The sequence below is a fragment of the Agelaius tricolor genome, unplaced genomic scaffold (assembly GCF_023055355.1).
Source record: "Agelaius tricolor isolate 1412-34295 unplaced genomic scaffold, bAgeTri1.0.p SCAF_3, whole genome shotgun sequence".
NCBI lineage: Eukaryota > Metazoa > Chordata > Aves > Passeriformes > Icteridae > Agelaius > Agelaius tricolor.
This window is the reverse complement of record NW_027269263.1, coordinates 44,654,888-44,799,066: the sequence shown is the minus strand read 5'-3', so window position 1 is coordinate 44,799,066 and position 144,179 is coordinate 44,654,888. Positions and strand designations below refer to the sequence as shown.

The following is a 144,179-nucleotide window of genomic DNA, read 5'->3' as shown; positions in this document are numbered from 1 at the left end:
CATTCCAAACCCAGTAGTTTTAGCACACTTCTGATAATATGAAAGCAAAGAAAAGAATAAATTCACAACTGTTCCAGAGAGCAGGTTCCTTAATTAATAGCCCAGCTTGTGGGAAATTCACCCAAACTTTGCAAGACCCGTCTTCCAATCTAGATACATTCTCACCTGCCAAGAGAGTGTACTGACCAGCCTGCCCCAGCAAAGCTAGCCAGCCCCCTGGGCTGATCCATTTTGTATGTGTCTCTGTGAAAGAGGTTGGAGCCCAGCAATTGCTTCTGTAATGCACCTCCTCTGCAATGCTAGAGAGCCTTCTTTCCTTTGCTCCATGAATATTTAGGCACCCCAGGCAAGCTGGAACAACTTTCCTCAGAAAGGTGTTGGTTCCAGCATTGTCCCGAATCAGACAGAGTGAGTTTGGACAGGGTCTTGTGCCACTCAGGAGAGCAGCCTAACCACCACACTATTAGGTGTTCGAGTGTGGAGCTCCTGAAATCCCTCCTGTGGGAGCAGTGGCACTTGCCATAATGTATTTAAATATTAATTGAGCAAGAGAATGTGAATGACTCTTTAAGCCTGACTAGCAGCTAAGGTGCTCTCCTGGGAGATGGGAGCTGCGATTTCAGATACCCTCAGGCAGAGTAAGGAATTGAACCCAAGGCTCCCACAGTTGCATCTCTCTTTTTGCCTACATCTGAAGCCAGCCTGAATCCATTCAAAACCACTGAGGTCCATGGACAGCTAAATAAGCCCCCAAACTACATTGCTCACTGAATTTATTGTTCACCCAGAAATCCCACTTACAACCCACCCCACTTTTTCCTGCCTGTAGAGTCAAAGGTCCCAACATAAGGCACCTCACTGATCCTATGGGGGTACATGTGACTTCATTTTTAAAATATTGGCACTCTTTTGAAGCACAGTTTCCCTTTACTTTCTCCTGGTGAGTGATCAGTGAGCTGAGACTGGTCAAGATGATTTAAGAGTGGGACTTTTACGTTGCCACACTGATAATGCCACCTGTGTAGTATATGATATTGCAAGTGTGTATCTGAAGGTAAGAGAAAAGCCTGAGAGGTCTGGGGAATGAACTGGGGATAGTTCCAAAGTCCCTTAATGTCCTTTAAAGGGAAAGCCAATACGGCAATGTCTTTACAGTACAAATTATGTGGGCAGAAACTGTAAGCCCATTCATGTCTCTGATTGTTCCACATCTGAAGGAGACCACTGCACATCTGTTATTCCACCACAAGAGTGGAATATATTATGAATTTGCCTGCACCTATCAAGCTGAGGGAAGGTTTCACTGAGTAGAAAAGGATTGTTTTGCCAAATTGTGCATCCTTTTGGAAACTAACTGGGGCCAACACAGATGTGCAGAGCAGCAAAAATCCCTCTTTGGAGCATAGTTGGTTCCAGAAGAAGCATCATTTTTCTACTGCTGGCAAGGAGCTGTTAACTCATTTATATTATTTTCTGAGAATAAAGAGTGGACGTTAATGCCAAGTGTCTCAGTGTATTTGCTATTTTAATGCTATTAAGTGACTAGGAAAAAAGAGTGATGCCACATGCAACTGCGTTCTCAACCTGTGAGAACTTTGCCATAAAGCATGGTAAAAAATACAGTATTACGAGGGGAAATTGGCAATGACACCTATGGTCTGAGTTATTCATCCAGTGGAAGGTAGCAAGGAGCAGATATTTTGATGGCTTATATGAAATGATGTATTCTCAAAAAAATGCCTAATAGCCCTTACCAGCACATTTTTGGCTCTCTTACTACTCCCAGAGAAATTTACCTAAGTCAGATGAAGTTAAATACTTTGTACTACCTGAGACAGTCTTCTGCAGTTAATATTGAGGCAATACACCTGCTGCCAGGTTGGGACAGCCTGACATGTCCTTGTCTTTTCTCTGATCTTTGCATTAAGAGACCAATTTGTTTTCTACCATTATTAAATGATCATATATCTAACACATAAAGAGATAAAATGCTAAATGTCTTAGGTGAGTGCTCCGGCTTCTTAGGTCTACTAACATGGATTAAAGCATGAATTTCCTTTATAAGAAGAATTGCACAAATAATAAATTGTTTTTATGGCTTCACATCAAAAATAAAAAAATAATTTGGGCTTCAAAACAAAAACAAACAAACAAACAAAAAGCCCCAAAATCAAAGAAGCAATGTATGTGTGTGAGTATTTTAATTACTCTTTAATTTATCCTGTGCTGAAAAACACATATCTTTCAGTATTATTTTATTTTGAAGTCCTTATTAAAACATAAGTATTGTCAACTTTGCAATAAATTATTTGCAACATATCAGAGCAAAATAGTTGAGAATTGTTTAGTTTATATCCCCTCTTTTAAACTCAAACTATTAAGTGAAAACAACATAAAACATATGTTTAGCCTCCTGAAGTTTCCTTTTCTGCTAAGTATCTTGTTAGTAGCCTAATAAAAATTTAGAATAGCCAACATCATTCATATTAGTATTTTTGTCTCCTTTTGAGGTGATGCTGCTGGGCAGTATTTATCCTCCAAAAGTAACACATGGGGAGATATTTAGAATATTAAAAAATACAGTAAATAGTAATTATAAAAACCCTATCATTTTCATCCCTTGTAAAAAGTCAGATTAATGTATTTGCAGCAAAAATTAACAAGCAACCACAGTGTTGCATTCTGAAGCGTGCTTAGAAAAAACAAAATTTCTTACTGTACACAAAATGGTGTACTAGAGACAAAAAAAAATCATACCATCATATCTTACCATTACACTATGATCTGCTTCCCTTTAAATCTTTTGTTATGCCAAATGTACAGGCTGAAGTGGAGTGTCTGGTTTTCAAGAGCTGAATGTTACATCCTATACATGAATTAATTGTCAGGTCTATGCCATTTTTAAAGCACTGTTCAACAGGTGTTAATCTACCTGCTGATCACCCAGAAGGAAGCCTCCATTCCACAGAGGAAATTATTAGCCAGAAGCACATATTGGAAGGTCATCTCTTGACTTTTACTGAACAGCTCTCCTGACATAAAGGGTTAACAAGCAAAAATCAGTGTGATTCAAAGAGATTTGTCTTCAATAAACGAGCTGCATCCTTCTCTTGTGAAAGATTTTGTAAGACAGCAATCCTATACAAATACCACTGGTGTTTTTTTATTAGCCAACAGTCTCTGTAACTAGCACAGTTTACAGAAGTAAAAGGATTTTATTGGACATCATATTTGCACAGTTATCAATAACTTCATACACAGCCCAAAAATTGAAACAGTGAAATGGGTGTGTGTAAATGGAGGAAGAAAGGAGAAAAAAAAGAGGAAAAGTAGAGGGGATGACAAGGGCTGTTTAAGCACGAAAAATCACGGTTCCAAGGAAAAATCTGCAGAGGTCTACATAGGCATTGACTGTGCAGCTCTTCAAAAGGCTCTGAGATCTAAAAGACATCTATTTTGTTAATATTTCTTATATTTGGATAATATCTTCTTATTTTATCTGAACAGCAGTTGCACGTGCAATGCATAGAGAATATACACCAGCAACAAGAGGGTTTATATTTAACAAAGTTTCATGATATCTAATATTTTGTCAAACATTTTATAGGTTTTAGCTTAGGGATAAATTTGAAGCTGGCTTTTCCCCAGTGAAACCTGTAACAATAGAGAAATATATATTGGAGGAAAAAAGAAACTAGGATATTGAGAAAGCCTAACAGAAATCTAACATTTCATTTTATACTTAATAATTACTTTCTACAGATCCCTTTGACTGGAAAAGCTTTTATATCTCAAAGTTGTATCTCAAACTGCTCAGCTATGATGCTGAAAATCTCCAGATTTTTCCTTGCTTCAGATTCTAAAGTATACATATGGTCTGTTTTCTGACATGAGACAGTAGTTTCAATTTCAAATAGTAACATCTCACCTGCCAATTCTTTACATAAGATTTAATGGCTAAAAAACACTTTAAGTCAACCTGTAAAACTCACTATTGAGCAGGAAACAGCTAATTTGTCCTTATACAAACAGAAACTTCATGTTTTGTTGTATAACTATGGCAACTTCTACAAATTACTCATCCAGGACTTTTGTTATGCTATGTTATGACTCAGACTTACTAGTGTTCACCTCCCTCAACTTCCAGTACGGTATCATCTTTCTGAAATTGCTCTGAGCTGCATTAATAGGTCTGAATGTCCCTATTCAGCTGCCCATTAAAAATTACAAACACACAAAAATCCTTTCTGGATGGGTGTGAGCAGTGCCCATAAACTCCAAGTTTTAACTCTGTGCACCCATACTGTTAGGTTGTGGTCTATGGCATGGTGACAAGACCTATTTTATATTCAAACTAGCAAAATTGCTATAGTATGTGACAAGGAGATAAGTACACCCACCTAGTTTGTTTCGAAGTAGAGCAGTTCTTCAGCATGTATTAAGCCCTTCCAGATTTATCCCCGGTGGCTGGCTCTTTGCCAGGGCTTGGATTCTGTTCTGGTGTGCAGTGTGTTGAGTATTCCCAGGTGCTGGTATATTTTTATGCCTTAGTCCTTATTTACAGTTTTTCTAAGGGTTACTTTGAAGTCTGAACAATCGCAATGCAGTGCACTACAAAGTTCTCTCCACATCCAGCAATCTTTTCATGTTGCCTTAAGTTAAGCCGTTTCTAAATGAGAAAATACGAGGATGAGCACTAATAAATTGCGAAAGAAAAGAGCCTGTTTCTTGCATAAAATTAATAATTTCAGTGTACCAGAAGCTATGCGAGCAAGATATCGCAGAACAAGATTAATAACTTAAAATACTCATTCACTCCATCTTCTGAAAACTCTTTCACAATGGCTACTAATACAGTACTACTTTCAACTTTATAGCTCCCCTTTTTAACAGCCCCACTATTATAACACCTGACATGCTTGGCTGCCACGGTGTAATAAAGAGGGGTAAAATGATGCATTAAAGGTCCCTGGTGCAAATTCTATTCAAAATTTTTCGGTCTGGAATAGGCAGCACAAAAAGGCAATACCGGGAATTTAAGGGTCATAAAGTAGTACAAGGCACTCAGCTCTCCAAGTTTCAGTTAACTTTCCAAAAGCCAAAGCAACAATAGCAAAAGCTGTAACTATATGTACAACTTTCTTTTGGAGAACAGGCACCTAGAGAATTGTAAGGGAGGGCGAGCAGGGAAGCAGCCGCATTATGCTGCAGTGTTAGCCAGCATCACTCAAATGTGACTCTCGGCAGCTGTCTGATGCAGTAACTGCTCAGTGCCTGGGCAAACAACATGCCATGGTAGCATGCTTCACACCGTGAGGCAAACAGCACTCTGCGGAACAAGAAAATTCAGAATACAGCTCTGGAAAATCAATCCAATGTTTTGGGGGTTTAGGGCATTCACTCCTCAAAATTAAATTCTCATTTCTTACAGTTATTCTCACAGATTCTTTTCCTATTAAAATGCAAGTTTCTCAGTTGAGTGTATATTTATTTTTCAAAGCTTTATTTGAGAAAAAAATTTAAAAAATCTTTAGAATCATGTATTTGTGGCTCCAAAGTGCTTTATTTTGTAGAAAACATACCTTACTCTATACAAGCTATGGGACTTTGGTCACCAGATATTAAAAGTTTTTATATTTCAGCAAAATTGTGGTTTTGATAAATTTGAGAAGGCAGCTCTGGTTTACTGTCAAAGGACAGAAAAAGCTAAGGGTCCGTGCCCAGATACAGGGTTTCCAGTTATGGACAAACCTGAGATCCTAGCAGTCTTTGCCTTAGGTTTACCAGATGGGATATTAAATAACTTAACAGGGCTGTACAGTGTACATTATTATATTTTGGGAGAGAAATGTACCAGTGAGTTAACTGAGGAAAAGAATACTGGTGAGAGTCAAAGCCCATTCAAGTTTCTGACATGCTTCAGTTAACTTCTACAGTTTTCAGAGGGGACATTACACAATTTCTAACAGGTTGTGATGCTGTATAAACTGAACAATACTTTCATCTGCCTCAAAAAGACATGGAGACTAAACCAGAGGAGAAATAACAGAGAAGAATATGCTCTATTTTACCATCACAGGAATACATGTATAACAGATAAACATCCTCCCTTAGACACTGGATCAAGAGCCAAGGGAGATCCTGCATACTTGAAGCCATCAACCACTTAAAACTGCTTTTGTCAAAGCAATTTTTTACAGCAGACTGATTTGTATGCAGACCGTTTTTAATAGCACAGAAAGAGTTTGGGACCATGTGTTAGAGTACACAAGTGATTTCCAAAAGACATTTGAAATGTAAAAATTCTGGAGGCTGCCTCCTTCCTTTCTCCCCTTCCCTGCAACATGCATACACATGCACACACGCACCATCAACTTCCACTGACATTTCTTCATTACTATGAAGAAGCTCAGGCTCTCTTGAGGGATTTTGCAAAGCACTGCTCCTCTTTTTAAGTAAGGCTACACTTGCGTCTCTCAAAATGATTTCCATAAGTTTATATTCCATCAAAACACATGATTTCAGATCTTAAGGTGTAGAAGTAGTGTTAACAAGGTCCTCCTATGAAGATTTTAAGCTCTTTTGAATGCAATTTTATTCTTTCTGGTGTCTTCTGCTTGTTAAATTTGCACAGGGCATTGGGACATTCTTTGGCATCAGAAGGTGCAGTTGGGGAATAAAATGTCCTCAAATCCACGCTGCTGCACTGAAACCTTTGCTTCTTCAATCTAGGAAAAGGCCATACCCTGGGTTCAGTGTTATCAAATCATGATATCTGCAGGAGATGCTATCTTTCTCTAAGAAGAGTAACATTAAAATGCATTAAATTAAATTTATAAATAAAGTAAAACAAAATAATAAAATACTAAAATACTCCCCTCTGGTATCAAGCCCTATCAACTCCTTTAGGCTTTCACTTGGTCACCACATCCTTTAGGGTAGATAGAGTGATTTGTCTTTTAAAAACTAGCATGTTAAGACAGAACCCCATTTCCCTCTTAGATGAGGGAAATTACACAGGGTTAATATTGTACTAGGTTAGGAGTTTAGTGGGGGTAAACAAGAACCTTTTTTTTCCAACTGTGAAGCTACTAGAACCATGCAGTCCAGCTGTAAGCATCAAAAGAGGGACTCAAGAAACCTGACACTTTGCAATTCCATCTTGCTGCACTTTCAAGGTACAGTAGCAAAGGTAACAAAAGGATGTTTATTTCCTTTGTGTAACAGACAAAGGAAGCTGCAGTAGCACTTACTGTTTAAGTTTCAAGATAAGCACAATACATCCACACCAGTGACAAGAAAAAACAGAGGTGCTGTGAATTGTAGGGTGGTCTGTACAAAAAAATCAATATTATGGTAATGTGTAGTAATTCAGCATTTCTACAATAAACTACTATTTCAACAGTGGTATAAATTAAGAAAAATCTTATAAATGTTTTGTGATTCTTACCTGTTCTGTCTATCATTACAGTAAAAAATTTAGTTTATAGAAACATCATATTAATTATTTTTAGGTAGTACCACTGGAGGAAGGAAAAAATAGAAATTAGTTCATTTTCCCTTTATGTGGTGCTGTAAGACAGCAAAATCTAGGGGAATGAGGAGAAAAATGGAAATTGGGACTTGGAAGTTTTATTTCTTGCTCTTAAAATGATACACGGTTTGAATCTCAGTGAAGCACTAAACTCCCTGCCTCATCTTCACTGACTGTATCAGGAGAATAATGATGGTTTGTCAAAGTTCTGCAAAGCTTTGGACACCAGATCTGTAGTGTAAGGCTCTCCATAGTGAGCCACCAGTCCTGCTCTTGCCTGGCTCCACAGAGCACAGTCCCAGACTGAGCATCCCGGTAGCATTTGCCCGGGCTCTGTTAGTCCTCACATGCATTCCTCATGGCCCATGTTTGCTGTGCAAGGACATGGTGTCCCAAAGCACCACGTGGTGAACATGAAACTAGAAATACGTGTGTACCCCTGTTACTTTGCTTCTTTTTGATTCTCTGAACTTACTGATTTTTATGCCGAATATTCTTTCAAATTTTCACCTTTTTCAGGGGTTTTAAATTCCACTTTTGCCTATGGACAGAGCTTTTTTAAGTGTAGAATTTTGTAATGGAAACATACTTCTGTTTGGGAGACAAACTGTATTCCATTTAAACACATTTTCAATCTCTCTTGAGGAAAAAATATCCTTTTAAATAACAAGATAATTTAAGAGAGTTAAATGCAGAAGAACCTTAAATATACAGAGTACTCTCATTATGAATATTTTAGAAAAGAGGTCTTCATGTCTAGATAACATAGCTTGAGCACTGGAGAGTGTATATGAGTTACAAGGAATACAGATTGAAGCCACAAAAGTTTCTTAGCATTAGGTGTTATTTCCTAAAATTACGTTGAAATTTTGAAAGAAAGAGACATGTTTTTGTGGTGGACTTAGCAGTGCTAGGTTAACAGTTGGACTTGATGTTCTTAAAGGTCTTTTCATACTTAAAGAATTCTATGAACCTGTGAATCTTCCCTCCCTTGGGCTTGACCATTTTGCAGAAAGAAAAGAGTAGCTGCAGCAGTACCATCCATATGACTACTCCAACATTCATTCACTCAACATGACTCCCTTTTTGATTTTTCTGCTGTCTCCACCACTTAATGAAGAGAGCACAATTCACAGTCTTATAAAAGATACTGAAATACTTCTACAAAAGGAACTTCAGTATTCTCTGAGTGTGCTATTGTGGTTCATTAGGAAAAATGTCATGGGATAACCACCCACTTCATGACAAATGCAATCAATGTCTCCCTGAGCCTACATTCTCAAATGTGCCCTAAATAGGTCTATTTACACACAAGGCACAGTAACATCGAGCCACTGCCATGAACCAGGAAAAATATACTGAAAAATATTACCCTGAACTTGCATGTTTTGTACTTCCCAGATTTAATATATTCTCACATAATTTTTAAATGACTCAGACATATTTCTAGAGAGTGGCCTAGATGACTAAAATAGGTCTTAACTGCAATAGAAAACTAGAAAAGCTGCTAATGTCTGTGGACACACAAAAATCTGGGCTGCTCACAAAAATTTCCCGAGTTAGACATGCTGGTCAGTCCTGTAAGATCATCTCAAAGAAGTGCCAAACTGTTAGAAGTAAATGAAAATAGTAGCACTGTGTTATCAGACTTTGCACATATATTCTATCTTTTCAGATCAAGTTATTTTCCCATATTAACTGGAATTATAAATTACAAAGCTTCTTTCTCTTATAACATAAACTTCCTGAGCTTTCCCTCACTTACATTCACAGCTGCTCTACCGCTTTTTGTCTAGGGATAATTTACATTATTTTAAGATAGATGATATTTTAGAACTGAAGACCATTTCTCATAATTAAAGTAATATCTAAATTGACACTAAATACTATGACCCACTCCCCATTTAACATTGTATAGGCTTTGGTCCTCTAAGTTTAGGTACTAAGGACTCCCTGTGAGGGGAAGAAAGGTATAAATGCCAGTAGATTCAATTTCTGTGGTCCAGCTGGGTATTCTGACCACATTCCATGATGAAATGCAGATGCTGATGGTTTCCTCTCCCTTCATCTTGACAGTGAACTGCATCATGAAAATCTAAAGCTATGGAGAAGGAGGCTTTGGTTCACCCCAGCTGGCCCCACAGCCCAGACCCTGACCACAGCAGTTCTCAGGCTGTCATAGAGCTGACAGCCTGGGGGAGCTCCATCTTTCACTTTGTTCTCCAAATTAATCTCTAAAAAAAAGCAAAACCAAGATAACTTTCCCTTTTTGCCAGCAGCAAATCTACTTGATAGATTCATTGGCAGGAGGAAGTCAAAAAGCCCTGCTACCATTATTTTAAAATGTACTGTAAAATATTCAAAGCTGTGTTGAACAGATGAAACCTCTTTGGAAATTGGGTTGAAGAAATACTATTGCTCAAGTGCTCAGTCCTTCAGACCACATAGCCATGCACACATTTAGTTTTTAGGCATGTGCTGCAAGGCCATCCTGGATCAAGCCCTTTATTCCTCATTTCGGACAAAATTTGAAAATATATGCCACCGTGCAGTGGTAGATAATTCAGCTCTATTTGAGAGAGCTAAGGCAAGAGAAAGTCATTGCTGGCAAAAAAAGCAACTAGAAAAGAACTGCCTTTGCATTATCCTGTACTGTCCATTTTGTATTTCAGACTGAAATATACTTATTTCCAAGATACTTTCAAACATATTCTTTTGGTTTCCTTTGATATGACTAGTGCAATCCAATGCAGCATTTCATATGGAATACATATGAAAATCACTTGGTTGGGTTCTTAGTTTGAGTTTTTTGATTTTATTTTTTAAAAATTAGGGAAGAAAATATGAAAAGAATAAAATGCTGATAGCCAAACCTGGTAGAAACATATGGACAGTCATGCTGTAGTTTCACTTATGGCAGAAAAACAATGAAACATGAGCAAGGCAACATAAAAAATTAACTCATTCACTCAAAAAACTGAAATAATCTACTCAGCTGTGATCAGTTGGAAACATGGTTTTGTCTACTCATACATTGTATCTTAATGCTTAGAAAAGTTTCCAAATGCCTTTCTGTGCTTCGGCTCAAGGTAACAGGTTTTACATATCAACAAAAATATTTCAGAAATGTGAGTGTAAGTTGCTCTATCTGTCCACACAGAACACCAAGAGTAATTTAAAGATAATTCATCTAGTCTTTGATCCTGGCTTAACAGTGGAACCATGACCATAAAGCATAAGAAAGAGAAGTAAGTCCTGTGCAATTAGCTGTATGGGTACTTCTTGGAGTAGCAAACTGAGCCCTGCAGATCAGAAATATCAGCAGAAACAAAGTCAGAGCAATTTGATGAGCACTTTGTAGGTACCACAGTGTAAAGATATAAAATCATGTACCATAGGAGCCAGCAGAGGGTGCTTCCATTTTAGGGCTGGAATAAGAGTGAGTCTCAGCCACAGGAGCAAAAAAAAAATCCTTTGCCTATCTTTGATCTGCTAAAATATTTCTCCCTAGTTCAGATACCTTTAATTTCTTTGTAAAAATGGGGGTTTCAAATATAAGGTGGTTGCAGAGTCAATCATATGTATATTCTAAAAAACTCCACCTTTCCCAAATGTATGTGTGTTGTGTCATAAGGTAAAGATTGCACAGTTTGCATGTAACTTTTTTGGTTTTTAGCAGAAACAATTCCCCTCACTTAAAGCAAGGTAAGTTTTACCTAGGCTATGTTTTCATAGCAGCAACTCCCACTCTGAGAAGCAATATGAAGGGTCACTGACATTTTTTAAACTGCTGTTTGCCTTTGAACAGTTTTTTCAGATTTCCTCAGGATTTCTCTATAATGAATATAACACTGCTGTCTCTACATCACCACCAGATGACCAAGTATGCTCACCAGCAAAAAAACCCCAGAGCGATAGGATTTCCAAAACAGCATATTGTCTAGTTCAAGGTGAGCTGCACAGATAAATACAATGACCTTAGACTTCCCAGTATGTGCCACTATTACCCCAGATTCCCTTCCCTAGGGAAGAACTATGTCTTTAATTAAAAAAAAAAAAAAGCAGTCAAAGTTAAAATTTGTAAAAGCAGCTTTTATTTAGCAGCCTAAGTGAAAATTTGCCTGGCAGTGCTGGCCCTGATAGCCTGACTGCCCAGCTCAGAGCCTCACGTTGGCAGGAATCACAGCCCTCAGAAGAGCAAACCACAAGTACTAGATAGGATTAGAGGGCTGAGCCATGAAGCTAGCTTCAATATTTTTCATTTCCCTTTATTTTTATGTTTGATAGCACATTTAAATTAAATACTTGTAAGATTGAATTTCAATAAATATGTTGCAAGAAAACGCATCCTGTCGTCCCTTGGTTCTTTCACCCAGGAACATTTATCTTGAAAAGGTAGCACATTTCCTTGGACAGGAGCCATTCCTGGCAGCAGATCTCAGCACTCAGTAGGGAACCCATGTCTTTGAGTTCTGAACTAGCCCATACTGGAATTAAAACACAACACTAACAGCCAGAATCAGTTGTTCTTGGTGGGTAAATGTTTTATAACTGTATGGGGATATAAGAGCAGGGCTTCGAGTTTAATTCCTTTTTTACAAAATGCTGTGATTAACTGCATGACTTCACTTATTGTTAAGGTAACAGATGGAAGTGCCACAGTGAAATATTTCCTTTTTATTTACAAACAATAGAAAGTCTTTCTGCTGATAGGAATTAAAACATTACAGGAGCATTTGTTCCACAAGCTTAAATTCTTTCATGCTACCACATGCATTTTTCATGGAAAGTCAACATCTTTAACATTTTTGCACTGTCTGAATTTATCATCCATAACTTTTTTCTGATTCCTGTTCAAATGAATTTGCTTAAAGAATTATGTACCTACAGTATAATGAGCTAATTAACTAAAGAACAAAAGGTGCCTTCTGTTATATATGAGACATAACTAGGTCTCAGACAGAGGCAACACATTCTTTATTTTTAAAGGCAATCTGTATTGCTGATTTTGATGTCAGACACCCTGTATCATTTTGTACAGTGACACAAAAGGACTGATAAAACATTAAAATGAAAATTGGCTTTAAAAAAACCCATGCGCCACATCTTACCACCAGTATTATGAATTTTGAGAGGTTTGTAAAAGATGTGCACTTTGATCAATTGCAGGGTTTCTAAGAAAAAAATCACTTTTACGCTCTTTGACTGGCAATAGCACTGAGCAATGGACAAAACTGACAGAGACAGAAGTTGCATAAACAAAATAAGTCAGGGATTTTATTAAATATTAATTCTATTAATTCACAGCAAAAATCTTTGTTTATTATTGTATATTAAAAATATATTTTCTTTATTCTAAATCATTTCTCCACAGACACAGTACAACTTGTCAATGCCTGTAAAGATCTTTTAGCTTGCTAGAAATGCCTCAAGCACAAAGAGCAGCAAAATATTTTTTACACTGTAGACTTAGATCTCACCACATTTAACAAAATATATTAAAATAATGATTTACAATGTGGTTAAAAGAGAATGGTAAAGAACACATTTACTTTTAACCAGCAATAATTGTCATTGTACCATTGAAAGACATCAAAAGAATTAAAAACATTGTGCAATGAAACTTGGCAGATTCTGTGAGCTGTTGTAAGAACACATTACCTGCACTCAGTGTTCACAAATCAGCATGTGAAGCAGAAGGATGCTGCACTTCTGCATACACACAAAAGAAAAACTCTCTTATTCCAGGGTTCCTATAGGAATTACAACAGTAAATGCATTGTCAGTATAAAAGTTGTGTGGATTAGAGTTGCAGACACAACAATGACCATTCTATCCATGGCTTTCTGGGTCCCTTACACACCTTCTGTGTGAGGCACAGGGTTTTGGCTCCACTGCTGTGCTATGGGTCAGCTCAGCCCAAAAACCTGTGATCAGCTGCACTGCGAAATCACAATAAGTCTTAGACGGTAACTGTTTGATTCTTCCTCTTCTAGGTGTCTCCAGAAATCAATTTAAAAAATAAGCTTTCTACTTTAGGAACATTCATTACTAGCCATGTATTTCTATTAAACCTAATCTCTATACTTGCAACATCAAACACCTAAATGGATCCCATGTATTCAATGGGATACCATCCTCATGGCATAGACTTTCTGCTATCCTTAATAAAAGCTCATATTTATGGTGCCTCCTGCCTATGTTGTGACAGCAAAAGGCATGAACTCCTCTGACATATAATTTCATAGTAATTCCCCTTCCTAAAGTTGTCTTGCAAAAGAGATCCAAGCATCATGCAGAGCGGTATTTGATTTTCAGGTATAAGCATACACTATAACGATTTTTTAAAAATGTAAAAAGGCAGCTATCCACCAGTTTAATTTCTGATTTTACAGAATCTAAAATGGTGATTAATACATACCATTAGAACCAAGGAAGAGTTTCCTATCATCATTAATAACCACCTTCCTTCTCTGTGGACACATTCACTTGGGGCAATATGAGTACACACACAGAGAACCAGAAACTCCCTTCCCACTGTCATCTAAGTTCCACAAAAGTTCTTATCCAAAGGTCAGCTGCCAATCAGTATATACATATATACACACATGGGTCCTTGGTGGGAATAAATTCCAAGTTAGTTGGCTACAAGAGCGTATAGGTACTACTACTTGAGGTAAAGAAGAATAAATCTTTCTTATTTGATCTTTTCTCCTTCCTGGAGGATGGGATGTTCATATATCCTGTCTCTGTATATCTCAACAATAAATGGTAGCATATAAAAGATAGAGATAAATTTTAATTAGAATATCTAAAAAACATTAAAATGCCTCTGTGTAGCAGTCATCAGCCTCTATTATACCTTGACTATCAGGTCTTCTAACAGGTCTTAAAATCAACTTAAGCAGTAAAGGAGGAGTCTTTGCAGGGTAATTTCAAAGTTATGAATCCATCTTGGAAATCACCAGCAACCTCTTCATCTTTATGAAATCATCTCTAGAAGGTTGTGTTTAGTTGAGACAACAATTATAGAAGCCTCTGCTGCTGCTCCTTGTCCCTACAGAAAGAGCACAATAGAGTAACTGCTTCATGGCCTTCACTTACAAAGCTGGAACTGTTTTGAATGGAGAAGCTGTACAATCTTCAGAAGAGTGGAAAGGCTGAGAGTGACAGCTATGAACATTCCAAGGCAGAAGAAACAAGCAAAGTGCAACCACGTGGGATCTTAGGCCATTGTTTAGGAGAATTTACCTTAAAAATTTTGATTTTCTGTCTTCGGAAGTTACGAAATTATTGGTAATTTTGCAAATAATTTCTAATTAAAAATCAGAAGCAGTTTCCCTTTCTTGGTGAATCTGCAATGTAGTGAAGGCTTTTTGTAGCAGTGTTATAGTGCACCCAGATTTTTTCAGGCAGATGTTTAAAAAAAGCAAGAAGGTGGAGATTCAGTCCTCTTACAAAATCAGAGAGCACTAGTTTGGGAGCACTTGTAGAGAGTAACATTTGCTCTTGGAACAAGAAAGGAGAAGCATTCAAAAAAATTTTAGAAAAATTAAAGTATGTCAATATCTTGGCTCTTATACCCTTATTACTCTCTCAATGATTTCTGCAGGGGACTGCTTCAAATAGTGAGAAGACATATATTCCCTTGAAAAAAATGAAAGTACAAGAAATGGTCTGTGTTGGTTTTGAATGGCCTGGTTTTTGGTAGCGGGGGGACACAGAGGTGGCTTCTGTGAGAAGCTGCTGGAAGCTTCCACCATGTCCAGCAGAAGCAATCCCTGATGGCTCTGAAGATGGACATGCTGCTGCTGGCCAAGGCTGGCCAATTAGAGATTGTGGTAATGCCTCTGGGACAACATATTTAAGAAGGAAATCAAAACAAAGACACACAGTTTTGTTTCTAGTCAAAGAGGAGGAAGTGAGAACATGTGAGGGAAATGAACTGGTGACACCAAGGTCAGAGGAGAAGGAGGGACAGGAGGTGCTCCAGGTGCCAGAGCCCAGATTCCTCTGCAGTGTCAAACCATGACATGGTTTCACTTGGTAAGCTTGCTATTCCTGCCCCAAAGAACATGTTTTCTGTGGAAATTTTTCCTGCTGCACAATCTTAAAAGAAAAACCAAAATAATATAATCGTGTACATACAATACAATAGAATACATACAATAGTACCATCAATACAATCTTACAGTTCCAAGAGTCGTAAATAACCCAATTAATAATTTTCCAGCTGCATGGACATGTCATAAAGAAAGGTTGATGCTTCTCTCACTTGATTACATTAGGAACACCTATAACAAGACATGGAACAGAAATATTCAAGGAGAATAGAATCAGAATCAGAAACTTTATTAATATGGGTTTAAAATTCTGTCATTTTTTGCATTGCCACACACTTCTGTTCAGGCCATATGAAAGCATGCATTTTTACAAGCAAAACTATCTGAAAAATTCTTCTTTCTTGAGGAAGATAAATAGCTGATAGCTTTTTATATTTATTACTGATTTCAGTATACAGATTTTCTGTTAAATTAACATAAATAAAATTACTTGAATCACTGTATAACTTAATGAAAAACCTTTTTTATGCATGATGATATTAAAAAGCATCTGATTATGTATTGGCAGCAGATTCATATACTTCAGCCACTGATATCATACTATTAATTTTAATAATCAGCAATGATTCTAACCCATTTAATTAATTGCTTAGTAGTAGATATAACAAAGTTTAATCCATGTTGCAACTACTTGAAAAATAAACCCAACAGTACTATAATTTGATATGACAGTCAGGACTGCAAGTGTAAGATCATTAACACTTCACAGGTTATACCCTGAAGTAAATCTTACAAGAAGTTCACATAAATAAGGACAGATTTACACAATTATGTAGTTATGAATATCGCTGCATTTCTAACCATAAGTGAATTCTTCTCAATTTGCTGTTCATTTGACTTTGATATGCATAAAAACCGCAATCCAACAAAAAACAAGTCAACCCATTTTTCCTTTTTTCTTATTTGGTTTCAGGACATTTATATATCAGGTAGAGGTATATGAACCCAGACAGTTTCATCTTGGAGAATTTTTGCTTGTGAAAGAATTCCAAAAAGTTTCGTTTGTTCCACTTAGGTTTGCATTTTTGCCTGTTGTTTTACTGAAATGCTACAAAAGACTTACAAGGAGTTTAAGAAAAGTAAAATTTGGCAAATATAAGACCCTCTCTGGAAATAAAAATAAAAAAAAAAAAAAAAAAAAAAAAAAAGGAAAAAGAAGAAACTGCTGAGAATAATCATAAAAAATTTAGATAACCCCTATGGTAACATCAATATTTTTGAATGTTTTTTAAAATAAAAAATGGAAAGACAAGGGAACTCTCTACTTTGTCAAAGAGCTTTTCATTGATATTTGAAACTGAACAACTCAAAAATGTTACACTAGCACACCATACTGCTCTTGTAATTTACATTATCTTGTAAAATTCCTCACCTCTGTGGAGCCACTGATGACATTGTTTGGTTTTTATCTGATAGGGAGAGAAGGGAATTAGAAAGGTATTATTTCAGGATATTATAAATAACTCTACATTAAACACATAGCCTTGAAATATGGAGGAGGAGGAGGTTAAATTTGCAGTGATAATGACTTTGTCACAATCAGACTTTGAGAACTAGTAGATTTCTTCTCATTTTTTTTTCAAAATACACACATACACACACAAATAATATTTTATGCAACTGTTTTAATATTTGTGGTTATCACCATTCTGAACTATTTGACCCCACCACTTTATAACACAGTTTTTCTAATGAAATATAAGAGCAACTGATTGCTCAGAACCATTATATGTGAAACTGTGAGAGACTGTATTTTTATTAATCAGAATTGAAAGTTATTTATTTTTTGCACTCCGCTTTCAGAGAGCTCACATTTAGAGCAGTTTGGAACAGTACTCAAAGCCATTCCATTATTGCTTCCAACATTTTGGAGCCTTTTGTTTTACAGACAAACTTTGTGTTACTTCACTGCACAATACACTGAAGGCTAGTAATTACTGGGACATGTGGTAGGCGTTTATCACCACTAACATCACACAACCCACTCTATGATCAAGATAAAATAGGGCAAGTGGTTCAATTAAAGGCACATTCTTTGGTGCACAGCAATAGAAGGCTTGTGACATGGCAAGATTAAGAAAAGACTCAAATATCTTTAAAACTACTTATTATCACCAGTTAAAATGTGCATGTCTGACCTTTATGGTAATCAGTAATACTCCATTTGCACACTATAGAACTAAATAAGCTTTATTTTAGACACAAAGAGTTACTTGTGGTGGCCTGCAGTTAACTTAGCTGATCTCAGAGCTTATGCTTGCAATGATTCAATGGCCATAATGATAGGCCATCATCTTTATCAACCCATTTATGATGACAGGAAGAAAACAGGACTGTAGATTTTCCTGACAAGTGGAGTAGTATTTAAATGTTGACTGCTACATACATCAGATTAACAAGGTTGCAAAGTTACTGAGAATCCCTTTCCCTGAGGTACAGATTCACCCTGTGGTGCTATAATACCATAAGGTATATCAAAGATAATTGCTTAGTTTATTATCCTGTTGTCTTTTATGTCAACCCTTAATTGTGAATTCAGAAGCCTCTTGATCTCCCTGTTCCTTATGGACCTGTTATTAACCCCAATCATTTTCATTAGGATTTATTACTATTTTTATTATTAAAGTGCAGGTTTTTTAACAATTATGTTTCCAAATAACCCACAACTCCTTCATATGGCTTCAGTAAAAGAGAAATTGATGAGATATTCAGTCAGCATTGTAAATACCAGTCCCTGAAGCACTTTTCCTTCCTCTGATAAAATTTTGCATATAAAAGTTCAGAATTTTTTACTCAGTTACTTCAATATTCAGTTAAATATCTTGTAAACATACAAAGAATTCTGTGGTAAAATTAGATTACTGTAGTTCTATTTGACTTTATAGAATTATCCCAACAGGAAAGTGCAAAGGTGGCAATGTCACTGCTGTTATCTTTCCCCACGGTCCTGAAGTGTGGTGGTCAAGCTTTCATATTTCTTGTGCTGCACTTCCAGAGAACAATTTAAGCAATATTCCCATAAAATACCACACGAAACCTACAGAACCTAGAAACAGTTAAAAAACTATGGCCTGGCTAGTACAGATAAGTAGTCATTCATAATTCCTCCTAATGTATACAATATTAATCTGTATGTACCTAGAAAATCTGACTACTTCCTATACTTCAAAGTCATTGCCTTTGCTATGAGGCCTAGAAAGTGCTTCAGGATTCATTATGACATGTGGAATATATAAGCAATAAGGCATGACAGGGAGTGTGGTTATCATAAGATAATCACACCCCTGGGTCATTACAAAGCATGAGGTGCAGCCGAGCACCTCTCATTCCCCCTGGGGTGTGATTATATCATGATAAGCACACTTCATGCAGTTACCTTATTGCTTTTATAAAAAGTCTTTGTTGGGAAGAAAAACTGTATTTTTTACTTAAAGATGATAAAGTTGGCAGTTTACAGTCTTGAGCACTACTTTCTGCTAAGCTCCATGGTTTATATGTATTCATCTACTCCTTTTTAATGTGCATCTGCTAAAGGTGATCTGAACTCATCAATCAAAAGGAGTTTTCATAATTCAGTATGTGTTTGACTGATCCAGTTGGAAAAGAACAACTGCATGTCCCAGACAATCTCAACAATCTCATTGTCATTGGCTGTTCACTGGACACCTATTTCTTTTCTGAGAAATTAAAAAAAAAGACAATAAAGTTGCCTAACTAACAGTTTAAATGATTATATATATTACAAGTAAGAGAGTTCAGCAACTGGAATACTTGAATCTGTAAAAGAAGAAAAACTTTCTAACTTGTTTTTGCCCCTGGTAGATGTTATCCCACAAATTAAGGGTGACAACTTAATTTAGGGTCCTAGATAAACTACAAAATCCCACTGCTGTCATTCAGATTGTAGCCTAAGGGGTCTAATGTGATCTTTTGGATTTACAAACACCTGCCTTGGATTATGCCATATGTCTTCTGAGTGGCTCCAGGGGTGTATGCTCTGTCCAGTACTCAGCTCATTTCATGGCTTAAGAATGCATAACTGAACACAGAAATATGAAGGTTTGCATCCATTTACAATTTATCAAGTGTGATGGCCATGTTCTGATTTTGGAGGCATTCAGTGGTCTGGAAAGGGACATATGTATGGGCTGAATTTGGCCCTGGGCCATTTATGAATATAGGTAACACTTTTCACCTAACATGAGCAAGTCACAAATTCAACTGTTTAATTTAAATAGGTCGTTATCACCACATCTTCCAGATTTAAGAGGCAGGGCTAGGAATACTGTCAGTATCCTGGATGAAAAGGAAAAATTCTACTAGCCTTCTATCTTCCAATATTTGGTTTGACACAGTGCTCTCACTACATAAAGATGCATACAATTTTGCTTCTTCCAATGACTGTTTGAACTCTACCATTTTGCCTTTACATTTTAATCATATAGTGGTACAATTTTTTTTTTTCTCTGAAATGTTTATAGTTTGTATTTCAACTAGAAATTTGTTTCTTAATGCAGAATGGTATGCTAAAAGTATTATATATAAAAATATTTTATAGAAATACATGTATGTACATATATTATATTAAGGTTATTCCCAAAAAATGTAAATTAAATCAAAATATGTATTTCTTATCCATTTCCTTAATGGTCTGTAGACTTATAACAAAGAAATAATCTAGTCTTTCAAAAAACAATGATACTTATTACAAGTTAATTTAAAAGACATAACAGAAAGTAGTTAAACAAGTATGGATGCAACAAGATAATCTTAAGCTAGTAATTTTTGTCCAGTTTTAGAATTTTTTCAGATGAAACTTTATATGTAATAAATTTGAAGTGATTTTATAAATAACTTTGGAAGCAGGATGGGTTAAAGTTGAGAATTGTGTCTTCTCACTTCATTACAATTAAATGGAAGGAGTAAGATGTTGAAACAGTAGAGGAGAAGTAAACTTTAGCTGCTTTGTCCTTATAGCTGTTATTTTAAAAATTGCAGCTAGTAAAATTACTGTCTTATGGTTCCTAAAAGCATTCCTAGCATTTTCTAACACTAGAGGTACTAACATAGATACTGACCTCTGTTAATACATTTGTGTTCAGAAAAGAAAATTTTGCTTCCAAACTCTTACTCCACATTTTAGATTAACTCTTCATTAATTAAATGGGAACCTGAATGTGCAAGGGATACCAACCTGAATCACACTAATTTGGAGAAATGCTGTTTAGGAGTTTCCAGTGTATTTGAGGCTATAGAAAAGGTTATGTATGCAGAGTTCATCTTAATTGTGTTAATGTCTAATTTGAGTTTTACTTGTGGATATAAGTATTTTAATATAGAACTATTGTGTATGGTATAAAGTACCTTGGTTCCACAGGTCAGTAAATTATTCATAACAGTATCATGAAGCTTGTGTTGATGAATTACAGGATAGAAAGGATGGAATGAAGAAAAAAAACAGGAGGTGGGAATTTGGGAAGAAACATGGTTTGTATTAATGAAGTACTATATAAAATAAATGCAGTACCAGTGAAATTTATTTATTAATGCACTTCTACATATTCAATTTGTTCATGTCCTTATCTGCAACAAGGACTTTCCATACAGGGATGAAAATCCTGATGTTACACAACATAAGTGGAGGTACATGCAAGTAGCTCTCAATGGATAGGTGACTACCGTCTTGGGAGAATTGGCTATTAGAATGCATTTGCCCAAAAGATTTTTCAGTACTTTTTGCATAAAAGCATCACCGTGTATTAGCATATTTAAACTCTGTTCATTCCCTGGACTGGTAACCATGGCTACACTTGCCCAGATTTTCCCTCCTCCTCTGCAGCTGGAGCCCAGAACAGCTGGGGGTAGGTAGGCTTGCAAGTGGCTAGTGGTGGCTAGCCAGGGCAGCCATACTCCAAGGAGTCCAGGGAAGGCTTTTCAACTAGAAATGATTTAGCAGGAGCACAGGAAATATCTTACTAGACAATAGCTTGCCAAAAATTCCCTTCATTTATTGTAGCAACTGCTACCCTGACACTTGTCAACACTACATGCCTCCTCGGAAAGTGGGGCAAGAAACTCCACTCTAGTCAGAAAGCCAACCACCTGTCCCCAGGAAAACAGCCTCTATATTCCTAATGGCTAAAGTTTGGAACAAAATCTGAATCTGAAGAATTTATGTTCTTTCCAAGATCAGATTCTTTTCGGATGAGTGAGGTTCTCGTTCCAGGGGTTTTTAGTTCTTTCAGGATTATCTGGATACATTTGTTAATCTGATAAATTTCCACACCCTACTGGATTTCTGTCAAACTTGTGACCTCGCAACACCAGTTCCTTGGCTTAATCTGCATGTGAAGATATATTTCTATTTACAAGATTTGGATTCACTGCCCCTCAATTTTGACCATCTTGCTTTGCAAGGCAAGAACAGACCATTACCATCTCTTTTTCTTTTATCTGATTCTAAAATGTTCTTTGTTATTCTCGTCTCTAAAGTGAAAAACACTAAATTGCCATTGCACAGGTTTAAGATGCCACTCTTGTTCCTCGGTGCTTTCCCCCACATCTCTCCAAGGGCAACAATGACCCCGCACAGTGTCTTGTACAAAATCATACCTTCATTTCATATTCTGACACTAGAAAGTTTTAAACTCTTTCTCCATCTTGTTAATATATGAATATTTAATTCCCTTTTTAACAACAATCATACACCAAGCAGATAAATTTCTTGAACTGCCCATAAAGTTTTCAAGGTTTCTGAAATGATAATATTTTTTGAGTTTTGTTTGTCGTGGTGTTTCCTATTACCTACTTTAAATAGGTCCTCTTGAAATTCCTCACAAGCTTTACTAATTTACTTTTCTGCAAGGTTTGATTACTTGCTTTACTCAACCCCCGAGGCAATCACATCCTGATTCTATAGTTATCTTCTGTTCATTTATAATATATTTTCAAAGGTAATTTATTAATAACTATATTACATAATACAGGACCACAGATTAATCCATGAACCATTGCTACCCTTTCTTGTGGAAAAAAAAATCTTCCTATTCCTTAAGTCTTGAAAGTCTTTTTTCCTAAAATAATTCTTGTCCATTATCCAACAACTACTTAGAGGCTATAATAGTCGACCTCAAGGAAGGTAAAAGCCTTTTTAAATACAGAATTTAGAATATAAAAATTTCTTCTCCTTTTGAAAAATCTATGAATTTCGCTTTGTAAAGCTTGCTCTACTACAACCCGCTTATTATCCTCCAGTGACTTTGCTACTCTTTTCTACATTATGCCAACAAATTAGGTTCATGAAACTTTTGCTGGCCTTTAATTATTTTTCTAAAAACAAATATGACTTTTGATGCATTTCAAATTTTTGTCCCATAACTGCTTCCTAACAAGAAAAGAAGACAATATAAGTGCTAGCCATTTGGCCTGTTCATAGTAAAACTCCTTACAGCTTTAAAAGATTCCTCCAGGTACAGGACATGGCATTTACACATATGACACCTTCAAGTCTTCAAGGTATAAACAGGTGTTGCACTTTCTGTAAGTAGAGACAACAGGAACAAAGGTAGCTGGAATAAAATGGCTAGAATGAGAAAATACTTACCTAGTAAGCAAATAGAAGATTCATAAAAAAATTAAACAAATAATAAACATATAGGTAAATTCAGGTTACTGGTTCAAATGAAAAATATATAGCTAGGTCCCACAGTTGCCCACTTGGTCCCAGGTACAGGGTCCAGGTCATTCTGCTTCACCAGCAGTGTATCTGAGAACAAAATATTTTTTTCTTCTCTCAGACAGAGTGTTGCTGACATATAAAATATATTCAGATTAGAGTGAAATTGTAATTAGGATAAATATTTGATGTCCAAAGTGCTATCATGATAATATAGGTGGAGAAGACAGAGATTTGTACGTAGGTATTGTTGCAGTCTTACATATCTGCTGTGTTTTTAAAGATTAAACAAATAAGAAAGATGGACAGAAGCAGGCAATATGAAAGCAGCTTTACTTCAGCAGAGTTGTTAAAAGAATCTTTCAGAAAATGGAAGCAGCAAACCAAATATTTACACCTCGGTAACGATACAGTATTGCAATTTATTGGTAATGATGGAATTAGGCTCAGTAGAAACAAATTCCTGCTTTTTTACTGAGATCTCATCTATTTGGAACATCTGGGCTTATTATAGGGGATGATGTAGAAAACATCAAAAGGCCAGATAGGCTCCTGTAATGCTAGGGCTAATTTGATGTATCTTGCTTTAGTTTCAAAACTGAGCACTGCTACTCTACCTCAATACTGGATCAGTCTAGCATTCCCTAAATACTCAAATTTGCCCCTTAAATTAAGGGGCAACTAACAGCTTCAACTAATTGTGAAGCAAAGGTTTAGTAAACAAATAAAGGTTATTTTTAAATTTTATATTATATTTTTAAATAAAGGTTATTTTTTTCCAAATATAGATATATTATCAGAAACATATATCTGTGCTTAATCATGTCCATAATTATAAAATCTTATTAATGATTGTATGTAACACAATTACATAAGTGTTAATAGTGGTAATTTTAAAGGCAAAAACCTGCAAAATGAAAGGGTATAGATTTCTCTTTTTACAGGGATTTACAGTACTCATCAACTTGTATAGTTCACATTAGCATCCAGTGACATTGCTTTGTCTGTATATATTTCTAGCTGTCAACAGAATGTCCTGAGGCAATCGCATCCTGATTCTATAGCTATCTTCTATTCTTTTATAATACACAAGGGTCTAATTTTCCATCAGCAAAGCATGAAATCATGTAAGAATGCCACATAACCAGCATGTGCAAACAAGTAGCACTTTTTCTACACATAAAAATGCTTCATAAAATAACAAATAAATTAAATCTTCTTGTTCAAGTAAAGTGCTTGAAAACCTAGACTCTTTTTAGAAATTAGAGTACTGTGCATAATTTGCCATACCACACTGTTTCTTTAAACATGTGCACCGCCTTGCAGCATTATTTTCTGTGGTAAAAATCATTTCACTCGGGCTGATGCAGGAGCTTTCTTTTTCCTGGATAAATAATACAGTTGCAAATATCAGGCATATTAATTGAATTATTATAAATAATAATCAGCTAGGAAGTCAACAAAAGAAGTGCATTTGTAATTGATGATGCCAGCTTATTGTTCCAACAGTAGCAGCCTTGCCCTACACCTTTGGAGATTTCTACAAAGTGCTTTTAACAGAATCCATGGGAGCAAAATGGGTACAGTGACTGCCATTTGCTACTTACAGCATATTTCTGTGGAGCTACCAGAGGAACCACTAAAGCTCAGCAGTTAAGTGATTTTAAAATGTACCAGAACATATGTGCCTATGTGGTAAGCAGACTCCAGCTCCCTGTCTGGAACTTGTGCCTCGTTCTGCAGCACCATCTGCCAACAGCAATGACCTCTGTATCAGCTTGCATTGGCAATACACTCAAATCACATTCAAGACATATGTCTTTCTTCTTAGAAGGACCATGTAAGCAAAGCTCAGTTCAGTCTCAATGTATTGACTACGACTGCCAAAATCATCATCTTCTTCTTTGCCTCTCATATTTCTACAACTTCAGGGGATTTTTAACACCCTTCCTACATAATGTACAGTTTATTTAGCACATGGCTTTCAGATGTCTGGCTGCAAAGTAATTTATTGTAATTTAAGTCAAACATGTTTTGAATAAAGCAGCTAGTGTTTTTAATCTCTACTTCATCTAGCACAATGGAAGCTTTAAGAAAAAAATGGATTTTCCAGGAGGAAGAGAACCACATAGTCTCTACTCATGAAAAGAACTGACCTAGGATTTATATATAAAACTTTCAATAAATTTGCCTTTGTCAAGTCCTCACCATTATAGCAATACCTTTGAGAAATGAGCCTGCATGTGATAAAGTCAGACAACATCCACCTGTTTTTCCAACACACTCTTTGTTTATGGAAATATTTTCTAAACATTACAAAATAAAACAGGATTGATTTTATTTGCCTCTTAAGTACAGGGGATAGGAACAAGGGTGCTAGTTGCCAAAGCATAATGGACATGACTGAAGATGAGTCACTGCAAGCAAACAGCCCTGAGCTTGCAGGGAAAGTCCTGACCCCCCTCCACAGCTGGGCAGCCCTGCCCACACTGGAACTAATGAGCTTGTGAGGCTGCTGGCCCACACAGGTGCAAGGATTAGCTCTGAAATCAATCCTACAGAGCAGGAGTACAGAGACCTGGCATCACTACAACCAAGACTATGTGCTCATTAATCAGGGACAGTTTTCAGCAAGTTTTCACTGTTGCTGGTCCACAGAGGCCGAGGAAAAAAAGACCATCTGCAACATATGAAAATCTGCCCCTCCAATGTTCCTCTCATTAAAAATGGAATTAAAGGAAATAATTGTGTAGCACACAAATAACCTTCAGGAAAGAAAACTCACCCCACAGAATGGAATTAATCTTGGATTTGAGTGTATTCATTTCAGCACTAGATCTTTTCTAGGCTAGATGTGTGACTTTGTAGTCCACAGTGAGGGAGCATCTGTGTAAGCAGAAGCTGGGCAAAAGGTGAAGCTAGCCTGTGTCCCATACATGTGCTGTTGCTGTGAATCAAGACTCAGTTCGTCTGTGCCTCCAGAGCTGAGGCAGAGGGATGCCTCTGTTTTTACAATCATGCTGTCTGCATTGTGAAAAAAGCCAGAATAGTATCTCCCTTCTTCCCACTAATACTACAGGAGCCAAAAAAATGGAATGCTGAAAGGTTCAGCCACTCTGTCTGTGGGTTACCTACCTGAGATGCAGATAAATCTTCCAAGTGTGGTAAGGCATGGTGTCTCCTCCAAGCAAGCTTTAACTTTCCTGCAAGTTATATAAATCTTCTCAGCAACAACAGCAAATGAAACCTTCCTTCACCCAGATCAACAGCAAGAAAATCAGAAAATTTCTGGTAGTTATAAGTTGGAAAAAACAGTCATAGACAATACAATCACCTATGCAATCCTGCCTCTACTACTTTTTTATGGTTTAGCAACTGTTGAATTATCTTATGTGCATATTTAGACTGTGTTGACAAGCATGCATATTCAGAATATGCTCCTTTTCAGAAGCAAAGTTCTATCTATCTATCTATCTATCTATCTATCTATCATCTATCTATCTATATCATCTATCATCATCTACCTACCTACCTGTCTACCTACCTATATACCTACCTATCCCATTCTGCAACTAAATACAGCATAATAACATACAATTTTTAGGGTTGGAAAAGACCTATAACATCACCAAGTTCAACTGTTAACCTAAAACTTCAATCTTCACCACTAAACCATGCCTCCAAGTGCCACATCTATATGTTTTTTGCAGACTTCCAGGGATGGTGATTCCACCAATCCCCTGAGGAGCTTGCTCTAATGCCTGGCCACCCTCTCAGTGAAGAAAATTGTGATCCTAAAAGCACATATTCAAATTTTACATTTCTCATTTAACATACAATACAGATGATGACTCAACTGCATGCAGATTTTCTGATTTACACCACTGCTTGTGCTCCAGTTGTGCCAAAGGACCAGTTGAGCTTTAAGGCAATAGGCCAAATTTATTTATTTCACATAATCTGTAGCCCATATGTTACACTGAAATTTTCCATATTCTAAATTTTAGTATAAAATCTTTTCCATGAAAAGAAAAAATATTATTTCTTTCTTTTATAGTTATGAAGTAAACCTGCAATTGCTAACAGACTGTAAATGGATGCAATGTCTAAGGCTGGAAACAGATGGAAAACTGGGCTTGGGAAGGCGATGACACAACTTCTCTCATTAAGCTGTCTCAATGTTGATATTAAAACCTAATTATATCTCTTTAAAACTTAGCACTATGTGTTTAGGTGAACATTCAAATACACAAGGAAGAAAGTGGGAATTAAGACCTCTGAAATCATAATGGGAAGCTATGAAGAAGAGATACAAGACTGGAAAAAAAATTGTGGAAATTCTTGTGATTATGTAATGCATGATGAGGAAATAAGAAATGAATTATAGACTTTAAAAAGTTAAAAGAATGACAGAATTAGGAAATAGTAGAATGAGGACAAATGGTAGCCATAGATTTACATCTTAAAATAAGAAACTTAAAATAGTTTCAATAAGTTTTTAGTTTAAAATATTTGGTTTTAATTGTAGCTTCTTTTAAGAACATTCACTGAATCTATCCTATTTTTTTTTTAATGGTGTTGGTTGAAATTGGCTATTTCAGTCATACTTTCAATAAACAGGCATCTGAAACAGTGGGATGGATAAGTTCACCCAAAAACAAAGATAATTTCTGCTGTACCTGTAGAAGGAGTGCACAACTTGGCAATGGTGGATTTGTGGAATGATACATTCCACAAATGATACATTCCACAAATGTGGAATAGACATCAAATTCTATGTGGTTTGGAGCCTTTATTCTGGCTGGCTGTGATGGGGTCCCAGAGCCTGGATGCCTATTATCAGGTGAACAGGAGAACATCAGTTCCAGCGTTGTTTATCTCAAAAGAATAGAGAGCTGTGATCCCCAAGATACTCCACAAAGTGAATGAAAGCTCAGCAAAAGAGGGTTATCTGGAAATTTGCTCTTGAGGTCAACTAAAACATGAAAGTTGGTTGTGTAATACTGTGCAAATCTGTACCAAAAGCTGGGTGGAAGATAAGGGTTGTGCACGTGTTGTGTACTTGCCTGTTGTGTTACTATGAGCCAGATCTTCCCATCTGTTCTTTCCTGAATGGGAAATTACTGGAGGAACCTTAAGAAGGGTGCCTAACCACTTAGCTCACCCAGACCTTCCCAGGGCAAAGCTAGAGGGTGAAACTGAATGCAGGTATTTCCTGCCTTGCTGCAAAGTGACTGCACATAGCCATGCACTCCTGGAACACTAAGGCACATGAGTGTTCTGTGCATGCCCTCTTCATTCATTTAACATACAATTTACCTCTGCTTTGCTATCTTCTTTCACTCCTTTCCTGCACTGTCATCTGCTGACACATAGCTACACTTATGATAGTCTTTGCACTTTCACAGGGGACACTGGGAGCACAAAACTAGGGTTGCTGGACCTTCTCCCACCTCTTTTCTTCTCACAACTTCCTCTGTCTTTTTCTTTGGCTGCCAGATGCACTGTCCTGGCAGCAGGTCAGTACAGTGAGCAGCAAGGGAGGGAGATGAGGCTTTCTGCTCCATTAGTACCAAAAGCGGTCCCTGGCAGATAGGACAAACCACGGTAAAACTTTATTACACCCAAATCTCCACCAATTCTCCAAATGTTTCTGTGTCTGTATTTCAGATAGATACAGCTTGGGAGCAGAGGGGTAAAGAATGAGGAGCAAGTTTATAAACACAGTGCAAAATGCTTGACGGGAGTTAGCTGCCTCTCAGAAGAGCTCCTCAGCAGCCTCCTCAGTAAAGGCAGATTATTTGCTCACCTGAAGACAACACATGGGCTACAAGAAAGGGAGAGGGAGTACAATGAGATTCCCAGAAGGGCTGAAAGATTATAGACTCAGCTCTTCATCTCAGCACAATATGCTCCCATCTCATCCTTTCCAGAGGCCCCATCACACACAGCTTGTGGTTTTGCAGGAGGAGAATTAACCTCTTCCCCTGTACATTTACTCAGACTCTGTCTACTCAAACCATTCACACAAAAAATTCTCAAGGGTAAAATGTGCAGGCAGAGGCAATTTTAAGAATTACTTAATTTCAGAGTTAGATCTGGCCAGAAAACAGATTACATGTCCCAGGAAAATGATGGCATTTAAGATATTTAAATTATTTTTAAAAATCAAAGAAATTCAATGAAAATTAAGGCAGAAGAAAAGAGCTTTCAAATTTCTCTTTAAGTATCATGACAAGGAATATGTTGTAATATTTTGAAATAATTTGAAATAACTTTTTTTTTTAATTTGAATCTATATCTTCAGAAAAGCAGATTAAATTTTAAAACAAAACTGCTTGAAAATAAATAATTGCTTAGTTGACAAAGAGAAAATGTAGCTCCACCACTTCAAAAAGTTTTCCTTACTCTCCCTGCCAGCCTATATTCTTATAGGAAAATGATCTAAAATTTGTTATAACATGAAAGCATTTGTCTGTCTGTCTACAAGTGAACAGACATGTCTGTCTGTTTATGTCTATATATTATGTTTTTATTTGGCCCACAACCTTTCTCAAAATTTGTTTTCCTAATAAAAATGAATGTGAACTGAAATCCAAACTGGTTACTTACCACTAGTTTTGGGAGAATATTAAAAGGTTTCATTCAACTTCAGGAATTATCAAGTCTCTTGAATATAACAGTAGTTGAGAACAATTCACAACTTCAAGCTTTTCAGGATTTTATATCAGAAAGGATATCACAAGGATATCAGGATATCACAATATATTTATAAACCAACAGTGATGGGTTTCACTTGCTCTGAGTAATAATGTAATTAAGAATGCTACTAAAGCCTAAGGAGAGCCTTTTCCCTAAAACCATCTCACATTCAAACTGCCTTAATGACTTTTTTATATTTGATTTTTATTATTATTATTCCTGAGACAGTCTGAAATTGTATCAATACCAGCTCCTTTTCAAGATATGTATCAAAAAATAGCAGCACGCCACCTCCAAACAGATTTATTAAATGCGGTGCTAAGCTGACAGGGCACCAACAATATAAGCAGATGTTCATTTCTCATCAGGCCTTCCCCATTCAAACCATTCATCCAGAGCCACTGCAGCACCAGTTTTTAAGACAGAACCTTTTAAAGATATATTATGCACTTTTCCTCGGAATGGGCTAAAACCTCGTTGCATGATTTTTTATTATATGCAAATGATCAGTATCTGATTAGGTCCTGAGGCAGCTTCACCTAGGTGTCCATGGGAATAGTAATGGGAGATGGGGAAGAATATTTCATAACTGAAGTATATTTTCCCTTGGGGGACACCACCATTTGATTTTGACATTTATTTGTCCTGTGCTGTTAAGGACAAAACTACAATTACACTTTTTTTTTTTCTACTGTGCAGTGGGCATAGTGTCAAAAAAATTAAATCAAAGGTAGTGTGTTCTCACAGAAAAAAAAGAAAAAATAATAAGCTTTAAAAGCAAATTTAAAAAACATATTCAGTTAAGTCACACTAAGTTAGAACAGCCTAAGTGATTGAAAATACATATAATAAATATATTTTTAAAAATACAAATAAGAATAAAATTAATATATAGCCCTGTTCTTGCTTTCTCTTAGTTTATTTTTAACATTATTAATATTCACATATTCAACATTTTGATTTATAAATAATTTCATTAACAGCTTTAAAAATAAGATGCATAAAAAATAAATAGGTTGCTTGAGTTCATTTCTATTTTAATTCCTACAGTTTTCTCCACATTTGGAGAAAGTTGGTGTAAATTAATTGAATACAAGATTAAATGAATCATACACATGATGACTCTTGCATTTTGCATTTCAACTGTATACAAATCTATTTTTATTATGTACATTATCATGCAACAAATAGTTTTTCTTTATTTATTTCCACTGGAAAAAAATCACACAAGCTGAAAAGAAGTTTGTCCACATTTTATACAGAGCATGCCTGGAATTTACCAATATTAGAAACAATTATAAGCTACCACTGCATGTTTTATTCCAAGAGTTCCAAAATTCATTGCACATAATTTCCACAAACTGAGCTAATGTTTCCAGAAGAATTCTAGAATAAAAGTGTTAGAGAGCTAGTCAAAAAGTGACACTTCATCCTCAAATTAGTAATATGTTCTTATCTGCAAATCTCATCCAAATCTCAGTCCAAACTAAAACAGTCAAACATGTCTGAATTCCCACTGAATTTAAATGCAGTTGAACATGAAGAGTTCCTAACACATCTCTAGTACATGAAATTAACTTCTTATATCTTATTGAACTGCATTAGTTGGAATAAATAGCAACAAACATGAAAAAAATAGATACCTCTTGGTAAAAATGTGAAAAAAGCACATTAAACAAAATTCAAGAAAATTTAAACCAGCATTTGGAGTAGAGATAGGCTGAACTACAATCTCAACATGTCTGCAAAAAGCAGACATGGTCACTTTGAGCTGAATGCAGGTAATACCTGATAGGAAAATAGGATGAGATGGAAACAAGTACAATACACAAAAACTTGGAAGGTTTGGGTTTTTTTCCATTTCATTTAATTTGGTTTTGAATCTTTCATCCATTGCTGATTTAAACAGTGGTGTTTGATCAGCAGATCGGAGTGAGGACTTCTCTACTAGAAGGAGAAGTAAATGAACGTGTACATTTACTTTGCTCCTGCATTGGGCTTAGTTCAAATAAGAGTTGCACACTATCACTAAATCCTGCTAAAGAAATAGTACTATTTGTATGCTTTCATTGCTCACTTGCATTCCAGACACATATTTTAAGCAGGTCACCAAAAAGAAAACAACTTATTGGTATGCAAGAATCCACCTAAGATCTGGAATACGTATGTTTTTATGAATTGCGTATACAAGAGACATTACATTCAAGTCATTTAAAGTGGTTGCTCTCTATTTCTAGAGAGGATTTGTAGTAACAACAGTCACAGCAGTTCTCTATGCCAGTTGTGTCTTTAGTCCAAAAAGAGGCCACCCCTCAAGAGCTGGAAGGCCAGGTGATCTTCTATTCACTTACTTGGCCTCTGACACTGACGCTGATGACATTGCTCATAGGAACACTAACAGACTCTAGGGAAAAGTGGGTTTTTTGCAAAAGATTTATCAGTGAAATTCCTTATGTTTTGGTTGGATACATGTTTAAATGATTTGATAATAAATAAGAAATTTCTGAAAGGTCAAAAAAAATTCTTCTGTTTAACATCAGGCTTAGTTTTGCTCTCAGCAGTGCAATAATGTGGAAAGTTTCCTTACCTGGATAGCTCTCAGTATGGCACGACATATTATGTGATAGATTGTACAATCAGCTTCAAGTCTAGTATTAGAGAGAGGTAATATTGCTTGTTATACACATTTATCTTCATACTGAAAGAAAGTATTATTATAATATATTTTTTTCATAACAGTCCATGCTTTCTACTGAAGGTTTCAAAATTTCGCTGAATCTCCTAAAAAACTGAAGTCTACATACTGTTATAATTTCACATGGCAAATTTTAATAAAATCCCCACACATCTTTGCTCTTTAAAATGCGGTAGTTTATAATAGTATATTTTAACATTTAGGATTTCAATACCAATGTTTCACTGTAATAAAACTTTTAGTGATTCCCTGGCATATCTTGTTCAGGCTTAAGTTCCTCATTTACATATCTGATGTCCCCCAAGAGACAGACAAGCTTCAAGTTAATTATCCATGTAGCTGTAAGAACTCCTGTTTCCTTGGTAAGAACTCTCTAAAAGAAAACTAACAGTTATTAAATATTACTTTGAGTTTTAAAGAGTAATCAAATTGCATTTAAAGAGACACTAAAGAGATACTTAAATTTAATACTCTTTGCAGACTAAATAATATATAAACCATGTACAGCTTGCATGCAATTCACAAATAAAACCGTTGAAAACTAGCAACAAGCCCAAACTTCAAGCACCAATATTTTGCAAAAGAAGCAGAAGGGCTCTTCAGCAGACTCACTGCTTCATAACACAGTCATTTTACATGAAGGCAAGACAGCACCTGTTGAAAGCAATGACACATTCCTGACTGCTTCTAGTGGAGCAAGATTGCATTACTAATAGTTCAGAAAAATGTGGAGCCAATCATGCTTTTTACAGAAAATAACAAGTGAGAGAACACATAGTTCTGAAATGAAATTAAACTACAGTAAAGACACAAACATATCTCTTTAATCTCACTAAACTACAATTACAGCGAGGAGCAGTGGATAAATACTGTAGTGTATATGTTGTCATTTGTGACCAAATGCATCTTTACAAAACTGGTTTGATGTAGCATGGAAAAGAGGAACACAATAACTGGCAAGCATAAAATGGGCTTTAATTCTAACCTTTCTACAGTGTTTCCACTCATGTAGTATCAAAATGCCTTCAGCAGAGTGGTAGACCATACCTAACATGTGTCATCCATGGCTCATTGTCATCCTCAGCTTCAGCTGGCAGTTTACAAGTACAGATATCAGGTGAAATAATTAATCTGAGTATTTTACAATAAATGAACATGTGCATCTATTTCCCACAGTCCTGTGATGAGAGGCAAATTCATTGACTGTCTCCAAATTATTACATGCATCCTATAATTAAGTTACAATAAATGAATAGAGTGTGGAGGCTCCTCTGTACACAGAAGACAACAATCTCATTCCACAAGGACCTTGGAGGTCATTCAAGAAACAATTAGATGTCCTGCTTCATATACTATAAAGAAAGAAGGTTGAAGGCAGAATAGCCTTTCTTCTGTTTCCTACATCTTCAGTGCTCGTGCACTCAAATGAAGCCAAACAATATTAAGTCACAGAGCAACACACATAGAATACAAATACAAATGCCTTTGTATTTGTATTTGTACAAATACAAATACAATACAAATGCCTTTGAAAGTTGGTGCTCTTCCCAGCAAAATGAGATGGGAAGAATCATGCCTGACATTTTACAGAAAGGCATTTGTTAACAAATTTCTGTTGTTTTAGTCTCTCAGCATTACTGAGTACCAAGTTAAAAACACTAACTAAAACCATAATATTGTTCTGTTAGGTTAAGACAGAAGAGGATACATACTGATGTCAGCTATGCACACATTCAGCTCTGGGTTAAAAGCATTACCATGAGAACAGAAAGAGGTAAGACCTAACTTCTACATATCAACCAGGAGTCTTCTATACTATGTAAGAAATCATATCTGATATTTTCTGGCAGTTTACATTTGATCAGAGTTTTGATCTAATGCAATAAAGACAGTTAAAACTCAGTAATGCTCACAGACTTTGGGAATGCAAAATCTTGCAATCCTTAGGCAGACAGTGCTGCCACTGACTTCAAAGACAAAAGAAGACTTCAAATAGACAAAGTCTATTGTCACCCTGGGATGATGCCTTCTGGCTGAAACACAAAACAATGTTGACAGACAACTTCAAAATAGCAATTTCCAGGTCTCCTCAGTCAAAAGAAGGGTCACAGAGTAGCAGACCTTTAAGGGTACTTGCAGGACTTATATGGAACTGGTTCCTCCAGGAGCCTCTCCTGAACTGGGGAAATCTTAGCCTGTGAAGCTTACTTCTATAGGATTGAACTAAAATGAAAAAAATTACAAAAAAACATCCTCTAAGATACAAATGGTTCACAACTCACTACCCTGAAATATTTCAACATTTCTCTCCTTTCTTTTCAGTTTTTTCCCTCGGCCTTCCTCTTTCTAGCAGAACCAAGAAATAATTACGGGGTGAGTGGAGCAAGTATCAGTAATGAGGTAGGCTTTGCAGCTTGATCTGAACAGTTGCCTAGGTGAAGTTCAAAGAGCAATGCAGGCCACTAGAAGATTTGTTAGTAGAAGATTTGCCACTAGAAGATTTGTCTCAGAAATAATGGCTTGTTTAATGTCCATCTTTTGATCAGAGATACACAAAATAGTAAGAAGATGGCATAGTCCTGGACTCTCACTAGAGTGAGATTTTTGGAAAAAAACCCCATTAACTCCAACCACAAAAGTAAATGAAGTTAATAAAGAAAAATGCTTCTAGGTTGCCTATTATTTTTCCAATGTAAGCATTAACATTTATTCTCTTTTCATAGTCAAGTCCACCAATAAATAGTCGAAATTTCCAAGACCTGAGTACTGAATTAACTAGAGAAATTGAACAATATGGAGCAAATAGGAGAGGACATTAAATGACTACTCCTGCAAAGAAGATATGATATTTTCCCTTGGTCTGGATGAGGACCATGAGTGATTACACCCAGCACTCCCATTATCTAGAATACAGATCCAGTGTCTAGCAAGAGAGAACTTATTCTAAAGAGGAGATGTGAAATAATATGTTTTTCAAAGAAGATCAAGCTGCCTACTTGCTCTGAAGATTGAAGCTGGATTTTCCCTCATCAGAACAGTGTGTAATTGCCTTTGGATTCTTACTGTTGTTTTCAGTCCATGCAGTAGTTATTTCAAATGAAGAATCTGAAGTTAAACAGAGCTCTCTGTGCTATTGATCTTATGTATGACAGTCTTGATCCTGTAGTGAAATGAGTTCACACACAGACAGAGCACATTCTTGGATCTGCAACTAAAATGAATTGTGAAAGCGCCCGATTAATAAGAGCTAGGTTCCATATTTGTACCCTTGCATCATTCTCAAGACAATATCTCATCACATCCTTCACAGCATAACAAAATTAAGATTTTAATTCATTCCACAGCACAGCATTTATTATTTGCCACCCATTGAGTTTGTGTGGTAGAGAATACTCAAATTCACTTCAAATTTCATGTCTAACAAGAATTGGAACATTTTGTGCTGTATTAAAATTTACACCAGTGTTGATGGCATAAATCTCCTCACACTTCATTACAGTATGTGAGATTATTTGGACACCATAGTCAAAAGGCAAAGCATACATCCTGTCTCCTCCTTGTGGCACAGAGAGAGGCGATCAATCAAAAAGGTGCTCAGAGTCAGACAAAATGGCCGTATGGTGCTTCAGTGTTCAAATTATGTGTGTTCTTTAAAAAATTGAATGCTGGATAATGATTTTCCACACTGCTATACTACAGGTAAGTTCAAAAGCAGTCATTGTCAGTATGCTGATTGATGTAAAGCCTTCAGTCTCTGGGGGGAAGAGTATAGCACTTCCTACTGCTTGATCCATAAAGCAGCATTTACTGCAGCCCACCTTCCTGGTCTGCGCTGCATAATACATTGCCAGATTATGGGAGTTAGGGAATTAAAAGGCAAAGAAAAGAATGGATGAAAAAGCCCTGACCCCCTCCTCCACAGGTGAAATATTTGAGTCCCTGCCTCAGGGTATTGGAAGTTGACACTAATTGCCATCCAGGTACCCACTACTCACATTCACCTAAATATTTCCCACTTCTGGCTGATCAACCAATGTAAAATTTAATTGAAAAAGTTTTCATTTAACGTTTGCATCCTGTGATGACTAGCTGGGACTGGAAGCATTCACTATCAGAGCTACAGTATAAAAAGGGAGAATAGCACTGCGTGAAGGAGCCCAAGTAAAAGGGAAGAAGTGAGAAGGGGGGGAAAAGGCTCTTAAGGATACACACTTCAAGTTTCTTTCACTAAGAACCAACAACTTCCTCTTCATGTGATACTTCATGTGCCAGGTACTGTGCCAGTTGTTTGATTCTGTATTTGCTACTTAGCGATCACTATCTGGATTTTTGTAGGCATTTTCTTATGGCTGTTGAACAGAAACCTGCAACACTATCCACAGATAGGAAGGGGAAAGTATTATTGATCTGTGTCTGCTTTGATGTGCTGCTTTCTGGGAGTGAAAACCAATCTGTTACAATCAGATGCTGCACAGCCTGAATTATATTGAGGTTCCCATCAATATATAGAATATATGGGAGCAAATAAACAGTAGTCACAAAAGAAAGACTTGACCAGGTTATTAACCAACTCTGGGTGTTGAAAAAAAGAAATTCATGTGGGATCCAGACAGGTCTCATTCTTAAAGACCTTTTGGGGACAAAAGTACAAGAAAGGAAACGTTTGATATTGGAGACCATGCAGAGAAGCCAAAGAAGAGGATTTGTGCTTTATGAAGCATTAAAGTTACTTCTGTAATGACAGTCTATTTGGAACAGAAATGCCCCATTAAAAAAAAAAAAAAAAAGGAATGAAAGCAACCGACATTTAGAACTTGCAAACCTTGTTGGCAGCCTTAGAGATATTTTCTATGTTAGAGTTTTACCTGAAAGGGACAAATGGAATACGGAGCACCAAACCCACAAATCCTTACTCAAAATTATTTGCAATCCAAGAGAAGGAATATAAGCACAATCAGTCTTAAGAATTACTCAAAGGCAATGATTAGAAACAAGGGAACAAGATCTGAAAGACAAAAGAGTAAAGAGATTGATAGTTTTGAGCAGATAACATTCTCTCTACCCCCTCAGAGCTTGCTACCATCTGCATATCAGCCTCCAGGAAGGGCAAGCAGGCAAAAGGAAATATTGGTTACAAATGGGAATGTATGCCAAAATAAGAATTGTCAGAGCAGAAGGAACAAGTGACAGAATGAAATTTATTTAGAAACAAAATATTCCTGGTAATGATTAACAGTTAAGCAAGAAAGTTGAAATGCAAGACTGTGTGTGTGTGTGTGTGTCTTACAGATTTAAAATATGTTTGGATATGATTACACAATATTTTGCATCTTGCTTTCTTCCTTAAAAATCACCTGCAAATCAAAACAATTTTTTCAGAGATCTAACTACAAAAATTTTAAGTGTTATCCTTGTGCAAAACAACTTCCAGCTGCCTCTGCACATTAAGATTTCTTGTAGGTATCTCACTGTAAATGCAGAGATGCTAATGCTTTGCCAAGCCAAAAGCATTCCATAACAGTGGTAAACTGTGCTATGGAGGCTGAATTCATCAGTAAAACAGGTAAAATGGCCAAATATATGTTAATGAAAATAGCTGAATAGAAACAGAACTACATAGGCCTAAGGACATGATGAAAATATTGGAGGGTGGAATCCAAGGAAGATTAAGGAATATCACTTGCATGCCAAGCACATGTACTAGAGGAACAAAGTAATATAAGGAACAATCTTTCATTTTGCTTAGCTCATTCAATGCATCTTTTCAGTGTGCAACAGTAGAAAACAGAGATAATTGGAACAAAACAGGAGAGGCAACTTAGGGACTCTAAATACTGCCAATGAATTACAGTTTCTGGGACAATATATCTTCTTCTGTCAGAAGACTCCTAATATTAAAGACAAGCAGATTACCTTAGAATGAATCAAATGGCACTTGACATCTACAATGAGGCACCAGAAATATTCTCAAAGAGCCAAAAAAAAAAAAAAAAAAAGCTCTATTGAAATATCTCGAAGTGGAGTTCTTAAAAGAAAAGTCAAGTTCCAGAGATTGGGTTGATGCCTCTGTACACAGGTTATTTCTCCTGAAAATGTATGTGGTCATGACCTAATGAGATGCAGATAATACTGCATAATAAAGACAGAGGACTCTGAAACAGGGTCTTAACTTTAATTTTCTGGAGAAGTTTATGGCAATCATCTATTCTTGGGGCTTCAATTTTTCTTTGAAAGAGTAAATAACTCAACTTCCAGCTGTGGACAGGTTGTGAGCAGATAGATATTAACCTGCCATACCTGTGTGTAGCCAACTTCCCCCATTGTTCAGTAGCATTTGAATGGTTTGCCTTATATCTCACTGGCTTTGACTTTGTTGAGAAGAATGCAGGTGACATTTATTTCTTAGCACAAACACATATTTGCAAGCTGTTTTTAGAGATGCAGCTCAAATGAGGGACCATAAGGCACACATATGGACAGACACATTATAGCAATTTTAGTAACAACAAAGATCAGAAGGAAATTGTTACATTTGGAGAGAATGTGATTGAAAATTAAAGGATACAGGCATGTGTCACTATTCTCTCGATGCTAAAAGAAAGCAGGAAGATAATGACCTGTAATTCCAACAGGGAGCAAAAAAGAATCAGACCTTCTACAGCCAATAGGGGTGCTTCACCCCTTACTCCTTTTTTGATTTCCACAAGAAGCCATACACTGAGTAAATTCCTGACATAGTTCTGTCAAATCTCCTATCACTGTAGCTAGCTATTAAATAGCTGCGTTCCACAAGAGAAGGGACAAATGAGTATTACATGAAAAGGAAGTATTTTGGTATTTTGGTAGTTTCTTGACACACCTGCTATAACCAATAAGGGCTTGATTAATCTGGATAGCAATGACTTAACGTTAAGACATTACATTAGCAAGAGCTACAAAAAGCAGGTATGCAACTGACCTCAATCAGGAGATACAGAAAGTGCTACCCTGGTACCAAAATGCCTTACAATCCATAGACAGATTGAAACTACTTAGAAGAGGGATCAAAAAAGCCCAGGGTTGGCTAGAGTTGGTCAGGATCAGGTGTGTGTCTGAGCTTTGGCCCTCACAAAAGTTCAGGCGTGGTTCTGCCATGAGGCTTCGGCCCCAGACATGATGAATGGCTTTTTGCAAATTTCTTAATGACCAGAGCACTCAGAGGAGTGATATCTGTGTTCCAGCTACTCCTCAGCTTAAGGAGATTTGATTCCCCAAAATTTTATGCCCAATGATCAACTAGAGCTAACTGCAAGAATGAAAGAGGGTCATGAAAAGATTCTCTCTAACCCTTCTTTCCAGGCTGAGCCATTGTGTAGTCAAAAGAGAAAACGTCTTGAAGTCAAAAGACAATACAGAATTGAGAGTCTGTGGATAGGTGCAGATAGGTGCAGTCCACCTGTGGATAGATAGGTAGAGTCTACTCCCTAACCATTTGTAACACTTTTAAAAATTTCTTTATGAGACATACCGTGGATAAAGACAGAAAAGATAATGTCCATTCTAGTAGCTTTCAATATTCTGCAAGATGGAAGATGACATTAAGAAATGTGTATGATTAGAAAGTTAGTCAAGCTGAGTGTTTTTTAGTATTAAGTCACAAGCGATGATAGAAACCAACACCTGACATATTAATGCCTAGAGTTAGGGATAAATTCTTCTGAATAATTAATTTGATTGCTTTATAAATTCATAGTATTTCAAAATTAAAAGGTTTGAAATTGTATAAAATTAGATAAAATTTCAGTATCTTATCTGTACTTTTTTTTTATTATCACTTTCAAATGATACATTATAGGAAGGCAAAAAAATGCCTTCACTCTCAACTCTAAACAAGAATATGGAGGTAGTTAAGAATGAACAGAATAGGAAAATGGTGTGACATCTGAGACCTGGCTTTGACAGAAATATTTCTAGCATTAATTGGAGCATTGTAAGTAAAATGTGGAAGACTTTGCACAGACTCCTAGTCAGTACAGCAGTAATAATCCTTGACACACATTAGTTTTGAGCCACTGCTGCCCCTATGCAATGTGTTAAAATGAACTTCCAAACCCAGTCAGAGGATGTCACAAACATTAGTGCTCCACTCCTCTGCACAGGGTGGTGAGGCAGGGCAGGCCTCCGGGAGTGCTGAAGTATGGCAGCAAGGCAGGAGAAGCCCTCAGAGCTCTAAACTCTCACACTTCTGTAACTTGGTCTGACTGGGAACCAGCAAACACTGCAGCTGCTGCTCTTTTGTATGCTGTCTGTAAGCACATGTGCCTTGTGCATTTGGCAGGGTCTCAATTAAAAGGAAAAAAACACAACTAAACCCCCATGTTTTTTCAGATCAGAAAGAACGATCTTTCTTGTATTCTGTATTAACCACAGATTTTACTTAATCAGGCTTCTTTTTATATTTTCTTACAGTATTGTACTCCATCTCAGTTTAAAAGAAAGTGAATTTATATATGCATATATGTGTATATATATATATATGCATACACATATATGGCCTAAATGGACCCCAAAATTTTTCTGCATGTGTTCTCTGCTACTCAGTTTACATGGGCAATAAAGATGATAGGATTTCCACAGTTTTTGCACCTTTCATACTCATTCCAGATTCTTTAAGGTTCTCTGAGGGACTACTTTTAAGCATGCTATTTAATCATCCACAGAAAATACAAATCCACCAATCTGAATTCAAAAATGCTCACTTACTTTGGTATATAAAGCTGTTTGAAAAGTTTTTTTTTTACCAGAACATATGTGATGCTATTTTGAGTAATTACAGGAATTGTGAAAATACAAATTCAAAATATAAAATATTTGTTGTGTATAAAATTCCTACATAGGTGGAGCCAGGTATCGCTACCTGCTCCTTATTTAAAGTTGTCATTAACATAAACAAAAGGCAAATACTCTCCTATTACTCCGTACCCCTTCTGTCCTTAGAGGGTCAGAGTCTACAAGTATCCAGCTCAGTTCCAGAGGGATCCATTTTCCTCTGGCCCAAACTATAGCATGAGGTTCTAGCACTGGAATATGTTGAATGGCTGAGCATGTCAAGGGGTGAGATTTAAGCCTGAAGCAAATCTCAATTGGCAGATTGAGTTCATCTCTAATATACACTCAGGTTCAAATACATACTTATTTTTAAAATGGTTCCAGAGCAGATGGAACATGGTTCCAAACTAGATGAAAAAATCAAGGTTGCATTGGTTTTTCTTTGCCTGTCTCCTGAAGAATACAGTAGTGCTGTTCAGTGGGTGGGCATGTGGAGAGGATCAGTCATCTGTGTGATTATAGTTGAGAGGCATGGGGTCCCATACTCACGTGTATGAAATGTGGGACTGAGGAAAGTCCTGAATATAAAGCTGTGTATTAGTGGGCACTTTTTACACAGTAATATTTATCTCTAGTACAGTATTTTCTGTATTTTAGTAAGAAACGCTACAAACATGATAGCAAACAAAATTACATACAGGCCTCACTGTGTTTTTTTCATAAACAAGGAGGTGCTAACAAATTAAACCTTTTATGGTTCATTTGACCTGGACAACCACAAAAATTCTTCCTTCCAACTAAATTCTGAAGTAGTTACAGGCCAAATAGTTTTATCAACTGCTGATTCATCTAAAGCTGAAAATTGCTCATTCATCTGATGGTCATGACCATCATTACCAAATGTCTTGCTCTTCTACCAGTCTCACCAGAATGCAAAGGATCAGATTCATACACTCAAAAACCCCTCCTGCCTTCACAGGTCAAAACCATTCAAGCCAGCTCTTCTGAGCTGGCCCTCATTGTTACAGATCAGGGCCAAATTGTGGACTTAAATGCAGGTATTTATATGTTATGACAAAGCCATTCCTTGCTTCTCAGAGTGAGATTTAGGCAGAAACGATTCTATTCAAAACAAATCTGATAAAAGGGAAAATGACAGGAGTGAGACATGGCTCCTCCTTCCACAAAGGATGCTTCCTCACTAGCAGAATCCTACTCTCCTTTTCCCTCCCTCAGTTTGACAATTGCAGAGTGCCAAGACATGGAAATCATCTTTCCACTGGTGACATCTGTCTCCCCAAAGAGCTCTGGAGGCTGTTATTGTGAGAGCTTTGGAGTCTGTCATATTGTTAGGTGAATATCGAACAATCTGGGACTTCATTTTCTTAATGCCAGTGGCTCACATTTGCCTGTCTGGTGTCCTGGTTTCAGCTGGGATAGATTTAATTTGCTTCCTAGTAGCTGGTACAGTCCTGTGTTTTGGATTTAGAATGAGAATAATGTTGATAACACACTGAAGTTCTAGTTGTTCCTAAGCAGTATTTACACTAAATCAAGGACTTATCTGCTTCTCACACCACCCCATCAGTAAGGAGACTGAGGGGCACAAGAAGCTGGGAGGGGACCTAGCTGGGACAGATGACCCAAACTGGCCAAAGTGATATTTCAGACTATATGACATTGTGTTCAGTGGAGGGGAGGGGGAAGAGAGCATCTGTGTGGTGTTCAGCTACCTCTGGGTTAAAGTTCAAGAGCTTGAATTAATACTATATGTGATTTTATTTTCATTTTTGGTGCTAAAAGCAAGGGAAGGAAAAGTTTTAACTAAATTTATGTATTTATAGAGCTTGTAGTTTAGGAATAGCTTCTCTTTCATTTATTGTGTGGTGTGTATATATCAGTCATAACTATTGATCAGCATTGTCCATTTACACATCTACTAAAAATATTGAGTTTTCATTGTGGAAAGCATGATGCTTATGAACATATTAGAAAGCTTTATCTGCCACTTGTTTTGCAAACAGAGACTTCAGAATACTCTCATTAATGAAACATAAGTGAAAAAGATTGTTTAAAGTAATAGCTCTCTTAAGGAATGGCATTTAAAAGGAGTAGTGATAAATATCAGAAAAAAGTCAAAAGAGTTGAAGAAGTTTTAAGCATTATCCTTTTCAGCATGTCTATCAATAGAAAGCTGACAATAGTATTATTGCTATTTACATATTGGTAACACACTGGTATGAATTTGCATAACGTATTGTAGTTCTGTGCTCTAGGGACTTGCATTGTAACATATTGGTGCTTAATGAACTCTGAAAAAATTGATTTTCCACAGAGTAAATTAAGGAATGCATTATAGCTGTTAAAGCAATCTTAAGGGAAATCTGAGGCTTCCACTGCAGCACCGTGCTTAGTAAGTAATAAATTACATGTTATACTTATTTGCCTTAATTCATGCTAATTTTGTCCAATTAATGTATCACAGTAATTCAGAAGCCTGTCACAGGAGAGCTAATTATTTATTGGATTTTTGTGTTCAGCTCCCTAGGAGTCTACTAGCAAACAAACTTGCGACTGTCTTTCTGTTAGGTCCACAATGACAATCTTATGTCTTACTGGGGAAAGAAAAAGAATGTTATTCTTTTTTTGTTTCAGTTATATAAATGGATCATCACTCATTTAAGTTAGTTTTTGTTTACAAATTGGTGTCACGTCATGACAGACTGGCATACTGTTAGGATGAAATCCAATGTTTTTCCTCTTCCTGTAAATGCCTAAACATGACATAATTCTTCTAAAAGACCATGGCAATACTTTTCACCATCTGAAAGCTTTTTCCTAGTGGTGTGTAAAGTTAAAGAAAAAAACCGTTATCATTCTTTTCACTGCAACTTTCTTTTCAAAATCCACTGGCTTGAAAAATCACAACGTGCCCATAGCAATTGATACTGTTTCAAAAAAATTAGATTTTTAACTGTGGCAGAATGTTAATTCACAGCAAAAAATGAATTATTTATGATATTAATTTGTGCAATTCATACCTATAAATAATATGGCAGTTGCTAAATAATTTGCACAGTGTGATAAGATGCAGACATCACAGTTAAACAATAAGGGAGTCACCAGCTGTGAAATACCCACTATCTGCTGGCATTCTGTCATGCAGAAGCGTTTACAGAAAATTATTTGTTGGGGGTGGAAAGTATTAGATCTGATACTTGGCTTTTTCTCATGGGTAGCAGGAGAATACTTGTCAGTTGATTACTGTCTTCTACCCTACGTGAAAAGAAGTGGTATTTCTTTAAATGTATAATGCAAAGTGATGTTACCAGCAGGCTACATAAAATCATGTGATGTAACCTGCCATAATATGATGCACATGACCGACTGTGTCACAAATTTAAAGAGACTTATTTTCGAGGAGCTGCTGAGGAAAAAAAATATTACCCCTTCTTCTTTTCAGTCAGTTGCCATTGATCTGTGTTTGCCTATAGCCAAATGAATACCTGGTAGTTAGGTAAACGTTCCTGAGCAATATACAATCTTACATTACAGCTATTATGATCACTTTAAAAGCCTTTGTCAAGTACTTCATAGTTTTCTATCATTGTTCTTCAATCTCTACCTTCCTAGCAAGCACAAAATAGCTCATCAAGGAATTAATTATCCAGTCCTCGTTTCTTGGAAAACAGTTGTTTAATTGTTTATGGCATTTAGAATTTGAAATTGTTTTCTTCATTTTTGTTCTTGATTTCTGCACTCTGCAAAATATAAAGGCTGCATTTAATTTTAAGCATGTTTTAAATCCCATCAAAGCCAGAAGAGATAATGACTGAGCTCTCCTCTTAACTAGGAGGTTTATTTTCCAACCTGCATTGCCATGACATTTTGGACAAGGGAGCAGAGTATGTGCACACCTTTCAAGGGTGGGAGCACATGTGGCCAACCATGCCATTCAAACATGATGCTGTTTTACAACTGATTCAGACAAAAGGGTGAACTATGCAAAAAAAGCAGCAATCAATAAAGAAAACTCAAGAATCAGGAAGAAAAAGATCTTTTGGCAGTGTCAGAAAATTCTTCCTGTCAGCAAATGCATCAGTTTTGAAAGCCCACTTTCCTAAAAGTATTTGTAACTTTTTTCACTTCTCAATCCTTTCTTCCTATGAGTAGTCTGCATCATTGCCTGTGTGGATAAGTGTGGATAGCCTCTACTTGTGAGCCAAAATGCACATAACCTGACACACAGCACCACCTTAAACATCACTGATATGGAACAGGTGACAGAGGGTTTGCCTTGTAAAGATGTCACACTGTGGATTGATAGAATAGGAAAAAGTCTAAAATCTAAACCAAGAACTGGAATCCCTAGTTAGGACAGAAGTTTAAAATGGCCACGCTTACTCTCTTGTTAAGCTGGTACGTTTGCATCTGCTAGATGTAGCGGAAACTCATAAGCTAACATTTGTGTTACTTTAACCTAATATATGAAGTTCTAAAGAAACCCCACAGTATCAAAATACCCTTGGAGAGGGAAGGTTGGTGATATTCATTAGATATTCATTAGAGACAGTCTCTCTCTGTAACAGAGACTATGTTTGCTCCTTCCTTCTCCAGGCCACCTTCCTGTAGAGCCCAGCTGCACAAGGAAGGTCGCGAGGAATAGTATTGTGCTTTCCTCCTGCTTCTTGCTGGCTGTGCCTTCTAATAAGGACCTCTCCTTAAAACCCTGTTCTTTCCATGGAGGCAGCTGCTTTTCTGCTAGCTGTTTCATTGGGTTCTTTTCTGGTCATTCAGAATATGGCAAAAGAAATCCAATTTCAAACACCTTCTTGTACCTCAGAAATGTATGGGCATCTTGAGTTACACAGCAGCAAATCACACAGCAGTGGTGTCAGCTTTAACAGCCCAAGAGTTCACCTGCAGCCTCCTGTAGATGCTAATTTCTGCATCTGCAATTTTTCCAGCACAAGTGTATTTTCTCATTACTCCTGACACAACACAAGTCCCAACACACTATTTCTTTCCAATGCGGAGACAAGCACCTTTCTCTACACTCGGAATGTCTTTGTCTCCCTTCCTTTTCTCCCATGCCCTCTTGCCACCTCTGTGGCAAAGACCCGTCAGTAAAGGGTTTTATATATTTCTTTTCAGACTGCCTAGATTTTAGTGGTCTTTCATCACACAAAAAATTAGGAAAAGCTTCTCATGAAAGCAGAAATATTTACTTAAGAGAGCATTTACAATGTAGATTATTTTTGTATTCAGTCCCTATAGTGTTTCCTGCCACACAAAGTCTGTCCTGTTATGCCAATAGGTTGTCTTTGACAGAGCATAAAACTTATTTAAAGAAAAAGAGAAGTTTTTACAAATTGTTAAGATTCCCAGATCAATCCTGGTCTCAGTGGTTTCAGTAAACAGTGAAGTGCTGTTCAAAATAGCTTCATCCTTCTAAGCCACAGCTGGATGTAGAACCTGCACAAATGTCTTTTTGGCAGTTCATATTATCATGAACAAAATCAGTGCAGGTATCACTAGAGAGAGAGAGAAAGAAAGATGTGGAAACTCTAAGAAAACTGCAAGCTTGCCTAAACTGCTTTCATTTACTCACTGAATTCAGAAACAGATTATTTAAAGACATGGAGAACAATGACAGTAACACTTCTAAATAACTAAGCAGCAGCTAGGCCTCAATTAGAATACTAAACTAAAGGAGGAGTCATATAAAGGAAAAGACAGCCTGACTCAGCATTAATTGTAGAATGATGAAACCACGTGGGTTAGAAGGAAGCTCCAGAAGTCATCTGGTTTGACTTTCTGCTCAAAGCAAATCCAGTAAATGAGGCTGCCCTCCCAGTGAATGATTATCACAATGGAAATCAGAGATGGCTAGTCAAGTAAGGAAGTTTGTGGTTTGTTATAGAGTGAATTGTAGCAATTGTAGGGAAGACAAGAGAAATGAAACTCAGGATATAAAAATGAGGCAAACTACGGCTACAAAGAGAAGTTGCAGGTAGCTACACATCCTACATCTTGCTTCCATGTTGCCTTATAACACAGGTGATTGAATGAATTGTGCTAATAGACACCCATTGCAGATTTTGCTTTCCTGCCCACCAGCAGTCAGTCAAGGTGAAGGATACCCAGATTCTTCCTTAGAGGAATTTATGACCATATGCATCATCCTGAGCACCATGAGCAGTTCTAGTTCCTGTCACACAGATGAAACTCTTGCAGTCCTGTTTCATGTCTCTCAAAACACTTATCAAAATAAACTGTAACTCTTTGTCTGTAATTTGAAAGGTGACTTTCCAATTTTGTCTGGTTTGAAAACAAGTTTATTTCTTTCTTTTGATGAAATCAAGCTGGTGAGCAGAAATAGCAGGAGTTCTGCTTGCTTATCGGGATTTCATATTATTGTGGATACCCTTTTTTCCATCTTGGCATTCTGGTTATATACAGTTAAGTGCCTCCTCAAGAGAGAGGAAAGAACACAGGCATTGATTGTATGCTGCTTGGTGCTACAACTGCAATTGCCAACTTTCTAGAAAACTGTTTCTTGCAAATGATGGTTCCATATGTAAACACAGGATGTGCAATAGTCATCTTCAAAACTATAGTTCAATAAAATCACTTATGAAGAGACCCATTATGCAAGTGATTCCCCCTGTAGTTTATTGGAGGGCTGCACCTCACCTGCTGCTCATACAAAACTCCTTTTTCCAGCATGTTACCGCAGTTCACTGGGTTTTTTTCAAATGTTTTATATAGTTCTGCTGGAATTAACAGAGGTACTGGCTTGAGATCTTCAGGTGAATTGTGTGATAGAAATGCAAATAAACTACTAGCTTACTATTTGATGCAGAGACAGCTATATAGCTCTACTTAGACATTACATTTGCTTTCCATGCCTATCAGTATGCACTCAGAGATTGATAGATGATGGTTTCATAATTCTTAAATACTGTTTTGATATCCTAAACCTATAGAGCCTTCAGACATTTTCTTCAGGAGATCTGGAATACTTTGCTACTTGAAATAAAAAGAGCTTCAATTGGCAGGGTTTTACATCCAAACATTTAAGGCATTGATTTTACTTAGTTTTTCTAAAGTAACTCCTTTAGGAAATTGAGTGCTACATTGCTAATTTTAACTTTATTCATTTTAAAGTGCTCCAGGATACTAGCACAAAGGGCACTGTAAAAATTGCATTGTGATGTATTAGGATTGAATAGGATGAGTTATAGAACTGTTTGAGACTTTGAATTTCCAGGAATGTAGTTATTACAATGCTTATAATAATAAAGGCTTCTTATGTGTGCATTTTATGTTTGGGGTTTTTTTAATAACCATAACTTCTAAGAAATATCAACTATACATAGTCTGTAACTAATATTTTATAATTTCTTCTATTGCAATACATCTGTACAAGAGGATTTTATAGAACAGTTATTCAACCTTCATAAATATAATTTAAAATGTAAATATTCATGGTTTAATTACAGTGGAAATTCACTTTTTTTTTTTTTTTTTGCAATGAATCTTTACAGTATTTCCAGTCTTGATTAATCTGCAATGGGATTTTTCTTGTGCAATACAATAAATATATTCACCTTGTATAAATCTGAGTACAGCATTCAAAAATCTCTCTGAATATCACATGGTAAGTGGAAGTGTATTCTGAATAAACAATGCAAAATGAAGCAATTTGTAATGTATTTTGAATTTTAGAGCATTTTTCCAAAAGAGATTTGGAGGCTTACGACATACAGAAGCTTAATTAAATACACAATAAAAGTGCAACGGATTGTACTCCTTTTCATTTGGTGATTATACAAATTTATCCTGAATTGTTTATTGATTTCAGTAAAAACTGGTTCAGAATACTTTAACTTTTAGAAGAATAATGTAATTTCATAGGTGGATCATTCCCATAAGAATTCACTGAAAAAGATTACAGTGTGAAAATGTAAATGATGATGATAAAAAGAGATTCTCTTTTTTCCCTATTATTCATCCCATTGTCACCTATAATTCACTGGAAGAGAGAAATATCTAACACAAGAAAGCATAGGATTACTTTAAAGGAAATGAGCTAAATTTGAAAAATACTATGAGTAGAGAGAGGAAAATAAAAAAAATATCCAAACAGATAAATATTGGCTTTGGAAGAATAAATAGAACATTCTTTATTGCTCTTTCAAGACCAGTGGAAAATATTGCTCACAGACACAGGATTTTTTTTTCCTGCTCCCTCTCAACACCGGATAATTTGTGAAGGAATAACTTAGTGTAGAAAAAACAACAAAGATGAGCTTAAGCAATGTTTTAATAGATATACCACCAAACTTCAGCAGGTCATTGGGGAGACAGATCGATGGAATGTATGTTATCACTAACATCAAAAAGAATAGATCTATCACAGAAAAAACACCCCAAACTATTTAAAAATTTAAAGCATTATCTATAGAATTTTTATTCAGAGGCTTTTTTGAACAATTGTGTTTGCTTGCACATTTCTTTGACAATAGACAGTTCCCACAAACCCTATCCTCATGGTCAAAATACTACATGAAGTTTTTAGATTTCTTGTGTAATTAGATTTGATTTGTACTTCCATTTTGTTAAAAAATATACATGCATTACTGATTATAAATTGTCTTTAAAGAAAAAGAGGAATATTGCGGCCATCCAACAGAAGAAAAACCCCAAAAACTAAACCAATTTCAGAAAATGTCAGAAAACACATTTTTTGCTTTTATGTTCTCTATATTAAAATACATATTTACTACAATAAATCTTGCACTACACAGGATATCTTGTATTGTCTGCCTGAGTCATATCCAAAAGAGACTGAAATCCATGGTTGCTTTCTCCCTGGTGTCCATATTTCTTGGAGCATGTCTTCTTTGTATTTCCAGTGTGTCCTTCACCCTGATGCTGTAGATCTGCCTTTTCCCTTCCTCCCTGGGGCCAAGGGAATTTGTGAGTTTTTCACTGCCCACTTGTTTCAGTGCTGCAGTACAGTAGGCCCTTTATTGATGAACTGAAAGTGCAGAGCTTGTGCTAGAAAGACCCCTTGACTTGAATAGCACAGGAGTTCCAGAGACCTTCACCCCGCTCCTCAGACATGGGCCAAGGAGACTGGGGAGAAGAGCACTCAGTAGCAACACAAACCAGGAGCATCACCTGGAGCCACCAGCATGTGTGTAACATTCATGTCCTGCTGGTAAGCTGGGGAGACCGCAGAATTCTTTTCCTGAGAGAAATAATAATCACAAATTAATAGAATTTTGTGAAAGCCAGAAGGTGTAATGGAGATACATGATGTGTTATACAGCTTTTACTGTAAAATAATCTGATTCATCTGAATTAGTCTAATGTAATAAACTATTACTTTTCCAGTGGTGAAATCTGCAGTGGGCTAGAGAAGAAGAAAACTGTTTTACACTTCTTTTACAAGCTGTATAATTGGCTGCTTTCTTATTTAGAAAATAGAATTTTACATACAAGTGGGAAATGTTGCTCATCCCCAGAGAGAAAAATTTTCATTAAAATATTCTGGTTGTCCAATGAAAAGTCAAACATTGTCTATCAAGCAGGAAATAAAGTTATTTTTGAAATTTCTTGCTTTTTCCATCACATGAGTTTTGAGTAAGCATATTCAATTTTATTTCTATGAGTTGCTTTGCTGGAACAAAATATTTGTACAAAACAATCAATGTTTAAAAAAAAATCATTTTTGTTGGCTGAATTCAGCCTTTTTCATGTCCTAATCAGGCCTCAAGTTTCATTCATCATGGTTACTTTGGATAACTCAAACCATTTTTCCCGTTGTGATTGGGATAAAAAGCAGAATACTGGAACAAATTCATTGAAACGTATTTACAGTCAGAATTAGTCAGAAAATTCATCCAATGGAAATTTTCAAATAGGAAAGAAAATGTAAGAAGTGGAAATATTTTCATATGGAAATCCTGCCATATTGTCTGCCAAGAGTTGTCCCCCAAGTCTCCCTTTCCAGAGGAGTGTTGCATGACCAGGACATTATACATCCAGTGGCAGCCTTTCTTAGCTAATCTGACTAAAGGAAATCCCCAGATGTAATGTAGCTCGGCAATCCAGCTCTCCATTTATTAGTGGAGAGACAGGGAAGACGACCTGCTGCCCTTCTAATCACTGCACTAAAGGCACTGGAGTAGCAGCCTTCCAGCCTTCTGACACGTGGCTCTTACACTCTTTTTTAATACAAAAACCAGATCTCTTCTATGAGAAAAGAAATGGGTTTAGGTCACAAACCCAGCTGGCCATTAAAAAAAAAGCCCAAATATGAAATATAACTTCTTACACTGCTTTGACCCAAGACTCTCTTCATAGTTAGTGGGAGCAGCAGTCACCTCTGAGCCACAATTCCTCTAGAAGAGGTCAGATACATTTTACCCAAAAGTGCCTATTTGTCTCCACGGACTCCGAAAATTGTTGGGGTAACTCCTTCAGATATAGATCTACAACACTATGTGAGATTAGTCCTCTCTCTGGTCTTCAGTCACATATTGGTCTAGAGGAAGAAGAGAAAATAAAGGGAAAAAAGATTTCACTTGAATTTGGAAGTTACTTTTACTATCTCTTCTAAGCTCTTTTTGCCTGGGCCTTGATGCTGTTTCACAGACCTCTTTCAGAAGACTTTTATATTATTTCCTGAAGAGTGGCGACACAGAAATTTTCAGTCCCAAATATTCTCTGTACTTCCATGTGGCTCCCACAAAATTTCAGCAATCAAAGCTACACTAATATTTTGTAAAAAAGACCAAAACCCATCTTTGTTCTGAATAGTGGTTTTGGTTCAACTTCCATATTCAGCTCAGTAAAGTAAACCATAAAATTATGTATGTACATTTTCATATATTTCTGCAATTCTAATTAATTTAACTGTATTAATATTTTTGAATTAATAATTTCAAGAAATATTAGTTTGTGCTCTGCATTTTGCATCTCAAGTGCAACATTTTAAATTTATATGGACTTCTCTGAAGTCAGTGGGCTCAGTCCACTGTAAGTGACAACAAAGTCTGCTCTGTGGCCATAACTGTCTCCTAGTAGAACTCCATCTGTAATTGTACTTTATGGCATATTACAATGGAGGATAAAAATTGCTGCAGAAATCCAGTTTTGAACTTTGATTTTTTTCACTTAAACTGCTAGCTTAATAAAAGAATTTAAGGATATTTTGCCAGCAAAGTATGTAAAAAAGAGATAAATGCACTCATTATGCTCTTTATTCTTCATTCATTCAAATCCCTTCAACACCCCTAAACAGCTATTCTTGCACTTATACAATTAAGATAGAAAACAACTATGGTGATCTGGAGAGATCACTCAACTCATCGTCTACCTCAAAAGAAGGATCAGAATTTAGGATGTTAACCAGGATATACAATATAGCTTTCTTTTTTCCTATCACAACATGAAGGTAGCAAGAAAGTAATATTTTCATATTTTTCAGGAGTTCAGTCCAGGAGCCGAGATATATAAAGGCAAATGAAATAGCAGTTACCTCAATGTTTGTATTTTCTAGTTCCAGTTGGCAAATTATCTACATCTGTGCATAAGGCCTGACCTAACATCCATTGAAATTGATGTTGATTACTTTACCATTACATTTCATGAACTTAGGAGTAATCCCCTATCCAGGCCCCATGTGGAAAAATTACACACACAACTGCAAACATGCAATGTTTCAAGTGAATTTGACTACTTAAAACTTTTTTACTGGAAGATTGACCCTCAAACAAGCAAAAATCACCTTGTTAGAAGAAAATGTCTCCTGCTAAATTGAAGCATCATTTTTTAAATCAGAATATATTAATTAATAAAATCAATAATGAAGGGTATTTCCATCTCTTCTCACATATTATTGCTGCAGATGACTTCATACACCTGAATAACTTGGAGTTTCTTCAAGCAGCTCTAATAACTGCTCTTAACAAAGCAACAAAGACACACATGAAAAATTTAGATATCTATAGAGAACCTTTAAAAAACACTAAAGCTGTGTTTTACTTCTTGTTTCTTGAACAGCAGCCTTTACCATTCTGAGTATTTGCTGTACAATGGAGATGTTAATAGTTACCCTCAGACTGTACCTTATCTTTTAATGTAAACCTCTTAGGCAGTGCATTCACGTTTCATGTCCTTTCACAGTGCAGCTCACTTAGAGACAAAAGCAAGAGGAATTTGTTTCAGTTGAACTATTCCTTTTTAACAGACACTTTCCATCTCCTTTGCAGAAACTGCCAAAAGGAAAATCAAGGATTGATACTACCTTTTTTTTCCTCAAGATCTGAAAAACCTGTAAGGTCGTGGAGATGTTTAAAACTTATTTGTTTGTTGTTAAAGTGTCATAAAAGCATTTGCTAGTTGATGGGCTGTCAACTATGAGACAATCCTACACCTCTAATTCTCTAATTGTACAGTCTTTTAAGATGCTATCATCAAATCTTAAATTTGTCCAAGTGGAAACTGCTTCCAAGTTTTACACTTTTCCAACCACTGCTAATGAATTTGTTTTTCTACAAGAACAATAAAAGACTAATTATGTTGATCATATATTAGTCTCAGGCTGGGCATTCTAGACAAAGTGCTGAACTTTCATTTGTTGACATGTTCAAATCTAATGTTATTATAGATGTGTATGAATAGGAAGTATTCAGTACAGATATTTTTAAATATCCTGCTAAAATTAGAATAGTAAATTTTTATAAGCTTTTCTATTTCCATATGTATGTTGCTTATACATAATAAAGAATGAAGTCTCATCCAACCAGAATTTAACCAACTTAGAAAAGTATGCTTTTGCTATTGATGTTACACAGAACATAACAGAAAAATACGTATTTCCTAAAGACTTTAAGAATTATTATGACCTTGTAATACAAAATATTACTCTAAGCAGAGGTGTTCCCAGTCACTAATTGAAAGCCTCATTATGAGGGAATTTCATCAAGAATTTGTGACGGACCTTTTGTCTCTCACTTTCCTCTGCAGAAATGCTGGAAATCATATAATAATGCTCATATCCATCTTCCTACTGTATTTGCAGACCCTGCACAAAATCTCAACGCAGAGGGACTGCTGGTGTTCATGGAGTCAAAAGTTCAACAATTTTTCTTGTCTCTAAATGGAGAAGGGAAGGTAAGGTGATCTCCAACATACATCCTAGCACTAGGTAAGCACAGAGTAGAAAAACCTCTGTATCAATACTCAGAATGGGGCTACAGCTGTTTTCATGCTATATTCTCTAAAGCTCCAACAGAGTGACCTATCTCCAGCCCCTTTTGATAACAAGATCTGGTTCCCTGGCTTAAAACCACAACAAGGTCATAAGTAACAAAATGACTTTAATATTTCTTGTATTAAAATATACCACATAAACGTACAAAATTTTCAAAATTATTAAGCAGCAGGAGGAGCAGAAATAGAATATACTGTAGCAAGTAATACAGTATGTTTCAATAATTTCTTTTAAGATTTGCAACCAGATCGTGCAAGATGTATTTAATCAGTGTAAATATTATCTTTTGGTATTTTCTATATATCTTCCAAACTGGGGTGTTGCTTCTTTCTCCATCAGAGGTCTGTGCTGAGCACTATTGTCAACATTCCCACCAAGAAAAATATGACCAAAACTGGTTCATAATATCTTAGACCGGCACAAGGGACACGGCTGCTTTTGGGAGACTTTACCTTAATACTGGCATTGGACATAAGCCTTGATTTAAGTTCCCAGGCAACGGATCTATTAAAGCTATATTACTGAGGTTCACACTGCCCCTGAAAGCTTTATTAAATGATTATTTCATAGCATGGAGGGAAATGTATTGAAAATTAATATGCAGCATCAGCCAGTCATGGCTCATAGCTGAGATATGCTCTTTGTATCCAAAAGTAGAAATTTCCAAATAAGATAGGGTGAGTGAAATTCCTCTGATTAACTTGACTTTTCTAATCTGACTTCTACAGCTACAGTGAGTGGGAGAAATGGCCATTTCTAGAGCTGATTCCATTTTTCTTCTGCCTTCAGAGCCCAATTTCACACTGGGTGCATTGCTCTTTGGCCGGCCCCTCTGCTTCTGCAGACCATAGAAGGAGCCCAGCAGCCTCACTTTAATGGCTGAAGTGGAACAACAAGAACCACAACTTATATCAGAAAAGTGAGATTTGATGTATCCATCCAACCCATGGGATTCTGACAGACTCAAAGAAGCATCTTGAATATTTACAGATCTCGGTGCATTAAGCCATTCTTTTTGTAGAAAACAATCTGAGGCAACTAATTCCAAGTAAAATCATGTACTTCTTCAAAAGGATTTTTCAGAAACAGCTAATTAGTTAAACTTCTACAGTGTTGCTACACTCAGAATATACATAATTTCTTCTATAAAAACACAATTACATGTTTTATGAAAGTGATTTTTAATGAATAGTTAAGACCTCTAAATAATTTAAAGATACAATTTCAACCTAACAAAGTTTGTCATTTTACATTATTAAGCTGCTAAGAAATATATTAATTCGGATCATACAGTTCTAAAGTTATGATCAATTAAGAAAATGGGCAGGTTCTCTTGTTGACTCCCAATGAATTTGGAAGGTGAGGGCGAGGAAAAGCCCAGGCCGGCAGCTCCTGCCCTGCGAGCACCAGGTGGCAGTCCAGCGTTGACTGACAGCTCTTCAAGTTCTCCTGCACTCCCCAGGCCAAAAGCTTTCCTTGGTAGAGTACTTGTCTGCCTAACCCTGTTCTGAAAGTCTTCCATGCTTTTCTCTATGCTAAATAACATATATTCACCTTGGGATTTAAGGGCAGAGAATAAAATTAATGTCTTTCATAAACTTGCCCACACTGCCTTACTGATGCTGAAACGACAGGGAATTACTTAAAGTGTATTTCCACAAACTGAGCTCTGAATTTTGCTGGTCAAACAGACCACATTAGTACACCCCAAAAGTTTAAACAATCTGTAAAACCATGTACAGGAAATATGAGGCATATAAGTCTTTTATCTACTAGAGCATGATGTTTTTCACAAAATATATGGCAAAGATAATTTCAAGTCTCTCTTGCTCAAAATAAAAAAAAGTAAAAAAGTAAAAAATCTTGCAAAATTTGGATTACATGTACAAATAGCTTTAATTTCTAAGAAGGAACAATTCTGACAATAATTTAAGTAATTTCAAAGTTTGTTGGGATGGTCATTCTCCTAAAATGCTGCAGAACTGTCCTATGAGGAAATAAACTTTGAGGTAAATACAAACAGATCTTTGCCATAGCTGTGAAATGGATCTCTCTGCACATCTCACTGTCATACTTCACCTATCTGTTTTCAGGGATCTACAGTTTTTACTATTTAATTACAGTTTATCATTCGGTATCAACAGACTCAAATACTATTCAATAAAGTTCAAAGAAATAAAAAAGAGGAAATATCTACACAAATAAAAGAAAGTAAAGTCATATATTCTAGAAAATATCACTAGTGATGACCAAAGGAATAGCAATTTGACAAACTGCACTAGCTAACATCAATGAGCCACAGTTAAAATGGAGTAGTCCTGCCCTTCTCAAGTCTTTTTTACTCTTCTATCCTGAAGTGGTACAATTTCTGAGTAATAATGGCATGGTTTTATTCCACAGAGCCAGTCCTTTTGAGCATTCTGAGTGGGGTCTGCTAACTACAGTAAGGAGGTAAAAGAAAGTTTTAATGTTTTTTAATGCAGCTAGACCTACAAAGCCATCACAGCTGAGAAAGATGGATTCTCTTCCTTCCTGTTCATCTTCAATAGAATTCTTCAAAATGGCAATGAAAAAATGCCTAGTTGATATAGGTCATTAAATGTGGAAGTTCTCAGGCCTGAACTGTGCTAAAGAAGCAGGATTCTGTGCCTGCAAATAGGCTTTCAGGACCTCATAAATGACTTGGAAGCAATACAGATTTTACCTCAATAAAACATAGAAGGGGACACACACTATGCACTGAAAAGCAGCTCCCATTCCCCAAGAGAAAGCACATTTCACTTAAAAGTAATCACAGGACTTTCCCAACCAGAATCCTGCTGGCTCTGAAGCAGCTGAGGCAACTCCATATCAAGCCTCATATGCACAATTCCAGGCCAGGCTTTTGTGTGCAGGGATTTTGTGTGCAGGCAGTTCCCCACCATCTCCATACCATCCAGTTTCAAATAATCCAGAATGCTGACTCTCCTTAGTATCAGAGGGAGAGGACTGCTGGCAGAAGGCTGTTTCCAAAGGTGTGCTGACACAGGAAGTGTCTTTTGCTGCCCATCTGTCCCAGCTTTGAGTTGCTTGTCATCAGTATGTAACAAAGCCTGCTTTCCTCTTGGGTCATCTTTAGCACAACTCTGAGCTTCATTTAGAGGGATGGATTTTTGTTATGAACTATTTTCTATTATAGTTGCCTTCAAATTTTATCCATAGCACAAATTGAGCCAATGACTGTTAATATTAACATGGCAAATAGTGCATAATGTAGGCACCTACTGAGACTTTTTCATCAATCAGAAATAAACATTTTTCTAACCACACATGCAACACTTGTTTTGCCATGTCTTTAATAATGTGAACTATTTGCCTGTCAATTTAAAAGCAACTTTAATTGATTTTCAGATTTCAAGCACCTTTACAAAGAACTATTTTATTTTATTGCACTGGTTTCTACTTTATTGTTTCATTTTACATTAGTCTGTTGAGGTTTATTTATGTGAGGTCTTTTCTTCTTAACCATATTATATTGAAATGCCAACTAGGACTAGGGAGCTTTCCATAATTCTTTTGAAATTTAGAAATAGCACGGCTCTTACATGATACTGTCATAATGTTACCAATCCTCTGATAAGTTGTTCACATCAGATATTTAGCCCCAATACCTACTTCTTGAGAATCTGCACTGATTCTCTTCACGTTTTGCCTCTGCATTTCAAGATTTATGAATATTAAGTTGTGCTTGCCCCAAAGCAAAAGTATACTCACTAAGATATTTGCTGAGATCAGGAGTCTCTCTGCCCCATTTTTAAAACAAAGGCATTAACAAGGAAGCACTATAAAATGTACGACATTGAAAAATAAGGAAAATTCAGTATTTTTAATAAAGTGAGAAAAAAAATCCTCTAGTTCAAAGCACCCTATCTGAGCTACCCTAAATAATGCAAAAGAGTAACAATTTATGGCACTTGTACAGGATTATTTCTGCTAAGTGTGAATATACCCTGATTTCTAAAACTATGACCATTATTTTCAAAAACAATGGTCACGTAGGGTAAAATATATAATTATCTATCATTTTAACCCCTAGAAACACATGGGCAGATACTATATAGAGCATCTATGTAGGTCAATTAGACCCAGTGGCAATGGTTGCATCATTACCCAGCACACACATAATTACTTTGTGTACCAAGCACAAAAAAAAAAAAGTTATGGACACATTCAGAGGGTACACACTTACATATTATAATACTGAGACATCTTTCACAAGGACTAAAACAACTTCAGAATTTAAAATGCATACATAAACGTGAACTTTAAAAATTCCTGAAATATCTTCTTTTTTATTATATTTCTTAAATTCTATTCCAAATGGTCTCAGTCTTTGTGCCTTTGTGATTTGGTCTATTTTTATGTGTACATGAAAATAAGGAAGTTATATAAAGCAAGTTAAAATTGGTCCATGTTAAAATGAAAAAAAAAATCGCAGAATGAAGAATATGAATGAAGATGTTTATAGGACTACAAACAGGTGGAATAAATGTGCTGTGGGGAAAACATCCTATTGAGATGAATGCTGAAACAAACTAATGGAGACTTGGTTTCTAAACTGTGACTACACAATATTACTTCTGCCCCTCTGTTTGTAATTACATTCCTTTCAGTTTTATATATTAAACAGCTCCCCAGCTGCTCTTTGGAATATAATAAATTGGTTAATTCTAAGAGCAACCACATATGGTTAAGATAATTCAAGAGAGAAAACTGAGTTGTGCAATTCATCTCTTTTTTTCTTTTTTTTTTACACAAATCTTTTTATTAAACTGAAAATAGAGCTCTATTGTGTTTATTACAGTAGATATTCTTACTGAAGTCAACAGTATATGGATATTCACAGCGGGTTCTGTACAAGTCATTATTGAAATATCTTATTGCAATTATTTTTCAGCAATTTCCTCCCACTGTTATTCTATATATTACAATATATCGAGCACAAAATAAGATGTGGGTATCTGTCAGTATAGCTTCTATTGGGTTATAAATGAAGATAAGTTGGATTGTCAATTAAGAAACTCAAAAAAGTCAAGGCACCCCTTGGATTTAGAATGCTCACTCTGCAACAGAGCATCAGGGCTGAAGCTTGAGCCACTTCAGGATAATTCTCTCACTCAGCATACAGGCAGAAAGAAGAAATTTCCCTGGCTTCAAGAAGTAGTGTTAGAGAATTTTTTCCCCCTTTACTGGCAATTGCTATGTAGGACATTATATGGATTCCCAGATAGCATTAATGGTTCTGTTTTCTGCATGCCTCAGGCCACAGGGCTGTGATTACTTTTAATCAGTTTCAAGACTCCCCAACCTCAGCTGTGCTTTGGTTATCTTCAGACTGGATCAGTACTTTGTAGCCTACCTACCATAACACTTGGAAGTTTCCCTGAGGCTTTCAGGCTATGCAGAATGCAGCCAAAATGAAAGTTAGGTCCCTTTCCTTCCCCTTCCTCTCCCTACAGGAACTTTTCTGGCTGTTCCCTGTTTCCCATCACTAGTCCCCAGTACAACATAGCAAGCAGATATCCCACCCTTTTTTCTATAAGGTTTTATGCAATACTATAAAACAAAACCAAAACCAAATCAAACCAAAGCAAAAGCAAAATGAAACTAAAAATATAATATGTAAAATAAAATTTGCCTGGAAGTTTGCAATGCTTATTTATGCCACTCTTAAATTCCTTCTGATTACATATGAAAATACACATAAATTCACTTCACACAGATTCCTCATTAAAAAATAGTCACAAAATGATCACTTTGTATTATCAGAAATAAAATTTTTCAGTCAGCAACCTCCAAAAATCAGTCTAATGAGTGTAATGGGGAGACAGTGTGTGGTACTTGCCCATAAACAGTGAAAATGATTCTGTCATTCACTCACACACACTTGTTCCTCACTCATTAGCCTTCTTCATTTCAGTCAAACTTAGTGTAATTGACCTCTACCAATGTAACAAGCCTGCTTTCTGTTTCATGTGATCTCTAAGATAACTGTCCCTGTACAGGGATGCTGAAACTTAATGCAAGTGCTTAAAGAGGGCGAATATTATTGAAAACAGTAATTTTCATTATCATATGCTAACTATCACCAGCATAACAAGCACTAATTTTTCTGTCATTGTAGTAAAATCATATCAGTGTGGTGGGGGGGGAGGGAGTGGGAAGATGTAGTGACAGTACTCTGTGAATATCCAATTGCTATTATTCAGAAAAAGAAGGGAAGGGTGGAGGAAATTTATTTATAAAAATCCCCAGTAAATAATATATTAATTATCAAAAGGGGCTCAGCCAAACACTCCAACAGTTTATATAGGACATCAAACAATAGAGAGCAGCTATTCAGAAAAGCGAGGCAGATGAGATTAGGTTTGTGCAGGTTGTGTCACTGACATGCAGCCTTCCAGACAGCCAAGTGAACATGCTACTAGACAAGCAAGTGAACATATTACACAAGGACCTACGCAAACTACAAAACGATCAAAGACTGCTTCAATATCATAATGTAAAATTGTAATGGGAATGCAGACAGGATGATAAAAAGAAGCAAATCTCTTTGAAATGTGAATCAAGAGGAAAAAAAAAATGACAGGCTCATAACATTTTCAGATGAGGGTTTAAGACTATGGCACTTTCTGCAAGAGCAACACAGAAAGTGAACACTAACACATACAGCTCTTAAAACAACAAGATTAGCATATTTTCTACAAGCTGTAAAACTCCACTATTAGAGAACTCTGCTAATTTCAGAAAGGAAGATATGGAAGGTTTGGTTAAATGGAGAGTAGTGCTGCTAAATAAAGTGTAGTGGTTTTCAGCCTTCAGTACAGAAACTGTATCTCCTATAAAATAACCAGACTGGCCTTCACTGATTTCCCAGCAGTAATTCCAAAAGGAAATGCAGCTAAATAGCATTGTCTTTTGGTACTTTGGCGATGACAGCCACAAACTTGAGTTTAGTCAAAAGGAGAGTTTTGCAATTGCATGGGCTGAAGTACCACCAGTGTTTAAGGGCTGCCACTTGCAGCTCTGACTGTGGGAAGCCTCATGCAAGACTAGCTGCAGGAAATCATGTTTTTATTTACTGTTGACTACAATACTTCTCTTTACTCACTGTTGAAACATGTGTTGCCAGAAGAATAGGTTTGTCCTTCAACTGTAAAAGTACCCAAGTTCCAGTTAGCTTCACTCTAAAATACTGGCTGACTGGCCTTGCTGTGATGAAAAGAATGACAGAATATCTGTACAAAGAGAGGAGACTATCATGAGCAGCCATGAAAAACACAGGCCTAAACACAGTGCAATAAAGGTGAAAGAACAATAAATAAATAAAGACAATTAAGATAAAAGACACAGCCAAGTTACACTGGAAAAAGCAAATCCTAAACCACTGTTGTACCATCCGTGGGAAAACATGCATTTCAAATTATGGGGAAAGGTGTACTTGGGCTGCCCCAAGCACAGGTGTTATAACTGTCTGGTTTCAAAGTAGCACAAATATTTGTGTTAAAATCACCAGTACAATAAAAGGATAATTGGGACAATTTGATAATTTTTGATGGATTCTTAGTTTGGCTACCTCCTATAGTTATTCCATAACATAAATCTTCATCATGAGGCATAAAAAAACACCAGACAGCAGGATAAAAATGCTTCTTGAAGTAGCAGTGAATTTGGTCCTACCAAATTGGGACAGTCTCATATATAAACACAGCACTATAGAAAAAGAAACAGCAAAAAGAAGTTGCAGATTCAGATTAAAGTTCTTATAATTTCATGATAATTAAGAAGCACTTGCTATTAACCAGAAAACAAAGCAAACAATTTGTGATCAAGCTTATAGGGACAGACCTGCACACAGATGTAGGAGGTTTTGCAAGGTCTTGTGTGGCCTCAAGCACAGGATTCAAATACTTCAGCGTGTGTGTTGGTTACTTTTCAATCTGAAATATTGTGATAACCTCTTTGAATATCTCTTTTTTTTCTAGTGAACATTGGCTCAAGCCCGAAGTAGCTACAACAAGAAATCAAAGCAACGTAAAAAATAAATATTTGCAAGCTTGCATAGCAGGGAAGCCAAAATGGGAGTAAGATAAGAAGCAGTAGACTTTCTCTCAGTGCCAGGTGGTAGGAGGCATGCTGCTAGCCCCATGAGGAGGCAGGCTGTCTGGCCCACAGGAGCTCCAGTACCCACAACTGTGATTTGAGACAGGGAGTAAACTCTAAAACACTTAAATCAAGAAGAAAAAATTCAACAATTCATAGTACCAATGACTGAAAAATAGATTAAAGCCCCCACAACTGGATGCTTATTCAAAAAATAAATCTCTTTTTTTTTTCCAGAGAAAACAGCAATTTACTCCTGCTGTGTATTGCTTTCTACTAAGAGTGGTGATTTGCCAGTGTATGCAGGGAGGGGGAGGACAGAAAAGGAGTTCCAGTTTTTAAAATACATGTTTATGAACAAGTATGTGGCTTTGGTTCAAGTCTTTTTGTTTACTCATTCTGACCTTAATACAGTCCTAAGCAAAGTAGTTTCTACAGAACTAGGAGAATCCTGCATTTAGAAGGGGTACAAGTTTTGTTGCCTTGACAGGTGAAGGTGGAGGGCTTTTTGGATGCTCGTGGGACTTTCACTTTTCCTCATTTTGAGCTTAAAAGAAAGACAAATGTTAATAATTCTTCATTTCTGTTGAATCCTTAGGAATGTTTTTCTGCAGCTTAGCTACTATTGTGAATGATTCCTTTACATAGCTCCACAAGCTACTCCCATACAAGAAACAGAAGAGCAAGTTAAGAAAATGATAAGAGAACTGCCTAGGGAAGACAGCACTGCACTGTACATTACAAAGATCAGAGGCAGCCCAGAAGCAGAATTAGGAAAAACCCCTCTGCTCACAACTTTCATCACAATGCAGAAATTCTCACAAATCTCAAATACCATCATTGTCATTTCTGAAATCAAGAAAGCTGGAGGGAAAAAATTGCAGGAGGGACCTGATAAAAGTGTAAGTTAACAAGTCTCTTTTGCAGAAGGTTTTACTGAGACATTTGACCTTAAATAACAGATACAGTAGATTTTAAGTCAAGTCAAAAGACTATCTGTCCATAAATCCAAACCACTTTCATATCTGGTGAAGAAAGCTACTAAAAATGAACGTTTTCTTTGCTTCTTTGGAAGGAATTCACTGAAACAACAAACCAAACAAAAACACATTCAGCCCAAGCAAACAAACAGAAATTGTGTTAGGAAGAATTCTGAGCAGCTTATCCTTCCTAATATGCTGATCATGACAGAGGAGTATGAAGTAGGTGAAAGAACTAAAGGATCTGTGCAAAACAGAGAACGTGACAGGAAATAATCCTGAAGTTTGTACATACACAACAATATTAGTCCTATTTCATTTGCTGTCACCTCTCATTGACTGGCAACCTCAGTCCATGGAAGTAGTTAGAGAGCATATTTTTGTGATATGTTAACATATCATACCTATGTCTATGATTGTAAGAGAGAACACCAAGAACAGAAAGCAAGTGACTGGTTTCTTAGAAATAGAAACAAAATTTTCGAGAAATAGTGCTTTAAATAGCTAACTGTAAGAAACTGGAATAAAATTTTCAGACCAACAGACAGAAATTAGAAATTTTCATGATCACTTAGTGGACTAAATCACTTGGAAGACCTTTCAGAAAAGATGAGACACAGAGATCCATGCTGAACTTTATCCTACTCTACATGAATTATAGATCAATAAACTAAGATACACAGAGGCTTATTAATTCATAATATTTACAACGCTTCTCTGAGAAGCATGCTGAGAGTTTATCGTGTTCAAGAGGCATCTGGATCTGGCACTGGGTGATGCTGATCAGTGGTTTAGGGGTGGATGGTTAGACTGGATGATCCTAGAGGTCTCTTTCAGCCCTGATGATTCCTATGAGTTTGAGCAAAGTTTACTTGTCAGCATAAGAAGGAGAAAGAAGAGGCCCAGCTAATGCAAACATTGCTAATGAAATAAAGATAAACCTTTGTGCTGATGCCTGGTATTTCACTGCAATTTGTATAGTATCTTGCATTGTCTTTTGAATGTCAGCTATTGCAATAAGCAGTTCACAGAATCACAGACTTATTTTAGATTGCAAATGACTTTGAGATCATCAGGTCCCACCTATCACTGAACATCATGTCAACTAGACCATGGCACTGAGTGACATATCCCATCTTTCCCTAAACACCTCTAGGGATGGTGGGCAGCCCTTTCCAATGCTAAATCACCATTTCTGTGAAGGATTCCTTTCTAATGTCCAACCTAAACCTCCCCTGGCAGAACTTAAGACCAAGTCCTCTTGTCCTATTGCTTGTTGTCTGGCAGAAAAGGCCAATCCCCACACAGAGACAACCTCCCTTCATATGAGAATCTTTGTTTTCTTGACTTTTTCTTTAAAATAATTTGTGCTACAGCTTTTTAAGGAAATATAAATCTCTGGATTCCAAAGATTGAAAATAGAAGCTGTGTTCTCAGGCATCCAGCTACTTATCTGTCACCCCAAATCTGGATAGTTGTAGATCATACAGTCACAGATCAGTGATCTCTATTGTTAAAGATATTCTAATATAGAATCAGTTCATAAACATTAATACATATGGATTTTTTTCTACATAAAATAATCTAGACATAAATCTAATGATGATATTCTGACATTTTGTTTATTTGATGGAGGAAAAATAACCCCAAATCAAATATGAATTACAGTGTGGCTAAGTTGGGAATTAGAAGTTCTACAGGATGATGCAGTCTACATCTGTGTCAACTGGGAAGCACACATTAACATAAATTTTGCTCTTTCCTGGATGGCTAGACTTGTGATGCTGCTACCAACCAGAGAAGTCCAACTTGTACATGCTTGCATGTGATATTCCCTTGATGCAGTCTCCACTAATCTTCTAAGTGTTGTGTGTGATTCCTTCTGTGTGCAAAAGCTACAGGGCAAACAGCAATCAATGTGTAATTTGACTTGATGCCCTTTGAGTTTCCCAGTACTCTGAAACAGGCAAAATCACTTAGAGCAGATGATTCAATTTGTCAGGCAGCACTGTGGGTAATGTGCATCGGCCTTAATTCAGCTGTAGCAGAAGAGGGTGTCTTGTCAGTCCGTCAGCATATTGGGCTGGTAATTCACAGGAGCAAGGCAGGGTAGGATGTGAGCCATAAGCAATCCAAGCAAGAATATTTAGTTAGAGAGGAACTCATGTGCATGAACAAATATTAACATTTATAGTCACATAGCAATACATTTATAAACATAAATACAGTGATTGTAGCTATTGAAAGGAAAGCTCACAGACAGGTGCTTTCCCACATACCTCACCAAAGCTCATCAAAGGAACAAAGAAATTCTCCCTTTGGCTGTTTATGAACAATTTGGCTTCACCTGTCCCAGAACTCTGAAGAACAATTCTGAGAATGGGAAGGTAAGAGGGAAATGCAGGCTCCTCCATTTAATATGGGTTTCAATGGTGAAGTTTTTTCCATATATATTAGCAAAGACAGAAGGACCCCTTGCTACACTTCTGCCAGATCTTTATACACAGTGTTTGAGATCATGTAACAACAGAAAATGATAACAGAGCAAACAATGCATATCTGTTTAGTATATTAATCTCAGGAAATAATAATTTACACTAATTGTATCTACATATGAACAATCAGCTCTGCTGTCTAGGGTTTAAAAGCCCATTAAAGAAGACTATGTTTTAATATGATACCCTTGATTCCAGGATTTACCTGAAGGTTATAGTAATATTCATACATGTAGGCAGACAGTAGGCCTATGCAGATGCAGATTTATAAATCCCTTTCATAAAAAATAGTTTTATAAAATATACAAATATGGTGATTGAGAATATCCCAGGATCATATCTTAGCTCCTATTTGAAATATGCTAGAATATCTTTGGCCTCTATTGAAAATACAAAAAGATCTAATCTGAGAAAATAGTGAGATATCCTACAATTACTTAAACCACATAAGACACTGAAGAATCTTTTATCAGAGATCTAGGAGTACTTACCTTTCCTAATAGACTATTGCTTGAAATGTCAGGATGCTAGAGAATTACCATTAAGCCTCCAGAGAGCATGTACTTTTCCTTATTGCCTCTTCTATTGTTTATCTGAGCTCAAATTTGGCCCAAATCACTCATACACAAGATTTCAACAAGCACATTAACCCAAGCAGTGCTGGAAAGAGTGTTTCATACATAATTAAAAAATCAAGCATGTGTAATACAGTCACCACAGAGGATGTCACAAACAAGTGTGGCCTTCCCATTTTAGTTTTAACAAAAAGCCTCAGAAAGCCTTTACACTTTTGTGCAAATTGCCTGCCCTTTTTGCAGCAGTGTCCTCGCTGGGATGCTGATAACCTACGCAGGGCACCTACAGTCAACATGACTTTGCCTTTCACTACCCTGATTAAGTAAGTAATGTTCACTTCCCAGGAATCCCCCATGGAGCAGCACCATTCCTATGTGCCCAGCCGTAACAGCAGTAATGACTGGATTCTGAGAGAATTTGAAAACCTTCCTCAACACACTTATTTCTGTTTTTCAACCTATATTCAAAGCGATAGTTTGGCATTGCTATGTAATTTTTGACAGGGTTACAGTAAATTCATCATGCTAAACTGAAATGTTTCTGGCAGATGTCTACTCTGCACCAATCAAGCTGTGTGTACAGTAAGATATGACAGCCACAGAGATACTTCTAGTTGTAAAAATTACACATATAATACTTTATTAATGCTAACTTGGAGCACAATTATGCAGTATATTATTTATTATTTTAATTAGGGAATATTTATTTCAGAAACTTGCTTTAGGTTGTTATATGGATAAACATTTTTAAATTTAGTCTTGAGTCAAAAAGTATTATTGATAAAAAGGAAATAAGCAAATCTTTTAATATCAACAGAGCTCCTTTTTCAATCCTTCAGTCTTTTCTTTCTTGACTACTAGCAAATTATTTTTTCAGTAATTTCTACTTTTCTTCCTCTAGACTTCCTTGGAACAACGGATTTTGAAATCTGTTTTGGGGGAGAGAGGGGGAAACCTTGAATCATTAGAGGGGAGTACCACAACATTTCCAAAAGTAAATGCTACAAAACAGGAGACAAAAGGAGGAGAATTTATTTTGAAAATAATTTCAAAACAGCAGGTTTTGCCACTATTAAATATTTTTGGTAAGTCTCCCTTCTGTGGATTCCCGGACAGCTTACAGGAGCTGCCCAAATTCTGCCAGTGTCCTCTCACTGGGGTAAGAATAAGATCAGTTTCCTTTTGATTTTCTTTGGCTTATTTTAATTGCTCTCACTTTTCATTTCATTTAAAGGAGACCACAAGGCTTAAAATCCTTAGTAGGGACTAAGAAAATGGAGTAGGAGGGAGTAAGAAAATAGATAAGCACACATAGGGAGTAAGAAAATGGATAAGCACACATGCAAGCATATACATCACAGTGGATTATTAAACCCTTTTCTCTCTGGAAACCAGGAAAAGAAAAGGGTAAAATTCATTTGGTCATTGCAGAAATCCCCATGTCACATAATACAGTCTTACAAACTACTAATGATTTCCATAGGGGTCAATTTTCATTTTATCATTTGACTCCCGTAAGAATAACACAGGACCAAGATAGCCTAAGGGAAATAAATAAATAAATAAACCTAATGGTATAGTTTGTGAGCTAAATTTCTCCTGGAGTAGGGGAATGCAAAATTACAGCTGAATCAATGTAACACAGCATTTTATTAACCTCTAACTAAGGAGCAGGGAAGTGAAATATGCAGGAAAGTCTCCACACACGTCTGACCTCTCCACCTGCTCTATAATTTCCTGCATTGCAAGGTGTGGAGGGATAGTGTACAAAGAACAGTCAGTATCCACTTCCTTTTCTCAGCCCAGAGGAATTGGACCTTCTAGCTCTGTATTTTTGCTTTTTTAACATTTCAGAGTAGATCTGTAACAGTTATGATGGGCCTACTGGCAGTTCACAACACACAAATCCCATTGGTCCTTTGTTTAATACACCGGAATGCATTTTGTCTTGTGAATTTTCCATAAACTTCTATATCATAGATGAACTTTCATGCTTTATTTCACTATGAGCGAACTATTTATCTTAACACTGCTGCTTATCTTCCTTTCACAGCCCATTTTATTAACTTTTTTTATATTAAGCAAATTCACTTTTTATCTGTGATGTTTGTTTTACAGGTAATTCATCCAATTTAAGGTATTTTCTTAGGGACTTCAATTTCATTTTGCCCTTGAAATTAACATCTAATGTGTTTTAAATTTTTGAAATAGAAATTAATCTTTATTTGAATTATTAGTCCAGAACTATAACCAACATGCACCATATTTGAATGTTGGTATGAGAATCATCTGTGACCACATATTATCCTGGACAACTACTGTGATAGAGAACATACATATTTGTGTTGTGGAGATCCTGCAGTGACAAAAAACATATTTCTTTTATTTTAATGTTTGACAAAAGTTAGAATTCAACAAACCCATTCACACAGGGTAATCTCTTCTTGCCACCAGATGAATCCATGAGGTAGTACTGTAACATCTCATCTAAGCTCTCTAAGATGAAAAGAAATAAAATTCTGTCCAGCTCAGCATTTCTTGCCTACATTTTTGCTTGTATGTGCTATACAGATATATATATATATATATATATATATATATATATATATATATATATATATATATTCATATCCACACACAGACTTTTAAAGGTAAGTGTAACTCTGAGAAAAGCATCAGTTGTGGACCAAGACTGCCAAGAGGTGAGTAATCAAATGCTGGGTTTGATGGTTTGTTCAACTCATTACTATCTTCACAGGTACATTTGGGTAAGAAATTGGACATCCATTTATGTTTGACTATAGAGCTTAGTTCTTTCTGTATCTCTCTGTCTGAATATGATAATCTTCAAAGCACTGTAATTTGTGCCTAAGATACCAGGACAGTGTGATGGAGTCACAGCTCAGTCTTCTGCTGGATAAACTTGAGTAGAATAAGCTCTGAAATTCTCTCTTGCTAAAAGTGATTCTATATCTCTAAGTAATTTCTGATGTTCTGTTTTGACCTTTCTGTTTTTCAAAACATGAAAGCCTGAAAGTGTGTTTTTCCTTAGCACACTCACTCTTCCTTGCTTCCACTCACTATCCATTGAAATATTGAAAGGTCACCATGAAAGGCTGCAGGATTTCAGCTGAAACTCATTGTTCAGTACCTTTGTCACCATGATCCTCAAGTCCTTTCAAAGTGTTTGAAATTATTCTTTTTTATATGAAGTAAATTCTGAATATTTCCTTTCTGTTTCATAGCATGGAAAAGCATTTTCTGAGAAGAGATCCATCCTACCAGGTTCAGATTGCTCTAAATAAGCACCTTGTAATGATACGTATTCAATTAACTGTTCCATCAGCTATTGATTAATCTACAAATTCTGCTAGAAATGTTTCCAGATCATTGATTAAAATGTTGAAGAGTTCCAGGCACAGTACCAATTTCCTCAGAACCTCTCTAAAATCACCCTTTTAACGTGTTTTCATTGGACAACTATGGTTCTGAGAGCTATCAGTGACTTGGTTTCAGTCTACATCACCTGTACGTATTAAAGAATAATACTGCAAGTCAGGCTGTCATATCAGTCCTAAATCAAAAGTGTTAAGAACTCAGGTATATAATTTGGAAAATTATTTTTATTAAACTTTTATTCTTATTAGTGAATTATAATTGAGAAATATTATAAAACTACACTGAAAAACATTAGATCTTCTCTGTGAATAAAATTTTTGTAATTACCATGTTTGGACATGAAGAGTAGTAAGGGAGCACTAACCTTTTGAAACAAAGTTTGTTTATATTAAAATTCATTCTCACCTTTGTTCTTAAAACCATATTGCAAGGCTACTACAAGGTTACAGGTAGGTTCAATAAGAAAAAACATCACTCTTCAAGTAGCTTTTTTTTCTTTCATAAATATGTATTAAGCATCAATGAAGAAATGAGACCCAACAGAACTGGACAAGAAGTTTCAGTGAGAACACAGAGGACGCTGGATTAGTAAACAAAGTGTCCAAAAGAGTGGCAAGAAGCTGAAAGCTGAGATGGAGTGAAAATACAGAAGTAACAAATATAGATAAGCTTTAATGATAGGGTCGATTCATTTTCTCAGTTTGTTTGCTAATACAACACTTGCAGGTCTCCATCCTGGAAATTTTTTAAAGTTTTCTGCAAATCCCACAAAAATCTTTTAAGAGATTATGTACATGATCATAATTCTGATTCTTTGGACTGTTTCCTTTGCAGAAGTTAAGCTGCAAATTAAATACTGTCACTTTCATGCCACAGAAATCCATGCACATTATTGACATGAATGTATCTCTTACCTCAATACACTACCCAACATTCTTATTAGCAGAAAAAAAATTCCTTCATGGGTTGCTCCCTCAGTCTTTTCATACTTTGAAATGAGAAGCACAGCTCATACAGTTTTATAATGCTTGAAATTAATGTTGCACTGAAAAACAACAGGTTGGGACTATACTTTGAATTAGTCAAGAGAAGCTAGGCAGGAGTATACAAACTATATGAAAGGTTATGATATGAGAATGGTGATTGTTCTACACATCCACTGGGAATAGAACATGGATACATCAGTTTTATTTGCAGAAATGAAAATAAGATTAAATGGGATGTAAGGAAAAAAGCTTTCTTTTACTGTATCCCAAGTGAGAACTACCTCTAGTGTCTCCCTTCATCAGAGGCTTCCAAGAAATGTCCTTAGACACTTACAGCTTAGATGGGCTGAACTGGAAGTTCTCTGGAAGTTTCATCCAATCATGTAATTCTGTGTTTCTGCAAGATTTGTATGCACATTTTGAGATTAATATCTTTCAGTATTAGACTTATTTATACAAGTGATTATGCAAAGTAATGTCCAGAAAACTTGGAAGTTAATATTACTAAGAAACACAATAATTTTTTGTCCTTTCCAAACAATGTGTAAGGTAGAAGTTCAGTATGAAATAACCTTTTTTTTTCATTTACTTTTCATTTACATGTATTACAAAAATACTATGGATCTGCTTTCAGACATTATAGAAATTAATATCAGCTTTAAAAGTATGTGATACATGCAAAATTACCATTTTAACACCAAAAAAGAAAAGAGATTTTCACCACAGATTTTGTAACAAGACTTGCATATGCAATACATGGAACAATTTAAAAATCATTTTGATGCATTATGAATTACCTGTAAAAGAATAAGTAAGTGAGGACATTCTCAATTTTGGTAAATATTTATAGAGCCAAACAATATGAAGTATATGTAACAATCAAATTTCTAGTGAAAATGTGTGCAAGAAGGTTTATTTTGAAAGGAAAATTCCTACTCCCAGTGTCATACCCAATTAAATTCTCCAGGTAATGACCCCATTTGCATAGAGAGCTGAACCCACAAGTGGGAATTTTAATGGGCACAGCACCTGAGTACATTAATTGAGAGTGACACTACTTGAACTAGTTTTGTGCTTACCCCACTGAAAATTCTACTCATATTATTTTTAATGTCAAGCTACAAGTCAAATTTCAAGATGATGGATTTGTTCTTTTTTAAGCATTGAATTTGAATAAAAGGCGGCTTTAATTCTGTTATGCATTGCATAGCTTTAACTAATATGTAGTTCTGATTCTCACCATTACCTCATTTTTTCAGTGATTGGAATTTAATTTTATTCATTAATTTGCAAATAATTAGATAGAAAATAATGCCTTCTGCAGCTAAATTGCTTCTGGATCGCTGTTTAATGTACTTTAACCAGAATATGTGTTATAGTTAAGCTGACATAATAGTTTACTAAAATGTAATTGTGTAAATATGTCTAATTACTCCTTCTGAAGAAACAAGAGTGAATATAAAATTTCAGTCATGGATATCCTAATTTTCTTTCACTTAACCCCATGAAAGCTTGGTAGTTGCAAAGCAGATTACTGAGGCAGAGACAGCAGTTGTCAAGAGTAGTGGGAACCTCGTAACACATTTCCCTTTATCTTTCACATGCTACTTCTAATGACCTTGAAGTTATTGTGGATTCTAAACCACTGCTGTTAGTCTACATTAAATATGTAATCAAGGTGTCTCCTCCTCACATGAAGAAACAGACAAATGGACTTGCATTTCCTAGGGAGGAAAGAAATATCGCATTGTTTAATACATTTATTCTTTCTAGCTTGTTCTTAATTAGTCCTCAGTAACTGAAGATAGCTCTGAATCAAAAAACTAGCATATATATATATATATACATATACACACACACAGATATATATATATTGCCACTCTCAAATGTGCTAGTTTGAAACTAACATGCTAGTTTATTCTTGTAAGCAGAACTATTTTAAAGATTGTCAGTTTGCAAAATTCTGCGGAATCCATCTTGATAGAACTTCTGGTGCTTTATTTAAGCAAGAAAGACATAATCAATTCATCTTCGTTTTTAAATATTTCAATACTATTGAGCTTCAGCTATTTAGATGCTAAGTCCAAAGTTCCAAAGACATCATTTTTACAAGTCTCTGACTAGAAGTTGCATATAACAGAGAACATAGAAAAAATGAAGAAACAACTTACAATGCAACATGTATCTTGATATTGTCCCAGATTTCCATAATGAAGACCCTTTCCATTCTCTTTGAACCAAAATTTAAAAGCAAAACAAAACCAAACATACTACCTTGCAAAAAAAGCTAAGGAAAAAAAGGTAGGCACTGTGAATCTGGTGCCTCAAAAAGTAGGAGTGTAACATGAAATATATTGGAGTACAGCATATTCACAGTGTGGTCACTTTGTGCAACTTGGAGATGAGACAAATTTCTGAATCCTACATCACTGATTGAAGAGGAATTGTGTAGTGCTTGGGCACCAATTACATACCCTACTGAGATGATATAAAGAGCCCCAATTACAGTGGAGTACTTTGTCAGTTAAAATAGCATACGCATACCAGAATAAAAATCAGTAGGGCACTATAAAATGTATCAAAGGTATTATACAGTCTTACATTCCCTTTTTATGAGTACTGAATGGAAATGTACTAACAAATGCTATAATATGCGTACATAAAATAAGAAAACAAGATTGTACACAGTGTTTTATGAAGTGTGCTGAACTGATAGGAGAATTGGAATTGTTCAGCCTGAAAAAAGGAGCTTTTGGGTGGCCTAACTGCAGTCTTCCAGTTACCTGAAGGGAGCCTAAAAGGCAAATGGAGAGAGACTATTTACAAGGTCATGTAGTCATAAGATGAAAGGGAATGGGCTTTAAGCTGAAAGAGGGGAGGTTTAGATTAGATATTGGGAAGCAATTCCCAATGTGAGGGTGATGAGGCATGAAAACAGGTTGTCCAGAGAAGTTGTGGATGCCCCACCCCTGGAAGTGTTGAAAGCCTGGTTGGATGGGGCTCTGAGCAACATGATCTAGTTGAAGATGTCCTTGCCCATGGCAAGCAGGTTGGAATCAGATGATGCTTAAGGTCCCTCCCAGCTCAAGCCCTTCTATGAACCTATGATTAAAAACCATAAAGACATTAAGAACATCTAATTAAACATCTGCCTGTTTTGCAGACTGATAATTCAGAGAATGTTCTCTTTCCAACTATAGTAGAAAAAAACCCATCATATTAAAGATTTCGAAAGGTGAGAAAACCCATCCTTTTATGACACTAGCACCAAATCACTGGTAAATAGCATCAGCAAGTGTTTAAGAGTAGGCTAAACTTTGTACAAGCAATCAGCTTCACATTCAAGTGCATTGAGCACAGTCAACAAGTGCACCTTGGAAGTGAGTGCAGCATATTATTTTTACTGAACTTCTTTCAGTGTTAAAATTAAGTTAAGGTCTTCCTGCTTTCTTTGGAAGTGCTAAGAGCTGGCAGAAGGTATGGAAGGTAAGAGAAAATGCAAGATTAATGTCTGTCGGATTCTAGAGCTACTACTGTTACCATCAACAGTTTGTCCAGTTTTCCAGTATGTGGTGTAGGCACTCAAACACTAAGACAAGACACTAGGGAGATATTTCTCTAATGTTTAACTTAATTTTGGTGCCAAGAGTAAGATTTCAGATACATCATTCATTCTATGATCTGTTTCCTTTTAGAAAGTTACAAGACTGAAGACAATAAAAGCTTTAACATGGAGATACATCAATACAATTGGCACTGCCCTCCAAGAATATACACCAAATATTGCAACCATTAAGATAATGTAAAAAAAGTCCAAGTGTGGGAAGAACTCAGGAAATTTTCTCTTTTAGAATATTATAAAATCAGTGATTCATCTAAGTCAACATACAATTCTTAACATGAGAACTATGACTGAAATAGAGCCATTAATCAATCCAAAACTCCTGGATGTTCCTGATCCTTCTTCAGGAGCCATTTTTTTCTACAAATCTTATATATTATAGATACTGGCTAGACCAACTAAAATAGGTGTCAAATGATGCTATTTTTTCTATGCGTTTATAAGTTCTTTTACTAAAACAATTATTTTGGTGCACAGTCTCAATGCAAGACTTCATGATACACACTCAAACACCATTTCTGCCAGTTTTATCATCTTTTCTCTGTAATGGCCAGAGAAGCAAGTTTTTTTGACCCTCTATGGTGGTATAGATGTAGAAAAATTAGTGCAAAAGACTGCAGACATGCAGTTTCTGCAGTTTTAAAGTATTATAAGATGTTCACACTCAGCTTAAGCTGACATAAAAAAAAATAATATGAATACTAAGAGCCAATTGCACTCCTAGTTCAGCTTGTTTTTAGTAAACTGAAGACTTGCAATGGATGTATTAAAATAACTTTCATTTTGATAAAATTTAATCATTACCGTAATTTCACCTAATTAATCCAATTTCACCAAGGAATGAACTTTCCCTCTTACTGACAAACTTTTTTACTGCTGGAGGCTTCATGTTAGCACAGCTTCTAGTGCCTGAGCTGGCTCAGCTCCACCTGTAAGACAACTTGTACACCGATTCACCCTCTGTGCAAGTTACCCAAGGGTTAAAGTAGAAGAAAAAACACAAAAAGACATTAAATTATTCTTCAGAGGAGTAACAAGGCAAGACTACTAAAGAGTGATATCCAAAAGTTTCAAAATAAAGATCTTTATTTCAAAATAGTGTTTGCAAGTAGCACATCCAATTGATATAAAGTACAAACATCATGTCTTTCAAATGGGCCAGTTTGCAGAATAAACACTGTACAAGTTCACAAGTACTATTATAAAATAGACAATTAAATTCTAATGTTTTCATTTTATTTAAACTCTATTTTCACATTTGATTTCTGATTCTGTTTTTTTTTATTACACAAGGTGCTTACAAGACTGATTATAGAGTGAAAATTACAAAACAGAATTTAAGGATGTAAATATTGAAAGGAATTCCTTAAACTACATGCTAATATTCTCTGCTACAAAGATACATTTTTCAAAAGTGCTAATATCTCTATGAAAACAGCAGCAGATTACATTTAAATGTCAAACAAAATACACAATTTTTTATTTTTTTCAATTGTCTGTAATAACACTATTTTCACTTCCTTGTATTTCACAAAAAAAGTGGGAAAAGACATATCTGTGTGTGCATATCCAGGTGTGTGAGAAAAAGTATATACACATATGCATGAACAAAGTTCTCATAATTATTGCTTTTATAATTTCAATAAATCAAAAACCCACTAAGTTCCAGTAAGTAGAAACAAGGCCTTGTGCAGGACAAACTCTGAAGATAACTTTTACACAGGAAAATAACTCCCTAGATTGGTATTTTTTTTTTTTAACCACATCAATCTGTGGTAAAAGTAATTTTTAGTAAAATCTAGCATTCACTAAAAGCATGATAACAAATGTGCATTTTCCAAGCACAGAACTGGACCTGTTCCAGCAGGGCATGGATATATTGGGGCAGCACAAGAGACAAGGAGTCCTCTTCCCTGTCCCAAAAGCACAATCAGACAAGAAACAGCCCTAATTCACCTCTGTGACCAGAAGGACATGAGGAAAGACAGTTCATGGTGCTGTCTAGCCCCAGAGAACATGTTCCCACAACCACGGTGTCAACCACACACCTACAATGGACAAAGTACTGTCTAGACTTTTTCCAAGGTGCATTGAGTCCCAATGCTCACTGTGATGCCCCCAATTTCCCCAGAGGCATTATGCCTTACAAAGACAAAATGCCTCCAGGCAATGCCACTCAACCAAGGCACCTCTTCCCCCTTCCCAATGTGGTTCAGCCTTTTAGGAGTCATAATTGAGCCCCATGAGCCTGATTCTGAGCACTGGGAATTTATCAATTTAACTATATTATTCCTTATTAGCCTGCCTATTACCATAATATTTTTGTGCTCTCTAACTGGAATTTAACCAATAAAAAATTCTGACATGAATGGGAATGCACTTAGTTTATGGAATACAGATCAGAATCTAGCCCAATATACAGAAAGAAAAAAAAACATAATAAGAATAATACTTGTAGTAACTATCAAAAAAACAGATTAGGAAACCCTCTGAGGGTGAATCTGCATTGCATCAGAATACACCACAATATTGCATATGCTAAGGCAAAATGTAACACTTCCCAGCTCCCTAGCAGAGTTAAGGATTTGGCTTCAGTGATAACTTGCAGTAGTAGGCACTACTAGTCAGTGTTCACAAGAAGAAGCTTTGGTTAATATCAGACCATTTGTCGACTTAGCTTCACACTCCTGTGATCTTTAGCTTGTCACATTTGCATAAACTGAATTCACTATAGTAGAAAGAGACACTTATGGCCAATTCACTCAACACACATGCTATTGGCTATTGATGACTCCTGTAACAAGAACTGAATTTAGGACATCTACAAATCTATGCTCTACAAATGGAATACCTGGAGTGTAAACAGGAAAGTTTAAGTATGTGAGATCAAGATATGTGGGTGGTTTACAAAGAACAGTTTGTGAGCTACACACCTGGAGGATAGAAATGAGCAGATGGTAAAGAAAATGGGTGGACTGATTCCCTAAATCTGGGAATGCCACAAACCTCTTTGTGTTCGACAATTACAATTACAAAAGAGAGATATTTCTTGGAAAACCTTAATGGTGTAAACAGGGAATATACAGTTAGGTCCAACAGATCCTAACTGTATTTTTCAAATATTTTAAATACCAGTCCTTTTATTTTTAAAGCATATAATATATTTTTATATGATCTTTTTTTACACCGTTATTTAAAAATAACATTTAAAATGTATCTGAGAATAAACATTTTTCACTTGCTTTTTGCATGTAAGAATATGAAAGAATTCCTTAATAAAGTCAATTTTAATTTGTTTTTATGCCCTGTTTAAATTCTACAACCCTCTGTAGGTCTTTCCTACACCATAAAGAAATAAACAGTAAGTTATGTAACACTGGCTCCAAAGCCACAAAGAGCCATGATCAGGCCACTGGCTGGTGGCCACTGGCCACCACTTTGTGCACTGGTTTAGATTCTTGAGTTAACTTCTAATAATTTTCCTCTAATAGCCAATTTTTGAAGTATCGTTAGTCTATTAGTTGGTTACTCTGAGGATGTGTTTCATGTCTACACAGATTTCCAAAGTCTCTTTTAAGAGAAAGCATTTCAAGTAATCATAGTACTGAACTAAAATGATAAGGTGTCTATTCTGTCTTGACTGATGACAAAGAAATCCTGGTACTCTTCTAGCCCAGGGCAAAACTTTTATTTTACTTTAGATTGTCAGATAATCTCAGCAATGGAAAATACCAGGAACTTCTCTCTAATCAATGAGATATTCAAAACAAAAGACATATTGCCGACACGACCGCTATAGCAAGACTTCTGGCTTTTGAATTAAGACCAGTGCAAGACTTCTGGCTTTTGAATTAAGTTTAAAACAACAGAGCAAAGTTGCTTTCAACCCAAAGAGAGAGAAACAGAGATATCTTGATTTTCAGAATGCCTGTAAAAGCATGTTATGCATGGAGGCATTTGAGTGTTTAAACATTAAAGTAGGTAAAGGCAAATACTTAAGGTTTGCCTTGCAGTCTGTTCTCTGACCAAAACCTATCACTCGATTCAAATGGGAATTTTGCCTTCATATGGCCTGCAGTATCAGGCCTATAATTCACTTTCAATAAACTCTTCCATTTGCAAAGCCAAAAGGAAGCTGGAATGTAGCTTTAGTTTCACATACAAAACTATACAATTTGTATTAGAATACAGATTTGAGGATTGCTTTTTAAAAAAAATATTTATATAAAGGGAATTAACAGTGCAAGTGTGAAAATCTTACCTTGTCTTTCTTCAAATTTACTTAAAGAAAAGCTCTCCAGTTTTATAGAGAATAAAATAGAAAGGGATAAATTTTCACGATGGGAAGCAGATCCCACAGCATTCCATGCAGATCTCCAAGCAATCTGAAGATTCACAACAGGCGTCCATGATGCCACAGTCCATGTCACATGGGCAGTTACAGTCATCCCCCACCTCGTCCCCACAGCAACAGCAGCACGCTTCCGACGTGCAGATGCCACAGGACGCTTGTCCCAGAACAATGTTACAGAGGGTGAGAAATTCACAGAACAAGCAAGCCAGGATACAGTGAACACAGCAATCTTCATGTGCAATAGTTCAGTAGCATGTCAGGAGCAAACAAAACAATAAAAAAAAAGGCAAAGAAGAAAAGAGAAAATCATTAATATGTCATTCTAAATCCAGATACATCACAATGTCAAGTAAGCAGCTGAATGAAAATGGTTCGGAGTAGACATAATCTAGTACAAAAAAAAACATCTTCGTATCTTCATGGTCACTTCTGCAGCTCAACTCATCTCCAATTCTGTGTAAGTTTCCTGACACCACTTCACTTCATATAAGTTCCAAGTACTAAACTGCTCAGAGCTGCTTAGATCAATCTCCTTAGTCATTTATTATGTAAAATATCCATATCTATTATCTTCATCTATACATTCTTACACAAACTGATAAAAAACAATTTTAAAAACAACTAATGAGGGAAATACCTCAAATCATTTCCAGCCCTTCCCAGTTCATCTCACCTTTCTGAAACTATTTTGTTTGCTCAATACATGTGAAGAAAAATAAAGGAGTTGCCTAAACACTGTTGCTTTCTTTATTGTTTTTTGCACACGTTAAAACCAGCTTAACTGCATGTTATATGCATTTCTTACTTTCAACAATATATAAAATATTCAGTCAAAATACAGATTCTTCTCTTGCTTTAATACACAAATCTACTAAATAAGTACCATTCTTTTAATGTACTATTTGAATCTTCAAGAGCTCTTAACTATACCTGAACATCAATATCCAGCTTTTAGAAGTACTACTAAATTACACAGATAATTAAGGTGTCCCATAAACTATCTGCAAAAAGTACGGCACCCAAAGAGTAAATATATGGAATAACTTCAAACAATAATACATCCATGAGACATGACAGGAAAACAAGGATTGGAACTAAACATGTGCCAGTGAAAAGGAGACTGCGGGATTGAGGGATATACTCTATTTACATAATGTGTATAAATTCATATGTATAAACATATTTAATTTGTCAGAGGCAGTGAATAATCATTCAGAAACAAAACAAAAAATTGAAAATACAAGATGTGTTCAGGATGGAGAAATACATTTATTTCCTAGCTTCAGCTTTCATTCTTTTTACTGCCTGTAAACTTTGAACTCTTTAGCCACAGACAGGTGAAGACTGGAAAAATGTTCTGGGGGAAATATCCTGCACAACCTTACCCTATCTCTTGTCTCTTGTAGGACAGTCGAGTCCAACAAGTCCCTACAAGTATCCTCTATGAGAGTCTGTTAGGAACCACAGAATATTGAGCTATATGGACAGTTGGTCTGAGCACCTACAGACATTCCATTCTATAGAGGTTAAGTTCTCACAGTTCACAGGCTGAAGACTGCTGTCATAGGGGAAAATTTGCAATTACTTGCAACATCAATACTATTATCAGGCCTTCTAACCAAAACTATAAATGTTAAAAATTGTGCAGTAGCCATGACAGGTATGTTGATTGATTCCAAATACCTCTAACATTGCAGAAACTCTGACTGTATGATACTGCAGTGGTGACTTACACAAGCAAGCATGAATACCTTCAGCAATGCAGCAACAGAGGCTCAGACCAGCCAAATCTGTCCCAAGAAGCAAAGGAACTACTTGAACCCTTAGCCCATTCCTACTTACTACACTACTTAGATGCAAACTTAGCTTGGACATTTCTGTACTGCAATGTGGCCACAGTCACAATGTACAACAGAACCCTCATGCCCAAAACGAAAAAGATGTAAATTTCATAAAAAGCAAGAAGAGGGAAAAAGCCCCAAAACTCTAACCTTAAAATATCCCTACTAGTGTGCAGGAAGCAAAACTGAGAGGAAACCACAGGTACATTTAACATGCTTTAAAGAAAACTGTTTCTTGTATTAAAAAGCTTTTATTCCCAAAGACATAATGTCACTAAATAAATGACCTTCATAGACAACACAGAAGATATGTGAAAAAAAGCTGGAGAGTATCAGTCCACTGAAGAGGACCAAAGCCAGACTGATAGCGATTAATTAGCTGGTTGTCATGGTGATGGTGTTAAATATGCTCAGGTAGAATCTCCTTTCAGATTTTCTTTTAATATGAAGGAAAAAGATAAAGAAGCCAAGAGTTCTATCTAAGAAACCTTTATATTTGAGGAACTAAGGTTTTAGTATATCACATCTTTAAAATACAGCTTGAAGAAGCTAATACAACAAATGTCGTTCTAGAAATTTGTTTTAGTACACCACAATGAAATTTTGTGTGTATATATATTGTAAATAAGATGTCCAAAAAAAATCTTGCCTGCTTCATGCAAGGATATGTAAAATTGCAGGGAGAGGAATACACATTCACAGACATTATAACACGTTTCTAGTGATGGGCAAGGAACAGAGTTCATAGGTTATAAAACAGAGACTGTACTCAGAAAGCATTTTCTGGACCCACAAAAGAACTTTTCCCTCCTAAGCTAAAAAAATCCACCGAATCAAGACTTACAAGAAGAGGCCACATTGATTTAAATGAACACATTTCAAAGGTAAAAGCTATGAAAAATGGTCCAAGACACAGTAAAAAATTTTGGCCATTAGTATTTTTATGGAAACTCTACAGAGGGTCTTTATTTCCATCTCTTTTTCAATGACTGAAACACTAAAAGGATTTATTTACCTACTCTTTATTTTTATTTCCTTCTCCCCAGATGGCAAACCTAATATTTGATTCAAAAAATCTTTATATAACAATTTTACTTAACCTGCACAAACAGTTGAGAGAAAGCAGAGATACCCTTTAGTGCCCTCTTCATTCTTGCAATCACTCATTTGCACAATGAACATAAACTTTGATTCACATTTCAAGGACAAACCTGAAATAATCATGCTTTTATGTTCTTCATGTTATTGACTTTTAATAGCTATCCAGGTAGCAATTATTTAACACATGACAAAGCATGCTGTTACCTAGTCCTACCTAACTAGGTGAATTCAGAATCATGACTCTAAAGGGCTGTAATACAGTTGGATAAAATGGGTGGAACAATTTCTTCCATGTTTGACCCCTATTTCTTGGCTTCTGATCTACAGATGCAATTATAGGAAAAAGATACACTGTATTTTTGTAGTAATAACAAACCACCATGCCACACAAAACTCATTCTTCTCTAGTATCTACATCCCTGCAGCAACCTGTCAGTTCCACAGAAAACATTACACAGCTAAAACTGACTGCTGGTATGATCAGTGGAATACAGCCATGAAGGTGCTATACAAAGCTCACTTCAAAAGAGATGACCATAGGTTTTTCATTACCATCTTGGCGACCACTACAATATATTTCATTGCTTGCACAAGACACTCCAGTAATTTTTTCCTGCTTATAAGACCAAGGAGACTATTTAAAATTACATATTATTCTAAACCTTACAATTAACTAATAACTAAGAATAACATTCAATTAACATTAATTAGATGTTAAGATTAACATTAAGAATAAAGACTATACTTAACTTCCACTCTTTAACCTCACGCCATAAAAATCTGATTTTTTTTTTTCAGGTGACTGAGGAGTGGATCACTTTAATCAAACTAGAACTAAATATATTTTATGTATTTGTAAACTTGGTGATTTTAATGTCTGATAATGTGTTTTCTGGAAACCTTGAGTATATTCTAGTCTTTTCTAAAAAGGAAATGACACAGCAATACCACTATACGGGTGCCAGCTTAAAATTTCTTTAAGCTCTTTTTTGTTTATTTGTTTGTTTGAGAATTAGAATCTTCTTTTCCCATTAGATATAGTAACAATCAAGAGTTAGGGGCACATCTTTATTGTGGACAGAACTCCATTAGTCTTGACATTCATGATGCACTGCTGTTGATAGTAAGTTAACTCTGAAGTTTCTGAGGTTTAAGCTTTCATTAAAGTGATTTCCCTCTCTTTGGAAGTATTTAAGTTTCATCGCATCACATAGGCAAATCATTAATGAAGATAAGCTTTTTCTTAGGACTTCCACACTAAACCCACACCAGTCTCAAATTTCCATTGTTTTTCAATTCTTATAGTACTTTTTTTCTTATATTACTTTTCTTTAATTGAGAAATGCTGCACTAGAGACTGTCACTACCTAACAGTGAGGATGCGGAGTGCGAACACTGTCTAGAGGAATACTTAAAAAAAAAAATTCCAAACCACTATATCTACCTTAGTTATTTTACCAAATGCTTCTGATTTCATCAAAACACTCTATCACATTTGTTGACTAGATCCAAGCTCCCATAAGGTATGCTAAATGGCATAAATTACAACAGTCTTGATCTGTAGGCAGTGCTAGTACATTTTATTAGACCAACTCATGTCTGGGGAAGAAAGGTGAGCTTTCTGATACTCAAGCTTATCTTCAATTATTCTTTCATTTTGTCTGGAATGAAAATTAGACCTGAAGTTAAAAGGGGCATCCCATCTGACACTTTTTAAAACCAATGCAAGTGAAGGTGTTCCCTTAATCCTTTGGCACATCCCCAAAAGGCACAAATTTCTTAGGGAACTTCATCAAAACTTAAACAATGCCAAGGCAAACAGAACCCAACCAGCATGCTCAAGTTTTTGCTGCTTTATATCATACACACACACACCCAACCATGTGCTGATTTAACCATAAAGTGGATACAGTACATGTAACATCTACTTTAACTGAGGTTTAAATATTACCACAGACAAGATCCAGACAAGAAATAGGCCTAAGATCCCTTCAAACTGTTTACACACTGTTATAAAAGCCGAGAAGTCTCCATTTCTAATTCACCCCAGTTATAACAGCTACACTCATTTAAGGAAAAGAAACAATATAAAAATAAAACTATTTTAATGTTTGTCTATGTCTTTAAACACTGGCACGTGCACACCACTTTTTTCTTCTAAAACTTCTGCATACAGATATTACTATGGTATCTAATTTCTTTCAAATATTGAAATACACATTTATTTTATTTAAATTTTCCTTGTATAACTTCCTTTTCGTTTCTATGAAAAGGTGCAGCTCTACTTAAAAAACAGATTTTGAAGAGAACTATCAACCATCAAAACTGTACAGGAAATGCAGAAGATGAACTGAAAAATGCACAGAGAAATGCATGTGCAGGCTGCTATGTGCTACTTTTGTAATGTTTGACACTAGCCTGTCACAAACTGACTCAAAAAGCTTTCATACCAAGCAGGCAGGTCACATATGATTAAAGTTTTTCATGTCTACAGTGATAAATAAGCTCACTTACAGGATGGTGACCTTGGTCAGCTTCTTACCAACTATATTCACCAAGTTCAGACCACTCAAAACAAATCTCCAGGCACTCCGCTGTCTCACAGAGAGAATCAAAAAGGGCAAACCCACAATCAAAGTGACAGCTGAGGTCTTCAGCAGGGGCTTGCTGCAGAGGGCCCCTGCAGAGCCCTGAACAGAAGCCCCAGCAGGCGCTACAGGCGTCCCGCAGCCCGGCAGCGCGGGCTGGCAGCGCACAGCGCGGGATGAGCGCGCAGCCGGAGCGGCACAGCCCCAGCCAGCAACCACCCGGCACATGGCTCCTAAAGCCCTGCCGGGGCAGGGGGGGAGCAGAATTCCTGAGCAGCGGCACACGCGCTGTCACACCTCCCACCGCTCCTGCAACGGGGCTCATGGGCAGCCTCTGTGACCCACTGTCTATCTTCAGAGAAAAATCACTGCACCCAGGAAAATGTCCACAGGAAAATAAGCAAAGGTTGGAAGAACAAACTGACATGTTGTATGGAGTATGGTTACTTCTAGTGAAAGGCTGACATTTATTAAGACAGGGGAAAACATACTTAAAAAAACATACTTAGAAAGGATATTTCACCATTTAAAATAAAAACCTATTATCTCTATTGAACAAGAAAATTAAAACGTTGCCTGAACAGGCAAATCACACTAAACACATGGAAACTTTCATCAAAGCTTGTATTCTAAGCCCTCAATACAGATATAACCTCAGGAGTAATTTCAAACATACAGATATACTAAGAAATCTGCTAATTTCCAATACCTAAGACTTCCTTAGAATATGAAGCCTTCATTGCCACTGCTCACCACTGCAAATACTGAGACAAGTTAGGTCTAGCTAGACTATGTCCTTAGGTGCTAGCTAGACTATGTCCTTATAAAATAGATGCTGTTGAAAGACCCTCTTTCTGTTACAGGCCATGTTTTCCGCTCAATCCTGTTGAAAAACAGGTAAATTACCTTTCAAGACTTCTGTGCAAAAAAGTTATGTAAACCATATTTAAAACACATCACTCTTCAAAATGCATTCTTAAAAAACACACATTTGACCATATGATAATGTTATTTGCCCACTGCCTGATTGACAACTGTGTTCTGATACAACCTTGTCTAACAAAGACCCCTGTTTAGCAATTCATGCTCACACACAAATCCACTTTGAACCAATTTCTAAAACATAACAAAATTTCAGCTGAAGTAGAAAGATTGCAGGATACTAACAAGTAGCTGCCTAAATACCACTTAATGCTATGGGATGGCTTTCAGAAGTGTATGTATGTTTAAAAAAAAGCCAGGTTGAGAGATGGCCAATAGATACTTCTGCAATGTTAGGCTATTGATGCACACTTTTACTGAATTTCAGTAAATAATACCAAACAAATGACTGAACAGTATATAAAGAAAACTTAGTGCTGCTGTGGTGTCCCTCAAGAGGAAAAAAAACTCAACACAATCCTATTGCAAATCATGTGCACTAAAGGACAGTTTCCTGGAAACCATTTTTCCTATATAAAGTTATAGAAACCAAAGTAAAACACCCCTACTTCAAATAGAAGTCTGCTAGCATGCTAAGACAACTACACATTACTTTCCATGTATATGCACCTACTGGCTCTTAAGACCCTGGCTTAACACAAAGGCTATTTGTTGGATTTGCTTCATCTTCAGTTAAGCCATCAGTACCACTTGGGATATTATAATAAATTAATGTGGTCAGCAGCATGAGTTAAATAGTGTCCACCAACCCCATGCTTTGATTCAAAATCTAGAACAGATGAAGTTGCATTTACTAAAAAGAAGGGGGAGGAGGAGAGTGATGTCTCGTTCAAATGCACCCTGAAATGTTGAATTTTAAACACTGGATTTAAAAAAAAACATCCACACTTTCTTTCAGTGAAATAGTTCATCGCATCTCTAAGCTCAGCACCACAAGAAACACAGTCTATTAAGTTGAGGAAGGTTGCTTCAGGCTCTGCTTCTGGGAAAGCATGAATGGTAACTTCAATGTGGTGGCAATTCTGCACTGGCTGTCCTTCCCCAGAGTCTCACCCCCATGCTGCAGGCTTTCCTTATCTAGCTCACTTCTGCATCTAGCCTTATTACACTTCCTAAAGATCTCTCCTGAAAGAAACCCATTGCAAAGAAGATGCCTTCTACTGCCTTTCTGATTTAGAGAGCCTGGGAAGGAAAGAACAAAGAAGATCTCACTGTCCGTACAGGAGGCAGGCTCATGATCTGTTCAGCATAGTTTAACAATCTACTGTTTCCAAATGAATACAGCAATTGTGTATGCTCAAAGCCTTTTGAGTGAAGTACCACATTAAACTCAAATTATCGAGGCATTGGAGTTGTGGGAATTTCTCTGCCAAACACAGTTAACTTCTGAGGTCACAACAACTTGACCAGAAGTGAGAGCTTCATACCAAAAAGAAATAAAAATCTGTATTCTCTCTCTCCATCCTTAACTTTTCATAAATTATTGCTCTGATTCAAAAAATGTATAACATCAAGCTTCATAAGGACTTGGTAGGAAAACTTGGTTTGGTTTTAAGAAAATAATAAGCACCTACCTTGGCCCCTCACTCCCTTAATTAGATTCTTCTTCCATCCTTCCCCTGCCCAACTTTCCTTTCCTCCTCCAACTGCATGTCATTATTACTTCCCTTCCACCACTCTGATACACATATGTGTGTATTCAGTTACTCATCTGTCTTCATTTCCTGACATCTAGATCTACTGTTCTGCTGCCTCATTGCTGTCTCCTTTAGACCTCCTCACTTCTGTAAGCCTCTCTGGAAAGGTCTGCATCTGGATCCGCATCAGGGCTCTGGATACTCTGCATCTGAACACAGCAACTAGACTGTCTTCCTTTTTACTCATTTACAATAGCTTTTTTATGTTTCCAAGGTGTTTTTCTCCACTGCTTATAACAAATGGGTGCAAAATAGTTACAATTCTCTTTGCTAGTGGCCTACCACCCAGAATTTTGGAAGTACTGTGACACCTCTGGCATCAATAATTCAAAATATTATTAAAATTTCTTTGAGCTAAAAATTTTTTTATTCCCAATATTCACTGAAACCTATCCAGTCCCTTTGAAAAATCTTTAAAACTGAAACAGTGTTTAAAAACTGCTTTTTAGGAGTGACACTCCAACTATTTCATAATTCCTTTGGTTTTTTGTAGTGTAAGTTATGGAGCTGAGTAAGATTTCTTCAGGGACAATATGGATTAATAATAGATGTGGAGGAAAAGCAGAACTGGTGACTGCACTCACAACCTCCTAAGTCTCACTGGATGTGAAAGTGTTTCTAACCAGCACATTCTGGAATGCTGACATGGTCACATATACTACAGACTCACTTAAAAAGTAGTTTTTAAAGCTTTTATACCACTGCTATGAAAATATCTGTTACAATTTAAGCATTCCCTACACAAATTCAGCTCCAAAAGCTCACAAGATATGACCCACAGCACAAGTGGAGTTTTCAGCTGGAACAATTAATAAAAGAGTTCTTAACTGTGGTGGGTGAATTTTTGAGGGGTGGCAGACTGGGAGGTTTCATAGCTTGTGTTAGGACTGCCTAGTACTTTGGAGACCAACAGGAGCAGCACCAACCTTCACAGGCAGATGTGCTAGCCAGGGTAAAGTAATACTGAACTTCATTTAGCTTTTTAGTATATATACTGAAGTCTGCAGTATGAAGCAGCATGCTACATTTCAAATAAGCACGAGCCCAAATATGCTCTTGTGCAGGATGGGGGGCATCCTGCCCATCAGGTTTCTTGATTCTATCCTGCTTGAAGCCCTTCCAGGCTTTCTGTTCTGTCAACAGATACAATATTCTAGGACAAAGTACTAGATCAGGACAAACTTTGCATTACAACCAAGTATGGTGCTCCAGAAATATTCACATCTTGTCTTTTAAGAAGAATCAAGAAGAATGCAGCTTTTGGGAAGGATAAAAATGAAAAATATTTTGTCTTTCCTATAGCTTAAACTCAGTTTGACAGACAAAATTTTTGCTTGTCTTCCTTCTGAGGACATAATGGATTCCTTTTCTCTGGCCACCTTCCTTCACTTAATTTCATTAGTCTCCTGACTGACAACAGATCAAAACACTCAAGGAGGAAGACAAGGCAGCTGAAGTAAAAATACAGGGTGTGTATTTTCAGGTTTAAAAAACCAAACAAGGTTAGCAGTTAAAGAATAAAATCCAAGGTACTACATAAGGAATAGCAAAATCAAAGTGAATTGAAACATCTGAAAGTGTACAAGTTTACCTTACTTCTTTCTACTAAAATTTTCTGGATGCTACAGTAAACTAGGCAGGTGAGTTAATTTAGGTGATTTATTACTCAAAGTACAAAAGAAATATACTCTGTCTCTTTCTCCAGAAGACCATTTTAAAAACTGCCTAGAAGTTATATTATTACACTATACATATATGTGCCTGAATACAAACACACACCTTCAAGTAAATTCAAACCCAGCAACTCTTCAGCAGTAACCAGTGGCATATGAGGTTAGCATGGTACAAGTTAAAGCAAAGCCAAGTAGTTCAGCAATGTCACAAATAATTTTCAATAGCTTTGTATCTTTTCCATCTTCCTGGAAGCTCTGACAATAGCCTCTACAGAAATTCAGTGAATCAGAAGAGGCAACTTCTCAGAAAAATGCCTCTTTGCCCAAAAATTATACAAAGAAGCTGCAAAAGTTAGGTTCAAATTAAACTGTGTATACCATTTTGAAAGAATGTCTATGCAATCCTCAGTCACTGAAATTAATAATATACTCTTCTGGCGTAGTATAATTAGATTTATTTATCAAGCATATCCATATATAGATATACATATATTCCTGATTTAAATACAATTACAGTCCTTTAAACAAGTAACTGGGCTAATTATATCAGGTTTTTGTAATCCAGTCTTCCAGAAGTAGTCATAAGGGGTTAACATGACATGTAGTCATGTTATAACACAATTATTTTTAGCTATCAATAAATCATTTTTCCTTTAAATAGTGAACTCTTCTTTGTGTTAATTTAAATATTTCAATTGACTGTTGCCAGACTTTCTGATTGTGCATCTTCTAAAAAACTGGGATGATAGAATAAATGAAGTATATATTAATACTTCCTGAGAGGTAACAGCTTGATAAGAATACTACTTATAATTTATCGTTCTGTCATGTAGCCCCATAGGGTACCTTACTGAAAAACTGAAGAAGCTGTCAGAAAGCCTGTATATGTGTGCATGCAGATGTGTTTACACAAATATAAAACATGCCTGTCAGAGAACTGTAAAGCAAAATAAATTTCAAAACCAGAAAATCACTTTTAAAAAAAATATTCCCTTATGGGCATATTCCAATACACCAGACATTAATCATTGCACAATAAAACCTGGGCTTTGCTCAGACTGAGTAACAGAAAAGTTAGAGCTGCAGACATTTGCAGAATGGGACAAGCTACTCAGAGCATATATCCAAGTTCTTACATTCAAAAGGACATTTCAATGCCAGATGTACAGTGTTGACTTTATTTAACCTTAGCTTTTAGGTGACCTGTGAAATTGCGTGTGACAATAAGGACTATCCTCTATTTCTCTGCTTTGAAAGAATGCAAGTTATACAATGTGACAACACTATTTAATGATCTATATTCTAATGAGAGATGCCTTTAAGGATAACAAAATTTCTACTGCATATAAAAATATTGTATGACGGCAACTAACACAATTGTGTTGGACATTAAAATCAGACATTAGAATTTAGAGCTAAACCTAAGAAAATAATAATTTTCTCCTCAATCACTTTTTAATTTGATGTAATTATATTCAGTTATTAAACGGGAAAAAAACCCCAACAACTGTTTTTGTTACAGGATAATTTTAGAAGAATAAAGGAAATGTTTGCCATAATTAATTGTATAGGGGAATGAACAGGATAGGCACTGCCTCTGAAACAACAGTTTGTTTTTTTTTCTTTGGAGATTGGATTTCTTAAATTCAGAGGCCTGCACTTTGTTTCAGTCACATGAACAGATGAATGATAGATAGACTGTATCTATCTAGGATTCTTAAGATACAGTCTTTTCAAAATGCACTAAGGAGAATGATATAAGGATATTTCACATAACAGAAAAGGGAACACAGGAAGTATGAAGTTGTGATTTTGGAAAGAAATGTTAGAGGACTAAAAGTGCAACAGAAAAGTAACAGTAGATTCTTGAAAACAGACATGAAAATAAACACAGCCAGGGGGACCAGCCCATGGAAGGGTCTGACTGAAGCTGTTGTTGATATTACTACACAGATTCACTAAGTTTGACTAAAGTAGTTGAAGCCAAAAGGAGTCACTCCACTGATATCAGGCTTCATTCAGGGCACTACATGTGGTCCTTCTGATCCCTCATCCTTTCATCTAGGCTGAGAATCTTCCCCATTTCACTGAACACTACCATCTCCTGTTTCTCTAGGAGTCTGTGTCTGTCCCCTCCCTCCAGAGGTGTTTTTTCTTAACCAGTAACATCTGTGCCTGCCTCAAACCCATAAAATTTCTAGTGTCTCTACACTGCTCTCATTAAGGGCCATAGCAAAGTCCATTGAGTATATTAGTACTAATGGGAAGGTAGTGGATTGAGAAGCTCAGGAACTCTGGAACCTTAAGTGTAAATTCAAGAAGTGAGAGCACAGAGACACAGCTAAAACACGGGAGAAATTATTTACTTTTGCTTATTTAAGTTATGCAGGAGTATGAAGCTTTTTCATGTGCATTATCTACATCCTAAATATAACATAAGGCACACTGAACACTGAAGCACAGGTCACTGTTTTATTATCTAGTGTTTAGACCTCACAGCTAGTCAGGATATCAGCTAACAGAACATTTCAAAAGCAAAGTCTACCCTCCCGGAGCCTGCCATTACTGGATTTAAATATTTACTATGACTCAAATTAGTAGTACTTTAATGGGTTTTTTTCTGATGTAAGTGTGACAATGTTGACAGGAATTTCTATCAGTTCAGGATACTAAGTACAGAGACTAAAACATTATCAGATCATGTTGACCAAATGTCGAAAGCAAGAACTCTCCCATTCCTTCCCTTTCCTTCAAATACTTAATATTTTCCTTTGGGAAAGAAGCATGTCTTTTATCTTAATAAGTTCTGTTTGCTTCTGGAGTATGAGTCACACTCTTCAATTATTTTCAGTTGATTGTATAAATTTTACTGAGGTTTGGTTAGTCTTTATTCAGTTTGGTTTTTTTAGTAAGAATATCAGCTTACCTTCTGGTGAGGTACCTGGCTTTTGAGAAAACACAGAGCTTATTTTACTCTTCTTGCTGCTGTTGCTGTTGACAGACAAGGTGGATTGAATTTTTCTGTGCATTTTTTCTGAAACAGGAGACGAAAGCTTTCTGTTGTCTGCAGGCATATGCTTGACCCCATTGTGAATTCCACTTCCATTACTCAGACCCACATGGCCATTTTGGATTTTGCCATTTTCTTCCTCACTCCTTTCCAGTGCTGAAGCATTTGGCTGAGGCAAACGTTGAGGTTGTGCTTAAAGAACAAGAAAGAAAGGGTTAATTTAAATTGCAAATTGATAACTGACCACTTTAGGCTAGACTGGGAATGCAACTTTCCTTGCTGTTATTGATCTAAAAACAGACTGACAAGTTAACATTCCCCATCAAGACAATAAATCAAAAAATATCTCTAGATTAAAAATAATTATTAGGTATTCAAAAAGCATGTCACGTCTGTGTGAGACCTAGATTGTCCATTTGACAATGCAAGGAAAGGCTTGCAAAGCTCTATGAACTACACAGAGAGAATAATGCAAGCAACTTGAAGAAAAGGAAAAAGTCAAGATTGGGAAGGAATGTAGCAAAACTGAGATAAATTTGTATTGATGTAATCAAATTAATAACGTGTGAAATACACCCAAATGAGAGAAAAAGGGTAGGCGTAAACATACAGACCACAGTAATGGGCTAAGATGCAGGCTGCCAGCCTTCAGAAAATAACCTGAGTGACGTGGTAGGGGTCCCCTGACACTCAGCCACCCAGTATATTGTAGAAGAACAGGAATATCCAGGTAACTAACAAGTTTGAGCTTCAATTCATAGAGCTCATGGATTACAGAGAAGTACAAAACCAACCAAGATCTGGTTCTGTGGAAGAGGTAACCAGAAAGACAGAAAGAACATGCATTCAAACACCACAGAGCTGTGGCAAGCCAGAGTCCCCCCCGCCTCTGCATTTTTCAACTCAGAATCACAAGTTAAGAAATGTCTGTAATGGGCCAGTTCGGAATTTAATGAAAACATTTAAATGGTCAAAGGAATAAAAAGAAAAACCCTGTCAAGGCAAGAATCTGCAGTGACCTGGCTAAGTCTCCAAGAGTACATGCTATAAACTCATCCTAGTGAGTAAGTATGAAACTTGGCCATTTTGTGTTGAGCTAGTGTATCAAAAAAGAGAATATTTGTAACATGGAAAAGGGATTTTCCTATGTATTCTTTAGTCTGTAACTAAAGAAAATATGCACAACTTTTTAATGTAAAGTTTTGTAATAAAGAAAAGTGGTTTCAATGTAACAACTCTTATTTAGAAAAAATAATGCAGATTTCATGGGGGAAAACTAATTAAACTATAAACATAGTAACACAACAAGATTTCACAATCAAAAAGCATCAGCCCAATCATCTCTCCTAATCAAAACACTGCTGCACCATGCTTGGAAATGAAGAGGTTTCCAGACAGTCCAATCTTCACCTATTTAAAAATGTTATGTCAAAGAAGAAGTCCAGATTCTATTAGATACCCAATGGACGAGGAATTAGTGCCAGCAGTAAGGAAAAAAGTGTTGCAGTTCATTCTCTTTTCAGATGATTCATATCCATTTTCTGATGATTTCACAGTATCAAGGTAAAAATATACACAGATAATTATAAGCAGCTTGTTCCAAAAGAAGCTACTCTACTGATCACTTCAGGTACAAGTTAACAGATTTTCCAATACTACTGGGGCAAACAGACCAAGATGGTCTCTAAAAGGACTCAGTTCTAAATTTGCCTAAACAAACCCACAATGCTTTCCTTTTATCCAGAACACTAACACCGCTCTCATATTGCTTTCTCCATGATCATAAACTTTTCCAGATTAAACTTCACACAAATCTTAAACTTTATGTTCTGGTCACGCTCACAGGTAACAAAGGATTCTTTTTCATAATAGCTTAAATATGAACTGGTTCATGCTTTTCTTGCCACTTGATATTTCAGACACTGCCACTAATGTTTTCAGAAGATAGCCTTGACTGCCCACATTTATCTAGGTCAGAGTAACCCTGCTTGAACCTACTTGACCAAAGTGATAATTTTCTGTTGCAGGAAAGAAAGAGAGGGCTGGGGGAAACAGACATGTTTTAGACTCCCCAAAGATATTACAGGGAATACAAAGATCAAAGATCATTCCTTTCCATTACCAGTAGTAACTGCTCAGAAACCTCCAAGCCAACAAAACAGGAGCACACTATCTGAGACCTGAAGTAACTGGTACCCAAAGGCTTTTTTATTGACAACTCTGAAACTGCTCCTCCTTCAATTTTGCATTAGTGTTTGTAAAATCTATGAACAGAAGCATAAGAAAGGCACTTTCTTCACTTTGGAATTCAATTTGTGCTATTTATGCCTTGAGAGGCTACCTAGAACAGAGGCTAGACAGTGTTAAAGGAATAAAGTAGGTGTTTATTAAAAGGCCTTCAAAGGACACACTTTGGGCAGTACCAGAGCCTGGCCGAGACTCCACCCAAGATGGACCATGGGTCACACCTTTTCACACTTTTATAAATTCTGTTCCATTTACATATTGGGGTTAATTGTCCAATTACAGCTTCAGGTTATGCAGTTCCATCCTCCCAGATTGGTCCTCAGTTCCCTGTTGTTTATACTTTTTGGGCCTGAAGCTGCAATGGTGTCCTTGGTTCTCAGGCTGGAAAAGGATTGTTTTGCCTCACTAAACTGTGAAGAGAACTTGCTAAACACTTTATATGAGGTTCACAGTTATACACTAATGCAGTACAGAATCTGGAAAATATGAAAGCTAAAACTTAAGGCATCACTATATATTTGGTTAACATTTCCAAACTCTCATAAATGTCCCAAACCAAATTTTTATGGAGTTTTCTCCTATTTGAATAAATATTATTAAAAGTATACTACCAGGAACCCTTTGTGTAGATTCTCTTTCCATGTATGTGCAAAATAGTCATAAATCTTTGCCAATATCAGAAATGAAAATTTACTCTCTAAAACTCAGTGTTTATGTCTACAGCACCCCATAGTTTTATCTTCATTATCCCACTTAAATGTAAATTTTGTAATTAAGGAACAGTGTTTTTCACACTGTCGTGTAATGTTTCCTCACCTTGCATTGCCTATGATTCTACTGTGGAGTGCAGTTGTACCAATGAACTAGAATTGCTGGGGAGCAGTTAACCTCCCTCAATAAACACAAGCAATAGACTTTTCTAAAAATTCTCTATGTCTGAATGTCAGTTTATAAAACTGACATCTATGACCTTTTGCTAAGCCAGTTAAATTGGTGGTGGCAGCTTACAAATTGTTTGTATATTTTAGGGGCTTTGCTACAATACAGTGACTTGACAAAATATCCAAAATTCATTCTTTAAAATTAGGTGTGTTTCTGTCAAACTGTGGATAAATGGAAAGTCTTGGAAATCTGAACAGTTACAGGTTTTTGATTTTATTATTATTTTTACTAATGGTTTAGGGACTTTTCTATATTTTTTTAATTATTTTAATTTTTTATTAAGTAATCCTGCTCCCAAAGTACTCTTACTTGCATCTTTTAGCATTAACATACAACTTTTTAGCTGACTGGCTTTACAGTATTCACTTGTGATACGCAGGTCAAATCAAAATGGAATAAAACCCCAAATGGATTAGTTATCTCAATTTAAATTTATTTTAACTTTATTGATAATTTTGCACTAGGGAGACTTGAATCTTATGGTTAAAACACACTTGAAACCAATTAGGAACCATATGACCGCATTCTAGCATAAAGAACAAAAGCAATTGACAGTTCCGAGATTAAACCACAACTACTCAGTTTAGTACAGAAATATTTTTACCTTATTTTTTAAAGGTTGTGTATGTCTTAAAAAAAAAAAAAAAAAAAAAAAAGGTGTAATATGGAGAACGACACAATGCTTCTTAAAACACAGTGATACCCAGGGACTCTCACTCTCTCTTTAATGATCCACTGCTCTCATTCAGCTGTCTTTCTTTTTTCAAATCTTTACATATGTGACAGCTCTCAAAAGTAGACCATAGACCATCTGGCATTTTCCGAGGTGTAACTTGTGCAAATTCAGCTCTACTGGGAACACAATGCTATCTTCTGCCTGCGTTATAAAAGATACAATAGAATGTAGAACTTATGAGTTGTTTTGAATTATTCATTTTTTGCCTGTATATTCAAGAAATTTTACAAACTCTGCATTTTGTACTACATAATCACATGCGTTAAAGGTACAAAGAAACTTTTTGACACCTCTTTTCTACAGAAAGATGGCATTTTGTTTGATATGTGAACATTCAGCGCCTGTTATATCATTCTAAACAGGCCGTGTGCTGCTACAAAAGATCCCATTTTACACTCTATGTATGAGCAAAAATGTTATTCTTGATATTCACTAACTAATGCAACACACATCAAAATTTCAAATGTGTGTTGGATGAACATTCAGCATCATCAAATCAGGATGGTACTGGTCACTTACTATATGTTAAAGATTTAAGAAAAAAATCATTCCTCAGACAACGCAGAAAAATTGTCGTTTCAAACATCTACAATGAGTAGTTTCAAAATGTCCTAAGAAATACCATGCTTTTCAGGTTAATATGTTTTTAATCTTTAGCAAAACCAGTAGATTTAAGTCAATATTTTATAAAGTGCTAACACTAGTGGATTTTCAATAAGAATGATAAATATTAGATTAATGATTCAATAGACTGAATCTTTTTTGATAGAAAACTAGCAGATAATACAGGTAGTAATAACTGCACATGAATCTGCTGCCTTGGAAAAGCAATAAAAAGGCCATATATTGCTATAGCATATAATCTATTAGCGTGTTTCACACTTCTTTTCGTTGGTTTCCTTGCAAAGTGGGCCTTAATACAGTGACTTCTGCTGTTATTTAACTGACTTTGCACAATAATTTAATTGTAAGGTTATTATCTGGTGAATTCAAGTAGTAAACATTTATAATGGTTTTTGATGGTTTTGAAGTAACTATGCACATTCTCCTTCAGACTGTAAAACTCTTAGCACACTTTAAATGAATATTCACATAGATATGCACCCTGACTGCACACTGATTTACACCTTGCAAAGTCCCAGCTGTTCTTAAAAGAAAAATTCTGATGCATGCATTTAACAGGAAAATGTATGTCAACATAGGGAAACTCTCAACCAAAAGAGGACCAAAAGAAGACAGTCTAAGCTATCATTAGGGATTTTATACAAAACACAAAAACAAACATACACTGAATGCAGACTCCTCTGAGTCAAAGTGAATCAAAACAAAACATCAGGCGGGAGAGAAGAACTGAGACAGTTAATTAGTAGCCTAATCACATCAAAAGCAATTCCAAAGCAGCTGATACAGACACCCGTGGAGTTTTGCTAGTCTGGCCAATGAAGGTGATGGAAAAAAAACTTTCCAGTTTACAGCCTGAGTTATCTGAATACACACCCAGAGAGGGAAGAACAATTTTTTTCCTTCTGTATGACACAATAGTTTATGATGACAAATCAGGCCACAGTAACAGTATTTTTGCAGGTGGATGTGGGAAGAATAAAATGCACAACTCCTGGTTGTAAAAACTGTAATTGTATTTTCAAACATTGAGAAAATACATCATATTGTTTCACTGTATTCTTAACCCTTCTCTCTTCCCCAAAAGGTTGCAACTACAATAAGAAGATGAGTTTTTTTGGAAATACAGAGGTCCTGGTCGGTTCCACTAACACTGAAAGTTAAGATCTACACATTAATTTGAGCTGGAGGAACTGTTTGATCTCAGTGGACACTGCTCCTACTCCCTCTGCATGGATCACATGGAACAGGCCATATGTAAGGGAGGTAAGAATCAGGCCTCTGGTTTTTATCAGTGCTTCTTTGTAACACTGATTTAAGCATAAGGGGGAAAATAAAGCAGATGACAGTCAAGAATTGCACAGTAAAACCAGGGGCTGACTGAATTCTAGAGTAAAATTAAGGTGATTCTAAATTACTTCTGAAGAAAACATAAATTCTTTAGATATAAAAGGCAACATTTCCCACAGACTAGCAAAAAAATCTTAACTTTTCAAGAAAATTATATATTGTATGTGTTATAGGCTCAATAAGAATAAAATTTTACTGAAACTGGGAGAACTCAAGTATCTCAATCCTTCTCCATCCCCACTTTCTAACTAAATCCTGACTAGTCTCTAATATGATCTTCAAACTACATCAATAGTTTTCTCTGTCTAGCTATCCAGAATATTAACATTCAGATTACAAGAAGTACCTCTGAGTCAACCTGTGAAGTGGCTTTTGTCAGCAATTATTTTTGAATATTTTCTGGGACATAAATAGCATATACTGCAGCTACCATATCACAGAAGGCATACATTAACTAAATAACAAGGTACCATCAAGGCACCATCTATCTTTTAAAATCATTTTTTTACACTGAATTTTTTATACCATGCTGACTTTACAAGGAAAACAAAGTATCAACTAACAGCATCAACCACCTTTTTAGAATTCCTTCTTGTAAGACGTGAGGACATCTTCAAAATGAATACAATATATTATTATGAAACAGGATGTCCTTTGTAATGAAAATACTGTAGTAAAATTGCTGGTACGAGTTTTACAGGACCCACACTGAGAGCACTTTGTTAGAATACATCTGAGAGCACATCCAGGGAACACCTGGTATAACAGAAACAAGGCTGGCAGGGGACAAAGGGAAAAGACATTTTATCCTGTCAGCTTTCACTTGGTGAAGGGTGGACAAGAATGGCAAACGTGTGCATGTGTGTCCATGGGTTGAGAAGCAACACAAGTGCACAAGACAGTGGCCAAAGTACTCTTATATCTGTGCAAAGACACCTGCAGTGCCTTCCTCTGGAAGCACTGCAGGACTTTACACACTGTTTGAAGGCTTGCAGGAATTGTATAAAGATGTCTTTGACATACCCAGAGAGATGCGGTTAGCACAGGGAAGCATAAAAAGGGCTCGTAGCCAGGGTTTACAAAGTTGATAAGCATTCCAACTGGCAATATGGTGTGACTTTCTCTATTTACAAATCCTACGTCCTTCCTGATGTGATTCTGCAAAATGAACAAATGCCCACTGATTTTCTTTAATGACTGCAACAGCAAATTTTAAATATTTGCTAAAAGGAGTAAAACCCCTAACGCTTTTAGTTACCTATCTTGTAACAATTATCTCAGAATCAAAATACCCTTTGGCTTCTAATTACCATTAGATTGTCAGTAAATTTTTCTTCTTTATCAAACACATCTTGCCATCATAAGCAATGTTTTTCCTGAGACTGCAAATATTGTCACCTATGATAAACTTTGCAGATGATCTGGGAATTTTTGGTAGATCGCAATATAATTAGAAATAAAGAGAATTCACACAATGCACTGATTGTTAAACTACATCTACATAAAGCTGAATACAGTTCTTACTGTAGCATAGTTTGTCATTTCTTGAGAACAAACAACAGGAACTCACCACAAAATACCAAGAGCCAAACACAAACCAGGGCATTATAGGCAACAGACACCCATACACCTGGGGAACAAATCCCTACATAATGTTTCATTCAAGAGTGGAAAATTTTACCACAAACTTTCCACTTGCAACATTTCTGTATCCATTTTTCTTCTCAAGCATTCTGCTAGAACTGGAAAAGAATTGTACTGTATTTGCTCTTATGTTTCATAGCATTACAAATATGTACTGCAGTGGTAACAGTTGCACAGACATGTGGAATAGCAGGTTTACTCCTGGTCACCAATCCAACACTCCTAGGGCATATTTATGGAATTTAATAGATTCATTAGTTACTACTGCAGCTAGTTTCTTGTTTGGTTGTTTGCTGTTGCAGCCAGTTTGTGGGTTGGTTTGGGTTTTTTTTAATTTAAGATTTTTTTCTTATTTAAGGTGAGATCTTTAGTTATTTCATCCTGTGTTTTCTACAGAGGTAATTTATTAAGAGGTATCTTCATCTACTTGTTTTGTTGTTTGTTTTTTTTTTGTTTGATTGGTTGTTGTTACATTTTCCTTCATAAAACAGTGGCTTGTAAAACACTGGATCTCAGAAGTGAATAATCAGTGCATTAAGAATCAGAGAATTAGCTTTTTGGTAATTCTTAATGTAATAAAATAGATCTATTTCTTCAACACAAATAATCTGCAATTTCCTAAATGTGAAGACGGGCCCTGAAATGATAAAGGGCACTAGGAGTGCAATACAATCCATCTCACTGAGGAACAGAATGCTTTATTTCTGGAGCTCCAATTTTAAAAGAAAGTTTATCAACCACTAAAGGTAATCCAAGCTGGTGGCGTGCCATTGCAGCAGTTATGCTATTTGTATCTGCAACATACAGTAGTACCACTGCATGAAGACACACTGATGTCCCATGGAATTTGACACATTAAGTCTCAAATATTTGAAATAGTTTTGATGCCCCTCACCATTGTGTTACTTGCTCCCAAATAAAGTAAAAAACATCAAAGAGAAGCTACAAACAACAGGATATCGCTTGCTGGGTTTTGCCTCATAAGCAGCACAGCAGGATGCACCAGACAGGAGAGATAACCTCAGTGTCATTAACAGCCGTAACCTGAGCAAGTGCACAAACAGGTCCTCTTGCCTCCAGCACCTCCTGCTCCCTTCCTCAAAACCCCTGCAACCACTGACAAACTAGACTCTGTTTTACCACAGGAAAAAATGTGGGATGGTGAGGCAACAGTTTCTCACACAAGCCCATACAGCATTCACCTCTGAGTATGAAGATATTCTGAAGTCAGGTTTATTTTCCACTGACCGTATATATCAAGTGTCCACATGTCAAGATTACAGTGGTCAGCTAAACTCATACAAAAAAAAATACATATAAACTGGCTGTACTTGGTTTTAAAAAGAACCCAAAAGGAAATGCTTGGAATGGGCAATTCCCCTAAATGTTCACTGCTCCCTTGACTTCTAGTCCTCAACTCACGTAAGTGACAGAATTTCAGAAGATTCTAGAAAGTGTTCCACCTCAGGTGCAATCACCTGCTCTCAGTGTACCATCCTTTGTAATCTCTATAATTTTAATACCCAATGCTACTATTAACAAAACTAATTGCAGAAATCAAAAACAGGAATGAAAACATAGTAACAGCAATAGAGAGGATAATATGAAAAGATGGCAGGAAAACACAGAACATGAGTACAAATACAGTAATATATAAATTGATAACTGAGTTTTTGATTCCATTGCTCCATTTATTTTCTCTCTGCTATTCTTTCTTGCAACATATAGCTGATGCTAAGTTTGGCATTGGCTGATACAAAGTACCAGAAAACCAAAGAAAGAAAGAAAAAAAGCACAGCTGCAAGAAAAATGTAACAAGGGAAGCAAATGGATGATAATGCCAAATAACAGCCAAAACTTGGGATTTTACATTATTAAAACAATAGTAGAGCAAAAACATCAAAAGAAAAAAGAGCCTATAGGAACCACCCAGAAGAAAAGAACACTGGAAGGGAAGGAGACAAAGAGAAATAATACATAGTGAGCTGAGCCACTTTACTTCTGTGAGGGCAGAGAAGAGTATGGAAGAAGAAACAAAAAAAATTCACAAGTAAAATCCCAGCAAATCTGAAGTATTTGCTACAGATTTTACAAGTAAGAAAAGAACTAAATGATAACTCATTCGTTGATAAGCAGTGAAATATAACAAAGATAAACATTTCATACTTATACAGAGATTAAGTGCTGAAGCAATAGTTCCCCTTCTGCTCAAGGTCAGAGAGGATCCTGGAGCCCAGGCCAGAAATCAGCCACACTCAGCACTAGCAGCACAATGGAAAATGGAAATTCTGTGTCAGAAAGCAGGGTGAGGACTTGAGGTCCACAACAATAACTCTTCATGACCCATCTTTTCATAACTGCAGACTTCATAGTTAACAGAGTGATTGCCAGTAGGAGAAAAAAGATGTGGAAAAATGGCTGAGAGAGCAGCAAATGTCCATCTATTTCCTGATCCTGAAAAAGCAAAGTGTGGAGAAAGAGAAGCAGCATCTATCTGCACAGACAACACACTGAGAAGCTTTAGTCTCCTTTATAGATGTTCTTCAGCTGCAAGAATTCCTTTATGGCAAGCAGGGTCCAGCAGATGGATACAGGATACCCCTCACCAAACCACCAGGTTTCTAAGTCCATGGGCTGGATGAATGGGGCTTCCCCATCCCAAAGCACTCCAGGGACCCCAGGTCACCAAAGGATTTTGAATCACACACAAAATCCAGGCAGAGCTCCTGTGACCAATGCTGTCTCAAGGGCTGCTGTATGCCGCTAATGCACCAGCTTGGCATCAGGATGACCCAGAAATGAGAGCTCTTTTTCCACATTTGAACTAACTCTTTGGTGTACCTTGAAGTCATAAGGCAAAACCCAAAATATTTTTGTGAAAGCTCTACATGTAAGATTCTTGAGAATATACTTTGAAAAGTGCTCTTTTTAGAGTCCTTGAAAAAACCTATATTCTCTTTCTTTCTTCCCTAGATTCAAATCTACAAGCAACCATGGACTAAAAGGCTGATCTCTGTATCAGAGCTGTCTTTTCCCTTCCCCACCCCACCCCACCCCACCCCACAGGCAGTTTAACTTTGACTCAAAAACAGTTGCTTCATATGCTAAGGGAAAAGGCAAGGGAGTCTTTCTGAACATAAACCTTTTTCAACTGAGAGCTTTGTTTGTCAAATTCAAAACTGAATGCACTGAACATGCAATCATTGTCACCAATACTAAGGACAAAGGCAAATATTTTTTACTTAACTGCTTATTTATCACATTCTACCAAAATGATCTAGCAAGACCTCTTTCTGACTTGGCTGGAAAAACCCACACATCCTGGCCAAGTTTTCATAATGACCTCGATTACATGAATTCAATATAGCAATAAAAAGAAAAGCTAAATGAGCTTTTGCCAGCTGCTCACAGGTCCATCCCTTAGAGCAGAGCAAAAGTCAGACTGCTGACCGTGCCTGCTGTAAACCAAACTTCCTGTAAAAACGATGCACTTGGTTTCCTGAAAGGAAGCAAAGCATAAGCTGCTCAAACAATACATAAGAAAGCTCTGATATCTGAGCCACACAGTTACAAATCTGTCCTGTTAAAAAAATACAGTGCCACCTCAGTGACCAACAGCAACAAGTGCAAAAATTCAGAGAAACAAATGCATTACCTCAATAGGACAGCATCAGATTAGTTGAAAAAATAGATAAATTGTTTTAATGGGATGTAATTACCTGTAAAACATTTTTCTTTCATTCCACAACTGAGCTAAAATTCTGATTCTCCACTCTGTTCATGAAACAAGATATAATTCCCTATGAAATTGTTGTGCCCAAACGATATTAACAGCAAAATACTAGTTTTTATCTCTAACATGCAGATAGGGATGATTCTCATTCCAGCATGTTTAAAAGCATTCAACAGTACCTATGGAATTATTTTCATTCTCTATTAAAAATAGTTCTTTCAACTTACAAAACTATGCAATTTGACCCACTGAAGTTTATTTCATTCATCTTTTGGTTTAAAATATTTTTAAGCAGCATTTAAATTTGAATTAGCTCCATGCTTGGAACCAGTGCTTCTTGCAACACAGTTGTTTTGTTTTAAAACCTTTTGGTTTGTCTTAGAAGACATACTTCTCTTTATTCACAGAAAAAAAAATCCTTCTGCACTAATCACAATTACTTTTTTTTAATGGAGTGCAGATACAGAAATGAAATCCATGCTGTGTCAGTATTATTTGCAATACTGAAAAATGTCCATTTATGCATTTTAAAAACATTTTATTACAAGTTTTTACAGTAAGCTGAAGGATTTCAAGAAAAGAAACATCATTTTAAGTGAAAGCATTAGAATTTAGCTACTTTTTTTTGTCCTTTTACAGTTTAAGAGCTTTAAAAAGTCACAGCTGAGACAGCAAGCTTGTCTTACCCACAAAGATCCAACGCACAGCACAGCAACCACATCAAACACAACCCACCTTCCCTTGCTGCTTACACAAGCCTTCAGCCACACAAAGGCATTCCCAGCATCATCAGCAACAGCAGGACCTGCCCAGGCTGGTGACAGGTGAGCCAAACTGCCCCTGTACTGTGCAGCTTTTCCCTGCCTGGAAAACACTGCAGCCTCACTTGCACTTCTTGGCCCCAAACAAAAACACTCAGGGAACCACTCAAACAACTGCTATGGGGGCAGAACTACACTGTTCTTGATACCACCATATCCACTCTTCTGGAGAGTCCTGGCAATCTGCCATTTTATCTGCCATTTGGAATTAATTCCAGCACCCTTTTCTTTCATGTCCTTGAGTATAACTGGCTACATTTTACTGTGCCATAACATTTTCTGAGGCTGCTAGAACTAACAAATCATTATGGAATATTTCCCTACTACCTTTTATTTAATTAGCATTATGATGATTCAGCCAAAATTCCCTGTTTCTGTACAGTGCAATACAGAGAAGCCAACCTACTCAAAAATCACCAATGTTTTATTTTTAAATACATGCTTTTTATTGGCTTCCCGAGTTTTCAGTCTTTAACTTTCTGCTTTTGTCAGTAGCTACAAACTAAGACCAGGATAATTTTTTTTTTATTTTATGAAAAATTAAATCTCATATTATCACATGGCTCTAGAAGCTGAGTTTTGTAGTGTGTTGTAAAATTTAACAGCTGGGGGCTTTGCCTGAATTGCACAGTATCTTTACAAAATTCACTGTTAGCTCTCCAATAGTCAGATTACTCATGCTAACACAAAAAAGGTCATTGCTGCTTAAAAACCAGCTTAAATGTTGATGTTAACACATAGATGCTGAGACAGGCTTTTGTACTGAAGCACCTTAAAATACTTTCAGTCAACCTCTAAGCACAACCTCACTGTCATTACTTACAGGTTTGCCATTGTATTTGAGAAAGAAGTGGGGAAACAAAGGACTGTTCAAGCAACCAAACAGACAAACAAACAAAAATAGGAAAAAGGGGCACTAGAGAAAATTATGCAAACAGAGAAGAGAAAAATGGCTTGGCATCAGAATTATTAGAGGGATGGGTCAGTCTTTTCTTTATCTTTTTACTTTATAAAGGCAAATAAGGGAAAGAGGATACAGAGTAATTTATTAAAAATGGGAACAAACCTTCAGCATTCCTCCAACTTTGATTCCACCATATCACTGATACACACCCTTTACTTTCTTCCAAAATTACTCTAAATTCTAAGGAGTTTTTTTAAAAATCAATAGTTTGAAGTGCCATTCCATTATAGCCATTGTGAAAGGCACTTCTGTCCCTAAGTTTTGAAAGTAAAGTATATTTTCCATCAAAACCTTCCCTGTGCTTTCAAGCAAGTCTTCTCTCCTTTTCCATAAGGACCCGCTTCAAAAAAATTCAACAGAATATAAATAATGAGACCTGAACTTCTTGCCCTATTCCAGCTATCACAGCAGAATTCCTGGTGTGGATGCTGATTTGATAACAAACAAAAGCTTTTGCCAGGTTATTTTCTCTTGTTCAGGGAGGGAGCATAGCCCAGCAAATGGGATCTCTCTGTTCTTCTGAAAATGCTAGAGTAGCGGATATTCTATAATAACAGTCAAAACCAAATAGTGATTTACTTAAAATTGAGTCTGTCAACTAAACTGTAAGAAAAAGATTCCTCAGACAAAACACCATGCTACAAATGGGAATCAGAAAATCAAGCGGACCGAGAAGTGTATCAAGTAACAGCCAAAGGAGTGGAACAAGAAGAGGAGTGGATAAAAACCAGATACCTTTTACTAGAATTCCTCCTTTAAAAAGTGTTCTGAGTTGTTTTTTTCCCTTCTATATTTCCAAAGTTAAACACTGTCTTATTTGTTGTAAATACAAAACTCACACTAGTTGCAAGTTTCCAGGATTTGATCCAGCACAGGACAGCTTACAGGAGGGCTGTGCAAGAGACTCTCGCGGAGCACGGCGACCTTACAGCTGCTTCAGCTGCATTAATGTATGCTGCCAGTTACTTCATAGCGTGATTAGTGCACAGTCCCACCCAATCATCTATCCACTGCTGCATAAAAATATTTACCAAAACTGATTTTACATTATAAATATGACACTGACTCATCACTAAAAAGTCATCACACAGTAAAAAGAATATATATATATTGAAGTAGGGAAATACTTCACGAAGTCATACTTACAAAGTGAGCTGCAAAATACTAAATGAGATTGTGTAATTTGATAAAATCACCTATAAGAAAACTACATGTACACTATCCAAGGTTACGCTGTATCCTGCCTCACCGTCCAAATATTTTTCTGCATCATCTCTGTGAAAAACTGAGGTTGATCCCTCAGAAAAGTTTTTCCAGGCAGGTTAATCCCAAATCTTCTCACCAAAACTTATTTTCCTTTATTTTGAAATTCAAGCAAAAAGAGTACTGTTCACTGATCTCCTGTATTCCTGAATTGTACAGTCCTAAAGGATGCTCCATTCTGGTTTGACACTGCTTTTACAGCCAGTTCTGGTCAGCACAATAATCTTTCATTGCTTTTCTGTCAAAATGTGAATTTTATTTCAACTTGCAACTTATGGAATACAGTCAAAATATGCACCTGTCCTATTGAAGAAAGGAGACTGGGAAAGGTAGATGCCTTCTAACTGGCTGAGGTTTTATTTTTGAAGATGTACTTCCGAGTTACCTGTACCTGAGGACAGTCTTGCCCCTGATCTGCCAAAGAATGGCAATAGTTTATGCTGTCTCTCAGTAGCAAAAACTTGCCCTGAAGGTCAAATCTGACTCATAGGCCATTTTTTAATAGGTTTGCCTAACTCTTTGCTCTACTTGACTTCTCTCAAAAGCAAACTTCTTGACATTTTATGCAAACATTATACAACCTTAAGTTTGAGTTATAAATCAGTAAAACTCTCTTAAATGTGAGGATCTTTGCAACAGGAAATAGTCTCTTAGCTGAAATTCTGCTGTAATTAACATTAGCATTGCTAAATTTTCTCCAAACAAGTGTCATAATATTTATAGTTCAAAAAGAAAACATGATAATTGAGATACTTGAGATACTAGAATTTGAGGGAAGAAAGTTTACAAGTAAAATTTAAGCCTCTAAAAATCATGGGTCCAGACAAACTCGGAATTTGAAAAGTTCTTCTGGTAGGATGTATGAGTTTGCATTTTATAATTACGAACTTCAAGAGCAGTATCCACACAAAAACGTTTCTCACACACCAGAACACTCCAGTTCATTCAAAAAGAGTTAAGGCTCAGGTATCAAATAATCAACCATTCTCTTAAATCAAGCCTAAATATATGTGGAAGCCTACTTTGCCAGTAAAATGATTTTTAAAAATTGGTATAAGAAATAGCCTGAATTGTCAAACAGCTGTTTGACATTTTAATGTTTTTCAAAAGGCTCCTTGGGTTTGGATTATGAAAAAATTTTTAAGGGAAAACAGAAAGCCACACCACAAGACACCAATAGGTCATAGGCTCCTGTTTGTCCTTTATAAAAATACTTTCAAGGAAAGGTACTTGCGGGTTCTTTTGCACTGTAGATATCATATTATCAGAATGCATAAGAAATAAGCAGTATTCAGATCTCCCTTTCCTCTGTGTAGCTATATAAAGAAGAAAAATGTTTAACTGTGATTACTTAGCTGAGGCTTATCCTGTCACCATGAGTCCCTCTTCCCCACTTTCACTTTTTTATCAGTAAGTTAAAAAAAAATCAAAAATATTTAAAACTATTTTGACCCTTCAATTTTGAAGAATTTAATTCATTATTATGATGTAAACACAATATAAAATATACTGCCTTTGAGCTGTATAAACCTACACCATGCTTTTCACACCAATGAGAGCAAATACAAAATTATATCTAAAACAAAAAAAAAGAAACTTCTGCCACGGTTTAAATTCATGACATTTTTGCCAGCAGACAGGTTTCTTAAAGTATGTCTTAGATAATGACACTTTCTTACACTTTGTAATTTAGTGTTTTCTTTGCTAAATATGGCTAACTAAATACTGTTAGTACTGAAAACAGAAGAGTAAAACCACACTGACTCATTGGCTTGGTAGTATAATATTTCACATAGAATGCAGTCAAGAGTTTTCTTATTCCCCCTCTTTAAGGAACTACTACAAGCATATTCTACTTTTTTCCCTATAAGAGGAAATAATCAGAAAAAGAAGATAACTATTCTTTCCCATATAGGCATAACAGTATGATTAATTCTGAGACAGTACCAATACAACACAGGAAAATATTCTGAAATAAAGATACAATTTACTTCAGGCCCAAACACAGCAAGCCAGTAATGTTCACGCTACTCGAAGAATTTCACCTTTGTATGTTACTGGTGGTTATTGCCATCCAAACTTCCTCAGCCTCAGACCATAAATTCAGATAACATTTTGAGAGTCACAAGTAAAATAAAACAGAAACTAAAAGGCTCCAAGTAATTCTGGCTATTAGTGATATGCAGAATACATACACCTATCTTATGGCCATCTGGAACAGTTTAAGTTTGACTACTATTCTGTAATGGATAAACAAAAGCAAAAAGTTTATTTCTTGACATGGAGTGACAACAGAGTATACAAATTCCTCATCTCAGTCCACCATCAGCTGCATTGCCTTACAGCATGCAATGTAGAGTTGAAGGGAGGAGGGTAAACAGAAAACAAATACACCTGGCAGCAGCTGAGTGTACAAGGGACTATTACAGTAACACTCAGGTCATTCTGTAAGCACAGAAACACACGGGATCAGTTCAGTTGGAAAAGACTTTTGAGATCATTGAGTCAAACTTATGACAGAACACCACCATGTCAACTAGATCATGGCACTAAGTGCCATGTCCAGTCTTTCCTCAAATATCTCCAGGGATGGTAAAACTACCTCCCTGGGCAGTCCATTCCAACATCTGATCTTCCTTTCTGTGAAGAAATTCTTCCTGATGACCAACCTAAACCTCCCCTGGCGCAGCTTGAGACTGTGTTTGCTTGTCCTGGGAGAAGAGACCAACTCCCCCCTGGCCACTACCTCCTTTCAGGCAGGTGTACAGAGTGATAAGGTCTCCCCTGAGCCTTCTTTTTTCCTGGCTAACACCAAAGACCCAGTCAGACTCTGAAGAGTGTAACTATAATGGTACAGCTACCTGTGAAAATCCCTCTCTACCCAGGAGAGGGTAAAGTGAAGATCAAAGGGAAAGGCTTTGATTGTGCAACTCACCAGGCCCCTCAATAGGCCTGAGAAGGCTTTCCAAGACTTTTGGAGCAGCTGCAGTAAAAGAACTGCCAGGTCAGGGGAGAAACAGAAGCAACACAGGCTAGTTCTGTGTTGGGGAGAGGATTAGAAAATCTCTAGGAGAGGAGTTCTCAGGGAGGACCTCTTTACATCTACTAGCCAGATTTGTCATAGATTAACCTTTTTTTAAAGAAGGTTCTAAATATCAAATACTGTGCTGCTGTATAAATATTGAAGTGATTAAGCTTTGTTCATTCATAGGTTAACAGATTTTTATACCTGGGTCTATTTGGAACATTGTACATAAATCACTTCTTTAACTAATAGAATACACCTTTCAAACCCAGTAATATATTTTGAATAATTTCCATTAATCTATTCTGCACAATTTCTGTAGTCACACACTGTGATGATGCAAGAAGACTGTATTTGTCATACTTTCTAGCTTTGAAAAGAACCATTTAAGTTAACTCAAGCACTTTGCACCATTTTATAGACAGAATAAACAGGATCATCTGAAATCACAGTAATTGTAAGATGACTGTGCATCATAGAACAGCCAAGAAATGATATCTGGATTAATATCAAACAAAACAGACTTCTAACAGCAGATTAGCTACTTCTTGTTGAGAAAAAAAAAAAAAACAACAAACCAAAAGACTCAAAACCAAACAGCATAACAAACTACAGAAATCACTCACTTAGCCAGACAAAGGAAAGGAATTTCCAAAGCTTAAAATTAAATAAATAATCATGTAAAGTGAAAATGTCAACATAGAATACAGAAAGCAAAAAGATAAAAATATTTAGGTTTTTACTCCAGAAGAATATAGTAAATAAAATAGTGGCCACAAGACCATGTAAAATTTATCCCCACAGAGCTGAAAGAAGCATCCCTTTCTCTGAAGAACCACTTATCAGGAGCGTGTTCCATGGAGGAGAAAGAGACAATTGAAGCTAGAAAATGATGGATAGCAATGACCTTTCTATCTGTAAAACATGGGCATATTTTAGGTATTTAATCTTCAGAATTGGATTATTATTAATCAATTATTCATGACAATTTGAATCTATGGTAGATGTTTTTTGTTTTCTTAAATATCACATAGCTAAGCTTCTGCTGGAGAACTGGAAAGGAGATTAAATCCTCACAAGCAAATAGTGTTCAAGACTGGCATTTTATTCCCTCCTAAACATTCCCTTCCCTGCATAGCAACACACATTGAAGATAACCTAGTGCCCTCTGCAAAAATCCTGCCTAAGTATTCTAAAATCCATCTTTATAGCCTTTTTTTCTCTAAGAGGGAAAAAAAATCCCATACCTCTTCCAGAGAACAAAGAAGAGCATTGTGGTTACACAGAGCAGCAAAAACTGCTATGGCTTCATTCCTATAGCCACAGGTTACCCTGCTGCATGTTTAACATGCACTCCTCCTCACTTGCCAAGAGTGAGTGATAACAGAAGCAGAACCACTTCATTATGGGCCACCAGACCATACAATGAAAATAAGCAGAAGGTGTTTGCAGATATTTTAAATGCACTGCCAAAAAAGATAGCAGATGGAGTTATTCTAAAGCTCTTTTGTAAAGCAGAACTCCTACAGTCAGAAATAATATAAAAAATACTTATGCGTCTGCGAAGAGAAGGGAACAGGTATCAACATTTTCTAGAAGAATAACTGTACTGAAAAATATGTGTCTTCCCAGCTGGGGGAACCACTATGGAAAGACTCTACTTTGGTCCTAAATTCAAGGATATGGATAGCAGTTGCCACCTTATGATGACTAAAGCCAATTTAACACACAAAAAGCCACCAAGGATTTGGCAGTTTTTCCTGTTCTCAAATACTCTGTTAAAAAAAGTACACCTTATTCCTAGTCTAACTGAACTTCCTGACATTATATTTAGTTCTCCCTTTGTCTTGCTATAGTTTAAGAACTGTCTTAACAAATTTCTGTTTGTTGTGGTTTGCTTCTTAGGGACTAGGCAAAGCCCCTCTTTATTCCCTTTGTTAACACCAAGCAGATTGAATTCCAGGAGGTTTTCCACAACATGGCACATTTTCAACTACTCCAGTAATTCCTGAGATATTTGTGGTTCTCCCCTGACCCTTCTCCAACCGAACAATCTTCCAGTAACAGTTATGCAAGTGTATTAACAATTACTACAGAAAGGTAATACAACTGCTTCCTTCTTATGCAGCCCTTCATTGTTTATATGTCAGTATACAGTAATCTTTTGATTCTCAAACTCTCTTCAAAAACAATAAATTCTTTGGTTGAGGCTTCCCGTAAGATTAACCATTTACCCAGGATACTCTGAACATTTTCATTAATGGGGAGAAGGGATGCTCCAAAGGAGACAGGGAAAAGGCTAATCTGGAGGAAATCTCTGGAGGCTCAAAAAGGGAGCTTGAAAAAAAGAGCGAAAGGGCAAGGCAAGGTGAATGTAAAACATCTTACTGTGGAAAACGGGGGCAGTGTTTTAGTTTATTGATGTTGCCTGGTAAACTGAGTTCACAAGTGCAAATGAGAAATCATACATAATGAAGTCATTACAGGGGCTCTAACACTGGACTTCGTTGTTAGTGTGCCAGTAAATCTGACTGATTAATCTAATTCCATATAACAGCAGGATAAAACAGCTGCAAACAAGGAAAACCTTGGAAATTAAATGCTGGAAACATTTATAAAGTAAAAGCTAATGCTAAGACAAATGGAGTATGTATCAACTGTGGGGATGGAAAACAATCTGTATAGGAAAAAAAGAAACTGAATCATTAGGATAGTGTGGAACAGTTGTGAAGTATGCGCCATCTAAAACAATTTTTAGAAAGAGTTTTAAAATATACTGTAATAATCAAAACACTGTTTATTTCTAACCTCAAACTTCTTTCAATATACAACAGTCTGTGAACTTTAGTCTGGTGGGGTAATAGATCTGGTTGAATCAAGACCATTTTGAGCTACAATACTTATTTTTTACATGAAATACCCAAGTACTGTTTGTGATAAGAAAGCTTATGTTTCACTTGTTCTAGTTTTCATACTTGGCTACTAGGTATATTGAGTTGTAAGACTTCTGCAAACTACAAAATGTATAACTGGTCAAGCACTGTTCCCCAATTTTTAAAAGGAGAACAAACTTCCCTACTCATAAGCCTTGCACCCCCAAAAAAACCCCAAAAATAAACTGCTTTGATTTCATCATTTTTGTTTCTTCCATGTAGAAAACTTTAAACTAAAGGTTATCTGAAGCAAGGAGAGATTTGCATCATAGCATCTAATCAAATATGACTCATAATAAAGCCTCTACTACACACTTATTAAGACTAAGTGTTTTAGAAACTTACAGCTTTCAGCTAAACTTGCTTTCCACAAGTCAGAGTGCTACTCTGACTCAAAGTCAGAGTAAAGCTACTCATGACTCCAGGATGAGGACAGTCATGCACACTGGAACACATTTTATCCTATCTTCCCCCTTTTCCCTTTTTTTTTTTTTTTTGAATTCAGCAGCAACTAACCCTTCCATCACAGAGATATAACTATGTATAATCATCAGGTCACTTTACCAGAGGTTTCCACTATCTGCTGCAAATTCTACTATATGTTGAAAAAAAAGTATCATTTCCTCACACTTCCCAGTGCAGCCACTGCAGTATGTCTCAGTGGTGAAGAGATTATAGAGGATGCACAGAATCACCCTACAGTCCTCAAGGGTTTGGGAATAAGGAAACTTCTAGGAAAAGGGAATGAGAAGGAGGCTATTCCAAAAGCAGAAGATGCCATACACACCCTTCCATATCCTCAACATAAGCACAAAGCAATTGCTTGTCCAGGGACAGTTAGATCTAAAACAATAACCTTTCGGAATGAAGTAAATCTTAAGTAAACTCTCAAGCTGTGCAGGACAATTCTCCCTGTTTATATCCCCTAAAGAATTATTTTAAATCATCAGATTTAAATCTCTGATATAGTAAATTCAAGTTTCCTGTAAAGGATTGAGATAACTATTGAATGTATTAGAGGTGTAAGCATTTACTGAGATTAATTATTTAGGAAAAAAAAAGATTAACTAAGATTTGAAAATAATTTCAAATACTAACACAAAGTTCCAGAGAAGATAAATATATAGATAAGACTAAAAAACAACTAAGCAAAATAACAAAACAATTGAAAAAACAACCTAAAAAGAAACAGATAACTGCAGCAAAAAAATCACAGGTTTTGACAACAGCAGGTTCAGAAATATGAATGTACCCCCCTGTCAACAGTATAGTGTGTATTGTAAAGAGAGACTAACACTGAAATGTGTGATCAGACACCTCAAGAGAGCTGAAGCACCACTCTGCATTTAGTCCATTTTGTTTCTGAATCCACCCAATAATTAGAGAATAGTTCCTTATGCTGCCCCTCCCTTGAGCAACTAACGTTCAAGCATTCACAACATTTTAGAGCATTACAGAGTATTACCTCTGGCAATTGACAGAAATATTTTTGCCTTAAGAGGGTACAATGGATAGCATATGATCTTCAGTCCAAGACAGGAAAATAGGAATGATCTTGCATACCTTTTTATGTTTTAAAGCATACAGGACATACACTAGGAATGTGGAGCTGTAAAAACTAATTTAACAACTCCACAGTTCGATAGCATGGGTCTACTACTTCAGGACTCAAAACCCTTGAAAAAACTTACACCTGACCAGCACTCAGTGCATCTGGAAGCACAGTTTACTCTGCTGCTTATATATATGCATTACCTGGGAAATTGAGGGTGATGACACCTAGCACAGCTGCATACATGCAGTACTAACAACTGTACTATTAATGAGAAGAATGTAAGACTAAGGCTTTAAAAGCTTAGATGCTACAGAGGTCTATACCATACTATACCACTTGAATCACACCTTTCTTTGTACTTGTTGCTTATGCATGCTGACAGGAGTCAATCTGGGGAATAAATTCAGTAGATGTGCATTAGAGTTGCAACACAATTGCATTTGACACACATTTAACAGAGTCAACAGGCAGTATCCCATTACACTGTGAAAGCAAGCCTCAGCGGCAGCAATTTGTTCTGGAAATACTTACTTCTGATGAGGTCACCATCAGAGCGATTTCCCCAGATGGACTGCTCTTGTATCTCTGCTTGTATACTTGGATTACTGGAAGGCTGGTTTATGTCTTTATCTTCTGCCACAGTAGTCTCTTGGTCAGTTTTTCCTAAGTCAAAAGAAATTTCAAAATATTATTTTCTACAGTATTTTTTCTCTATGTGAGCAAAACTAATTTTGAAAATTAAAAGTAAGATGGCATACATTATAACTTGTCTTAGCATCGCCTTTTGTTTCCTTAGAATTAACTTCCAATAAAGTTGATTTTCCATTTGTTTTCTGGCCTAGATCAATATAATTTCTCATTAACAAAGACTTTTAGTCATATTATATCCAATAGTGCAAAATAATACTCAGCAACTCAGCAGCTTCTGTAACAAATTATATTTTTGGGGAGGTGAGGTGTTTTCTTATTTAGTTACCTTCCACAAAGTTTTCATGTAAAAATTTTAATAGCTTTGTCACACAAAAAAACATTATTTTTTACCCACATACATGTGGGACTAGCACATAAAAGCTATAGTAATTTCACAAAATTTTGTTCTCTGTTTTTTATAATTAAACACATAATCAAAGACAAATACAGTTGAAACTTCAAAAGTGACTAGTACAAAAATTCAGAAAATTATTAAACCACAATTACCTATTTTTTGTTGAAGAAAAATACTTTTAAAAAACCACTGCTGACTAAAAGTAAACATTTAGCCAAAAATTAAAAAAAAGTATTTCTTCTCTCCAAGTATACATAAAATGCAGGGAAAATTACATAGTAAGGTTATTTGAAGGATTCTTCAGCTTATTTCACAATGTAACAGATGTTGTTTTGATGATGTTGCCAGTTATCACAAGGAGACCAGAATTTCCTCGAACCAAGGCAAGTGACAGTTTTCATCTTCACTGCCATTAATGTTTTAATAATCAAATCCGCACACACAAATCTTTCTGTTCTTGATTGTTCCAGGTTTTTCCTACTGGCATTCAAGGAAACATCTCTAAATCTGGATTTACTTTGTTCATTATTCACAGCAACAGATAATCAGTTTATATTACTTACTCAAGGGATATGTATATTTTCATAATATGTATTTTTTTCAGTATATCTACAACATTTAATATTTACAGTAAACCTAGATGAGCAACTACTGAAAAGTCTGTTAACTCTATTTATTTGTTTCAAACAAATACATTTATAAAACCTGTATCACTTTCATATACTGTATCCTCTAGTAAAGCAATTATTCCAGTCCCGAGACACAGAAAAATCACTTTTTGCTACTGTGACATAGTAAAGGTTAGTTTCTTATGTAACCCACAGCACTTTTATTTTAAATCCTAACTTTCTGCCTTTGTTATCCACCCTATTAAACTGAGGCACTGGACATCACTCAAAATAATATATGCCATCTTGTGTGTATAGTAGCATATGCCTTCAAGCACTGCTGCTCCCCTTCCATCAATTTCTGCCTCTGAAATGTCTGACCTAGCTACCTCCGTGGTACTTTGCTCTCAGTCCTCCCTCCCACCAACAACTTGTCAGTATTTGCTCAAGCCCATCCTGAGGAACTGTTTCGCTGGGATTGGTGTAGTTATTGAAATGAATGGGAAGATATTGACTTTAATGAGTTTTGCCCCTTACCCCAATGACTTAATCTTACCTAGATACTCATCCTATTAACATTAAAAAAACAAAAAACAAAAAACCAAAACAACAAAAAACCCCAACCAACCAACCAACCAACCAAATAAAAACCCCAAACCAATAACAACAAAAACAACAAACAAAAATACAGAGTTTTTCAACCCCTTTGACAGACAGCAGATACAAATTATTTCTGCTTGGTATCTATCAAATACCAAGTGGCTGTATTGAAGTATGATGATTTAGCCTGTGCAGTTAATTATTAGGTGCAAATATGTTTCAAAAGTGTTTGAAAAGTGCTCTGGAATAGACTGAATAAAAATAAGTAGTGTCCTGACTAGTGTAAAAGCTCTCTGCTTTCCACAAACACTAAGCTTAAATGAGCTACTTTATGAGATTTTGCTCTTAAATTACTTCACTACATTGATGGCACCAAAATTACAATATGTACCCAGCAGTGCTAGTACAGACCCAGAGAGTAGCTGTATACAATGCTCTCATATAGGATATGACTTTGCAGAACCCTTTTATTTCATGTAGTAAACAATGAATGGCTATAAGGAAACAATAATGTTAATATTATGGGGCCCTTAGAGCTCTAGATTACATTTTTATCTAAGAAATCTGAAGGAGTGCAGAATACAATCAGTCATCATTACTCATATGAATTTATTTTTCATCCCTCTTCTTGTTTTCAGTTCAGTATTTTTTTCTCTTTTTTTTCTTTTCATTGTCTAGGCAGTATGTGTATTTTTCATGTGCACTTTTATTGTCCTAGCTGGATATAGTAACTGGCCAGTCAAGACCATGTAAACAATAGTAGAAGTTAACAAGAATAAAGAAGCACCATTAAAAAGTAAACAGAAACAATATTGCAATTGAGCAGCAAACAATTTTGCTAGAAATTTCAAAACAATTAACATTAATTATCTCTTTAATCTATTGAATTCACATGAAGACTTCCCTGTAAATGCACATAACAGAAACCTACACCTTTAAATATGTGTTTGGTATCTTATTTTGCACCCCAACATTACCCACTGGAGCAGCTCAATCTGATAGATGCTGCTCTGTGGCATGGTGAGCTCACCCTGGGCAGCAGCAGCTAAGGACCATGCAGCTTCTCCTCCCTTGCCCAGCCCCCAGCAGGATAAGGGGAGAGAACAGAAAGACCCAAGGGAAGAAACTTGTGTGTCAAGATATAGTTTAATAAGTGAAAAAGAAAAGAGGAAGGAAAAGTAAAACAGGAGATGCAAAGGTAATCACTTTTCATCTCCCACAAGTAGACCGATTCCCAAGCTAGTCTCTAAGCAATGGCTACCTCCCCTAAAACCTCCATCCCTGTTTTTATTGCTGAGCATGACATTCTATGGCATGGAATAGCCCTCTTGTCAACCTGGGCCAGCTGCCTGGATCGTGTCCCCTCCCAGTGCCATGCCTATCTGCAGTCTAGTCACCGGAGAGAAAAGTGGGAAAAGAGAAAACCTTGACTGATGTTGGGCAAGTGCTGCTCAGCAATAGCCAACCCACTGGTGTGCTATCAACCTTGCTTGAGTCACTGATCCCAAACACAGCACCACAGGGGTTACTCTGAAGAAAATTAACCCCATCACACCCAGACTTAGTTCAATGGGGCTTTAGAAATAGTAGACCTTATGATCTCTTTTATATATTTGAGCATTTTTTCATAAATCGCTTCTGGTGCATCACACTACTGAAAACAGGCACACACTGGTGTCTTGAGTCAGTTGCTTTTTCTTGAATATGTACCATGTCTCAGTTTTTGTACAAAGGAATTTATTAGTTATTCCCTTATAAAAAACAGTTGATAATGGGATCATATTTTCTTTTTTTTAATATTAGAGGTGCCACTACAACATACCAATTACAACAAATCACACATGAAGACAGCCTCAAGACCATTCCTGTCTTTTGTTGATGCCATTACTTTTATGTTAGGTACCTAAGAATTTTCACAACAGTAGTTTATGAAGAATCAACACAAAAACCTTACTCTGACAAAAATACTAATCACTGGATCTGGTCATAGAAAAGCATGACTTTTTTTTCCACTGCATCTTCAAGTAAGTTTGTAACACTTTTCTGTTTCAATCAAGCTTACCCTTAAGAATTCTTTCTGTAAGACTTCCTTAGTATTTTAGCTTCTGCTTCCTTTAGCACACCCTTCCACTCTCATGTGGCTAACCTCCAATACTGACAGCCAAGAAAAAAAAGAGATGCTCTTCTTAACAGTTCAAATAATGGAAAGAAAAGACTCATTATGTTCTGAGTCTGGCAGAGCTGAAGTATAAATCCAATCTCTCTTCAAAACCACAGTACGTTACTCTAGGTCAAGTCACAAAAGCAACACAGACTTCTTACCTACCACAGTTCAGCCCCAAACCAGCAACTTGTGTGGCTCTGTACTTCCCCTAAACTAACAGCAGTGCCAGGGCTGAAAAGCTTCTAGTCAAAAGCCCCAGGGAGTGACACCCACACAGAACACCTTGTGATTTATTCTGAAGGTAAGCATGGGTAGAAACTCTGCTTGTCCAGGGACTAATGCAAGTTTAAGATTTAAATAGTAAGAGATATGACATGCTCGCAAAGTATAGAGTTGAGATGGCTAAAAGCCAAATCATACCTATGATACAGACAACTGGTAAGGCACTTAATGAAAAAAATTAAAATTTTAATCACATCTCAAAGTTACTGCTTCATTAAATAAGCGAATAAACTGAATTACTGCTTTTTCTCTCTGGAATTACTTAAATACATTAAATCATTTCTATAGCCTATACATTCATTTTACCATAATTTTGTTATATTTATTTTTAAATTACACAGAAATACACATATTCCATAGAATAGAATAGAATAGTTTTCACCTTTAAGACTATTTTAATATTGATTGTTAACTTTTGTTCTAGTTTGGAGAATGCCTCTGGTTACACGTGCTCCTTTGCAACATGACAAATACATTCTGCAAGACTCCACCAACTGAATAATGTCAGCAGTCTGGATTAGCAACAACACTACTATTACAACAGCTACATCAAAAAGTAAACTTAACAAATAGTCACCTGTCAAGAAAGACAGAAAGACCCATGTATATTAGGCAAAACAGGTTGCCTATCTGGCGGTGTCAGCAAACACGAGATCGGAGTAGTGTAGGCACCAGGTATTTGCCTGGTTTTGGCTTTCTTTGCCAGCAAATTGATGCACTTGGGCTGTGGTGGCACAGGGAAATGTCCAGATCTGGGCATCTGAGATACAGGGCAATCTCCCCAGATTACTTCTAGTCTGCATCCTATGCCTTTGGAAAGTTGTTGGAACATATGTCAAACTGATTCCTGAAAAATTCCTAGACCATCCCAGTGAATAATCTCTCTTTTCAGAGCTACCTTTGTGTATCTTTCTCTGCAATGTAAATCATATTAAGTAAAGATGAAATTAATACACAAAACTGATAGGAAAAGATAGGTAATGGATGTGTGTTTGCAAGATACAACTGAAAGAGCTCAAGTCTCACAACCAACCAACTTTTCTTCTCTAAGGGTTTGTCTATTCATACATTCACATACCAGCTGCCCCCAAGAGCCACACCACACCTTCTTGTTCAGAAATGGGTCTCTGTGATTTCATACATGTGCTATCATGCATCATGAAGCATATAACATACACAAAACAAAAATGGAAACAAGTGCCCCCATTAAGTGCACGTCCTCAGAGTTCAACTGGCAGCTGATTTCTGTTCATTAGAGGACACATAACCTCATATAGTGACTCAGCCATCTCTTCCAAGAATGTGAATCATTAGAGTGCATGACTTGCAAAATGACAAACTGGACTTGAGAAACAGGTTTAGAGTTTGTCTTTAAAATTTAGGAGCTTGTATATAAAATGAATTTAATGAATACTGCTGCAACAACCAAAGCCTTTGCCACTATGACACATTCATTTTCTGCTCACCAGCAATGTGGTGGACTGCTCCAAATAGCACGTAAAGAAAAAAAACAACTGTTGGGAGAAGTTTCTGGAAACTTGAGTGCATCATTCTCATCAAGGAGAGAGAAATAAGCAAAATGGACTGGCACAGTGATCACTGATCTCCAAAAATGCAATCACAAATGGTGGTCCAACAGTTTTGTTGTGTAGGGGCAAAGGAAAGATTTGGAAGCAAAGTTACTTAGGCACCTAAAGCTGACCTAGTTGTTGGGATGAACCATCAGAAGGCCTGAGTGTTTCCTACAACAAGGAGATGCAGATTTAAAAATAAATGTGCTAGGTTCAAATCATCCCAAATAAAATTTTGTCCTTCAAAGGAAAGAGCAATTACAGAAAATCAATTGCCACAAAACATAAACACAAACACATAAGTAGATCTATGAGGAATAAAAAAAGTCAAAGAATGTTCCCAAAAGGAAATGTAACAATCAGTTCTCTGTATACAATTGCTGGGTGGGATTGAAGAGCATGTGGCAAACACTGCATTTTTAACACTTCCTTTGTTCATTAATAACCTTGCTGGCAAGGAACCACTAAGGATGCTACTTCCTACTGAAAGTTCCACTGTTCACAACAATAGCCCAAAGAAACCCTGATAAAACCACATTTCACAGTGTAATCATTAACAGTGACGCCTCCCATCTACTTCATGAAATGCCTAAAACTTCTAGGCATCTTATATAACAAATAAATTCAACAGTTTGTGTAACAGAATACCTATTCCAGCATTTACCTGAAACAATCTCATTTCATTAATGACATCTAACTAATAATGATAATCCATGACTTATGGAGCTAGAAGCCTCCAATTAGGTGTTTGTCTTAAAACTTAAAAAGAAAAAACTTATTTGCATTAATTTAATTTCAGTGGCTTTCACTTAAGCATCTTGTTGTAACTTTCAATGGCTCCAGAAGTGTCACAGAAAAAAAACCAGTTTCTCAAAAATTAGAGCAATTTAACTGAGCAATTTTTTGGAAAACTCTTACACAGGATTTTCCAGGTGCAAGCTATGGAATAACTATGAAAGCACTAGAAGTTTTGACAGCCATGAACAAATTTGAGTCATGATAAATTGAAAACGGACAGCAACATGCAAATAGGTATTCTGCATTATTTTAAGTCTTAAAAAGGTCAAATACATAAGTGAAGCCTTTTCACAAATATTCATACTAATTATACAGTCAGTTATGCATGCGTGTCATTCATCCAAAGAAGTTTCACAGGTATACAAAACCAGTTTCATGGAAGTGCTAAGCAATACTTGGCAGCTATAGCTGTACTAGCAATGGCCAATAAAACTGGGCCTGTACAGTGAAAGAGTTAACTTTAAGAATATTCCATGTAATACATGTTCCAGGGGCTTTCTACTTTGAACTAGTTCTCAGATATAATCTTAAAGATTCAAGGCTTACTAGTGGCTGGAGTGTATTAGGCACATTCCTGCAGCTTTCACATTATTTTGAGCAAAAGGAATCCCATCCAGGTCACTCCCTAGGATCACTCCACAATGTAAATCAAAGTAGAGACGAACAGATTTACTTCAAAACTGCATGGCTGATCCAAATAAAAAAAGTAGGATAACACACTCATTGCTGAATGTTACTTACTAGGGAAAAAAAAAAAAAAAAGATAAGAAGTGTTTAAAGCAAAGAGAAATCTAACTTCTGAGAGCCCAGAGCTGAATTTAAGGAGAATTACTGTGATATAAAATAAACCTGTGATGTAAGATGGAACAAAAATATTTCAAACTTGATACAAGATCTTTACAGTCAACTCTATGAAATACAAGTCTATCACACCCATGAGGGCATGAATCACTTGACTGGAACGGTATGCACGTGAAACTGAAAGCAGACATATGCTTTCATGACAAACTAGAGTCAGACACCTATTTACCAAAGTTTTAGATATTTTAGTCAGTAATATTAAATAAATGCCTCAGTACTGGCACATAGCAATGAAACAAATTAATACAGATCCTCTCAGCTCTTGTCAGATAGCAAGAGGGAATAAAATTATAGAGGAAATAGTTGGTAAGTTTGAGCAATCTGAGTACACTGGTTAACCGTTAAAATAAAAATATATTACTCACAACACTGGTAAAGTGGAATAATTGTTGTGATAGCAATCACTGTTGCCTCAAGAACGTCCAAACACACCCTGCATTAAGTCTTTTGTCACCCAATCTCATCTAGCCATCAGATTCCTTTCGTGTTCCTCATCATGAAAACAGTTAAGCGCTGAAAACATGAAAATTAGAATCACATTTTTGAAGAGGAGTACTTTGTACATATTCTGAATGGAAGTATTACTTGCTGTGCTGCATATAGTTTCTTGAGATACCAAATCAGAGCTGCATCTCCATCCAGCAACAGTGAGATGATGTGCACCAGAGAGAACAGTCACTTATAGAATCTGATCCTTGATATTTCTAGTATATTTCTCCATCCTCCCCACCCCATCAAAATAAAATGTTCTAGTGAATTTCCATCATCTAAAGATTTATTACAGTGAAATCAGTCTCAATTTTGCAATAAGTTGCTAATTATTATAATTACTGTTTTTATTTTCTTTCTTAATTGAGAAAGTTAAATATTATTCCTTCATTATTCTGGCTTACAGTTAGTTACCAAAAAGCAAAGATAAAAGCATTCCAAATAATTTATAGATGACAGCCCTGAATTTCTCTCTTGTATTCCATGGTTTATTCAAATGTAGAGGATTTAAAAAAAAAAAAAGCATACCCATAATCCAGGCAATAATCACACCATAACTTTGAATATATGAAACATTTTCCTTAAAGCATAGAGTCCAAGGGTCATGAATTACAACATTCTTTCCTCAGGGACATTATTTTGGTACCTATGAGTTGAGAAATACCTGATCACAATCAAATTGAAGTGGTCTGAGCAGAGACCTATTCAGTGACTACATCACACAAGTAGATGTAATCATAATTTGGTTCCAAGATCCATGAGCTAAGGGAAGAAGGAAGGCATCACTAGGATCTTCAACAAGGGTGCACAAGTAGAGCTACACTTTTTTGAAGGATGTGGCAAAAATTAACATGTTTGCAGAAATTACATTAAACCTTCCACCCTGCAGTGTGTCTCTTAGAGCAGCAGACCACACTGACATAGATAATGGTTCAAGGACTGAAGTTGAATTTTGACATTGCCACAAAAGAAGATGCCATGATTTCATTTGCTCTCTCTCACAGCCCACTAATTGTGGATGGGTGGCATCCAGATTCTCACTAACATTTATGCATTTATTCAAAAATGAACTAATAAGGAAGAACAGTGACAGGGGATATGTTGAGAGAGCATATTGGTTAAAGTAATACAGAAAAATTCTTTTAAGTTGTGACAGCCAGAGCATACCACATCTGTAGGCCAAATTCTACCTCAACCCAGTTTTCACCATGTCCACAACTGATGAATATTCCTGCGTACTGCCTAAGCTTTATTAAGTTTGCCTGATCCTTAATTACGTTGTGGGATAGCTATTTTTGAATATTCAAAATTCAACTGAAGTTTCTTTTCCTTTCTTCAGCATCTGAATGTATATGATAGCAAGCAAAAGGAACACTGTATATCTGGATTTCTTGATGATACCTTGCAGAACTACAGAAAAGGAAAAGTTTGCTCCTAGGACAAGGTATCTCTATCAGTTAAACATATACAAAGCACATTAAAGTATGCTGTTACAAATGACAAATTCCTTCTCATTAGAATGCACTTAATACTTTATTATACATACAAGATAAGCCATCTTCTCCTGATTAAGGACTCTTTAATTCTAGGTCAACCCAGATTTCAGATATCTCACTGTAAATATATGAAGTCATTTATAGGTCAATAATATGAATTTCAATCAAAGCTTTTAAAATTATCACCAAATTCTAGAGAAGTCAGTGTAATTTTGGATGTCCTGGGGGCAGAATAGAAGGATAGGGGCTGTTGAAAGTACCAGACATACTATCTTAGTTTTTCAGCCCTGGAATATCTGAATTACCTTACCCTGTAACCACACACCACAAAGCTGACAACAGAAATGCTGGAATATAGACTGGAAATGTTATGAACTCACCTTTTCCTCTTTCCACCCCCACTTCCCCAACAAACTTAGACTAGAAAAAAACAACAAATATCCACATTAAAAATCGATATTATCCTTAAATATAAATTCATTAGAATAAAATCAATGTATTTGAATGCTGAATTCTGTTTTGTCTTTATGTGAACTCTACATAAGCTTTAAAATTGAGCATGTGCCTTGATAGGTGTGGCCAGTGAACAAACCATAATCATAATGCTTATTTGTGCCTTACTGATCCCTCAGAAAGCTGGGAGGTTTAATTATGTCATTTAGATTTTCTGCACATTACTTGTCAGGGACAGATCTGTATTTGTTTCCTTACTTTTCATTAAAAAAAAAAAAAAGCATGTATTTACAATCATACATAGGACTTTCACTTCATAGTAAACACTGTGTTTGAAGTGGTACTGTGAGAATGAGACCACTTCCATGCTAGTTAGTTCACTGACTTACCACTTCAGTAATTTGATGTATGGCCTACATGCAGAATTTAACCAGTGTGGTCAGTTGCTACATGGCAAATAAAAACAACACACTGAAATTAAACATATATCACAGGTACTGATGGTTCTGGCAAAAATGTGATTCTAGCAGTTCAGTTCTGCATGCTTGATCTTCTGCATTTAATCTCTTTTATTATTATTTTTTACTGTTTAGAAGTTATGAGTCATTCTCTAGAACAAAAAAAAACCCCAAAACCCATCCAACAATAAGATAAGTATAAGCCAACTTGCTATGCCCCCTTGCCAAAACATTTTTTACTTAGCTACAGATACTTTCTGGTTTCTGAAACAAGTCTTCAGCTCTGATTACACATAGCTATTGATTTTCTTAGTTACAAAAACAAGACTGCACTTTTAATCCACAGTTGCACAACTGTATTACCAGGCTCTGCTCCAGTTAACCAGTTATGAATAAAGTTACAGTTCTTGAACAAGATTATTTGTCCGTTTTTCAGAGACTTTTTAAACTCCTGTCAGAATTCTGGAAAATCATAGCTGTAAATAAATAAAGTCTCATCTTCACAGACCAGGACTTGACAGGCAAGCATACTTCCCAATTTTGAGGATAACCTAAAATATACTTTGTCAAACTTCTCTACATGAAGGTGATCAGAGTATCAGTGTATTTTGTTCAAAAGCAAATAAGACATAAATAATTTATCTTTAAGATGAACATACTTTTAAATAACCTTTTGAACAGCTGATATGAAACAAGTTATATTCTCAGAGACTGATTTTAGCTACAGCATCACAGAGTAATCTAAGAAAAAAACAGCAAAGTGACTTCCAACCTGAACAAGGCTCTCACTATTGGATCAAACTTCCATAATTTACTTCAAGACCTGGAAGGACAGCTTTACAGGAAAGAATTTCTAAACACAAACACAAAGCTGAGAAAAACAAAAGCGATTTTTAAGGAGCAATATCTGCTTCTGAATGACTGCAGTTTTTCAAGTACTGAAAATCAGGGTTGAGAGCAGCAAAATTTTTCCTTACTTTTTTTTTTTTTTTTTTTTGTTAATTTTTTTCATGGGAATTTCGGGTTAAAACACTAAAATGGTGAAGTGAAAGTGCTACAGACATACACTACAGAGGGGAGGGGCAAAAAAAGAGGGGTTAAAACCCACTAGTCAAATCAGTAAATGTATCATTCAAATATAACGCGCAAAAATTACAGAGAAACTTTAAAGCAACTTACCTCGAGGGAGAGAGATCAAAGAGCTGTTTTCAGTCGGAGCTTGCTCTGGCCCTCCAGGCCCCGGAGGAAGAGGTTCTCTCACTTGGGACATCTGCCAGCTCTCTCGCCAAGTAACAGAGAGCCTGCACCCCTCTCCAACAAAACTAACACGCGACCCTGAAGGAACAAGCAAATGAAAGGACTCGTTAATGTATTTTACGCAGAAAACTCACGGTTCGGGGCGAGGGACCGAAGAGGGACAGTAGGGAAGCGGCGGCAACTTTCCGGCGCGGCGGCGGGCGCGCCCCCCGCCCCCTGCAGCGAGCACCCGCGGGGCCGGGGGCGGGAGCGGCCGTGAGGGTGGCCGGGGGGGCCCGTCGGCCGCGGCGGAGCCGGCCGGCAGCGCGCCGCGCCTACCTCCGCATTTCCTCCGCTCCGCTCCGCCCGGCCCCGCGCCGCGCCCCGGCCGCGGGAGCTCCGCGTCGCTCCCGCCCCGCCGCCGCCCGGCCCGGCCCGGCAGCCGCCTCCTCCGCGCCGCCCGCCCCGCGGCCGCGGGCCTTCCCCCGGCAGTGGCGCGCACAGCCTGGCACTCACAGCCGCTGTCCCACCGCCGCCACAGTCACTCCTTCTCCATCATTTCCGGACAATGAAACAGCCCGCTCCGGCTGGCGGCGGCTGCGGCTCGGGCGGCGGTTGTGCAGCTCCTGCCGCCCGCCAGCGACGGGTCCGGGGACTGGGCTGGGCTGGGCTGAGCGGGGCCGGCCGGCCGCGGGGCGCCGCGCTGGCCCCGGCCGGGCCTCCAGCCATGGAAATTCCCCCAGGAGACCGTAACCCGTCAGACAGAAGTAGGCAAGAAGGGAAAAAAAAAAAAAAAAAAAAAAAAAAGCCCCAGGAGAATGTGAAAGGGAGGCTGTCCAGGCCGGGCAGGGTGTGCAGCTCAGCGCTGGCAGCGGCGCGGGGCGCAGCGCTGGCTCCCGGGCGGGCCGCGGTGCCACGGATCGCCCGCCACCGGTTGCGCCTCGGAGCGCGGAGCGGCACGTGGGGAACCGCAGGCACCCGCAGCCTCCGGCGGGCCCTGCTGCGCGTACCACCCTTCTGCCCCTGTCCCTGACTGGTGTCGTGCACGTATACCCATTGGAAGGACTTCACAGCGGGCACACAGAAACACTCAAAAAACACGAGGAATAGAACAAGCAGTTTTCAAAAGTAGAGCCCTAAAGTGCAAAGTACTTCCTCTGCTACCATCTGCCAAGTAGTGTTACCTAGACTTTCTCCATATAGGAAATAACACTTCTTTCCCATGGCACAGTGTGATGTGATCATCTGTGTTATGCTCTGCTCTTGCCCACAACCTAGGTTACTGCGATTATTGCTCACACGTGTGCTGGTGTCCATAAGCTACATGCTTTGCCTTGCTTATGGGAACACAGTATGTCACCTTTTTCAATCAAGTGTGTCCAGCTTTAAAATGTATTTTCCTTAAAATTGACAAGCAGATTATTTTATTATGGTTTAGTAAATATGCTAGGTTTACTGGTATGCCTCATGACAGTCAGATATCTAAATATATTTTTTGAGAAACAAGAGTAGGAATATAAAATATACAAGTTTTAGACTGTCAGCATCCTAACATGAGAGACTATAGCTGATAGATATTTATTTTGATATCACACATGCTAAGCAATATGCTCAGTTATTAAACGTTAACTTCTTAAAGTTTAGCTTTTCCCTGACATGCTTGCAAAACAACCTGGATGAAGTGTAAATACCTGACTAGGAGCCAGTTCTATGTGAACTCCACACCCTTTAGAGCTAACTCTTAATTCAGAAGTCATCAGTAATTTTGCACCACTCTACAGCTTTATTTTTGTTATTGTTGGTGCAGAAGAGAAGTGTGATGAAAGGTGCACATGCTTTCCTCCAAAAAATGCTATAATTTTTTAGTATTTCAGTAACCTAAGGTGTTTTTTGCTGCAGCATAGTTTTTCTTTAAACATTTATATGGAGAATGGGGCGGAGGGGGGAAAAGATGTTTTATGTAGGAAAGAAGCTGTGTGAAAAAAATCCATTTGGGGCCAACGAAGCTATTATTTTACTGTGTAATAATAATGTTGGTCTCTATATCTACACTTTTCATCTATGCAAACATTGCATAACTTTCCATAGTCCCCTCCTTGCTGTCCCAGGGGCAGAGTGATCAAAACATAAGGTAGAATGACTTACCTCAAACTCCCAAGTGAGTCAGTAGCAGAAGAAAGGTTATGACTCACTCTCAACATACAAGCTTGTGTTTTTCTCTCTGAAACTGGAAACATAGAGGAGAGCTGTAGGAGGAGCAATAATTTAGCCAACCACACCCTGCTTCCAAAATATTTCATTGGATAATAAATGCCTATGGAGAGCTGATACCACCGAGGGTTGGTATTTCGGTGGGTTTTTTTAACCTTATCTGTGAAACCCACATGGTAAACTCCCATGATGTTCAGTTTATCTTCTTTAAAAAGGTGATGGGACGAGGTCACCCTGACAAGGTTCAGTTGTAGAGTTTAAAGCTCTAACTAAGTGAATTTACAGGATCTTCAGCAGAGAGTACAACAGATGCAGTCGGAGGCAGTCCTAAACAAAATCCGATTAAGAAAAGGTAAGATAAGTCAATACACAAAAAGCACAATTCACTGAAATTGTACATTAAATTTATTGTGCAATAGGCAGCACATTGCATACCAAAGGCTGTGATTGTAAAAAGATGGGTCCAGATGTGGTTCCTGTTAATGAGATACCACAGATAGGCAAAGCTCATTGGCATACGCACTTCCTGTACAGCATACTTCTAACAAATGCACAGCAAATCTCAAATATTTGTTGGATTACTTTCCTGTAAAATACATATCATTCTAAAATATTATTGACAATTCTCAGGAAGTGGGCTGTTCAGATACTAACACCAGCAGCCTTTCAAGTAGGCTACAAAATGAGGTATACTGTATCTTACTATAGCAACCAAGTTACTGGCTGTTGCAGATATGTATTCTGATATAGTCTTCCATTACTAAACCATAAAATTCAGGTCTTGTAGGCAATTGATGGCAAATCTTGGGATTGATGTAAAGAGAAATTCAAAAGCCTAGTAAATAGAAAATAGTTTGTAGGCAAGCTAACATTTCATGAAAGGAAAAAAAAAACAACCAAAAAAACCACCCTGACCAAAACAAACAAACAAACAAACAAAAAAACCACCAGAAAACCCAAAAAAACCCCACAAAACCACACCTGGCAGAAAAACCCCACACACTACCATCACCACGGAAAACGCCCTCCAAGTTTCTTTCGCTATTAAAAAGATTCTTTAAAACACACTTCTGTTAAAAGTGCACTAAATGTACAATATAATCCCATGTCTTCAGGACAAAATTGTTTATCAACTGTTCCTAGACTGAGCTCCAACACAAGCCATACAAAATATATTACCTGCAGTCAAAATAACTCGTCCCTGAACAGAATAAAGTGTTTCAGAAAGATGCAAGTTGTTTATTTAAAGTAAGCCCACAACATTCCAAAATTACCAGCTGCAGAGGTTATTTACTCACATTATTAAAAATTCGAGCTATATTTTGAGCTTGAATTTTCCAAGGCAAACTTTTAGTGTTTGTGGGTTTTTCGATTTTAAATCGTTTGTGTTGGAGGAAGTAGCGGATAGCAGAGATGCCCATCTCAGAAATGCTGTAGGAAAATTGTGCATAACTCTTCAAATAAGAAATGTGGTCAATAACTATTACTTAGGGATCAATGAAGGTCTGGGTACTCAAATTTTCCCTCCATCCTAACACTACCCTTTCCTTCCCCAAGGCTGTTCTTCAACTGATGCTCATTTCCTTCTGTCAGGAGGAAATGAAGACATTTTGCTTCCCTTTTAACACCCTTAAATAGTTCTGAATAATGGACAATAATATTATTGAATCTTTTTGTGATTGATTGCTTGTACCTCAGTACTTGTGAGTTCAAGTTATTCTTCTGCTATGCCTGAGAACATGATTTTCAACATTGTAATATGTAATTTTAACATATGTGTATTATTCTAAACTTCACCAGTTTTTTCAGTATTAGGACCATGGCAGGATCTCTGTCCTAAATATTTTATAGTGCAGCAGTGCTGAAATGGAAAGGCAGTTATACTTACAAGGGCTAAATAAAAAACTTGGAATTAAAACCAAATTATATTGTAAAATAACATAATTACAACTGAAGCTTATAAATTTTTAAAAAATATTTTTTAAAATATAGATTAAAAGCAGAAATACCCACAATATATGCATAAAAGGACAGTAAAAGAGAATTTGAAGATCACTATTGTGCTTGGTTTGGAGTACTTTTGGTTCCTGGAGTTCGTGACCTAGCTTTTGTATTACCCTTCTGCAAAGCATCCTTTAAAAAGCCATGTAAATTGTCAGGTGCCAGGGCAAAGCTGGTTGCAGCTGTGTTGTAGATGAGGATTTGTACTTCATAAAGCATGACGTGCTGTGGGATTGATGGTGCCTTACACACCAGCTGGTCCTAGCAGGGCAACTGCCCCCTTTTAGGCCAAGGAAATCCACCTCCAGAGAGCACTAACAGAAACAAATAGTCAAATGTCTAAAATGAAACTAGAGACATGCAGATTTAACTCCTTCTGTAACCAGAACGGAAATAAAGATATGCATTATCTTTTAGAGGAGCATCTTGTTCCAGTAATGCTGTAGCTGGGAGCAAGATGTTTTCCTGTGATAAAGAATCCTTATCCAGGTTTGATGTTTTCTGCCATGGGATGGACTCTACAATGGGGAGAAAGGGAATATGAGGCTTAATGATTTCTGCCAGCTCAAGGTATTTTTCTCCATTTTGTTTTTCTGTTTAGACTAAGTAGAAGAAATATAGTAGTATAAGAAATAGTTTCTGTAAAATATTGTCTAACACAGGTGGTAAAGATTTCATTAAAATTGATAAATTATTAAGTCAAGCAAAGAAGATTCACCAAGATTAATTTTTTTCTGATGTAACTCTAATGAAGTTCAAGGAGTTGCATGAAGATGAATTCAGCTCAAGCTTTGTCCTGCTTAGGGCAAAGAACATCACATGGCCTGGCTGAGGGTAGTTTCAGCTGTTCCTTAGCAAGCTCAAGCAAGTAGCTCACTCAGGCAGGTAATAGATCTCATGAAAAATAACAGATCATATATTGAGGCATGGAAAATGACGGTTCATCACAACAAAATGTCAACTAGTAATTCATTACATTCCTACAAATAAGTCAAGAAGTGTTCAGTGTTCACAATTACAGCTGTGCTGGATTGCAACAGTTAATTAATTTGCATATATTCCTTCAGTTATTCAGCTTTTCTCTTAGCAGTTAATATTGCACCTTCATTAATGAAAAACTTATTTAGGACATCAGAAGAAATAAAATTGAGCAAAACTAATTTTTCAAACTCTGTACTAATTTTTAAGGCATTGAAGATTATTTGGAACTTGCAGTGACATTAAAGATCATCTCAGCAAAGGCAAGTGATGGACAACAGCATCTTTTGAGTTAACTGGGTAGGAATTTTAAGAGAATATTGATTAAAAAGTGTAGCTAGCTTAACACAGAATATTGTAACATGAGTTATATAGAGACTTGGTGAATTTATAATCACTTAATGAATTTGCCTGCAATATTTAGTCCTCATAATCCTAGAGGCTGTATTTATAGCATACAACAACAGCAAAAAAAAAAAATTGAACCAAATATTTCTGATGCTTTTCCAGTTAACAAGGCTCCTTATGCTTTTGCACCCTGAGAAATATCTGGATCTGGCATTATTCTACATTAGTATTTCATGCACATTCCTTACAATTGTGAGTATTCATGAAATTTACATTACCTTTTCTCAGCAGTATCAAACTAATCACCAATATCAAATGATGTTTGTAAAAATATCTTATCTAGAATTCTACAAAACCAAAAATATTTCTATGTGAAAAGAGTATCTAATCAATCTGTTCCCAAAGATTTTAAATCTGAAAATACTAAACCAAGAATGTTTTACAAATAGAATAAATAATGCAGCAGAACAGAAGACTATATGTTATATTTCTGTGTGAGGTCATGGTAACATATCCTGAGATCTATAAAAATTTAGTTAATTCTGTACATCTTTAATATGAGCTGATAATACTGAGTACAGATGCTCCTTTTGAGCTGCAAGAGACTACACTATGAATGAGTATTAAAAATACTGTGCATTCTATTTTATATTTTCATAATATAGAATGCTCTTACTTCCAAATTGTATATTATTCCTCATACATATTCAGAGCATATATTGTAACAGTTCCTTTGGAATCACTAACATGTAAGCTGTGAATGTGTATTAACAGCCAAATGCATTTGCATATTGAGCCCATAATACTGAATGCACAGCCAAATTGTTGATAAAAAGTCATTGCTATACATAGAAACAGAATTTGTTTTCTCATGCTTCTCACTCACAACTGTGCTATCTTGCAGTTATTTCTCACCCGTATGTTGACAACTGAAAAAAAGAAAAAAAATGCCAGTACAACAACAATTGGGTATTATAGTTTTCTTGAAGTAAAATATTTTGGAAGGGTTTTTGTTCTGTATCATGATCAATGTTTCTTTTAATTGCCTGAATATATATGCTCCTTGTGTTTAATTTTGGTATCCATATAGATGACTGGAGCAAACCCTTAGCATCAAGTGCTCATTCAGATAGTACATGTAAAATGCAGATGATAGGAATAAAGAAATATAAATATTATTCTCAGTCAGCTCCACTAGTATTTTAACTGTCATGATTTTGTTTATTTGTATATTTGCCTAAAATAATGGGGGGTGGGTGTTATCTGTCAGGAACATGCAGTTCTCTACATTGAGCAATTGAACAGAACTAAATTTACAGAATAATATTAAACAACAACATAATTACAAAACTCCATTTGTATCAAAAAGTTATTGTCTGTCTACATTGACAGGTGACCATTCTGGCAACCCATGCAAGGATGGAAAAAGACACCATTTTACTTTTCGAAAACAGGGAATGGAGGAAAATAGTCCTCTGCCTCAGTTTCTTAATCAGAAAAATGAAAGTTATACAAATATTAGGTCCAGGTCTGGTCTAATTCTGTGATTGTGCTGCTAGGATGGGGATTTTCCCCAGGAAGGAAAAGAAAAGCTAAGGACCAATTGCCTTTAGCCCAGTTCCCTTCCTCATTCTATAGAGTTGCTGAAATAACTGGAAAGACACAAAAGGAAATTACCTATACCATTTCAAGGACTACACAGTTGTCATACTGACCATTAGTTTTAGAATAATTTCAGATGTGTTATTTTAATAAGCAATACTGAAAGCTACTTTATATTTCTAATATCACAACAGAGATACTAACTCCAAAAAGTATTCTGTTATACTTTCTGCCAATTAATGGCAATTCTAAACCACCTACTGTGCAAGAACCAAATATTTACACAAGGTCTCATAATACCTCAGCTAAAATACTGATAAAAACAGAAAATGCAAATGAGGTTTAAAGTGACTCCCATATAGCTGGTAGTTTTGGATCCCATCTAGGAGATGCAGTCCTGCCTGGTGAATGGTGGCCCAATGATACTGTTCACTAATATGTGTAATATCTGCCACATATCATTGAGAGAGAAAGAATGTATGTTTGTATGTGGACATAAAATCACTGGAATTTTTGTGGTTTGCCTTTAAAAGAAGTTATTACATTTTAGTTTACTGTAGGAGCCTATTACAGTGTAAAATTCCTTTATTTCTCTTTAACTATTTCTGTGGTTTGTTTAAAACATTTTAAAGTACTAATGAAAAAGCTGTATAAGTCCTAATGTTAGAGTTTAATTTTATTTCATATTGTTTTATATTTATAAGATGTATAAATAGGCTCCTGTAAACATATAAAATCAGTTATTTTAAGGTCAGAGCTGTGGGCATTTTTCCTTTTATTGTTGTAAATAAAATGAGATTGTTTGTACCTTGGTTATTTTATACTTCTAACATACTAGCTGCTCTCTCAGAGAATGTTCCAAGATACAAATGCCAGCAGACTAAATTACCTTGATAACCAGTGATAACCTAAGCAAGTGAAATATTTTTCTGAAGTTTTCCAAAGTGGTCTTTATATTTTCTCAATAAATTATTTGTATTTTTGACTTAATAAAATTTTTTATAGTCAAAGTAAAATTCTGATAACCATGACCAACAGACAAGGAAGATTTAAGCAATTGTGGCAAGGCTGCTTTCACTTCCATATCTCTGATGTTCAAATCCTGGATCTCTGACCACTTCCCTAATTTTTTTGGCCAATTTTGTTATGTCAGTATTTTTTATTTTATTTATTTTTAAGTCAGATTTGATTGTGTAACAGTAGTAACCAGTCCTGACCTGTTCCAGTCCTCTCCAGTGGCTAGTTAAACTTTCAAGCACTACTACTCTGGTCTTCAAAAAGATTTGATACCTGTTTTTTAGAATAAAAGGTACATTTTTAGTCAATTTGCACCATAAATATAATTAAGGAGTAAACCAAGTGACTAGCAAAATGCTGGTGCCATTTTCTCCCATGACTTTGTCACTTGCAGTGTTGGGAGCAGAGACTTCCACTCACTCCACTTTTCCAAAATATGCACTTGGAAATTTAAGTGAAGGAACACTTAAGGCATATATTCAATATGTATTTCTTTCTGCCTGCCATTGTATATGGGATCAAGTATGTTAAGAATTAAAAAAAAAAAACTTAAATTATTTGCTACAATGGGAAAAACATGGAAGTTAATCTTCAGAAACATAGAATTTATCAGCCATTTAATTTTCTTGTTGTATATATATAAAACTGTAGTTGGAAAATACAAAACACGAGGCTAAGCAGAAACACTAAAAATTCTGCTTTCCCCCATTTAATACCAACAAATAACTCTCTTCTATGGCATCCAAAGCTTCTCATGTCTTATCACATACTAAATTCTCCTCTTGTATGAGATTTCTGATTGAATGAGAGCTAATAAATAGCACCAAGGTGTCATGACACAGAAGAGCTTCTTAAAATAAAGCAGATGATATTTTGTCTTTTTCTCAATGTAATTGGTTGATCTTGGGAACAGAAGAGTGACTTAGGCTTAACACTGACCAAAAAAAAATCAGATTCTTGACCCATGGATACAGAAATTTGAAAACTGCTACAATATTTTCCTCTACAGTTTTCAGGGAAATACACAATCTGGGAATTTGGTAAAACAAAGTGAAGAAAACAGATGACAGATTTCTGTACATACTCTGTAATGTTTGTGTAAGTATCTGTCTAGACACCCCGTAGTTAACTACACTCACAGTGTGCATGCGTAAAGGATATGCTACACTAGACCATGAGATTATACATTTATCCTCATTTGTGAAGGTGGATGCCTAGAACTCATGAATGGAAAAAGATATGTTATAAAGTATTTAATCCTAATCAATATTTATTAAAGGAGACAAAGTAACAGTAGCACAAACCTACGGTACTTTGCCAAAAAATCCAGTAAGCTGGACTTCTTATCATGCAATAATTAATGAAGTTTTATGATTTATTTTAACCCTGAATTGGGTTTTTTAAAACTGTAATTATATTAATGTACTAAAAGAAATACAAATGTCACTAAGTTTCCTTAAGCACGACAGGTAACAAAGACAAATACTGAAACTTTTGAAAATTGCAAGTTCAGGTTGAAGTGACAGTATGGTATCAATGGGATGGAATTGTGCTTCTCACTGCATTAATCAGTACTAAAATTTATTTTTTAATGTGTGAAGGATGTTTGGTTTCATTAATTTATGACTAGGTTCTTTCTACTTATGTCTTTCTGTCTTTGGATTTCTGTCCTTCATTTTAAAATGTTTTGTCTGTTTATAAATCCACAGCCAATCTCATAAAATATTACTGTTGAGAAAGAATCAGTTTTCTGCATGCCATGTGCAGTTTGTGATATTGATCATGCAACTAAGTCAATTAAAGGAATCATAGCTCTGTTAAAACTGGAAAAGTACCATTGTCACCTGTGCTATACTCTGTGCAAAATCAGAAGATTTACATTTGTTCAGTTTATATCTCACTCGTCTTTGCAAACCACAGGCTGTACCTGCAATCCCCTAGCATAACTTAGATTTCTAATTTCCACTTGTGAGTACATAAACTACTGAACCAAGTCAGCATCATATTTAGCTTAGCAGAGCCTGTGTCACAGGTCACAGATCTGATACTCTTGAGCTGGAACTGAGAGGATCCTGCCATAAAATATTTTCATTACAGCTTTATGGTTCAAAACACAAACACACACATGCTCCATGCTGCGGTCCATAGATGGGGTTTCCTTATGTTGCACTTTGTGATAGCCCATGTAGTGAAATTTTAGCACTTTGGGATAAGTGAGCAGTTAAAGACTTTAATTTCCAATGCACTTACTGAGCAGTGGTAAGGTGTGTGTACAGTAGACTTTTATGGACAGCTATCAGAAAGAATGCTTACAGAGCCTGAACAGAATAGAATAAACAAATATTTTAACTATTTTCTCTAAGTGTGGGTAAATAATGTATAGATGATAATTGATACATAAATTTAAAATTCAGAAATGACAGGAATTAAACCATTTAATCAATCTCTTCTACAATACTATAAAGTCAATACATGAAGGGTTTCTAGAGCAAACTATTAGTTCTGTGTTGGGATACAAAGGCCTTTCCAAGTGAAAATATTGTTAGTACCAAATATCAGGCAGTACTGAAACTTACCCCTGTCAACAGGTCTAAGCTTGCTAGGGGCAAGACATAATCTAAACATTTTCATGTTGAATGTAAATGACTGTGAACCTGTTGGTAGCTTTCTCTGCTAACAGCATGTATTTCTGCTCTCTGCAGGCTGTGTAAGCTCTAGGTTTTGGACTTGCAACTTTTATTGCTCTTTACATCTCCTGTACATCTGGCTCATTATTCCCATAACCTGCCAAAATTCACATATATTGTGGGTATTGTCTCTTAAACTTATTAATCCAGTTTGATTAAGAGACAGTGTTCATAGTGGAGGAGAACACGAAGCAATTTATGGCTTTGAGAGTGCATAAATGCTGAAATGGAGCTGAGGCATTTGATAATCACAAGAGCTATTTGGTGTTGGAATATTCCAGCCACATGACTATTTTCCCATCAGCCAGTAAGAGAAACACATTTAAAAAACAACATTAAAAAGACAGATTTTTCTGGGTAATTGAAGGTCTGAAAGCAGGTGAGAGCCCCAGCTCATCTCCCATGAAGGGCAGGCATAGGTAAAGTTTGTATAGAATTTGGAAGGAGAATGTTCCTCTCCCTAAGAGCAGGGCTAAGGGCAAATAATTGGGAGTTACCTGCATAGAAACTGAGGGCTGAGACTGAGGTGTGAGCATATGTGATTTGAGGTAGGATTTATGACTCAGTTTCATATTGCCACTGTGAGAGGGTAACAATTATCATCTGCCAGACTGGCCTGTTAGCACATGCTGGAAACAAGTCCAGCGTGGTGGCAATTCTCTGGTCTCATGGGAACAAGCCTCTTTCATTTATATCCCCAAAAGTATAGATGAAGTAAGGATTGACACCTAGGAAGAGGCCATTGCAGAATTAGAAGGGAGGTTCTGGTGGAAAAATCTCCTAAGAGCTTGGAGAGGAAGTTGAAGTTGAGTTTGGAGGATGTTTTTTTTTTTTTTAATGTTGTGAGTTATAAGTAAAAGGCCAATGCAAGTATATTACTTCATATTTATTTAGACAGTGAATAAGAAACTCAAATCATTCCCACACAGTAGCCTGCTATATATAAACCAGCCATGTTTGGTTAATGTGGGGGGTTTTACAAAGAAATAATTACTGGTACTCAGGTTAAAAGGAGATAATGTCTTCTGCAGCTGAACAACTAAACCCCGGAACATTAGTTTGTAATCTGGTGATTTCTAGAACTGGGGAAACTAATCTAATGACATTTCTGATCATCATTCTCCCTCTTCCTCTGAATTCATATGTAGCTGTCTAAAGTTACATAAAATTCAATCCTTTTAATTTAGTGGAAATGAGGAAGGAAAGTGGAAGATGCTGAAGAGTTGGGTGGGCAGGTTTGAAGAATCTCTCTAAGCAGGAACCAGGTAACTTTGATCTACTGGCAAGCTGGCACTTCCTGGAGTGTTAGTAAGAAAAGAAATAGAACATGTTTATCCTTTTCACTGACCATTATGGGGAAAAAAAAAAGAATAGAAGGCCTTATTTACTCCAACAGTTTTCTGTCTTCATCTTTCTGATGTTCTCACTTCATATCCACAAATGATTCACACAGACAACAGGGAGGAAATCTGAATTGGTGAACATACTTAATGATGTTTTTTAAAAAGCATACTGGAAAGGACAGGAGATGGACTACAACTGCACAGTAAAATACATGAGTATTTATTATAAAAATTCTGAGTCCCAGCTGCATTTCTTTAAACATAGTTTCTTCTGCCTTTTTTTTTTTTAACACAGGAAACCTCAACTCTTCTAAAATCTACCACAAACTTTCGCTGCATCTATAAGCACAACACTTAATCTTTGCACGTCTCCTTTAATTACCTATGAAATAAGAATGGCAGTATTTGCTTCCTAGGAAGGTTAAATTTGCCTGGGATCCTGGGATGCCAGGATCCAGCGAATTCCAAGCAGTTATTATTTGTTAAGACTCTCAAGGCAAAAATTTGCAAAATCAGTGAACACACCTGTAAATAACCTTCACCAGGACCATGTCAGGGTGTCCATTAGGAGGCACCATTACCAGATTTTTAGTCTTGCCTATTAGCATTCCAGTTTGGCCATTCTCAGCTGTGGTATTATTGACAGAGAGGGCTTCACCCACTTTTGCTTTCCTCAGGCAGTCAGAAAGGATGTGATGACAAAATCAGAGTTTCCACCAAGATAGCAGGGTAGTTATCTCTGAAAGCATACTGGGCCACGGTTTCAGAACAATCCCACAACATGATTTAGAAGTTGATGGGGCTCTTGTTAAAGACATAACAAATCAGCTTGTTCATTCTTGGGATGATAATGCCATTTCAGTGAAGTACAACTGAGTTCCTTTTACGTTTTTTTGTGTGCAGCAAAAAACTCCATAACAATACTGTTGAGCCTTCTGAAATGAATGCCTCTTGAAGCAATAAATCTGTTAAAGAAAAAAAATAGTTTCTGGGCACCTGGGCTCTGTGTTTAAGGATTTGAACTTTCCTAATGCCTAAAATCTGGTGAAAAAGTCCAGAAAGGACACCCAATTAGAAGGATATTGACTCATCCTGACAAAGAGGTGGGGGGAGGGAGAAAGGGAGAAGGAGGGAAGAGATCAAGGCTCACAACAAAAGGCCTATTCATTTATAACAGCTTGGCTGTGGAACCATTCCAGCATGCTTAAAAATACTTTATCCATTAGTTGGGAGCTCTTTTCTAAATGACGACTTGCTACCCACATCTGACCACAACCAGCTCCCTTTTCACACTGAACATAGTAAGGTTCACGTTGTCAAAAGCAGCTTGCCACCTCTTCTGGACGTTGTAAGGAGGTGAGGCAGAGTAAAGCAAAAGTGCTCTGAGAGAAACAAAAATCCCTGACCTGAGCATATAGCGAGGGGAAGGACAATGACACTCAGTTCCTCCCAGACTATTTTAAAAAAAGAGAACAAGCGAATACAGCATTTAACTAGATTCCTCCTTGTACAAAAACAAGGAAGAGCATTTTAGGGCAATCAAGTTATTAAAAATAAGACAATTTATTGCCTTAGTATATAAGCTCAGCAATAGTCCTTTGCAATTTTATATGAGGCTCTCTATGGTAAGCTCTGATCATACACCTGAATAAAATCATCAAACATATTTCACCAATGTTCCTACATATTAGCCAAGAGATATACATTTTTAATTACAAATACTAAATACTTGTTGAACATCAGGATTTTTTAAATCAAATTATTCTCTCCTAGGAGCACTTCCTCCTCAGTTATAAAGCAGTATAGCTGGAACTATTAATATTTTATGCTGGGGACTGTGGGTACAACTTCATACAAAAGCTTTTCTTTATCTAAAATGTGACTGTTGCTGTAAAATTTGCACTCCTATCTTTTCACAGTATTTTGTTGCATATGATTTCAGAGTGTAGTTTGAGGAAAATGAATGTCTGGTTTAATGTGTGTTTATTTCTCTTGACACATACATTGTGTCCTTATGTTAGTTTGCATTGAGACTCTGGAGAAGATTCTGGGAGAATACTGTGCAGTTGATCTTCTCATCAAAGTATCAGCTTTTCTAAACGTGTCATTCAGCTACAGCAAAAAGTACTCTATATTACAATATATGCTATCTGATTCACCTTCTTACAAGGATCATCTTTGTAACCTTCTCTCATGTGGATATTCTTAATAACACCAGCTTTATGTAAATGCAAAAGGACTACATCTGTAGCTACAATATCTGTTTAAAGTAAAAATATGGGGAAAAATACTTAGGTTCTTATTACCAAGTATTCAATAATTTATATTTGGAGTTTAGATTTTAGATATAGAACAACAAGGTTTGTGAGAATTCCTTGTTTTCTTTTCTTAGTTTAGTTGATTATTTTCAAGCTAGCATGCAGAAGCAGTGGTTAAAGTTGACATTGTAAATAAATATTCATATGTGTCCACTTAGTTACTCCTGAACATGATTTTAGTGTAAAGAACTGAGTGTACAATAGCTGTCTTTTTAGTTTTCTAAGACAAGATAGCTCTTAACCTAGGTTTGCAGGTACCTTGAAATATTTATGAGCAATACAGTATGGATTCTAAAATATATTTCCTTTAATGAATACTGGCATGTTGTAACCCACCTCTGCAGAAGACCTAAGAAAAATGGCAGGGCAAGATCAAACATTTGTTTACATCTCACTTCCAGCAAAGTATTTTACTTTGGCTGGCCTTTAAGTGAATGTAAAATTACATAATGCAGTAAACCACAAGCCAGATAGAAAAGAGAGACAACAGGTCACACTATCCAAAAGGAAGAAGCCAAGTCTGGTTATAGTTTTATCATGAGAAGTGCTATCTACGTTTTATGTGCAGTGCTGGGCTTGTAAATGTTTCTAATTTAATGGGGCAATGTATCCAGACTTTAATAGCTCATTTCATTTTCTAGACTACATCAAAGAGCAAGATGACCTCTATGCAATAGCAGGAATGAAAAGATTTCCTGAATTCTGAGCCAGATGCAAGGCAATTTCAGAAGCCTTCCTGTCACTGCCTGTCTCCTGTCTTCTCATGAGTTGGCTGGTTGGGGATTTTTATTTAAGAGCAACATTTACCTACTGCATAGGAATGCTCTGAAGATTAATTCATTTGCATACAATGTGAAATATGAAATGTGCTAGCAAACAGATTCCAGTTGTGGAAGTTAGGGTGCTGCTATCAAGCTGTGCAGGAGAAACTGTCTGGTGGTGTCTGTTGGCTTTAAGGTCCTTGCTCTGTCACTTCTCAGAAAACACTGGGGCAGAAGGAAGGGGTATCAAGGACAGTGTCCTCTTTCTAATCCACAGTGGGAAATGCCCTGTGGCCCTCAGCCAGAGGGCATTTCTGCAGACTGCTTCCATGTCCTTATGGCAAGTGAGGTGTTGAGCCTTGCATAAAGTTCTCATTCCCACTTGGGCTTCTCTGTCAAAAGTACTTTTAGCTGAGGTTGAATCTTAATGTATATTCACAGATGTTAACCAGACAAATTGGACCCTCAAGCAAAACAGAGAATGATCAGCTTGTCTGTATAGGTGTAGCTCATATATCATGTTCCACTTTCTTATTGAATTCTAATTCATGGGGCTAATGGACTCCTTAAAACAAAGAAACACTAAGGAATCCCTGACTCATCAAACATAAGCGGTCTTAAGCCAGATCTTAGTACCAAAAGAAGCTGATTATTAATAACAATATTACAGTGAATACCTGAAAACTAAAACATCACTATTCTTTTTGTCTGCAGTAACAATGTCCTGTTCTCCATCCATAGCATGAAACTTGAGGTGCATTTTCATATCTTAATAAATTAAATTAACTTTTCTTGAAATAAAACTATACCAAATACAACATGAAGCAGAACTGAGCACTTAGTAATCCTGTTTATAGGAATATATAAGGAAATCAATGGTCCTTTAATGAAATATGTAAAATAAAGAGAGAACATAATAAAACACTCATCCCTGAATCAGGTAAGACCAAGTTCAAAGTACCTCGTTTCCTTGTCTCTAATATTAGCCAACTCAGTTTATTCTGTGATTCTGTGACTTGTACCCATCATTCCTTGTTCTATCACTAAAGTTCCTGATCAAGTGTCCTTCTCCAGCTTCCCTGTAAGCCACCTTCAGATGCTGGAAGGTTGTTATGAAAGGTCTCCATCCAAAATTCTCTTCTCCAGTCTGAGCAGTCCCAGCTTTCTCAGCCTGTCTTCTGAGGGAAAGGACACCAGTCCTCTTACCAGCTTCGTGGCCCTCCTCTGGACTTGTTCCAACAGTTCCATGTTCTGATGTTGGGGACACCAGAACTGTATGTAGTAGTCCAGGTGGAGTCTCACAAGAGCAGAGTGGAGTGGGAGAATCACCTCTGATCTACCAGCCATGCTGCTTTTGAAGCTGCCCAGGATTTGGTTGGTTTTCTGCGCTGCAACTACACACTGCCGGCTCATGTTGATTTTTTCATCAACCATCTGTCCCAAGCATTCCTCAGCAGGCTGTGGAAAAAGTTATTAAGTTATATATCCTAAGTCTGCTCTACCAGGCCACTCATATTGTCAGTTTATAAGTAGCCAAACTCAGTAATTGCTGTTATTCAGTAGCTTTTTTGAATAGCTCATTCTTCCAAATTTTCAAGCTTCTATCAAGTTCTAACACCACAAGTGTCCTGTAATAACTTCATTACATGAAGAGGATTTTTGTTGTTTCAAACTTGCCTTATTCAAATTTCATCTGAAGCTGCTTTTTCTCTCTAGAAAAGACAGTACGCAATCATACCCTTTTTAGCTCCTTCATAATCTTGATGATTTTATAAACTATTGTTACATTAATAATGTCCTTTTTTTTCTAGTCTGAAGAGTAAGAAGATGTTTAATTTACAATCATATAGAAACTGTTTCATACTTCTAATCATCCTTGTTGTCTTCTCTGTATCTTTCTGATTGGAGAGAGAGGAGAGAAAACTGAACAAAAAGTATATACAGTGTTCAAGACAAGCTCATGCTGTGAAATTACAGAGAGGTGTAGCAATATTTTCTGTTTTGAGATGACTGTTTCTTAGAGCTGCTTCTCTACAGTTATCTACTTTTTGTAACTTGAAGATATAATTCCTGAGTGAAGGTTGTGTATGTTAAATTAGGGTTTATATATATATAGCTAGAGCTGAAGTTATTTTTCCCCACAAACATCACTTAACATTTATTTCCATTTCATTTCACTTGTTTTTTTATTAACAAGGATTATGTTCTTCAACTCTTCTCAGCGGGTCCTCATTCTTCTTGTCCTGAATAAATTTGTAATACTAGCAAACTTTATTATCTCTCTTTCCACCCATCTTTCTACTTCATTTTCCACTATGTTTAAGAGCACAGATCTAGCACACACTTTTATAGTTCTCTGCTAGTACCCTCCCTCAATTGAGAAAGCAGACTGTATAAACTTATTTTGTCTCCAACTTTTCAGCAATTATCCATCTATTCCAAGACTTTCCCTGCTACTCAGTGGCAGCATAGTCTATTTTTCAGAAGCATTCTAAAAAGGGCAAGGAACATTGTAAAAAGCCTTTTGGCATTGTAAGACAATTTTGGCAGCTTTTGGATTGCTCTTGTCTGTGTGGTTGCTGACTCCTCCCATGAATTGTATGCAAAATTTTAGATGTGGCTTTTCTTTACAAAAGCAACACTAATTCTGCCCAAACAGATCATATTTGTTCCATGCCTACTAATACTTTTCTTCTATTCTGTTTGTAATTGCCCAGTTCAAATGAGAAACAATAGATTCATCGATCCTCCTTGGAATTTTTTTTTGAACAGCAACATATATGTA

At 36.5% G+C, this 144,179-nt stretch overlaps 1 protein-coding gene and 1 long non-coding RNA gene across 8 annotated transcripts; one reads left to right on the top strand and one right to left on the bottom strand.

The window, feature by feature from the left end:
* Positions 1 to 76,082: 76,082 nt before the first annotated feature.
* MDFIC (MyoD family inhibitor domain containing) lies at positions 76,083 to 128,420 on the bottom strand. 3 transcript variants are annotated; one of them, XM_071423684.1, is made up of 5 exons: positions 128,274 to 128,420; positions 126,072 to 126,227; positions 114,599 to 114,730; positions 92,150 to 92,425; positions 76,083 to 79,610 (listed from the first exon to the last, which is right to left on the bottom strand). In XM_071423684.1, the coding sequence occupies exons 2-5, from the start codon at positions 126,160 to 126,162 to the stop codon at positions 79,363 to 79,365; spliced, it is 747 nt and encodes a 248-aa protein (XP_071279785.1). In that variant the 5' UTR covers positions 126,163 to 126,227; positions 128,274 to 128,420; the 3' UTR covers positions 76,083 to 79,362. The 3 variants fall into 3 exon arrangements, with proteins under 3 accessions (XP_071279785.1, XP_071279786.1, XP_071279787.1); XM_071423685.1 differs by lacking the exon at positions 128,274 to 128,420 and adding an exon at positions 126,645 to 126,794; XM_071423686.1 differs by lacking the exon at positions 128,274 to 128,420 and adding an exon at positions 126,468 to 126,490.
* Positions 128,421 to 128,553: 133 nt separating this feature from the next.
* On the top strand, positions 128,554 to 135,113 carry LOC139588385 (uncharacterized). 5 transcript variants are annotated; one of them, XR_011678659.1, is made up of 5 exons: positions 128,554 to 128,691; positions 130,758 to 130,910; positions 131,529 to 131,581; positions 131,829 to 131,918; positions 132,571 to 135,113. It is a non-coding gene; the product is annotated as an uncharacterized lncRNA (long non-coding RNA). The 5 variants fall into 5 exon arrangements; XR_011678661.1 differs by having other exon boundaries at positions 131,529 to 131,618; XR_011678660.1 differs by lacking the exon at positions 130,758 to 130,910.
* The last annotated feature ends 9,066 nt before the right edge of the window (positions 135,114 to 144,179 follow it).

Coding starts and splice junctions, on each gene's coding strand:
- MDFIC (XM_071423684.1), bottom strand. CDS start 126,162: ATGTCCCAAGTGAGAGAACCTCTTCCTCCGGGGCCTGGAGGGCCAGAG. Junction 114,731..126,071: donor TTTGATCTCTCTCCCTCGAG/GTAAGTTGCTTT, acceptor CTTTTGACTTAG/GAAAAACTGACCAAGAGACT. Junction 79,611..92,149: donor GCCAGGTACCTCACCAGAAG/GTAAGCTGATAT, acceptor TTGCACATGAAG/ATTGCTGTGTTCACTGTATC.